The sequence below is a fragment of the Cupressus sempervirens genome, chromosome 2 (genome assembly GCF_028749045.1).
Source record: "Cupressus sempervirens isolate cs-2001-9-10 chromosome 2, ASM2874904v1, whole genome shotgun sequence".
In the NCBI taxonomy this organism is placed as follows: Eukaryota; Viridiplantae; Streptophyta; class Pinopsida; order Cupressales; family Cupressaceae; genus Cupressus; species Cupressus sempervirens.
This window is the reverse complement of record NC_143119.1, coordinates 370433753-370577931: the sequence shown is the minus strand read 5'-3', so window position 1 is coordinate 370577931 and position 144179 is coordinate 370433753. Positions and strand designations below refer to the sequence as shown.

Below are 144179 nucleotides of genomic sequence, written 5' to 3'. Positions count from 1 at the left end.
TCAGCAGGGACAGCGTATGGATGACATGGAAAATATCATAAGAGGACGATAGGTTGAGGAGGATGAGCACAGAGAAACCTTGCATCAGCAGGAAGAAGCACGAAAGAAAAGAGAGGAGGACCAAATGCTTGAGGTTCAGAGGAAACAGGAAGAAGATCGAAGGATTGAAGAACAGAAGAAGGAAGAAGCTGACCGTAGGATGGCTGGACTAGTTCATGACAGGGTCCAAATAGCAGAAGATCTGAGTAGGGACCTCAAGAAGGTCACACCTCCTACTTTTAATGGGAAGACTACAGGTGAAGAAGCAGAAGCTTGGATAGCCACCATGGAAAAATATTTTCATGTTCGTAATTTCACCGGGAAGTCTAGAGCAGTATGGGCTACTTTTCAGTTGGTTGGTGAAGCGGCAACATGGTGGGACAATGTTATGGCAGAGAAGAAGCTACAGCATGGTGAGTTATCATGGGAAGACTTCTTGCAGCATTTTCGTAAGCGATGGTTGCCTCAGTTGTTTTATGACAAGAAGGCATCAGAGTTTTATAAGCTAATTCAGGGAGTCATGTCAGTCACACAGTATCATGAACGATTTTGCCATTTGGTTAAATATGTTCCTCAATACCAGAATGATGACTTGTTTAGGACTCGCAAGTTCATCATGGGGCTACGCCCAGAAATCTATAATGAGGTGGAAATGCATGAGCCAAATTCTATGGACTATGCACTGAGAAAGGCACTGAAACAGGAACAACGGTTGAAAGATACAGCTCCAGTAAAAGCCTACAACAACCGATCTTTCAAGAGAAAATTTCAGGATAATAATAAGCAGCAGGGTGGTCGACAACAAATGAATAACATGAAAGGAAAAGGACAAGAAGATTCTCAGAAGGGCAATAAAAGGAATTTTCAAGGTCAGAACAAGGGTAGAGGAGGTAACAACAACAGGAATAACAATGGTAACTATAACAGGAATTGGAACAGAAATGATAAATCAACAACTCAAACAGGACCTCGTGATGGTTGCTTTGTATGTGGAGGTAATCACTATGCAGCTAGATGCCCTCGGCGGAGTGCACCCATGAATGGACCAAAGGTTCAACACCAGATTCATGCAGCTGTGGACCATAGGCAGGCAGAGTTTCAGGCAGCTCCTTTGCAATTAACTGGTAAGCTTTATGGTTGTGAAGTTTCCATTTTGATTGATACTAGTGCTACAGAGTCTTTTGTAGATCCTAGTGTAGTAGTTAAACTTCCAATTAGAGCTGGTTACATGGAAAACCCTTGGTTAGTAGAGTATGGAAATCGGACAGAGCGTCGAGTAGAGCAATGTCTATCCTGCAGTGAGTTAGAACTTCCAACTTTTCACACGCAAGTAAATCTCTATGTAGCTCCACTGGGGTCATATGATGTCATACTTGGTATAAATTGGCTTACCAAGCATAAGGCTATAGTAAATTGCAAAGATAAGCTAGTTGAATGCCTAGATGACTTTGGAAATCCAGTAATAGTGAACGGGATTAAGAGGCCAATAGTGCTTAGGCATATCTCAGCTATGCAGTTGAAAAAGGCTAAGAGGAAGGGTTGTCAGCTTTTTGTTGCACATGTGAAAGATCTTGAGGATCCTATACCCTCCATAGAGGATTACCCAATATTGCAGGAGTTTCAAGATGTCTTTCCTGAAGAATTACCTGAGTTACCACCTAAAAGAGAGTTTGATTTCTCCATTGATATTAAGCCAGGAGCTAAGCCACAATCTAAGGCACCTTATAGGATGACCACTACCGAGATGTACGAACTCAAGGTTCAATTGCAAGAGTTGTTGGACAAAGGATTTATACGTCCAAGCGTGTCACCATGGGGAGCACCAGTGATTTTTGTAAAGAAAAAGGATGGAACCTTGCGCCTATGCATTGATTACAGGATGTTAAACAAGGTTACCATAAAGAATAGATATCCATTGCCACGGATAGATGAACTTTTTGATCAGATGAAGGGAGCTAAGGTATTTTCAAGGATAGATCTACGATCTGGGTATCATCAACTTCGAATTAAGGATGAAGACATAGCCAAGACAGCTTTCAGAACACGGTATGGGCACTATGAGTTTGTAGTTTTACCTTTTGGTCTTACGAATGCACCTGCAGCATTCATGAATCTTATGAACAGTGTGTTCCGAGACTGTCTGGATAAGTTTGTTGAAATTTTCATTGATGACATTCTTATTTATTCAAAATCTATGGAAGAGCATGAGGAGCACTTGCGTATTGTCTTGCAGCGCCTTCGTGATAGGAAGTTGTATGCCAAGCTTATCAAGTGCACATTTTATCAGAAACAAATTCACTACCTTGGGCACATCATCACTGCTGATGGAGTTTCAGTAGATCCTTCCAAGATTAGGGCTATTCTTGAATGGCCAATTCCTCAGAATGTGAGTGAAATTCGGAGCTTCATGGGTTTGGCAGGCTATTATCGAAAATTCATAGAAGGCTTCAATGTGCTCTACAATGTGTAGACCATGACAAAAGCATTTGCTCAAACACAAATTCATACACCAATTCTTTTATCTTGCTTCCTTTAAGTTTAATTTGCACTAGGTAGGAACTCGAGCTCTCTCAGAATTCTTGTTTTTTATTCTTACCAAAATATTCTTGACTCCTAAACTAATCACTTTATAAAATTGCTTGGATAAAAGAGCTCATCCACAATGTTGGATAGTTCGAGAACATCGCATTATGAGGCCATTTTCTGTAATAAGAGATCTGTTTATTCATTACTTCTATATTATGAATTATCCAAAAGAAACATTCATTTTCTTCTGTAGTTACATTTTTTTATAAACTCACACACAGATTCATTACGGACTATAACAGAAATCTTTCCTTTCTCGAGTACAACACCAATTGGCCCACCTGGCGAATTTTATAAAAGATGATGCATAGTAAATGGATAACTATAATATCATAGTCCGGTAAAACCCAAATACAGGTTTTCCCGAATCAGAGAGAAAAGCTTCAGAAACCTTGTATCAATTTCTGTGTTTCCGTGACTGAGAGGTAAGTGGTAATTGCAAGCGCGTTGCTAGTTAACTCCTGAAGATAGTCAAGTTTGTCCTTCACGTCCTGCGGCATCTCCACGCCCTCATCAACGAAACCATCAACACAAGTGTCTTGAAATGTCAGAGCTCCGCCGAGCCGTGTGTTCACATCACGTACTGCACTTCCACTCTGCGTCCAATTCCTCTCCGTCAAAAGTGACAGACAATCATGAAGCGCATTTATTGTATCGTCCAACAATTCCACGCAATCTTCAATGGCGACGTCGGTTGTATTCAGATCCACAGTGTAATCGTATACGCTCTGCGCCTCGCTAAGGCTCACTTCCACTGCAATTCTCCCAAATTCACACTCGCAAGCTTCATCGGCTCCAGGATATGAGGACAGTGACGAATTGCATACGTCGAAATACAAGGTTTTGTTGCAGAGGCTTTGGATGAGATCTGAAGATCCAGTCCCTTCAACCCCAATTTCTTCTTTAGCTTCTTGCAGGACATTTGCATTTGACGGAGGAAGAAATGCAATGCTCGCGCAAATAATTGAGCGCATGACATAGAAGAGATTCCATTGTTGCGCAGCTCCACATTTCTTGGATTGCTTCATATTTATCAGTCTGCCAAAAAGATGTTTGAAGTTGTTGGAATTAATGAGGACATAAGCAGAGTGACCCTGTTATTACTTCTTATCGAGAATGGCATCCACACATGAGAAAGCGTGGAGTGAAAAGCAACTCTTAAATCGTCTTCGTCGTGGCGTACACGTACAATCATGTTGCATGGCAGGAGTATAAGCTGCAAGCACGGGAACCCGACCAGTTTTAATGGCCTAGCTTAGACGGGAACTAAAAACATTTAAAAAACGAATAACATATCAGCATTAACATTTCATATCGCATCTTTTAAATTAAGAATGGGTGTTTTTCAAAGATAAAGATTGAAAACTTAATTTTTTATTTTTATAATAATAAAAATATGAATGTTAATTGTGTATTTTTAAAATGATTTTGTCTTCCTTAAACTAAATTAAAGATACGGTATGTTTTATGCCTATTTGCATATACAGACTTAAGGGCTAAAAGTCTTTCAGTTTTTTAACTAATACCATTAATAAGTGTTAAAATAATCTTAGACTATCAATGTTTATTGATTTCTTAGAGATTATTTAGTATTAGTATCTATTATTAAGAGTATTAGTAACAAGTTTTTATTATAAAGATCTTTATTGATTTTTTTTTTAACAACATTTTGAGATCTTTTATAAATTGGTTCTTTGGAACCTAATATTTCTTGTAGTTGTAAAATTGATTTAAAGTGACAATGAACAAAAACATTTAGTAATTTCAAAACATTTATTTAACCTTGACTAATATTCCACACTCTTGGAAATCACATTCACAATTCAATCATTTGTCATAATTTTCTTGCTCAATTTTTTATAATCTTTTGTTAATATATTTAAGCATTTATTTCATTTATATTTATTACATTTTAATAATCTATTAATATGAGGTTTTTTATTGAGTTTTAAGATATTTGTTTAGCTACCCTCTTTTGGTATAACTATCATTTTGAAAATGCTTGTTGATGTTTCACATTATTTTTAGAGAGTCTCATTGAGCATTTTGCTTAAGGCTCTCATTAGTAGGTCTTCATCTCAAATTTTGGATCTAATTTATATTCCTTAATTTTTAAATTTTTCTCTTTTCACTTTAAGATTTAATTCTACCTTAAGCTACTTGATGTTCAATTATTTGACTATGAAGAGGTCATCTTAAGTCTCATATGTCTTGCTAGTGAAATTAAGATGAGTTTCTTTTTGGCAGTAGTAGAAATAACATGAATATAAAGAACACTTTTGATGGATAGGGAGAAGAAAAGGGCTATACTCATGATGTCTGTGATTGTGTTACTTCAAGAAAACCTTTATAATATGACAATTACAAATGGATAGACACAAGTCTTTGAATACTAAATATTAGAAATAGTTTACTATTGATAATATAAGTAGCCTCTCACACAAGATTTGATAGAGTTTAATCAACATTACTTGATATGCATGATGTGATGCTTTTGTATCTCCATGAAATACTATTTACATAATTGTATGTAGATACTCACATGAAACCATATAATAACACTTATTCAAATATTATGAGCTTGATCATAGTTCTTCATACTCATTCTAAGTTGAAAATATATAGGGAATATACACACTATTCATATTTTACATGTTATTCTTCCATATGTATAAATCTCATGCCATCATGCTACATGGTAGCATCAAGCATCACGTACACATTTGTGTTTTCAATTTCTTTAACATTTTGTGAACTAGTTCCTTAAACATGTGACAGCATGACAAAATCCAAAGAGTTTATCATAGAGCCATATCTAAAACCATCTACCTACATGATGCATCAAAGCTTTGTTGAAAATTTGGCTGGGTTACATAGTGTGAAGTTGTCATTTATGGAAACATATAATCAAGATTAAGTGAGAAGATCTTGAAGGTGTAGTTTTGGGTTGAAGACTTAGAAAATTGTCTAAGTATCATAGAGTTTATCTATTAGTACAAACATCTTTTTGATTAATGCATTTCACAGAGGCATTTCTGGCATGTGTGTATTGAGGTACAACTAGTACAAAGTATGAGGATGCTACAACTAAGTTTATAAGGTTGTACGATTAGTATGGGGTAAGATATTACTGATTTATAGCGACACTGTTAAGGAGATAGAACAAGGGAAAGATAAGGAAATGGATATATTAGGTTAAGGAATTATTATATTTATCAAAATAATTACTTAACTAATTAGGGATGAAATCCTCTATGTTAACCCTAAGTTAGCAAGGTGTAGTTTTGTATTTTGGCAAGTGTGTGAAGGAATGAAGGCCTACTAGACATACAATTTGGTATAAAGAATAGTTTTGGATATGCAAAGTTGTGCAATGTTTTGGGATGACTGTTTGGTCATTGTATTATGCATGTTTTGTGATGAAATCTTGTTATTGAAAGTATTAAGAGGTAGAGTATGCAAAGTTGGAAAAGTGAGCTACAAAGATCATATCAGATATTGTACATATCAGCAGTTATAACTTGACATTTTTGTATCTACTCTTTTGTATATTAAAAACATCATTATATAATTACATGTTTGGCTAGTAGGATCATCTTGTAGAGATTTTTGTAATTGTAATATCAACTCCTAATAGGGTTGAGACAACTTCTAACAATGTTTAAACAACTCCTAACAAGGTTGAAACAAGTCCTAACAAGATTGAGGCTTTTAATAAGGATCGAGACACTATAAAAATGTAATAGAATCCTAACAAGGTTAATAGCTTTCACAAAATGCTTTTGATTAGTGGATAATTTTATGGGTACCATCCATACCAAGGTTTTCCCTTGGCGAGGGTTTCCCTAGTTAACAAAATATGGTGTTATGTGTTGCATTACTTTATGGTTTAGTTTACTGTTCAGAATAATTAGTTTACTTCCATATGTAATTTATAATATTGTTAATGATATCCATAGTTGGGAAAAAGCTTTTAAAATACTAATTCAACTCCCCCCTAGTATTTTGTATTTCTAAAAATTGGTATCAGAGAACAATTACTAAGAGAAATCCTAACAAATCAAGTAAGATCCCTATGGATATGTATCAATTACAGAAGAACATAGAAGAAGCTCTTGAACAAAATGATATACTTACTAAAGAAAGAGATACTTTGAAAGACAAGTATGAAGATGCAAATTATTGCATTGAGAAGTTGAAAGACAAGATAGAATATTACAAATCCAAGAAAAAAATCTAAAAATTAGATCAAGTACAATGATGAAGTTGAAAGCTTGATGAAAGAAAATGAGATCCTAAAGCATGAGTTATAGATTAAAATCTTGAAATTGATCTTGTAGGATGATGATAGGAAGATTGAATCAGAATTGACATTTAAGAATTAAAATCTAAGAACAGAACTTGCAAAAGTGACAATCTAAGCCTAAACCTACAAAATTGGAATATGAAGAATTTGAGAAGTTATAATATCATTGTGAAAGAAGAACTTACACAAGCAAAGTGGCACCTTGATATATTGTATTCAAGTAGTGATAAGCTTGATGAGCAGATCTATATATAGAGACCTTCTTATAATAAGACTAGTCTTGGATACCTTGAAGGAGAATCATCTAAGAAGCTTGAAGTTACTAAGGAACTTGAAGTTGTGATCCAACGACCTGAATCGTAGTAAATCGATCTGAATAAGGTTGGGTAAAATCAATCCGAAGATGTACCTAAGAAACATGAGCAAGTTGGATCACCTATGAAGTGAGGAACAAATTCAAAGGTATATGTTATGCATGGAATGAATTTGGTCACATGAAAGGGGACTATACAAGTAAGTATTTCAAACCTATATCTAGTTATTGTTACAATTGTCATGGTTTTGGTCATAAAGCAATTAACTATAAGAAGACTAAATTTGATAATAGTAATGGTAGAATGTTTAGAGGTACTAAAGCTACAACTAATAGACCTAATGGAGGAAATAATGTCATGAGAAATGAATTTATTGTTGGAATTCTTTAGAATAACTGAGAGGGGGGGTAAATTAGCTATCTAAGGTTTAGATGTACAATTATAACTTTTCATAGCTTAGTGAACCCATATCCATAAAACATTTTCATCATGCATGCATCCATTAGATTATGCAATCACTTAAACTTGTAGGTTATAGTCAAATCAATTTACAAAAATGTAAACATGAAACATCATAGATTCAATAACACATTTGATATGATGATTTAATGTGGAAACCCAATTGGGAAAAACTACAGTAACATGCTACTCATTCTCGCTCTTCTAAAGTGATGTCTTGTGAAAGGCCAACCCTATTAAAGGTTACAATACACACTGTTAAATATGACCCAGTTAAAGGATTTCAATCACCCTGTTAGGAGTAAACCTTGTCAAAGGACTTTATATCATTCACTTGGAATGTCACTTAGTTAAAGGATTTACAAATGATTGTTAGGCCAACCTTAATCCAAAGGATTTACCCTAGACTAATACAATGATTAGAGAGTAATAGTAAGGCTTGATCTGATAAAAACTTACAACTTCATTTGCAAATTATAGATCTTTGTTCTAGTCCTCCATTCTGCTTGGCTTTCACACTCTTCATCTCTAATACTTTGTTCACCCTTCAAGCATTCATACCCTTAAGCCTTCTTGCCTTGTTTTCCAATGTAGTCTCTTCTCTTAGGTCACTGAATGAAGCAATACCCTAGACTCCTTATCATCCTTAGGTTCTTGCATATCAACTCTTGCTTCTGATTGGCCATCTCTATAAATAGATAATTAAGATTTTTTTTTTTCATCCTCCATCATAAATTTTAGGGTTAGGTTAGAATAGGTAGAATTCAATGAATCTACCCCTCATTTCATTTCATTCCCTTCTAGAAATTTCTCCTTCAATCCTCTTTGAATTCACCTCAAAAGGGTTTATCTTGAATTATGTGCCACCATCTCATCAATCTTGTCTTCCACACAATTTGGATGATCCAAGAAATTAAACTTATCAGCTCAGATTCATCAAATACTCAATCTTTCTCATAATGTTGACACTCGGCATTAACTAGCTTCTAATGCTCGACACATACTGTGATGCTTGGCATCCACTGAGAAAACACTTGGCACAAACTAAAGTTTATTGGTGCTCGACATCAACTAAACTTTACTCAACTTACACTGAAATTTACTTTGCTCAGCTCCAACTAATTTTCTACTTGGCTTGCACTAACTTTGCTTGGCACCTATTATCCACTCCGTCAAGCTTGGTAGACAAACTTTGTTTTACTTGTTCATCTAAACTTACTCAGTGTAACCAACCTTTGCAACCTTAAGTAGATTATCAGTGCACTATAATATCATTGTCTTAACTAATTCTTGTACTCCTTTTTCATATCATAATTCAACCTTTCCTATAGGTGCTATTGTTACCTCATTTGATCAAATCCTCTTCATCAATCAAACAAATGATAGTACTCAAATCATATAAGAAATTGTCTTACCATCAAGTAGTAGGTGTGACATTAGTGACAAAACAATGATTGAAACATATTTATCTTACTTGTATCAATCTATTTTCAAAATTTATGGATTACAAGTGCAACAACTTTGGACATATTGCTAGAAATTACAATGCACATATAAGTCAATCAAGACCTAGATATTGAAATAATGTTATAGTTTGTCAGATCGTAAACAATATGGAGCATACAATTTGCTAGAAATTACAATGCACATATAAGTCAATCAAGACCTAGATATTGAAATAATGTTATAGTTTGTCAAATCTTAAACAATATGGAGCATACAATAATATATTGTAAGATGAACAATATGAGGATTCCCAAAAACATGAGAAATCGTAGAAGAAAGGAGAATAATAGTCAGAAAGAAACTATAAGGGAACATGAAGAGGAATTCAATGAAGTATTTTTCAAAGCCAAAGAGCCAACAAGTTCACAAGTTGTAGTAGAGAATTAGATACCAAAGAAAAAGATGAAGTCAGTGATAGGTGGTAACCAATCCCTATCTGTTTGAGAAACTTATTTCATAAGTAGACAATAGGAACTTAACATCAGAGAACTAGTTAAAACCCTAAGAAAAGTTTGGAGACTTGCGCAGTTAGTATGATGTAGAGGAAGATGTAAGGAAACTATGGTGAAGTGCACATAAGATTCCAAGTTCATATGTGAGTGCACAAAGATAAATAAGGTTTCTAGATAGTAAGAATAACTTTTTCAACTGCAAGTACTTACACAATTAATGCAGAAATGAATTGGAAGTGATTTAAAGACTGGAATCAAGTTTTGATTAGTGCCATTTGATTAGGAAAGAACTAAAGGAGTCCTTGGAGAATATTTAAGAGTGAAATTTGAGTGTTTTAAAAAATATTTCAAAGTGAATTTTGCAAGCCCTAATTTTACAAATGTGAGATATTTATTGCTTGCATAGTTGTAATTTGAAGTTTACACTTGAAAGAATGAAAACCCTAACTATTTGTGATGTAAGTGAAAGACCTAGATATGAATTTAAGAAATTCCAATTTATTTCATTGGAGGATGACCCATCAGGATCATTTTCACAAATGCCAGGTAGGGTTTTGATTGTAGAATACATTTGTGATTGTAGAATACATCTGTGTGTACATTCATTGTAAATTTGACTTGAAAGGTGACAATGACATCCAAAAATATATGAATTTGGTTTACAATAATGACCTAACATTTAAACAAGGGTTTTAATATTTAAAAGACCTAAACATCACTAGGAAAATGTTCATTTCTAAATTTGACAACCATGAATGGATAAGGATAATTTTGAGCCATGTACATGAGGACATGTTATGGGTAGAAGACATACCATTCATGATTGATAGTGATATAGTTTACAAGTTAACTAGATTGATAAATGAAGCTAGTAACCCTGTATATGTGAAAAATGTTAAGAAGTTGGTAGAAACCAACTTGAAAATTGTGTTAGATGGTAGAAACATGAAGATAGATATGATCAAGGAAGTTGATATTAGACTTGTAAGAAAGATAATTGGGTATAAGATGAATTATAGTTCAAGATTGAATGTTGTTCTCATTGGATTTATCCATGTAGCCTATATGATGACAATTGAAAAGAAGAAAGTAAATATGCGACAAATTCTAAGATAACAACTATTAGATAACATAGAGAGAAATAAGAAGACTAGGAATGCATTAATTAGGTTTGAATCTTTCATAACATATTTGTTTTTCCAAGTGATAAGAAAGTTACATGGAATACCAAATTATGAATGGAACTCCAAAAGATATACAATGGATTTTATCACACACTATTACACAAAATAACTCAAGGATAGAATGATGGAGGACATAAAAAGAATGAAGATAAAATTTCAAGAAGAGATGAAGTAGAGATTTAGGATACCACAACCCTTAATTGAGAAATAAAATGATGATATTTGTTTTATGATTGAGTAGTGGAACCAAGAATAAATTTTATTGATCCTATGGGATATGAGATGACATAAGAGTTGATTGTAGGCTACGAGAAGGTCATTGTAGAATCTGAGAAGGATAAGGAGTGTCCTAAATGGGGAACCTCTAAGGAAAAGATCAAAGAAGTAATAGTGAACTATATATTAAGAACTTAAAGAAGAAAGTTGACAAGAAGATTAATAACATCTTGAAGGAATTAGGGATGAATAAAGAAGAATTCAGAGAAGCCATGGAATTTGTATCAAAATTAAAGAAAGTGGGCAACCAAATATTCCTATAGCTAAGCCTTTGTCTATTGATAGTACACCTAAAGTAGTGATAGTTGTAGTACCATTTGCACAGACACCATTAGACACCATAACCACCATTTGTTCCACCACTTTAGAGAAAGGATGAAGAAGATATTAACATTATTAAAGCTTAATCATCTACCCCACCTAGCATCAAAAGATCTAAAACATTTGCAAAAGTCAAACAAGAACCAATTAAACCACCCAAGCATAAGAGAGTAAAAGAAATAGCTAGTGGACCAGGTAAGAGAAGAAAGATATTTGTTACTTACAAAGGAAACTAGAGGAGAAGAGAACATGCAATAGAATCTAAATCTAAATTAGAAGAATCAAAGGAAGAGGAAGTAGAAGCAATAGGGCTAGTAAAAGAGAAAGAGAAATAGATAGAAAAGGAAAAGGTATAATAAACAAGGAAATAAAGAAAACAATGGAAGCCCAAAATTGAGAAATTAAATTGTATGATTATATATGATGGTTATTTTGTTAATTTAAACAAGTTTTATGACTTGTATAGTAGTCTTAACATAATGTAGTTAGAAAATGCAGTAATAAGACACATGATATTGAAGAATAAGATGTTTGTAGACATGCAAGCACTTATACCCCCAAGACTTGTATGAAAGGCTTGTGAGAAGAAGTCAAAAGTCCTAGAGGAGGACAATATAATTAGAGAAAATATGATACAAAAATTTTATGAAGTTAACAATGAAGAGTAGTTGCAAATCCTAATATAGAGTCTTGAACCTTACCTAAGGAACAAGACAAGAGATATACTGATTATGGAAGGAAACTATCAATAGTAAATGAAGAGAAAGAGGAATCCATTGTATAAATGATGAAGGATATCAAGCATTCAAGCCCCCATGGAATAGCAACAACAGATCAATTAGCCCCTACCATAGTAGTAGTACTTGCAAAAGAAAAGGATGAAGAAAATTCCTTACCAATAGTAACATTAGCCACAAAGGACACAAAGATGACAAAGGCAAAAGAATTAGTATTAGAGGCCCCTAAAGTCATAGTTTATATAGATGCCATGAACATTGACACCACAAATATAACTGTTGATATAGAAGATCTTTTCAAGGATTATGGTCTTATCATTATTGACGATTTCGTACGTAACATGAGCTTAAAAGAAGAGAAAAAAAATGAAGAAGAGGAAAAGAAGAAGGAAGAAGAAAGAAACAAGAGAGAAGAAGGAAAGAACGAGGAGGGAGAAAGAAGGAAAAGAGAAGAGGAAAAGAAAAAGGAAGAAGAAGATAAAGAAGAAAATCTTAAGAGAGAAATGAGAAGATGAGGAATAGTTGGAAAATAATTACACATGAAACAACATTTTTACCATAGCTAAAACATACCAAGAATTTTATTGAAATTTTTATTTTTCAACATGAGGAATACACCTTACTACCAACTCTAGTCAAGAGAACAAAGACACTTAGAATATCAAGACCACCATTGGAATCAGTTTTGGCAAATTTGTCTAGAAATGATGATGATGATCATATTGGATTGATATCATCTCCAAGCAAGATTTTTTAAAAGAATAAAAGAGTAGAAAGTCTAAAGGAACCCTAGAGGAAGTTATTGAGAAATTATAGAGTATAATATTAGTTAGAGTTAATGAAGCAGATCCTCATATGAGAGAAACAAAATTGATTAAAGCTTTTGATTATGATTTTACTCCATTATTAGAAGTGGTTTCTACAAAGGCACAGATTAAGCATGATGCATAATTATTTGATATAGTGTGCAGAAATATCATAAATGACTTAGGAAGACTTAACTCTTGTATTAAAAAGAGTTAAGGAGATGTTTAATGGAAGGAAGAAATTTGTATGGACAATGCACACTTTTATACAATTTTATCAAGGATGTAAATGAGGAGCTGAAAAAGTGTTGGAAGTTTAATTGGGAAACTAAGATACTGAGATGGGTGGTGAATCAGGATCTTTGAAACTTTTATTCTTTAAAATAATTTTACTTCATCTACCATATTAACGATCTTGTTTCTAGGTTATGCATAACATAACTCAAAAAATTAAATGCTGAAATATATCTAAGTATCACATGCATGAAATGTATACACATAAACTCAGCTTAGTATAAGCTCGATCCACTTGATCCAAAAGTTCCTTGGCATATGAATGATGTGGGTCAACCCCTTGACCTCCACATATTTTTGATCTAGCTTCAATACATCATTATCAAATAAAGATACATATGCCTGATCTAGCTCAAGATTCCCTAGTTCTTGAATAGATCAATGATAAAATGACCTGATGTTGTGAACGAGTAATACCTTTGGAGGAATCGAAGAGTGAGACCCTTGAGGATCCTTTTCATCCACAATTGTTGGATACATCTAAAATTTCAAAGGAGTGAAATCTAAACTCTTTACCAACATCTTCGAACCTTTCTTGACCTTGGAACTAGAAGACACTACCATACTACTCAATGAAGGAAGAATTTGCGATGATGACCTCGCTTGAGAATCTCCTTCAATCAATTTTCTCTAGAATTTCTCTAGGGGGCTTAAGAAATGTTGAGCTCAAAGAGAATTTGAAATTGTGGTGAAAATAAAACTTCAATCTTTACCTTTTATCAAATTTCCAAATGCATCATACCTAGGTAGGTGAAGGATACTCGGTTTGATCTTAAAGCTCAATTAGAAAATTCTTTCCATGCTTAGTTGATTCAATGACTCGGTCGAGTCTACCCATGTTCAATTAGGTGTAATAGCTCGGTTAATAGCTTGGGTTTATCATCTGTCCAAGTGCATCTGATATGCTGATCTAGACTATTTTGCTTGAATGACTGGAGCTGATGTAAAATATGAATTTTATCACAACTCTAGTGGTCTCCTTGCATATTTATGTAGATTTTATTGAATCACCCAATTTATTGTCTTGGGTGTCAATGACCTCACTAATTTCACTTGAATTCTCTAGAGATTTTTGTACCCATTGCTGCTTCATTTGACTTTTGATTGGGTCAACCTTTACTTTCTATTCATCTTCAACTTTTCCTTTATTCATGTAGTTATTTGCTAGATGACAAAGTTCTTTGCATACATAGCATCTTTTGGTGGGGTTTCTTTTTCTAAGGTGAGTCTTCATGTAATTTGGTCCAATGTGTCCAAACTCTCCACACAAATAGCATATGCACCAAGTGTTGTAATCCTAACCAAAGATAGCTTTAACAAGTTGTTCAGTAGGATTCCATTTCTTGGTTATGTAATTTGAAGATTTATGACCTTGTTTGTTGCATGTCAAAAAAATTCCTTAAAATTTTGTCTTCTATGTGTATTCACTTGCTCTATGCCCATGGTTGTTACAACTATAACATTTACCATTAAACTTTGACTTTCCATTGCTCCAACACTTCTTTGAAGTATGCTCTATTTTTCCATAATGATTACATGTAGTTCTTTTATTATTTTGAGCTCCTTGTTGTGATGAATCTCCTTGTTCAGTGTATCCCAATCATGTTTTACCTTTGTATCTTTTCTAAGATATTTCATCTAACTTGTCCATGCTTTCTTGTAATCTCATCATTCTTTCGTTGGTTTATTTTTTGCTCTAAGATCATTCATGAGTCTTTCACTTTCTATCCTAAGATTTATGACTTCTTGATTTTATTTGTTCAACTGATTTAGTAAGTCTACATGATGTAGTGAGAGCTGGGGGATTTCATTGTCTTTTTCTTCTAACCTAGTGCTGAGTAGTCTTCTATCTTCATCTACCATTTTTTTTTTCATTTTTAGCTCGATTCTTTTGTTCCATGACCTCACATTTTTTGGCTGAGTGAATCTCTTGTTCCCTTTTCAATTTTTTGACTTCTTCTTGAAGAGTAAGGTTTCTTCCAAGTAGATCTTCTATAGCTGCATCTACTTCATCTTAATTTTTTTCTTTGTAAATATCTTCAATTTTCTCTTATATGTAGAGATTACCATTCATCTGTACTATCAATTATTTTCTTCTTCTTAAGTATTGAAAGAGTTGCTCCTTTAGCTTCTTGTTGTCTCCATGGCCACATGTAGATCTAACTTTTCATTCTTAATAGCCTTCTCTATCTTGTACACCTCCATTGTGTTTGATATTTGCTCTCAACTTGCCAAACTTTCTGATAAGAAAACTACGCTCTGATACCAATTGTTGAAAATGTAATGCAAGCTAGGTGACTACGAGGGAGGGGGGTAGGGGTGAATCAAAAACCACTTAAACTTCTTTTACTTGAGCCATTTTGTTATATTAACTAATCTACTTGCATGCATGAATCATTAAAGCATTAAAGTAACAACACCATAACACAATATTTGGTAACCCAAAAACCCTTCAAGTAGAAGGTAAAACTAGGGTGGGGATGAAACCCACAATGTTTCACTATTGCAGTAATAAAGTTGGTCAGTTAAGGCATACAAATGATCACTTATGGTGATCTTACCTATTAGGAGTAATAAGGACTGTTAGGTCCACCTTATGAAAGGATTTATACAATACAATTAAGTATGTACTCTGTTAGGAGTTTTTGTGAGGATTGTTAGGTCTACCCTATTAAAGGATTGGGGACTGATGCACCTGTTAGGATGAATTAGTTGATGATCTCTAAAATGCAACTGTGATTGTTGAATGAAAATCATTTGATGTAATCTAATCACCTGTCTATGATAGATGAGTCTCTTCCTTTCCTTCTGATGCGAGCAGCCTTCTAGAAACTCTGCCCTCTCATATTTGCTGATTATTAAATGATGATACAACGAGTACTACTACATTTGGACAAAAATATGTATCATACTTCTATTCATGGCTACAACATGAGTAGTTCCAAAAACAATCACCAAGTTGGCTAAGTGCAACAACTCGGGTCAATGTCATACTCGGGCAATACTGGAAACACTTGGTTGCCACTATCTCCTTGGCTAGCTCTGGCACTTTGTAGATTTTGGGTGCACGGTTCACAATGATCACTTGGTAGACATTGCTCACTCAACTTGCACTATTCTACTAACTTGATCATTACCTTGGAACAATATTATTTTGCTAACTCGGTTCACATTCAAGCTCGATAGGCATAGTTGACTTGGTTGACACTAGAGCTTGGTGTGAATTGTCAACTTGGTTGCCACTACAACTTTTTAGAAGGTTAACTTATTTACTTGGGCCCTTTGTGAGCTTGGTTAAGAATGCATACTAGTGACTCGGTTGCAACTGTCTTATGACTAAGTATTTTGACACTAATTGACAATATATCTTGTCATATGATTAATAGATTGTTGCCAATTTTTAGTCTTCCCCTTTTAAAGCTTGAGGTCATTGGTTAAAGTGAGTATGTTTTGAGTGAGAGGTTTCTAAGCCTATTTTAGTTCACTTACTTCTCATCTTTCCCAAGTGTTATACTTTCCTTACTTGTCGAGTCTCCCTTTGCATTACCTTCACCTAATCTTACTATGCAAGTTTCCCCTTTTTCTGGTGTGCATGAGAAACAAGTGAGTTAGGCATGGTTGGGGTGTGATATTATGTCCTCTTGATAAGAAGTGAATGTTCTATATTTTATTATCTATAACCCTACTCCAACATTCCATATCCTACGAATTTTGAGCTTTCGAGTTGATTTTCCCCTTGCACGAACTACATCAAGTGTGAATTTGATAGATGAAGCCGTGATAGTGAGTAATAAGTGGAGAAAATGATTTTTTGTACACCTAAAGGCTTGCAAAGTTGTAGATAGATATAAGGGTGAGTTCCATTTAGATCTATGGAGATAAGATCAAGTTACTAAGGAAAGTGGGTCCATGGTTTTTCTGCTACATGTTCATGGAAATGAAGTCATTTTGTCATGTTTCCAAGGTTGTATGAACTTGAACCAAATCTTAGTTCAAATAATCAAATACATATGAACATAATGTTGAATGAACTATTTAAAGGCTCATAACCAATAAGGCATGCTTGAGATTTAAGTTTGAGGCCATCAGATTGAAATATAAGGTTGAATGTTGTTTGTTGTGCTTCAAACTGAGAAATGATGCTAAAAAAGGAGTTTTTTTCCCCAAGGCAACAAAAGGGGCTACTTTTCCAAGGGTTTTGAGAATAGAAATTCAAGTTACCCAAAAATGCAAATATCTTTCAAAGATACCCAAAAGATACTTTAGGAGAAGTAAATATAAGGATTCAAATCCATTATGAAGGAGAGGTAGTGTTAAAAGCCTTAGGTGGAAAGTGGAAGAATGAAGTGCACAAGCTAGCAAAAGGACTACTTCCTATGCTATGATTTTGAATATAAAGGAAAATTGGTTTGTAGAAAAGCTAAGTGTTTCTTTCTTTGCCACATATGTTAATATTGATGAGATTATCTACTTTCTAGATTTTGAAACAAAGTAAGGCACTTCCTGTAAAGATAAGTATCTGTGTTGTTTAATGACTTTTAGTCATATTACTTAACTTTGAGTAAAGTAAGAGTTCTTTTGGGAACTTTATATTTTATGTGTGAATAAAAAGAAAGTTTAAATAGCCACTACTCATGGAATTAAATACAAATTTGAAAATTATATTCATTGGCTGAACTTAATTTCATTCGTGTGGCACCAATGTTCTAATTCCTAAAGCTATTTCATCGGAATTGCATGCAATTGGCTTCTTCAACTATATTTAAATGACTATTTATCAAGAATTTTATCCTAAGAAATCATAGCAAATGGAAATAAGAGCTATTGGTTATGAAAGATTAATTGGCTTGGAGAGCGAGTTAAAAGATTTTACAGATACATCCTTCAAGTTCTATGATTTGGGTGATCTACATAGGAGGCTAGATTCCCAACCCATTCATTCAGTCACTCTAAAACTCAAGGAGAGCAAATTGGTAGAAGTAGTTGACTTTCCAATGGCAGTTCATGCACCTGAGTTAGTGAAGGAATGCATAGGGAGATACAACCCAAAAATGAAGTAGATTTTGTTTCTAGACCAGTCCATTCTCTTATCAATTAATAAGGCATTGATGTAGTCAACATTTGGCATCCCTATGCAAGAGTAGTACTATGACGTTGATTTTAGTTCCTCTGCATCCATGTTCAATAAGAAGAAGATCCTTAGATGGGAGGACATGTAGAGGACCTAGTTCTAGCCTACCCACTCAAAGAAGAGAAAAATGTTGAAGACTCTATTAGGTACAAATCTAAAGCAAGAAATTGTGGATATCCTCGCACTTCTCCTTAGATTGAAAGGAAGCGATGAGATTTTGGAGTTTATCGAGCACCACTTTTTTCCTAGTACAAGCAATCTGTGCTGAAGATATGAAGATTGATTGGGTACATATCATCTACGATGAGCTCACCTCGTGGTTGCAATCAGCCAAAGCATTCAAATAGTTCTACATGTCCTTTTATTTAACCTATGCTTTGACAACCCACCACTTGTGGCCTAGACTTCCTAGTATTCCAAATTATGATGAGCGCACCAAAGTCTATGACTTTTATCCACATCTACAACTGCAAAGAAGCTATGAGGAGTACATTGTTGTCAATGATGCTTTTATAATGAGGTTGTGCTAAGAATTGCAAGGATGCCTAGAAAGGAGGTTCTCACCAGAAGTAATCTTCGCTATAAGCTAGTTTGGATGCTCATTTATCTAGTTTCAGGGTTTCTCCTATTTATGGATAGAAACCTATGATGGTTTTCCCAAGAGGTTGCCTAGATATTTGAAGGAAAAGGTAGTCCTAGTTGAGATATGATGACAAATCTTGGAGGGGAACACCCTATGTTCGAATGTGAAGAAGATCATCGAGATTCTATTCCCTATAGTGGTAGGCCCATATTCATGTGGCTCCTAATCAGCTGCTTGAAATTTGGTAAAGATTTTTTAGACTAAGATTAAATTGTTAGATTATGAGGTGCTCATGCCTCAATATGACCTAGTGAATTTTGTTAGGGATCATTTGAAGTTGGGATATGCCTATAGGTATGTCCCAGATATTGAAGATTTTTGGTCCGGTGTCTAAATGAATACCAAACTTAGGAGAGATTTTGGTCAAGACTAACTATTGATGAAATAAAATTGTATAATGAATCTGTTGATGTCTCTAACCTTGTAGATGATGGAGCCTACATGCACCCCACATCTTATGAGAAGATCAAGAACACACCAATAATGTCTACCCCACTAGTAGATTTGTCATTGGCACCATGGAGGTTCTCATGCAGGGTATAATCAAACAAACATACAAATGGGTGGAATGAACTTGAGCAAGAAAGAAGAGGACTGGCAGCACTAGTTTTGTGAGTGGGGTGTAAGATGGAGTTGTCCAGTCAACTGCAACTATGACTACAACAACCACTGCAACATTTGCAAGACCATCACAATCTATTGGCCAAGGAGGACACTAGCCTCCGAAAAAGAATGTGCCACTCACCCTTACCTGTGGAGCTAGTCCTCTTCCAAACATAGGGAAGATTGGAAAGAAGGAAGATGACAAGGATTAAGAGGAGGAAGATGACAAGGATAAAGAGAAGGAAGATGACAAGGATAAAGGGAAGGAATAGGAAAAGTTAGCGGCTAAGCCATCATCCCTTGTTCAAGTCATTGACTTGGATGGTGACACTAACCTTGTGGATGGCCAAGAACAAGAAGTATCTCAACAAGGGGATGCTCTAGCCCTTTCAATAACCAAGGTCACCACCTTCCCTCTTACTTCTCAAAGCAAGCCCACTCCATTAATCCCAAATAAGCTATTTCATACCACAACACTACAATCTATTATTAATGTGCTCTCTATAGAGTCTTGGCTTAAGGAGACCATTGATAGGAAGAAGAGGAGATATAAGGATGCAACCCCATTAAAGGACTTGATCACACAAGTCACTTCCTCCTAGGTACCAAAGAAAATAAAGAAGAAGAAGACTATTGCAACACTTGCTACAGATTCAACAATTGGCCACATGCTAGTTGAGATTACTAAGCCTTAGAAAGAAGGTAGATTCCACAAGCTCTCAAAAGATGACTTCCAAATTAGAACATTGGACCTTGGCATTCCTGTTCACAGCTCAATGGTGAACATGTCAAAGTCAACTAATGAAAAGATTGAGGATAAGCTAGAAGAGCTCAGAGCAAACAAGAAGATATTGAAGGCCTCAAACAGAGAGCTAGTGGAATACATAAAGTCTGCACTTTTGAGTACTTCATCTAGTCAATTTGACGCAAATGCAGAGGAAAATAAGAACTTACTACTCAAGCTACAACAAGAGAGACAATTCAGGCAAGTAGGCCAAACATGGATGGATCAGATAAAGGTTCAAGGTCCCCTACTATTTGAGAATTTGGGAAGCCTAGTATTGGATTCTCACAAGATCAGAGAGGTAGCTTCAAATCATGAAGCAACCATACAGAAGGTAACAAACAAGATAACAGAGCAATTGGCCCTTCTATAGGAAGTGATTGACATGAAGACTAATGTAGTCATTGCCCATGGGATTCTAAAGATTGGCCAAGAGTCACTATTCAACTAGAATCAATCCTTGAATTTGTCATAGAAAGCTCTGTGAGATCTGCAAGTGAACTCAAGGATGTGCATGACTGGGTGCAAAAGATCATTGAAAATTTGTTTTAGTATTTAAAGATCTTACATACAAAGTACTTTTTGTCAACTAATGGCAAGCTCGTGGGAATTGAGAGAATCAAGTCCAAGTTCCTAACATTTGTCAACAAGGTCATTAACCCCCTCAACTTCCAAGTGTCCAAGATCTAGGAACTCTCAACATTGGATGCAGTCATAAGGAGAGAAATGGAGAAGTTCCAATCAAGGGTGGCCAAAATTGATGAACTGACAGAAATGCATGAGTACTAGATGATCTAAGTTGACAACATCCTCATTCTAGGTGTCCAAGAGTTGGATAAAGTAATCGATGCCATGAAAGCTCATAGAGCTAAGTTAGTTGCTTCTAAGAAGACATGATGTTCAGATGCTTTTCTAGGCATCTGTCATTCTTCCTCCCCTCTTTCTTTTGTCACCATTTATGGCATTTTGTCAATCTTTGTAATGGAAAATGATTCATGCTTGTCCTATTTTTAGATTATTCATTCAAAGATGTTGTGTAAAGGAAATTATACAATGTAACCAACCATTTTGAGAAGGCCTATAAATGTAATCTTTGATGAAGTTAATAAGATTGACAAAATTTACTTTGGGCAAACCCTTGTAGTTGGGACTACTGTGTGTGTCTCTAAGTTCATTTTAAGTTTTGTTGTTCATTTAGTTTAGATTAGAGTATATGGAATGAATGTGTTAATGTTGAAAGTTGAATGAAAGTGAATGAACTTGGCTTTATTTCCTTTGTTCAATACATGGTATGTCTTACTCTCTTCAACACAAGCATGTCTTTTGTTCTCTCTGCTAATATGTGTGTTTAGTTTAGTTCATTGCATAAGGAAGTTAGAAATTGATATGTGGAGTGGCTAAAAGATAGAAAATCCGGCTATTGTCAAAACATTAGCTAACTACGTAATCCAAGAATTACGTATTTCATGATCTCTTCCTCTCTTTTTGTTGTTGTAGTTAGTTTTGTGTGTTTCTGTTTCTATGCATTATTAGTTTGAGGTAGATTGCATTTAGTGAGTTAATCCCCCTTCTTTGCCTAGGTTGTTTAAAGTGTTGGACAACTTGGAATTTTCCTCTTTTGCTCTCTGGTTAAGAGCATACCCCCAAAAATTGAAAGAAAAATCATATCATATCTTGTACTTATAAGGGAGTTGTACCTTTCAGTTCAAGGGTCTCTAATAGATTACTACATTGATCTATTCTATTGTAACATCTTTGTTTTCCATAAGCCATTGGGCAATCAAAGAGTCGAGGTATAAACACAAATATTAAGGAAGATAAACTGTTAACCAAATACAACCTTAGAGATTCCCAAATTCACTAGATATTGCTACTTTACTATTCATTCATCAGCATTAGATAATAGCCTTCCACTCTTCATTTTACTATACTCTCTACAACATTGCATTTCCCAATTTGTAACAAGTTTTCATAAGGTGAAGCTTTCTATTCCATATTCCATTTCAAATCCGTAATCTTTGTACAATGTTTAATTAAAATCATCTATTTTTAGGTTAAGAAACAAGTTTTGAAGGGACCTAAAACCTTTTACAAAAAAATAAAGATAAACATTAAAGGACCACCAGGTTTTACAAGGACCTAAAATCTAATTACAGGGACCTGAAACCAAAGGTTTAAACCATAAAAAGCAACCAAGTTTTGCAAGGACCTAGAACCTAGAGTTTAAACAAGTTGGAAAACAAAAAGTAAAAACCAGAAAAACTGCTCGGACCAGCAATTGGCACACCTGCTCCACAAGTAGCACCTACATCAGCTCTTTGATCATGTTTGCCACCTCTTTACCTGCTTTTGCAGTACTTTGGATTATGTTAACCATAGTAAGAAGAGGAGCCTTAAGAGCCTCAACAACCTTTTTTCTCATGCTATGCCTAGTTCTATTACTAGGTCCTCTTGGACTCCCCATCCCTGCATTACCACGAGACATTATCTCCTCATTACTCTTCTTACCTAGATTGGCTGCCATAGCACACAAACTAGAAGTGACTTGTTCCATTTTTTTGACCACTTTCCTAAATTAAGTAAGGAAGCTCCTACTCATATTCTTTAAGCTTTTCAGGGATGTTACAATTTGCACTTCCATCTGAGCTCTCATAGTGTGTTCAAAGTCCAACTCTTTCTCCATAATGGAATTACCTTGTTCATCTTAACCATTTTTGTCTTAGGCTTTAGAGATGTAATTAAAGTAAAACTTTATTTCTAAAATGCTATAAAGGAATATCTTTAACCTTGTCCACTATAGAAGAACATTCAAAACAAATCTTTCCAAAAAAAAGATGTATTATAGTTACTTTTCTAGAAATGCACAATTATATGTAGAAAGACACATGTTACATCCATTTAACATGTATTACATCCATTAATATTTTAATGCAAATATATTTTAGAAGAAAGGATTCTAGGTCAAACCCCCTAGTTATTTTACTATTCTCCATTAATTCGAAGTCTTTGAATGTTCTTATTTCTTTCATTTTCAAGAAACCTAGGAACTAGCTTTTGGAGGTTTTGCTAGGAAATACTTTCTTAACTTGATGAAGTTGTGCTTTATATTTCTTTTTTCCTTTTTTTGTGATGTCCTCTTCCTAATTTTCCCTAAAATCACAATTGCAACATTTAGGTTTAGGATTATATCTTACCAAATAATTCAATCCTATTTTTGAATCATATAATCATAACATGAAAGATGCATAACATTTATCATTATTGTTAGTGAAGTCACATTGTATTTATGCCATAGGCATTTCCATATGGAAAAAGGTAGGCTAAGTTTTATGATCAACAATGTAGTCTTTCGTAGAAGCCTTTGACGACCATGAAATTCATCATCATTGTTCATTGAAAGATAAAAGTTGCCCCATTGACCATTACATGACGTTGGAGACCACAACATTGAATTCAATAGTAATGTCAAACTGTGACAATGGTCCCTTTTAATTAATTGCCATTCAACCCGAGCATCCATAGATTTTGAAATTGAGGTGGCATAATAAAAGTGGGCTAATTTCCAGAGAGATCAAGGAATTTTAGAGATGAGAGATTACCTACCACATGAGAAATAGTGTCTTATAAGCATATGACTGAAAGTAACAGAAATTTTACCTACATCATAGATTGAATGAGAAGTTTGGGATAAGACTTGTTTGAGATTTAAAGAGAATTGAGACAATTATGAGGGTTGCAATAGTTTCAATTGCTACATCTGAGACTGGGTGTTCGCTGTAGACTCTTTACACATTAGGAGAAGTGTCCATGTTCTCTAGTCTCTCTGAACACCTTTGATCCATGTTAGGATCAACCACCTATATGTGCAACACCCAATACAACCATATGAACACACATTGTTTCTAAAAATATATTTATCCATATTGTGTGGCATAAACATATGCTCTTTTGACTTTAGGGGTGTACATTTTTCTAATCACATTACATAGCCAAAATATTCCAATAATATGTCTAATCATATTGCATAATCTAACAAGATAAGTGTGTGCGCGCGCACGTGTGTGTGTGTGTGTGTGTGTGTGTGTGTGTGTGTGTGTGTGTGTGTGTGTGTGTGTGTGTGTGTGTGTGTGTGTGTGTGTGTGTGTGTGTGTGTGTGTGTGTGTGTGTGTGTGTGTGTGTGTGTGTGTGTGTGTGTATATATATAACTCCTCGTGTTGGTAACTCATAGAAATGATGTAGGTACAACTGTAAATAATTAATATACTCTTCAAAGTGGTCTTCGAGCACCAGGTAGGGAGGGTCTTAAGATAGTACCTCGATCAATATCTTGGACCCAACTTTGAAAATGTGCATCGTGCACCAATTAATACAAGTCATAATAAGAAGATGCCTATGGAAACCATAGATACAAACAATTGTTTATTTAGTTTGAATAAAAAATGTCAAGTCATTTGTTACTTCAAACATTGATTTTTGAGAGTAGACAAATTTGACGAACTCTCTGGTCTTAGATATGCTCAAAGCATACATATTCTTTAATTTTGCATGATTTGATGCAGATATTTTGTGTTCCAAAAATCCATTAAAGCTTCAAGTAAACAAATAAATGTATAATTGAAGCACTTTAGAATATCTAAGAGAACAATTTATATATTTCTTTAAAATTGTTTTAGTTTTGAGAAAGAATAAATTTAATCCCCCTTTAATTTTCGTCTTTGGCTCTCTCTATTTTCACAATTGACTAGAGGATGCAAATACTGCCACTAAAAGAATTCATCGAATTAAGAGTAAAAATTCACGTACTTGATTAATTCTAGTTTATTTTTTCATGCATTTCAACATTTAACAATTCACATATGTTTCCACATATTTCACATCTGATTTGTAATTTTTTTCTGATATCTTATTGAATGTGAGAAATAAACCATTGTGTACTTATGTAGTGAAGTAGTATCCCACTTAGAATGGGTGTGGAACCTATTTTAGTCCATGATGTCAAGTATAAAATTTATGATCTTTAAATGGTTCATTCGATGGCGAGTCATTGATGGGTGCCACTTTAAATATAGTAAAACATTGTCTTTCAAATAACCATTCAAACTTATAAATTTTGTGTTTAATTTATAGGACAAGGAAAACTCCTTCCTAACCAACTAAAGAAAAACAAAACAAAATGAGTCCTACATATTAGTTAGGTTGTAGGTGTTTTCTTTTTGAAAGAGGCCAAGGTATATTTTTCCATAGTCAAAGTCATCTTCCTAAAAACCCTTGGAAGACCATCGAATTGATTGTTATAGTTCAACTCTTTTGCCAGTTTTTCTTGACCACTTTTCACTACCTATCGAATTACTTTTTGCCATAAAAGAAGGGCTCTATGTACACCTAAAAATTACCAAAGGTAGTTCATGTCTTCGACAAATTAAATAACATCAATGACATTTCACTCATGTTGCATGTCATATTAGCATAACAGTGCACTGATTTGCAAAGGTCACAAAGGTATCACACTCCAATGTGTGCAAAGGCTTTGAGGGAAAGCTCTTGGCATAACTAAAATGTTGCTCTTTCACATGTCCGCTAAAACAACCATCAATTATTTCTCATTCTTTGCTTTTCTATTTTTGCAATTGTCGATTCACCATTGTTCATGTTGGACTTTTAAATAACAATCTCAATAGGGAGTATTCATTTCAAGGATAAAAACTCGAAGAAAGATAGCTGACAAGAATGACTTGACCCTCCAAATGAAAAATAAAATAATGATTTTTGCACAAATTATATTATGTTAAAGGTTCAAAATATTCATAGCAAGGAAAAATGGGGAACATTTGACAATGGAAAAGGGGATATATAGAGGGAGACATGAGAGATAATGAAATAGACATGGAGAGAAAGGGGGGAGGGGGACGGGGGGAAAGATAGGGAGAGTTAATGATAGAAAGAAGGAGATGTGTATAGAGAGAGGCATGGACACGATGATTGAGAAGTATAGGGATATGGAGCGAGGAGAGGAAGATATAAATAATAGAGTGAGAGGATAAGAGAAAAATATATCGATCAATAGAGAGATAAGATATAGAGGGGATGAGAGGGGGAGATGGACAAATGGACAAATACTTAGTTGGCTTCCATGTCTCTATGACGTACTCATTGCACACTAGGGTGAGGTTACTAGTTAAAAAACATTAGGAGAAGATATATGATACGTCAGTCGAAGCCGTGTTTTGCATCCAACCTAAGAGTGGATGTCAACTTGCTTAGTGACATGCACTTGCTTTCTCCAATCATGTTTGGTCACATTACATATAGTTGCCATTATGTGGAGATGGGTAAGGTAGTATGCAGTGTCCCCTTCTTGAGCTGACATAAGGAGACTAATGAGGAGACTAGTTGTTAACCCACATTGTCATGATCTCGGGGGTTAAGGAGGACTTTAGAGGGAACTTGGAGGTGTTAGCCCACATTGTCATGGTTTCGGGGGTTCATAGGATATTAGAGGGAACTTGGAGGTATTGCCCTAGATGGATTTAGTTATAGGCCAAACGATACGTAATTTTGAATGCTTGGAACCAAGACTATAAAGTGAGTGATTCAAATCTTTTTATTTTTCATTTTTTTCAGAAGGTCCCTTGTACTATTAAACAATTGTTGAATGTCTTCCTTATTAAGCCACATTTGGGCGGCTCACTACATATTAAAGATAGGTAACATTTAAATATTTGTTCCTATGCAATATTCCTCACGGGATAGAGACGTTAGACGAGGGTATCTCAGATTTAGGCGTTACCTAAGGATGTGAAGAGCCGGGTGCGAAAAGAGGAGACTTAGACGCAGCGTTTGGCGGCACGGAGAAGGAGGAGAAGAAAACCACTATTGCAGAGACGTTTTTTTAAAGTGAGGAAATTCTACTTGGGCACGAGGGACGATACCCACTTTTTGCTGACAGTCTTGATGCCAATGGATATGGCATTGGGACTAGTGGAGATACATAGCCGAATGTTGGATACTTGTTTGTTTGAGGCAATACCCAACTGGAGAAATTGCTGGGAATCCAACTGCATGCTGGTAACATCGTTCTGAGCTTAGAATTGATGCATGGTTTGATACGCACCAAGGTTGGGAGCTTTAACTGTCATCGCAGACTTTAGTTGGTGACACTGGGGAGCAATACAATCATTACTGCTGCCGCATTCATTCTTTTGGCATTGTATCAATTGGGTGTGACTGGGCTTGTATACGGAGGCGGTCTGAAGCACATGAGGACTGGGTTGTAGATTACATAGACTTGTTTTACTGCTCCTTTGTAATCTAGCTGCCGTTCCTTCTTTTCCCGGGAAAGTTGAAGACATTGCCGCGAGGGGAATTAACTGTGACTGAAGCAAGCTCGTGGGTAATTGTTGACAGTTTCCGACCCGACGCATTCTTTCTATGATTCATACGCCTCTTTGGAATGACCGTGCGAGTTGCAGCTTGTCATGGCACTTAAACTGTATGTAATCATTCCAACTAGGACTTTGAAATTGGCATTTCTAATTTCTGTAATAAAATAAAGCTCTGAGAATATGTCTGATACATGCAGTTGTGATTTCTGAGATAAATCATGGAGTATTTGGAATGATTAAAGAACTGTTACTCCATTTCTTCTTTCTTGTAAATATTGTCCTGTTGAAATACTGGTGATATCTCTCATCATTTCATTACTACAGCTCTGTAAAAAGAACTTTGATTTTGAACAAAAAAACCATTGCACATTGCCACAATCGAAAACTCTGTAAAGATCCTTGCAAGAAAACTGTTTGTCAGAATTCCTGTGTGATAGAGAATTGAAAATAGCAGAATAAAGGGTGGGTTATTACATGGTAAGGGTTTACTTGACTCTGTAAGTGCCCTTTTTGTCATTACCTGCAATGGTCCTAGTATGGCCTACTTACGAGCCCATTCGCCACACTTGTCTTACACCTTAGGCCTTCATCTTGCAATGTGGATTTCAAATAGTATGTATATCTATTCTCTATTGCCATCTTGTGGAATCGGGTGGAACATGTTGGAGGTTACTTGACTTTGTAAGGGCCCACTTTGTCCCAAGCTGTAATGGTCCTGCAAGGATGCTTCTAAGCCTCTTGACCACCCTTCTCATACACCACCTCTCCCGCAAGGTGTGCTTCAGACAATATTTATATCTATTTTCTATTATAGAAACATACACTTAAGCATTGATCTCACACACAAGATGCACATATGAACTTATATATAGAATTGACAAATATGATTTTTTAAACTAAGATATTTCTATATTGTATTGCAATTTGTCACTGCTGTCTATTCATGGACTGAATTCTCTTTTCTGATATTGAGATTATCTGTGGGTGCTAATGCTGGAGGTTTGAACTTTGACCTTGGTGTCAATGAAATGAATCTTTATGTTTGAAGACTGACTATGCTATTTGTAATGACCCCATCTTTAAGCCTTCACGTTCTCCAAAGTCTAAGTGAAGCATAAGAGGAAATTAAATTAATTTCTTATAAAGTCATTAAATAAATTAAAAATTAAAAGGTGACTTTATATTTAATTAATTTAATTAATTATTGTATTACAAGGGAGAAGCTTCTAGAGTGTGTATTAATTATTGGAAAGGCAGAAGCCTTTAGTAATTTAATTTTCTAGAAGCACAATTAATTATTGTATTGCAAGAGAGAAGTTTCTAGAGAGTGCATTTATTATTGGAAGGGGGAAGCTTCTAGCACTTGCAATTAATTAATGTTTTAGTGCCTTTTAGAAGGGTGAAAGAAAAGGATAAGTAGGCGTGGAAGTCTCATTGTTTAGCATCGGATTTTTGTGGATGACATTTGATAAGAGCTTGGATGTGTGAATCACATATCTTCTTAGCAATAGAGGACGTTCGTCCTCTCTTGTAACATTCTAGAGGTCATTCCCTTGGGGTTTGGCCTTTGGAATACATTGCTTTGTACTTGATTTCATCATTTTGAGAATTAATATAATTTCAACATTGGTTCAATCTACAGTTTGCATAAAAAATCTATTTCGGCCGTTGGTTCAGTTTTTGGGCATTCTAGGGTGCCTATTACAGTGGTAACAGAGCTATAAGTCCTACCATCCTGTGGAGATCTTAAGCATTTATGTTTGAGCATGTGACAAGGGCTTTATAATTTCCACAATACCATAGCAAGACAAAGTAGGAGTTCAGACTTGCAGAATGAACAGGGTAGTTCATCCGTGCAGAGGGACATACAATCTAGTCATACAGACATAGAGGAGACATTCTTTGAATAAGATTGCAGTATGAGTGACCGAGATGATAGGAATCCCTGTCCAAATCAAGAAAATGTAATGTTCAAGTTACTGGGTACATTAGAGGAGGGGTAGCAGATGCAACAGGAGCAGAATAGGCGAATGGATATGATGCAACAAGAGCAAAATAGACGAATGGATATGATGTTGCAGCTAATGGCTAGATAGATGGGCATCAATATTAATCTAGGTGATGCCAACAATGGAAACAACAATAATAGGGGCAATGATAATGGAGGTCAGGACAACATTAATGGTAATAATGGACATGATAACAATGGAAATGAGGCTGATAACTTTAGACATGTTGCACACTCAGCTCAAACAGCCGGCTCGGGACCTCTTCTACCCACCTTCCCACCCAGAGATCCAGTTTAGCCGATTAATGAACCGCAGATTGCAGAGTTACAGGATCAGTTTAGGAGGGATTGGGAGGCTGGCTAGTGGACCGAAGTTTCAGGCAGACATTTCTCTTAGAGATTACTTGGACTTGAGGATGAGACACATTCTCAGATCAGGAGGATGAAGTCAAAACCTTGAGTTGAGAAAGAAAGTTGGGAAACTTTCTTTACCTTATTATGATGCTTCAGGGAAGATGACCGCTCGAACTTGGGTGCAGAAGATGGATACATACTTGCAGTTGAATCCTATGCCTGAAGAGGAGGCTATAAAGTATGCGGCTATTCACTTGGATGGACTAGCACATGAGTGGTGGCACCATGGCATGGTAACCTTGGGACATAATCAGATCACATCTTACGAGGAGTTCACTGAGAAGCTTATAGAGAGATTTGATACCAGGGATCTCGAATTACAATTTAAGGAGTTGGCACAACTCAAACAGTGGGGATTAGTTGAGACGTATATCAGTGAGTTTCAGAGGTTAGCTATGTTGGTCACTGATATTTCAGAGAGGAGGTTAGTAGTGTTGTTTATGAATGGACTCTCAGAACCCTTGCGAGGTTGGGTCAAGGGGCATGACCCAGCTACGTTGCAAGAGGCCACTAAGAAGGATTGTGACTTAGTACCTTCTTCATTTAGGAGAAGATTTCAGCACAAGGATTCTTATATGAAAAAGGACAAGGAGAAGGACAAAAACCCTTTTCACAAGGATGCGTAGCCCAAAAGAGATAAGTTGGATAATGACACCTTGAATGATTTAAGAAAGAAGTTATGTTTTAATTGCAGAGAGCCTTGGGATTTATCTCATAAGTGTCCTCTCAAGGCTAAGGCACATCAAATGGAATATTTCTCAGCAGAAGAGTCATAATCAGAGAGGGAGGATCAACACTCTGATTTAGATGAGGATAGCACTACAGAGGAGAGCAGCATTCTTGAGGATGAGAAGTCATTAGCACGATTAACGGGGGCTCAGAAGGCAATCACATTTAAGGTCAGAGGTACTATCTAATCTTCACATCAGTGATCTCACTCATTGACACTGGGGCTACACATAATTTTATAGATGCACAATTGGTAGCTAAGAGAGGTCTACAGACTGAGGAGCATGCCGAATTTAGAGTTATGGTAGCTAATGGTGACAAATTATTATGCACTCGGAAGATATCTAGTCTTCACATCAGGTTTGGAGATGGCTATGAGTTGGAAGATGAGTTCTATGTGGTAGACATGGGAGACTATGATGTCATCCTCAGCATGGTATGGATGGCCTCGCTAGTAGAGTTCACACTTAACCTAGCAAAATTGGAGATACCTAGCAAAATTGGAGATACTTAGAGGACTTTCAGATGGGAGTTGCAGAGTAGTTTCCCTGAGGAGAATGTGGAGACTTTTTCGGCATAATAACATAGAGTGGGCAGCAAAATGTTTCACTATGCCAACTTCACAAGAGCCATAGGTGAAGAGTCATCCACCAGATATCTAGGAGATACTTGATAGGCACACTTAGGTATTTGGCGAGATTCCGCATGGGGTTCCTTCTGACAGGGGGATAGAGCATGTTATTGAGCTCAAGGAGGGAGCCAAACCAGTCATGATTGCTTCCTATCGTCATCCTAAGAAACATAAGGATGAGATAGAGAAGGCAATTAAGGAGTTGTTGGAAATAGGGCATATTAGGCCTAGTAGGAGCCCATTTGCTTCAGCAGTAGTGTTGGTAAAGAAGAAGGATAAGACGATGCACATGTGCATCGATTATAGGGCATTAATCAAGAAGACCATTAAGAATAGATATCCCGTCCCACAAATAGATGAGCTGATTGATGAGTTACATGGTGCATGCCTTTTTACAAAGATTGATCTACAGTCAGGGTATCATTAGATCAGGATGAGGGAGGAGGACATTGAGAAGACAACTTTTCGGTGTCACTATGGCCACTTCGAGTTTTTGGTTATGCCATTTGGGCTAACCAATGCCTTTGCTACATTCCAGACTTGCATGAATCAGGTATTTAGGGAGTAGCTTAGGAGATTTGTCTTGATTTTCTTTGATGACATTTTAGTCTTTAGTAAGACTTGGGAGGAGCATTTACAACATCTTGAGATGGTGTTGTCCACTTTGGAGAAAGAGTCACTGTATGCCAAGGAATCTAAGTGCGAGTTTGGGATGACTGAGCTATTATACCTTGGGCATATCATCAGCGCGGATGGAGTTCGGGTAGATCTTGAAAAGATTAGGGCTATTGTTGATCGGCCTACTCCTACGAATCTTACATTGCTTAAGGGATTCCTTGGTCTCTGTGGATTTTACAGAAGATTTGTTAAAAGATTTTCACAGATCGCTGCACCGTTGACAAACCTTACCAAGAAAGGGGCCTTCACATGGACAAAGGCAGCTCATAGAAGCTTCAATCATTTCAAGAAGGTGATGTCATCATGTCCAGTACTAGCTTTACCAGATTTCACAAAGCCATTTGAGCTTCATTGTGATGCGTTAGGAGATGGGATTGGGGCGATCTTGATGCAGGAGAAGCATCCCATTGTTTTTGAGAGCAAGAAGCTCTGTGGAGTGGAGAGGAGCTATTCCATCTATGATTGGGAGATGTTGGCTATAATGCATGCATTGGCTTAGTTTCGGTCCTACCTAGTTGGGGGAAAGTTTTTTATCAAAACTGATCACGACAGCATCAAATACTTCATGAGCCAACGTGATTTGAATGATAGACAATAGAAGTGGATTACAAAGTTACAGGCTTATGACTTTGACACTGAGTTTGTCAAAGGTAAGAAGAATGTGGTGGCAGATGCTTTATCCAGGAGACCTCATATTTGTGCTCTAGCTGAGATTACAGGAGATTGGAGAAATAAGATCATAGAAGAGGATGTGAGGGACACTTGGGCCTCTGGAGTAATTGCAGGCACCATACATGATGATCGTTACGTGGGGATGGATGGATTGATAAAGTTTCAGGGCAGGATATATTTGATTCCCTCATCATAGTTTAGGGAGGTAATACTGAAGGCATTTCACAATGCACCTATAGCTGGACATCTAGGGGTTTTTAAGACCTACAGGCAGATCCGTGAGTAGTTCACACAGAAAGGGCTCAAGGATGATGTTCAGAAGCATGTCAGGGAGTGTGCAATTTGCCAGCAGAATAAGGGAGAGCACACATATCCTGCAGGGTTGTTACAGCCTTTGCCCATTCTGGATAGGAAATGGGAAAGTATTTCTATGGACTTCATTACCGGGTTACCACGAGTACAAGGGAAAGATTGCATCTATGTGATAGTTGACCGACTGACGAAGTTTGCTCATTTCTTTGCTATTCCATCCACTTATACAGCAGCACAGGTGGCTGATCTTTCCTTCAGAGAGATATTCAGGTTACATGGGCTACCTAGTTTCATTGTCAGTGATCAGGACAATAAATTCATGAGTACTTTTTGGCAGGAACTGTTTAGGTTGTGTGGTACAAATCTTACACCTAGCACTAGTTATCATCTATAGACAGATGGATAGACAAAGATTGTGAATAAATGGGTGGAAGGATATCTGAGGAACTATGTGACTGCACAACAGAGGGCTTGGGTCAAATGGCTACATATGGGAGAGTACTGTTATAACACCACTTATCATATGTCCATCAAGATGACTGCATTCATGGCATTGTACAGTTATGAAGCACCTAGTTTCATGGATTTGGTTTTGGGAGATAGTAGAGTGCTCAAAGCAAAACACTTCTTGCAGGATAGTCAGGATATTTTGAGGGTGCTCAAGGAGAATATACAGCAAGCCAAAATCAGCAGAAATTGTATGCTGACCAGCACCGGATAGAGTGCAGTTTTGAGGTTGGGGATATGGTTTACCTGAGGCTACAACCATATAGACAGTCATCACTCAAGAAAAGCAGGGCAGAGAAGTTGAAGCCCGGGTTTTATGGCCCCTACAGAGTGATTTGCAAGGTGGGTGAGGTTGCTTACGAGATTGAGCTTCCAAAGGGTAGTCGGGTGCATAATGTGTTTCATGTGTCAAGGCTTAAGAAAGCCATCGGACAGAGAGTTGTGCCTTCAGTAGAATTACCACCATTAGATGAGGAGGGAAAGTTCGTATTAATTCTTCAGGCTATTCTGGATACTAGGGAAAGGACTCTATGAAGCAGGTTGATTAAAGAATATTTAGTCAAATGGAGATATTTGACTGAGGAAGATGCTACTTGGGAGAGTAAGCAGGTGCTACAACAAATAGGACTGAGATTGAGTAGGTGCTACAGCAAACAGGACTGAGATTGCTTGAGGACAAGCAATTTCAAGGAGAGCGTATTGTAATGACCCCATCTTTAATCCTTCACGTTCTCCAAAGTCTAAGTGAAGCATAAGAGGAAATTAAATTAATTTCTTATAAAGTCATTAAATAAATTAAAAATTAAAAGGTGACTTTATATTTAATTAATTTAATTAATTATTGTATTACAAGGGAGAAGCTTCTAGAGTGTGTATTAATTATTGGAAAGGCGGAAGCCTCTAGTAATTTAATTTTCTAGAAGCACAATTAATTATTGTGCAAGAGAGGAGTTTCTAGAGAGTGCATTAATTATTGGAAGGGGGAAGCTTCTAGCACTTGCAATTAATTAATGTTTTAGTTCCTTCTAGAAGGGTGAAGGAAAAGGATAAATAGGGGTGGAAGTCTCATTGTTTAGCATCGGATTTTTGTGGATGACATTTGATAAAAGCTTGGATGTGTGAATCGCATATCTTCTTGGCAATAGGGGACCTTCATCCTTTCTTGTAACATTCTAGATGTCATTCCCTTGAGGTTTGGCCTTTGGAATACATTGCTTTGTACTTGATTTGATCATTTTGAGAATTAATATAATTTCAGCATTGGTTCAATCTACAGTTTGCATAAAAAATCTATTTCGGGTATTTCGGGGAAGCTTCTAGCACTAGCAATTAATTAATGTTTTAGTTCCTTCTAGAAGGGTGAAGGAAAAGGATAAATAGGGGTGGAAGTCTCATTGTTTAGCATCAAATTTTTGTGGATGACATTTGATAAGAGATTGGATGTGTGAATCACATATCTTTTTGGCAATAGAGGACGTTCATCCTCTCTTGTAACATTCTAGACGTCATTCCCTTGGAGTTTGGTCTTTGGAATACATTGTTTTGTACTTGATTTCATCATTTTGAGAATTAATATAATTTCAGCATTGGTTCAATCTATAGTTTGCATAAAAAATCTATTTCAGCCGTTGGTTCAGTGTTTGGGCATTCTAGGGTGCCCATTACACTGTTGCGATGGATTGCTGTGTGTATCAGATTGCTGATTGATAGAGACTACTCAATAATTTATTGCCTGATTGATTGATGGTATTGCTAGGTATATATATTTATTTATTCTTCTGCTGCTTATTTAAGAATTATATTAAAATCTGAAAGTTCTTCTCATTGTACTCCTCATTGTTGTTCAATGTCCTATTTTTGTCCCCAATTGGTGCGTCCTTGGAATGGTAGTCCCTTCATGTGGGTCAGGTCTCTTCCTTTGTGCCCCATGGATAATCATTAGATAACCTTTACCTACCAGTCTTGCTTTGTTTCTTTTGACTTCACCAATTTTATTTAGCTTGTTTTGGAACACCCACTTTGTTCCAATCACATTTTTGCTTGCTGGTCTAGGCACCAGTTCTCATGTCTGATTCTTCTCTATCTAATCCAGCTTTTTATTCATCACTTTCATTCATCCATCATCTTTTCTTGCTGCAGAAAAAGCCTTTTCTACTACCTTAGATAGCAAACAGTAAATTGGATGTTCACTTGTCCTGGCAAGTCTTCTCATTGTCTGATTACCTTCATCTTTATCTCCAATCATCTGATTTTTTTAACAATGTCTTTGCACATATTTTCTAGGTGTTTTTGGTGCCTGTTTAGGTTATTTCCCAGCTCCACCTTTGTCTTCCAGAGCATTTGTACTGTCCCCAGTGCATTACATGACTTATGTTTTCCTTCACTCCAAGGATTGATATTATTCTTTAATCTACTCTAAAAGTAAATGTGCTTTAGCTCTTGTATTTATAATATCTTTGTCCAGATGTTTAAAGGTTGGTCTTCAGCTCTTATATGTACCTATATGTATTGCATCTCTTGAATAATTTAATATTTCTATACTTATCTGTGTAAGCTAATCTTAGTCCTCTCACCATCTTGATTTGTTGTTCTATTGTTGCTGCTGATATTTTTAATTCTTCCTTACTAGCGATCTAAGTTGTCTACCCAACTTCAATATTTAACAATTAGGTGGCAAGAATTCCCTTCTATAACCAGTCCAATAGCCATTGACTTGCAATGGCTAACCCTTAATGATTTCAACCTTCCACCGAGATTGTAATACAAGTTAACTTCTCCGGAGTAAGGTAAACACAATTTGAATGCATTATTTCATCCTGTCTCACAGTATTAAAAATCTTCAAAAATGCCCTTCAATGGATTGTCAACTGTATCTTTTAATTCACCCTCCACATCTTTTGTCCTTGATTATATTCTCATATCTTTCTAATGGTGGTGTGATATTAAGAGCTATGTCCCTTTACAATTAATCTTCTATTTAAGATAGTGATTGTTCATTATCTAATACTTTGATATCTCTTAGTGAACCCCAGGCAATAACTATCAACTCGATGACCTTAGAGTGGCATGTTCATATTAATCTTGTCGAACACCTAGAATAGATGCATCAGCGATGCATAGTAATTCCCGTGTTATCTGATTCATATGAAACTGATATCTATTGTCCATGATCCATATATTCTATAGTATTGATAAGAGATGTGATTGGATATCTTCATTGATTATACTACTGAGGTCTTTGTTTTCTATTCGTATACACAATTTCTCTCATCTTAGTTGTGTCTTTTATTTGCAATGTTCACTGGTTGTATAATGTTGATCATTACTTGTTCTTTTCCAAATTTAATGTTCAGAAATATTGATTTGGTGTTAATGACCAATTCCTCCAATGCTATTACAGAACCGTCCCTTCCTGAGACTGCATATCCTCTTCTTTGTCTCTTATACAGAATCATTGTTCTATTTGGATGCTGAGTCACTTCCTTCTGCTTGCTATTGTGTATCATCTAACTCCTTCAGCAAACAGCTCCACTCTAAAGACTGCACTGGGAATATGACTGGCATTTGTTATGTCATCATTTATATTTTTATCTGTATGTAATTTTGGTAATCTTCCAATTGTCTATTGTGAAGAAAATTGATTCTAAATGTAATCTTCCATCACATTAAGCTGGTTGCTGTAATAATATTCTAAATGTAAACTTCTGTAATTCATTGTAGCACAGATTTAATTATCTTTTCACGACGTTCGGAATATGGGTACCTAGGAAACATGCTTTTGTAGTTCCTTATATATCCTCTACATTGAATGGTCATGTCTCTAGATATTTAACTAACTTAATATTATTATATTTATCGTTCTCTATTTGTTATTTTATTTTAAATAATATATCATGTTTAGTAATTTCTTATTTATTTTAAATTTTATTAATGTCTACATCATATTAATAATAATTGATGACAACATAATATTGGATGATGAATAAATTATATTATAATTTATTTTTATTTATTTATTTAATTATATTCTCTTAATTTATTAGTATTAGTTACAACATATAAGTTTAATTGGGGAATCATATTTAATTATTATTTATTATTAATCATATATAATAATAATAATAATTTTTTTGATCGGTAAACGACCGAAGCCTAGATTAATTATTATTATTTGTTAGAATTAATTATTATTATATGTTAAGCGATGGTAGATTCGAACCCAAGACCTCCCACATGAGAGGCTCGCAAGTTACTGTTGCGGTGTAGGCTTTTGCCTATATATAATTATTATTATTACTTGGTATCTAATTTAGTTTACTATTGTGAGATATTTATTAAATTCTTTTTGGGAAAGGGGATATTACAACATTCCTTTAGTATGTGTAATAGGAACATCTTTGAACTCAAACTTAGGTTTCAGAGTAGACTGATCCCATTCTTCTTTTACCTAGACATTTGTACTCTTCTCTAGCTTCTAATCCCATTGTTCATTTACCTAGACATTTGCACTCTTCACTATCTTCTTCGTCCTTATAGTATAGCATTAGTATGCCTTACTGCTTGGGAAAAATCCCAAAAAGATTCCTTTGTTTGATCTTGTATCAAACTTTCCCAGATTGTCTTTATCTACTTTGATGTAGCACTTGCTTTCAAAGTGTAGTGGAGTAAAGCTGGTCATATGAAAAGGAAACTATGCCCCTTTAAGAGTCAGTTTCACAACACACATTTAGATACCTCCAATTAGCTAAACTAGTGTAGTTATCTAATTATAGATAAAGGAAAAGATGATTTTAATTACAGGAATGAGAAGGCTTGATGATAGAGTTTTCGATCCAAAATTGAGCATCTCAGCCAAGGGTACTAGCACAATGCACGAATGTTTGTGCAACACACTATATTATGGTACGAACCGAAATAGAATAGTCTCAAAATTTAGCAAAAACCCATGTGTTTTCTTCAAATAACCCGCAAAACCCAAAAATTGGATAATTAGTAAATGTTATTAAATGGCAAAAATGAATAGAAAGGAAACAAACAAAACATTTGCTAACTGCTATGCAGTTGAATAGAAAAATACTACAAACCTACCGTTATGGCTTGCCAATTATAAAATAATCGCCACCAGAATGCTCTTTGGAAAAAAGGGAATTTTGACACAACACAGGGTAGGAGGTATCCCTAGAGGAGATGTCCTAGCCCCCAACAAATAACCACACAGTGGAAACACAAGAAGAAGAAGTAATAATGCAAGATCTGATACCAAATCAGAACTCTTTATTTATAAAATAACTGTTTACATGCAATATGCCCGGTTGTAAGGCCTTCTGGGTTACGGCCAAATACAACAGCAATTACAATAATAGCTCTGCAAGATCCCTCGAGATCCAATCCTAACCTATCCCAGCTAGCCTAGATCTGTAACATAACAACAATCTGGAAGAAACCACCAAGGAAATCTCAACTTGTGCTCGCAAGCCCACCAAGCAATCTCCTTGTTTTCCAGTTGCAACCCTAGCTCTACTCCAACTTTATCCAAGATCCAAGTTTAAACTGCCTCACATTCAGCGGTCTGTCCTCACATTCACAACTCTATCATAATCCTGCTGTAAACTGCCTCACATTTGGTGCTCTGTCCACAGACTCAAGAAAACTTTCTCTTCAATAACTCCTAAAGTCGCTTGCTCCCAAATTGCTTCCCTCCAATCTCTTACTTCTCCAAAGCTTGCTTCTCCCAAGCTTGCCAAACTGTAAGCCAAAACACCCTATTTATACTTGCCAAAACGGCTTATAGAACATTATAAAACAGGAAGGCCGACCCAACAACGGTTGGACACATCCCAAGACAAGATCTTATCATAAATGTTGCAGCCGAAATAAATCTTGCAAGTCATCTCACACCAAAAACACAAAAAACACGTCCAAATGTTGACACTCGGCATCAACAGGAAAACTTGGCACATGAAGAACCACTCAACACATGAAGAGTCACCTGACACATGAAGAGTCACTCGGCACACACTATGGAACTCGGCACACACTATGGAACTCGACACACACTGCAGAGTAAAAATGGGATAACACACTAACCCGAGTGTTAACATGACGTGGGATGCTCCTAACTCAGCTTACACTGCAAAATAACTGGCACTCAGCAATTGCTGTAACTTGGTAGCAACCAAGAGAATTAGCAAGGATAATGTGACGGCTTTGGATGCTCCTGCATCAGACTCCCCAGGTAAATAGAAAAGTGTGTCCCACACTTTGATGCCCAAAGAAAGATCAACAACAATCTTCATCTTCACCAAAGGCTTCCACTCCAACAGGGACAAGAAAACCAATTTGCACATCATCCATATCTGCATCACTCTATCAAACACCAGAATCTCAGCCATCCAATCAGCATGCTCACTCCCAGGAACAAATTGAACATAATGCTTCATCAACAAATCCTTATCCACGTTAGCAACTAGTAAATCTACACCAGCAACAACAAACTCCGCATCAACAACAATATGTAGATCTTCATCAACACATGCCAAACTCACAACACCGGCAATCACATTGCTCATAGCAAGATGCTCTGCAACATACAAGTCACCACCAATAGCAACTAGATCATCTACGACCAAGTGCTCTGCAATTTCCATGTTAGACCCAACCGACTGATCATGAAAACCAATGTTTATCCCAACATCAACAAGGTTAGGAATATCTTCAGCAACAACCTGAAGCTGCTTTGTAGGTTCTGTATTAGACTCCACAAACTGATCAACAAAACCAACCTCTTCCACCTCAACCTTGTTATGCCATCTTCTTTCTTGAACAAGTCTCTTAATCGGCCAGACAACTCTCTTCGGATTGGTAAACTCTAGCTCCACAAACATCTACGGAATGCCTTCCTCATCCTATCCTTATCTCGATCAGCCGAACTAGTTTCAAACTGAGCAATCTCCTTCTTAGCTCGATCAACCAAACTAGCTTCAAACCAAACAGACATCTCAGAAAACCTCCCTTCCACCACATCACGGATATTCGCAATCATCTTAGGGTCTAATCCTCTCGGAGCCATCTCCCAAGATCTTTGTAAACCCTCTGCAACAAATCATCCCACGCTCCTTGTAACAACCTCGAATTGTTTGCAAGTCAAATTGCAACTTGCCACCTCGCATGAACAATTAGGAACCACATCACAAGTCCAGGACCATGGATCTGCAATCCATAAACTCTCTACCATCATGCCTCAACAAGATCAATCTTCCATCTTTGCATCCATCGATCCATCTACAAGCCCTTTGCAATTGCAAGTCAGAACCACGATCTATTGCCTCGCAACCAAGATTCTAGGACTAGAAAGAAAAATCCACCACCAGATCAAGATCAACTTAGATCTACTTCTCCAACCCAAGTCCTAGTGCAAATTGCCACAACTTCAGTGATCCGTCTACATGTTCAGGAACAACCTTCGCTTTGATAAACTTCACCCAACCAAGGTCTTGGTACAAACTGCCTCACACTTCGGCGTTCTGCTTATACACTCAGGAACAATTGAGCTCTGATACCACTTGACGCAGCGCAGGGCAGGAGGTATCCCCAGAGGAGATGTCCTAGCCCCTAGCAAATAACCACACAACAAAAACACAACAGCAAGAAGTAATAATGCAAGATCTAATACCAAATCACAACTCTTTATTTATAAAATAAATGTTTACATGCAATATGCCCGGCTGTAAGGCCTTCTAGGTTACGACCAAATACAATAGCAATTACAATAACAGTTCTACAAGATCCCTCAAGATCCAATCCAAACCTATCCTAGCTAGCCCAGATCTATAACATAACAGTAATTTGGAAGAAACCACAAAGGAAATCTCAACTTGTGCTCGCAAGCCCACCAAGCAATCTCCTTGTTTTCTAGCCGCAACCCTAGCTCTGCTCCAACTTTATCCAAGATCCATGTGTAAACTGCCTCACATTCGGCGCTTTGTCCACAGAGTTAGGTAAAATTTCTATTCAACAACTCCCAAAGTTGCTTGCTCCCAAATCGCTTCCCTCCAATCACTTACTTCTCCAATGCTTGCTTCTCCCAAGCTTGCCAAACTCTAAACCAAAACACCCTATTTATACTTGCCAAAACAACTTATAGAACATTCTAGAACATTACAAAACAGGAAGGTCGACCCAGCAACGGTCTGGACACATCCCAAGACAAGATCTTATCATAAACGTCGCAGCCAAAATAAATCCTGCAAGTCAGCTCACACCAAAAACACAGAAAACACGTCCAAATCTGACACTCGTCATCAACAGGAAAACTCAACACATGAAGAAGCACTTGACACATGAAGAGTCACTCGGCACACACTGTGGAACTTGGCACACACTTCAGAGTAAAAAAGGGATAACACGCTAACCCGAGTGTTAACATGATGTGGGATAACCTCAACTTGGCTTACATTGCAAAATAACTGGCACCCGACAATTGCTGTAACTCGGCAGCAACCAATAGAATCAGCAGGATAACGAGACGGCCAGGATGCTCCTGCATCAAATTTACCCTTGAAGTATGCTATATAAATGCTAACCCTTGTTTTTGTTTTTGCTAAAAAATTGCCCCTTCTTTGAAGGGTTCAGGGTTTTCATATACAACTCTACTGCATATTAGTTGTCTTTAGTTTGTTCTGTTTTAGTAGCATCTTGAAATAATGACAAGTATAGGACTCTCAATGTAGGTTTTGGGGATTTTTTGTAATGTCTATGTTTGCAACTTTTTGCACTGAATTGTGCAATTCCACTGTTCCTTACGGAAGCAAGCTAGAGGCTGCAAAGATTTTAGGAGAAGCTTGGAAAGGCTTGGACTATGTAGAGAAGTTCCAAAAAGTCGGGTTTGATTTTCCCCTATATCATTTATACGGTGTTCTTGGAATGTTTGGGTGTTTGTGGGAATCCTCTGTCAAGATTGCATTTACTACTAACCACAGTGCATAGATTTATTCTCTTCTGTACATTCATTTGATAACTCTTGATTCTCTGTCATTTTATTTTCGTCGATCTTGCTGGCTTGAGCAATCCAAGCCCCTAAATATTTTGGAACAGAGAAAACAGATTAAAGTAATACGCAATTCCAAAAACTTTCTTGTAGCCATCTAAATCATCATTGGAAGAAAATAAAACACGGTTTGCTGCTTTTTCTAACACGCCTTCGGTGGAAGGGTTTAAATTTATCCTTTTTGAATTATAAATGTATCAGCAAATGGTCTATAGGACCTTGAGTTTTAGCTTTTTCTTCACAGCAAAATTTATGTGGTCAAACCTTGACCTTAGGACTAAAATTGTTTGTCTACTTGGTCAATTTCCTACCTATTTTATCTTTATGCTAGATAATGATAATGCCTTTTGAATTATATGCATACCTTAATAGAGCTGTGTCAAAGTATCACTGCTCTTTCAAGTGTCTCTGCAGTTGTTTGTCTACTTGGTCAATTTCCTACCTATTTTATCTTTATGCTAGATAATGATAATGCCTTTTGAATTATTTGCATACCTTAACAGAGCTGCGTCAGCGTATTACTGCTCTTTCAAGTGTCTCTGCAGCTTGTATAATTTGCCTAGGGTTTTACTGTGCTTAGGGTTTAATTTGATTAACGTCCTCCCATACAATGCTATTCCTCTAATGCATTCTCTCACCAATCAGCTGCTCTCTTCTCTCAAAATATTCCTTCTTCTTGACCTAAAATTTATCTGGTGTCAAATCATCAAATGAACGAGAAGCCAAAGCAGTAAAAACTCGGACGAAGTGACGAAGAATTGCTATGATTCAATTTTTTCTCAATGATTGTGGGTTTTCTCTATGTTACCAGTTCGGGTTTGATTCCAAGTTCGAAGTTTGAGAACCGGTTTGCAAATTCGTCAAATTTTTGGAAAGGGGCTTGGTTGGGTTAGTACAAAAACATGTAAAAATTATAAAATATATATATACACATATTTATGAAGCGTAAGTTCAAATTAGAATGTAGCATAGTAGCATAAACATATTTAAACAACAAAAACACTTTAAACTTATAATCATAGTGATCATACCATCATATAGTTCAACATCAAAGATTCAAAACACTAAAAATAAATCATAGCATCAAGTTCAAGTATCATTTTTCATGTTCAGTGTTCAACTAATGGAATAAAAATCTATGACTATTCCAAGTTCTTCAATCTTCATCTTCTTCCTCTTCTTCTTCTTCGGTATTATTTGAGCAAAGGCCAATAAGATTAGTGGCAGAAGTAACAATGGTATTGGCATCAAAGTGTTCCAAATCATCCACTATAATTTGAGCAATAGAAGCATCCAAGTCCACAACCTTTGCACCTATATCCCACTTCTTTGTGTTCTTTACTCTTGTGCGAAAGAAGGCACAAGTTATATTGCACAAATACCAGGTTCTTTGCTTTTTTTGATTGCAACCTATTGCGCTTCACCAAGTGGATGAAAGATTAGATGCTCCATTTTCTTTTTGACGCAGAAGAACTAGCAACCTATGAAGACAACACATGGTAAGCAATAATAAAAGAACTGGTTCAATCTTATAAAATTTTATATAAAATTTTAAAATTGCTTTCTAGTCATGATTCTTTTGAAGATAAAGTGAGCTATTTAAAAAAAATAAAACTTACTTGTGATATAACATTGACTGCAAGGGTCTGCAATGTTTGGAATCTTTGGCCATGAAGGTACCACCAACTATAAGCATCCTTCCTGAATCGATGATGAAGAGCATCTTTACTTAGACCACTAGCATTCACAAACTCTATGAACTCATCCATGATTACATCTTTGACATCATCATTAGGAAAGAATCTTCTAAATGCTGCCTAGTACCCGTTAGACACTTCTATATCTCTATAGGATGGCAACCTTCCTTGTAGACTACAATATTGAGAGCTATAGTATTTGGGCATCAAGGCATAGGCAAGCAAATGTAGTGGAGTGGTCATTTTGTTCCATCTTTCAACAATAATTGCTTGCAATTCTTTGAAGAAGGTCTCTTGCGGATCTTGCTCTTTCTCATTTATAATTTGCTTGGTCTTCTCAAGCATTGAGTCTATGCCATTATAGATCTCTCCAAGACAAGGCCTATCCATATCAGTGTACCTAAGCATGCTCATAATGAGCTCAGTGCTTCTAAGGAGATATTCCACATGTTCCCACCATAACATCCCCTTTTTCCAGCTCTTTACTAACAACTAGCATATCATAGAAATATAGTTATTACTTCATATTCATGGGAAGACAGTTATAATAGTTATGTTCATGTGAATGAGATTATTGGTTACGATCAATTAAACGGAAATTTCATAACTAACAATTGATAACATCATCAATAAATCTAAATAAAGAATTTGAGTTTTACATACCTTAAATTCTGAAACCAAAATCCCCCTAGGGCAACATCTACAAAAGCCAGGTTAATCCGCATATACCACCTAGGGCACTAATAGTTATACCACTATATCATTATGACAAATATCATTTAGGATATCAAATACCACTATATCATCCTTTTTTTTCCTATTTCTAATTATGGCAATAACATATAGTTAAAAGATACATTCATTTTCATTATTAACATAAAAGAAGGACAGTTACAACATCCATCAAGTAGGCCTATCTCAAGCATATAGATATATTTCATGTTCAATTGGAAGTAACCGGTTACCTGTTACATTTACAAGAAAAATTGATTTCATTGAAGGGAATAACTGATTCAACGATATAAAGTAATCTAGCATATCTTCAACTTGTAATTTTAATTATCATAAAAGTAAAATACCTGTTACAAACAAATTATTGAATGCATAACTTATCTTTGTCTTGTGCATGTATTGGCATCTGGTGTAGAGGGTAAGCATTGTCAGGGGCTTAACCTCCCAACCACGGACTCTTAATTATCCTCACACAATCTCATACGAGAAAGACCCTCCCTACTCAGAAATAGATAGGGAACACCTTATCCAGCCCCTTAACATCCTGGTACTAGAATGTCAACCCACCACTTGACTAGGCATCAAGAACTAAACATTGGACTGCCATGAGCTGACTCAGTTTAAACTCTTTTAATTTACTTGCTTATTGGTTACTGATTTTTATTTCTCTTATCATGCAGGGATGTACTTGAGGTTTAATGAGTATCAACTTACACCCTCATCTTGACCATACTAGTCTTCCTAGATGAATGCTTGGGTAATTTGCCTTCACTGTATATATATATATATATATATATATATATATTTTTATCTTCTTTTTTTTCACAGCCATGCATACTGCCCAGCCTGGGTCAATGGCTTCAACAAAAGATTTATATTACTTGTCTTTCATAAGAATACTGAAAATATTCTTTATTTACAGTCAGTGCATTATAGATGAGAAATTATGGTTCTTTCTAATTTGATTCATTAATACATGGATGGTGTGCTTATCTCAGAGGTATATTGACGATACCCCTATACCAGTTGGCTCTCTTAAATAGAGATCAAAACAATACTTACACATACTCACTGTTAGCATTTTTCTTGTATTACACAAATAAACAAAAGTAAAGGAGGAAATCTACATAACTGCAAATGATTCCATTTCCTGGACTTAGTAGTGATATTGTTTCCTTCATTTAACAGACCAAACTGTTTAATCTATTGCTTTACTTTAGAATAGCACAAAAAGATCAAATATTAACATGACCTGAGAGTATCTAGCTTGACTCAAGCTCAATCTCGTGGTCAGTCAATATTGGAGATGGGAGCCTGTTATCCCGTGCATCAATGAAAGAATAACTTCATCTTGGGAATGGATGCTGGTACTATGAGCAATAAATCGTACACACTCAATGCAATAGAGAAATACATTCTGATTTGGATTGCAACAGTAGCTTTGTAAATATAAAACTTCATCGCAAGTAGGAGTATCAAAGAGCCGCAAGCTAGAGATAGGGAGTAAAATAAGAATCCCATCGCAAGTGTAGATAAACAGCTCACTGCTATGCATGTTTGATTACACAAGAAAAGTTGAGGTTAGCTCATGGTTGTCCAACGTACACTCTTGCTTGTCTAACCATTTTCCTCTAGTCACAGTGGTTCATGACTCGTACCTATTAGCCCAGTGATGGTGGTGCTCCCCATGTTTGATTCCTTTTTGGCAATGCTTCTCCACTTCAACATGCTCGTGCAGAAAATAAATTTTCCATGAGAATATTAAATCTCTTAATATAATCACAATTACCATAACAAATTATTATTCATAAATTATCTTAATGACTAACCACCATATTACTTCATCTTTCTAAGATTTCAAGATAACAATAATAACAACTAACTAACATATCATTCTCATATGAAATTATAATGATGAACCAACTTCCCATTTCACATGATCATAGCTAATTTTACCTGTCAATTGAATTAACATGAAATCTCAACAGCTATATGGACATTTTAAAATTGAGCCAAAAATTGGGATGTAACACTCACCACGAGTTAGCCAATACCCTATCCTTTATTTTGTTTGCCCTATCAATGTTCTTTTGCTTCCATACACCCCAATTGTGGTTGATTACCATACCTTGAAATGCATCTTTCACTTGGACAAATCATCTCAAGACGATTATATGTGATGTGCTGCCCCTTGACCCCATCTTGGGGGTGCTGCCCCCAAACCCATATAGTAATAATCTGGGTGGAAATCGTGCTGAATAAAGTGAGAGAAATTAATCTCTGAGTTTGATTAGGCTCCACATCACAACACAAAAGATATGCTAATATCACTCTTCAACCAACAAATTAGCTACTCTATAGTTCTTTGTGTTGTTCGTTATGACTTGGACACATTTCTTGCACCCACTTGTTCAATGGCCTCAATTAGTATATTAGCAATAAATGAACCATCTTTTACTTGGCCTTCAAAATCCACTGCTTTTACAAACATTGCCCCTTTAGGGGACACCGCAAGGATATTGATCAAGGGACAGTTCCTGGAATCCTTCCACCCATTTGAAACAATTGTCACCCTTGTCTCACCCATGAGTCCCTTATGGGCTTCAATTGATTTTCAATTCGTTGGACCTTTTGATCCGACAAGGTGGTGCACACTTTCTCAAACTCGGGCCACAATACCCTCTTGGAGCTTCACTGGCACCCCTCAACATGTCCTTCCAAAATGGAGAGCGAAAACACTAAAGGACAACCCATTTGTATACAGGCATCTTCCCACCTTAGTTTCAACAATTTCCTGACTTTTATTTGAAAAGTAGTTTCTAGTAGTCCCTTTCTTTTGTGTGTAAGGAGTACAGATTCAGTTTCAATGTCCACCATGGTACTAAAAAGGGGTGGTCTTGTACTATAACATCTAGGGGGTTTGCAACCTCTTTGCTCTTTTACTTTTATTGCTACTGAGTTTTGTTGCCCTACGCCCTATCTCTTCTGCTGCCTCATGCTCTTAAATTTATTTTAATACGGTTTGTTTTTGGTATAGGGACACCTTTTTTGCCAGGGCATTTCTTGATTTCTCTTCTAATGTATCCACAAAAATGACCTACCACACAATAATAAGAACTATTTCTTTCTACACCACAACCTCGACATCTCCAATGGAATGCACCACCTCTTGGAAGGGGTTTTATAATGTCTGCATACTTCCATAGTGGAGAGTCAGAGTTGGGTTCTATTCTTTGTTTGATATTGCCTACTAATGAAGAGGTAGATGCGATTCTTTTCCTATGGGAAGAAATTAGATACATGTTCATAATTTATATGCAAGAAACTGGAAAAGATCATATGAAAATTTAAAGAGAAATGGAAAAATAAAAAAACTAGAACAAAAACTATAGCAAATGGAATAAGATCTTACCTTTTCCAGCCATTGCAAGCATGCAAATGTGTTTGAATGATGCACAAACACTTGAAGGACACCCACAAATCAACTTCAAACTCCTTCTTGCACAACCGAATTCTTGCTCAACCACTTATCTGCTCTTAAGACAAAATAACCTAGTTTGAAACATAAAATGACAATGAGAGGCCACCAAAAGCAATTCATAACAACCTTTTAGAGTTGTGGACGCCAAGAAACATTTAGATTTTGCCCAAAAAACAACTTTCCAGCCGTCCATGGGGCCCCATTTCATTGCGGGGTCGAACTTGGTTTGAAGTTTTTGGGTTGGTCCGCCTGGGTTCAAAAAAATAACTTTCTAGCTGTCAGTGGGGCTTAGTTTGCTGTGGGAGTGAACTTGGTTCGAACTTTTTGGGTTGGTTCTCCCAAGTTCGAACTGGTTTCAAACCAAATCGAACCCGCAGGGTAATAACGAAACCTTGCCCAAACCAGAGTTCGAACCTGACCAGAATTGTGGACCAGTTCGAACTTCTTCTGGTCCAAGGGGGGAGAGGGAGGGACCATGGTAACTTAGGGTTTTTTGTGTCCCAAGTTTTAGTGCTTGGTAGAAGGAAGGAAGATTTGTCCAAAACTAAATTAGACATTGTGCTAGCCTTGCATACATATCTTGTAAGTTCAACACTGATAAGAAGCAATCATTTAAGAATAAGATATAATATGATAGGGCCTACTGCCACAAATCAATTTGGACTTTACACGTTAAAAGCTTATATTAATTTTTTTTTTTTGGTGGAATTTTCATGACATTAATATATTCAACTTCAACTAACCATCATGATGACTATTTCCACAAGTTAACACCTGAATACATTTAGTGTAAAGACAAAAGGTAATGAATGAGGTGCTAGGATTCCTATTTTCCATCTAGATTTGTATGTAATCTTGATGGGATGCTAAAGTGGAAAGTGAAGAAGACTTATTCAATTCTACAAGAGTTCTCAATTGGTCCAGTACCAATAATGCGTGCATGCATACTTGGCCCCAAATACAAAGACCAGGAGTTTATTGTTGTTCCAATACTAACATTGCCTACATGCATACCTGGACCCAAGTACAATAAGTCAAATAATCTTTGGCACATGACTTATTTTTTTTCCCTTTGGTATGAGTAATTTTCTTTATTTTATTGTTATCCAAAAAATAAACGGGAAATATTTCCGCAGAAAAGAATGTCAGTTACAAATTTCAAGTGATTTGTGAGAGATAGAGAGCAACTTTAGTAAACATTTTCTACAAGACTACGAAAAATAAAAAATTAGGAAAGGCGGATTCACACTAGACTACCACAAACCCTTTTGAGAGAGCTTTGCAACTCAATGGCCACCATAGAAATTTTTTGTGCCTCACTCTAACTGCAAATACAATGGATCCTATAGAAACACCTAGGCCTTCAATAAACGACAGTCGAAACCCCCAACTTGTTATACAGCCACTTGGAATTTAGTGCAGCGACATAACTAGGATCCTAGGTCTTTCCCAAACAACAAAAGAGTCTACCCTCCTTACCTCAGAGACTCCCACCAGCAGAGGTAGATTTACTAGAGGCCATATTGGGGTTTTACAAATCAACGAGCGCACAAACCTTTCAGCTTTAAGTTGATTGAACAAATTTTTTTGCTATAGGAATGGGAAAACTGAATGAATAGGCTTTAAGTGTCATTGAAGCCACCGTGGCGAGGATTCACACAGAAAACCAATAATGATATGGATTTGTAGTTGATTTAACTTTTAGGGCCTTTTTTATCAAATGGAGTGGTCCTTGCCTAGCACTCAAACTGATCAAAGAATGGGTGACCACTCAATGAGGTGAAGGACACACCATCAAAACCCTTCCTAATGGGTTTTACTTGATCATCTTTAAATTCCCCTCGGACAAGGTTGACATCCTAGTTAACGAGCCATACCTGATGAAGGGGAAAAGGGTTCTACATTAAGGATTGGACCCTAAAATTTAATCCCAAAATGAGTGACATGGACACTATACCAATCTAGATAAGGCTTTACAACCTTTCACATGAGTACTGGAATGAAGACACACTTAAAGTGATTGGGAATAAGTTAGGAACCTTTGTAAGGATGGACTAGGCGGTAGAATCTAAGGACTATAGCATGTATGCAAGGATTTGTAATTTGTGGCTAGCGAAATTATTGAGCTCATAACTAATGGCAATGTGTGGATGCAACCGGTTGAAGTTGAAGATGCTCTTCACTCTTGCAACCATTGTATGGGGACGTGCACTTGGCGAATAAATGCCCTAGCCTTAGCAAGCGAAACGTAAAGGTCTCAAAAGTGAAACCCCTCAAAACTTTATTATAGAAAAAGAGGGCTCACTCCGGGTAGAGGACCCTGTCTTTCTTAGTCTTATGTCTCTCCCTCTCCAACAAGAAAGCTGGGATGCGATGTCATGTTCATGTTTAGATGACTAGCAAAGCATTGGTAACTGGAGTAACTGTCATGATTTTCAAAATTTTGAAAATATGACCATTGGTGGAGAGATCCTTTGTCATAGGGATGGTGGTAGGAATCTTTTCACGTGCAAGAGTTGAAGCAAATGGGGGACCCATGTAATGAGCCTCACTCCGAGTGGATTTTGGTGGAGAATCTCAAATACTTAGAAATTTTGGACTCTGAAGACAGTCAACGAAGGATAGGGTGGGAACAACTAGGGGTGTTAGCAAACACATAGTTCCAAGACTTAGTGAACTCGGCGCAGGACCGATGTCAGATAAGGTCTAGAAACTTGTTGGATGGTCTTTATAACTTATGGGACAATTAGGATCACAACTTGAGTCCGATTTCGGGAAACATGATCCTCCTAGTTTGCAAGGGTATTGAAATCTTATCAAAAAGGAATCAGGATGCTGCCTTTGCCTCAACTGTAGACAAGACGGTGAGCAACAGTGAGAACAGTTAATACATATTTGAAGAAGATTTGGACCAGGCTGACTCATTAGATTTAGACACAATCATGGGTGTGAAAGATAAAAGATACATCAGCCAAACTTCCTCACAAAAACTCAAATGTAAAAGGGGAGACAAAGGTAAGAGAGGCAGGAAAAATGTTAAAGCCAAGATAGAGGCTGCTGGCTGCACTGTGGGACAAACCAAACTAAGATCAGGAAAGGAGTATAACTCCTTGTCCTGAGAACAATGAAGATTCTCTCATGGAATGTTAGGGGCTGTAATGCTCCTGACAAGGTTCGTTTGATTAAGCGATCCCTTGATCAAACGAGGCCTGGAATCTTTCTCTTACAAGAAACTAAAGTTAGTGGCTCGGATGTGATTGGTTTAGTAATCAGGCAGTGGGATTTTCCATATTTCTCAACACTACAAGATTCTTCATATCAACACTCCAAGATTCTCTATATTAATCAATGGTAGTCCCCAATGAGGGTCTAAAGGTATCAAGTAGGGGGACCCTTTATCCCCCTTTTTGTTTATCATAATGGCGGAAGCTCTTGGGCATTTGATCTCTCACAAGCGAAGTATTGAGAGCTGGAAAGGCATTAAAGTTGCACTAAATGTGGAGCAGATCACACATATCCAATTTGCTGATGACACAATTCTGTTCGGTGTGTCATCACTCAGAGAGGCTCGAATGATGCGACAAACACTGGACTATGCAACAATGTTTCAGGGAAAAACTTAGTTGGCACAAATATGTGGTTTCTTTCATACTTCGGGGGATAAGCAGAGGGAAAATTGACAGAATTTTAGGCATCAAATTAGGTAAAGTACCGGGTAATTACCTTGGTTCCCCTATTTGGTGGAGCAAGTAAGTCATCCTTATGGAAGAATCTTGTCAGCAGCTGTTTTGACAGGATGGATAGTTGGAAAAGTAGATGGCTATCATCTGTGGGTAGGATTCTGATGTTGAAAGCAGTTATCTCGGCCATTCCTGTTTACTCAATGATATTTTTTAAAATCCCTGAAAAAATCCTTTATCAAATTGAACAGAAAATGAGGAGGTTCTTTTGGAATGGTGCATAGGATCAAGATAAACTCCCTCTCCTAGCATGAGAAAAAGTTTGCACTAGCAAAAAGGTTGGTGGATTGGGTCTTAGGAATTGGAATCTGTTGAATGAAGCTCTAGGAGCTAAATTGATTTGAAACATGTATACTCAACCTACACAGCTATGGGTGAGGATTATGAAATCTAAATACTTGACACAAATAATGATGAGAGAATTCTGGCAATTAGAAATCCACCTAAACGTTCATCCATTTGGAATTTTATGAATTCTTGTAGACATGTAATAGATCATCTATCATGGCAAGTGGGAAATGGGGAATCTACTTCTATTTGGGATGACTCCTAGAATGGTTATGATAACATGCTAGTTAATGCAGACTGGACACAACTGAAAGACTGGTGCAAAACAAATTGGGGTGATAAGTTGATTCACTACACAGAGCTCCAAGAAGACTCTTCAGGGTGGTTTAGAACTTGGAAGAACCCGTAGGATTCAAATGTACCAGGGCCTCTCCAAATCAGACTCCAAATTCATTTTGAGTCACAAACTTTTAATTCAGAGCAGCAACCCAGACAAAATTATTTGAGTTGCATAAAAAAATGAAGCTTATTCAGTTAAGCTTGGGTATAATCTTCTAGAAAGAGCTGTGGAGATACATGATTGGCCTACCCATCTCTTTTGGGGATTGGAGTGCCTTCCAAAAGTGAAGGTCAAGTACTCACAAAAGAAAGTCGGCGTAGGTTGGGTATTTTGGGTCCCTCAAAATGTGTCTTATGTGCAAAAGTTGAAGAAACTGTAGACCATTAGTTGGTAACCTGCATCACAACCAAGGCAAGTTGGTCAATGCTTCAAACAAAACTTAAGTCACATGGTCCATTGAATAATAACTTACAACATCATCTTCAGGCTTGGCCATTAGCACCAATGAAATTCACTTTGCACTTTGTCTAGAATTTAAGCCCCTCAATCTTGATCTGGGAAATCTGGAAAGAGCGCAATGGGAGAATCTTCCAAGAAAAATTAGAAACTTTAGAAAGACTCTTACTAAGGATCAACCGAGCCATCCAGGAGATTACTAGTGCTACTGTTTCAAAGTTTGGTACTAGTATTACCCCATTTACCCATACTGATCAAAGACTTCAGTTGGCTTAGCAGCGCATTTTCATCCGTCCCATGAATGGGTTTGGTGAGGTAGATCTCACTTTTGTTCCTAGAGAGCTTGTGGTCTAGGAAAAACCACATGATGGATGGTGGAAATGCAACTTTGATGGTGCCTTGAAAGGTAATCCAGGTCCATCTGGTGCATGTTTTATAATCAGAGATGCTAATGGAGACCTGATTTCTCTAGGAGGTAAGAGATTACAGGCTGAAACCAACAATAATGCCAAAGTAGAAGCTGCTTTACTAGCAACCAGAGCATATAAGAAGCTAGGTCTGAACTCCATGTGGAAGGGGATTCCTTTATAATCATAAATGCAATAAAAAAGGGTTCATTGAAAGCTTAGCAACTTCAAAATTACATCTTAAATATAAGACAGGAACTTACAACTTTGGAGGGTTTTAAAATTTCACACATCAAAAGGATGGGGAACAAGGAAGTTGACCAAATGTCCAATTGGGCCCTAACATTGAATTTAAATGAATTGGTTGTGGAGGACTTTAAAGACCTAGTTCCACAGGATAGGGAAATAAACCCCTGGAACTAACTAAAGAATGAGCGACTTCCTAGAGAGTAATTATGCAAGTGTAAGGAAATCAGAGTCGAAATTTTCAAAGCCTAAATCCACACAAACTTGAGGAAACAAATTCAAGCACTTAATGAGTCAATAGACTTATTAGAGGAGCGAAACCCTGGTTTTTGAGTTTGTGGTTCAAGTTGATGGCATTCTGGTAGGGTAGACCAAAGGAGAAGATTCAAATGCAGGTATGCTGAAATTTTGGTTACACCCAGTTGCACGAGACAGGAAAGCAAGAAACCTTGAAAAGAGGATGGCAAGGGTGCCCGAGTTACAGCAAATTCAATGGGTTGATTGTCCCCAAAGAGGCTTTGTTCTTTAACGTGGGAGAAGATTCAAATGCAGGTATGCTGAAATTTTGGTTACACCCAGTTGCACGAGACAGGAAAGCAAGAAACCTTGAAAAGAAGATGGCAAGGGTGCCCGAGTTACAGCAAATTCGATGGGTTGATTGTCCCCAAAGAGGCTTTGTTCTTTAACGTGGAAATATGCAATGTGCAGTTGGTAGGGAAATGGTGTTTTTGTCTCATTCATGAAATCAACATAATGATGTAAGGACAGATCTTCATTTTGGATGATGTACTAGGATCTACAAAGCTTTGTAATGTTTTCAAAAAGTTGACCCTCAAAGAATTTTCCGAGGTAGCTTAATGTACTTTCCTTTTATGGCATTTAATAAAATAAAAAATTTATTACCTAGGAAAAAAAAATATAGGAAAGGTAATGGAAAAATCTTGTCAATCCTGTGGTATAGAACAGAGCAGATTTTTGAAAAAGAAAATAACCCTTACCTCACTTTGGCTGGGAAGCATGTTTGGCAAAACATGTGTACTCCAATATATTATGATAATTGAAAATTCTGCCTTAGTACAAATGAACCTCTAACAAATTTATGGGCCTACTCTAACACAAATTGTGTTTTAATAGAGTATACCTTGGTTTTAACACTTTAGTATTTTACATAGTTTTTGGACCTTAATCATATCTCTGGTACTTAATTTACTAGGTGATACAGAGCTTAAATGTACTATTTAGTTTTTGGACCTTAATCATATCTCTGTTACTTAATTTACTAGGTGATACAGAGCTTAAATGTACTATTTAAGCTTTAGATTTGATAATTCTAAAGTAGGGTCGTGCCTGACTGAATATTACAAGTCCCTGTTATAAGATGATATGGGAAATGCTTCTCAACCTGTCACTGGTTGATTACATTCTGTTTGGCTTTGTGGTTGCTGAAAATTTTTAATGCCTGTCAGTGTCAATATTGAATATCATTACAGATACTAGCTATCTCTAATATGTACATAGTGTGGAACCATAGCTGGCCATGTAAACTTCGGAACTTAAATATTAAACATTTTACTTGATTGAATTTTAGCTGTATTAGTGTCTAAAAAATGTGTTTTGCAAAAAAACCCCACGCTTATATTTTGCTTCTTTCAAGTCAATGCTTGGGTTTCGATATGATAGACTTTTTTCCTACTCATACCCCACTGGGAAAAAGCTAGGTATAATAAACTGCCTTGTTCGTAATACCTCTACACGATACATTCCCTACCTTTACTGCTCAAGACTTGTAGCAGTGCCCTACTCATCTAAGGCCAAAGTGAATACGAAGGTTACCTTTACCAGACACAGCTGGGGGCCATATTTTTTCTGCACTATAAGATAAATGGCGAATATCTATCAGGCAAAACTGGCCGGAATATTTTTGCACTGCTTCTTATAGAATGGTTGGCTTGGTGTCATGTTGACAATTCAAACATTTTTCCATTGCTCCTCCCTCCTTTCAGTTGCTCTCCATCTTGCAGTTATATTCTCATGTTCTCCTCTTCTTTTTTCTGCTGCTCCTGATTTTTTCTCCCCTTGCTAGTTCATAAACAGATATCTGGTTGTGAGCTTTTGCCCCTGCATATGTATTATTGTTTTAATTAATTTGTTTAATTTGTTTGCTGAAACTTGAACCATGGGATATGTTAGTATCTGTAAATACAGCCTCAATTACTAACCACACCATGGTTATTTCCACTCTGAAGGATGTAACAAGAAGGCTCATAAAGCCCTTCAGAGTGTTGAAGATTCGGCACTTGGAAATTGCTCAGTTTCTTACTCAATAATAACTGTTAACTGTTGTATATAAAGTGTTTGCATATGTTACAATCGGCTATACTATTGCACCTCATCTGGTGCAAGCACTAGTATGTTTCAATAATCACTGTAAAACATTTCTCTTCTCATGCTTAAGTCTGCAAAAAGATTTATGTGACTGTTATGCTTCAGGAAACTAATTTCAATCTTTGTAGTGATCAAATTTGCACTTAAAATTGAATCAGGTGGTCTTCTTTACACTAATTGAATAATATGTAGTCAGATAATTATAGCAATGCTTTATTGAATCAAGAGGCTCAAAATAGACACTTTTGTTGCAGGGCTTTCTATTGTATAAAATGTTAAAGCATTTAGCAAGAAATGCGTGGAACAGTGGGGGACATAGATTAGGCATAGTTCATCAAGGTACCCCTTCTGTCTTTGCAAGAGACATTCACAGTGGAAAGGTTAGTGTCTTCTCTCAACATTTTATATGTTTCCTGTTAAGGTAAGTAAAGTTAATTGCAATTATGTTAACATTGGTTGATTACTGCAGCAACAAAGTATGGTGATGAGTTTGGTTTAAGTATGACTTTAATTATTCTTGGTTTAGAGAAGAAAAGAACAATAATTTAGTCACTTAAATTGGAATATATCAAACATTCCTAGTCTTTGAAACAGTTACACAGTGGTATGGTGAATCTAAGAAAATGTTATTCAGTAGGATTCTAATACCACCAAGATTATGAGTTTTTATTGACTAGGCAACACTGGTAAAAGTGAACGAACTTGCATAATTTTCTTTTGTATATCAAATGATTTTCTCGGCTGCGAGAGCCGTTCTAGCTTACAGTTGGAACTGGATAGTTTGCTTACATTCAGATTTTAGTATCAAGTTTTTGCTTTGTAATGTCCCCCTCTGGGAGAACTTTGGATTTTGCCAAAAATCACAAATTTTATTGAAATAAGGTATGCAATGTAGTTGTCAACGTAAACCCTGGTTTAGACCCTGCAACCATGTTAGACAATTTTTGAATATAATTCACAAGACCGATTATTTCTATTCAGGGTTGGGGATCCTAATTGACAATTATAAGCACTCATGTTCCAATAATTATCTTTTTTTGTTTAGATAAATCATACACCAATCATCCATGATTTCGTTGCCATAATTAATCATACTTAGGGTTTGAAGAAGAAATCCAGAAAGGGTGCCTGATTAATGTTTAACTCAATAAAGCTGAAGAGTGTGCAAATCCTAACCAAGACAACTCCCCCCTTGGCCCACAAGCGATAGGAACATCCTTGTGATGATTTCATCCCTTGTAGTGGGCTACTTAATTCAAGGGAGCTGGGGTCATAAAAGAATGTTCAGCGCAATAAAGTCCAAGACCTTGCAGCACTTGACCAAGAAAACTCACACCTTGGTCAACAAACAACAGGATTATCCCATTATGATTCTATCCATTGGGGTGGTCTCCTTATTATTCAGGAACACATGTCTACCACCTCTCATGAACATATGTCCTTCCATTCCCTAATGATTGTTTATTTCACTTCCTACAACCGTCATGTCACAAAGGGTAATTGAGGCCATCCACAACTAATCCCATAGGCGTGGAGCATCCAACCAAGACAACTCGGCTTTTTGGCCTACAAGGGCAGGAACATCCAACCAAGACAATTCCATTCATGGGGGTGGTGTAGTTAGAAGGGAAACCTGTCTCCCTAATGCTTCTCCTTTTTAAAACCTATGATTGTTTTGTTGGACAATATCCTTATCATGCACACACTAAGAATATATCTCATGCATACCACAATTGAACAAGAATATCATTACCTGCAAAAAATAGAAAATTTGATCTGATTTTTTATGAACTGATCTGCTCAGTACGAGCATCAATGCTAATTAAATTGCTTTCCTTGATTGATCATTCAATTGTTGTTGAATGAGATATATTTGGATGAATGAATGATTGATTGAATGAAATGCTTTGATTTGATGATTCAAGGGGTTGATGAGTTATGACTATGTAATTGTTAAATTAGATGACTGAAAAGTGACAATATAATGAATTCTAGTTTGATAGATTAGCGGATGATGATTGAGTGATTGTTGATTTGATAGAGTGTTGCTTGATTTCTGAATTGTATGTTTTCTTGATTCCAAGATGAAGTGATGATTGATGTGGATTTGATGTTTGTTTGCTTGATATTGCTGATTGATTGTTTGCTTGATTTCTTGAGAGATTAAATATTGGTAGATGAAGGAATTGTTTGGATGGATTCGTCAGTGATGATTGATAAGTTTCCTCTAATGCTTGGAAGGAAATTTCCTTTATACTTTATTAGTGACGGGTTCACCATTTGAGTCACCACATTTTACTATTGTCTTTTAGATAATACCTCATTCACCCACTTGATCTTCCTTGGATGTCTTCCTCACATGAAACCTTCTCTTCTTTACATCCTCCAATGTCAAGGAGAGTCACACCTCTTCATCATGGTGACAACCTTTCACAATTATTACCCTTTGGAAGAGTCACAACCCTTCATCATTTCTGCTTTTTGGAAGAGTCACAATATTCCATCATATCTGCCCTTTGAAAGAGTCACAAAATTCATCAAATCTGCACTTTGAAAGAGACACAATCTTCCATTATTATCACCCTTTGGAAGAGTCACAACATTTCATAACTTTAGCCTTTAGGAGGAGTCACTCCTTTAACTCCTTTTTTCTTTTTCCTTACTTTTTTTTTTGATTCACACCTTCCTATTTCTTGCTTCCTCTCTTCCCCCTTTCAAATGAAGTTCTGTTCTCCCTTTTATATCTCATGTTTGAGGAGGTCAGAACTTTTCATTTCATGCCTTTTGACCATTCATTAAACTTAACTAAAAATTAATTATGTTATATTTTAATTTTATTCTTTTATATTTTTAAGTTAAATTTAATTTTTCTTATTATGTTTAAATTTATTATCAAATCATATTTCCCAAGATCGGTTATTCTCAAGCAATGTCAATTTTAATCTTGTTGATTGGATTCATTACCAATATGAAGGTTTAACCATTGAAGATTTATAATCTTTAGATCTTCCTTGTTATTAGCTTCTTCTTTGTTACTCTCATATTGACCTTTCTTTCTTCATTGTCTTTGCCTTAATGGACAGTTCCTTTTTGATGCATGACTTTTCATTATATACAGAGGCTAAAAAGTTGCTAATATTTCCTCTTTTGATATTTGAATTTGTTTACCTTGACTTTGCATGCTTTTCTGATAACTCTAACTTTAGCATGCACAAGAGGATCCAGAGACATGGACCAATTTAACTACAACTTGCAACAACTTCATTACTACAACTACAACTGCCACAAGGCGCACCATGGTATGCCATGAAGGCATTTAGTCTAGATTTCTTCCTTAAATATCTTGATTATATTCAACTCTATACCAACAACTTCCTTGAAGAGTTGTTAAAATATTCGACACACAATCAATGTAATCTTATCCCCTTGCTTTTTTCCTTGTTATGAATATATTGTGAATAGCTAGCATTGTCATCTTATTTCCTTTCACATATTATTGATAATTAGTAGACAACCTACTTATAATAGTGTTCAGCATTTGTATTCTCACACATTCTCCTTATACATTTCCATGGCATTTGTGGTCATGTTGGAGAATTAGAACATTTTTCATTTCTCCTTCTCCCCCACCTTTCAGTTGCTCTCCATCTCGCAATTATATTCTCATATTTTGCTTTCCTTTTTTCTGCTGGTCCTAATTTTTTCTCCTCTTGGTATTTCATAAACAGATATTTGGTTGTGAGCTTTTGTCCCTGAATATGTATTATTGTTATTTTTTATTTGTTTTCTGAAACTTGAACTGTCGGGTATGTTAGAATCTGTAAATACAGCCTCAACCAGTAACCGCAACCTGGTTATATCCACTCTGAAGGATGTAGCAAGAAGGCTCAGAAAGCCCTTCAGAGTGTTGGAGATAGTCATTTTGAACAGTCTGCACTTGGAAATTGCTCAGTTTCTTAGTCAACAGAAACTTTTAACTGTTGGATATAAAATGTTTGCATATGTTACAATTGGCTTTACTATTGCACCTCATCTTGTGCAAGCACTAGTTTATTTCAATTAGAAGAATCATTGTAAAGAATTTCTCTTCTCACAAGTCTGCAAAAAGATTTATGTGACTGTTTTGCTTCAGGAAACTAATTTTAATCTTTGTAGTGATAAAATATGCACTTCAAATTGAATCAGGTGGTCTTCCTTACACCGATTGAATATTATGTAGTCAGATAACTGTAGCAAGGCTTTATTGAGACAAAAGGCTCAAAAGAAACACTTTCGTTGCAGGGCTTTCTATCGTATAAAATGTTAAAGCATTTAGCAAGAAATGTGTGGAACAGTGGGGGACATAGATTAGGCATGGTTCATCAAGGTGCCCCTTCTGTCTTTGCAAGGGACATTCACAGTGGAAAGGTTAGTGTCTTCTCTCAACATTTTATATCTTTCCTCTTTAGTAAAACTAATTGCAACTGTCTTTATCTTTGGTTGATTATTGCAGCAACAAAGTATGGTGATAAGTGTGGTTGAAGTATGCCTAAAATTATTAATGGTTTAGAGAAGAAAAGAACAATGATTTAGGCACTTAAATTGGAACATATCAAACATCCTAGTCTTTGAAACGGTTACACAGTGGTATGGTGAATCTAAGAAAATGTTCTTCGGTAGGAGTTTAATACCACCAAGATTCTCACCAATGAGTTTTCATTGACTAGGAAACAATGGTAAAAGTGAACTAACTTGCATTATTTTCTTTTTTATATTGACTCATTCTCTCAGTTAGTAGAGCAGTTCTAGCTTGTAATTGGAACTGGATAGTTTACTTACATTCAGATTTTAGTATCAGATTTTCGCTTTGTAATATCCCCCTGTGGGAGAACCCTGGATCTTGCCTAAAATCACAAATTTTATTGAAATAAGGAATGTAATACAGTTGTCAACATAAACCCTGGTTTAGACCCTGCAACTGTGTTAGCTAATATTTGAAATATAATTCGCAAGACCAATTATTTCTATTCAGGTTTGGGGATCCTAGTCGACAATTATAAGCACCCATGTTCCAATAATTATCTTATTTTATTTAGATAAATCATTCAACAATCATTTATGATTTCGTTCCCATAATTAATCATAATTTAGGTTTGGAGAGAAAATCTGGAAAGGGTGCCTGATTAATGTTTAGCTCAATTAAGCTGAAGAGTGTGCAATAACTGACCAAGACAACTCGCTCCTTTGCCCACAAGCAACAAGAACATCCCCCCAATGATTTCATCCGTTGGGGTGGGCTACTTAATTCTAGGGAACAAGGGTCATAGAAGAAGACTGTCCAGCACAATAAAGTCCAAGACCTTGCAGCAGTTGACCAAGCCAATTCACCCCTTGGGCGACAAGCGGTAAGCACATCCCATTATGATTCTATCCATCAGGGGTGGTCTAATTTTTAAGGGGAATCCATTCCTGCCACCTCTCTCTAACATATTTCCTTCCATTCCCTAATGATTGTTTATTTCACTTCCTACAACTAGCAATCATGGGGACTGGGGAGGATAACACAAAGGGTGATTGAGCTCATCCACAACTACCCCCACGGGCATGGAGCATCCAACCAAGACAACTCGACTCCTTGGCCTACAAGGGCAGGAACATTCAACGAAGACAATTTCATCCATGAGGGTGGTGTACTTACGAGGGAAACCTGAATCAGTTCTCCCTAATACTTCTCTTTTTTAAACCCACCTATGATTGTTTTCTTCGGACAATTAATAAATGAATAATCTAGATCAATAATCATTTCACATCAGTAACTGTATTAAATACATAAGAAATTACTTTGTTAGACAATATTTTCATCACGCACACACTAGGCATATATCTAATGCATACCACAATTGAACAGGAATGCCATTACCTGCAAAAAATTGAAAAATTGATCTGATCGATCTATGCACCTGAATGCTCATTTTTTTATGAACTGATGTGCTCAGTATGAGCACCAATGCTAATTAAATTGCTTTCCTTGATTTATAATTCAATTGTTGTTGAATGATATATATTTATATGAATGATTGATTTATTTAATGTATTCCTTTGATTTGATGATTGAAGGGGTTGTTGAGTTATGATTGAGTCATTGGTAAATTAGATGGTCAGAAAGTGACAATATTATGAATTCTAGTTGGATAGATTGGTGGATGATGATTGAATGAATGTTGATTTGATAGAGTGATGCTTGATTTTTGAATTGTATGTTTTCTTGATTCCAAGATGAAGTGATGATTGATGTGGATTTGATGTTTGTTTGCTTGATTTCTTGAGGGATTAAAGATTGGTGGATGAAGGATTTGTTTGAATGGATTTGTTAGTGATGATTGATAAGCTCTCTTGTAATGCTTGGAAGGAAATATCCTTTATTAGTGAAAGGTTTACCATTTGAGTCACTACATTTTACTATTGCCTTGTAGATAATGCCTCATTCACCTAATTGATCTTCCTTTGATGTCCTCCTCACGTGAGACCTTCTTTCGTTTATATCTTCCAATGTCAAGGAGAGTCACACCTCATCATGGTGACAACCTTTCACAATTACCACCCTTTGGAAGAGTCACAACCCTTCATCATTTTTGCTTTTTGTAAGAGTCACAATCCTTCACCATATCTGCCCTTTTAAAGAGTCATAAACCTTCATCGTTTCTGCCCTTTGAAAGAGTCACAACCTTCCATAATTATCACCTTTTGGAAGAGTCACAACCATTCATAATTTTAGCGTTTTGAAGAAGTCACTCCTTTCATTCCTTTTTTTATCATTCCTTAATTCTTTTTTGATTCACACCTTCCTATTTTTCTTCCTTCCTCTCTTCTCCCTGTCAATTGAAGTTCTCTCTCCCTTTTATATCTTATGTTTGAGGGGGTCAAAAATTTTCATTTCATACCTTTTGACCATTCATTAAACTTAACTAAAATTTAATTATGTTATATTTTAATTTAATATTTTTAATATTTTTTATTTAATTTACTATAAAATCATATTTCACAAGATTGCTTATTCGTAGGCAATGTCAATTTTAATCTTGTTAATTGAATTCATTGCCAATATAAAGGTGAACCATTGAAGATTTATAATCTTTACATCCTCCTTGTTATTAACTTCTTCTTGGTTACTCTGATGTAATTGATGTTTCTTTCATTGTCTTTGCCTTAATGGACAGTCTTTTTTCTATTCATGACTTTTCATTGTATACAGATGCTGAAAAGTGGCAAATATTTCCTCATTTCTGAAATTTGAATTTGTTTACCTTAACTTTTTATGTTTTTCTGATAACTCTAGCTTTAGCATGCACAAGAGGATCCTAACATGAAACAATTTAATGAAAACCGACAACAACTTCATTACTACAACTACAACTGCCACGAGGCTCACCATGGTATGCCATGATGGAAATTAGTTTAAATTTCGTCCTTGAATATCTTGATTATAATCAACTCTATACTAACAACTTCCTTGAAGAGTTGTTAAAATATTTGACACAATCAGTTTTGTCTTATCCCCTAAATTTTTCCTTGTCATGAAGATATTGTGAATAGATAGAATGCTCATCTTATTTCCTTTCACATATAATGACAATTAGTAGACAACCTACTATCACTAGTATATGTATTTTCACACATTCTCTCAAAGGATGATGGTAAGGAATGTTAAAGTTTGCAGCTAGGATAGCGATCTTTATCTCTCAAAATTTGGACATTATTACCATTATTGTCACCTTCAGCTGAAAAGGACACTTATGTTTAATATGTAATATTAAATGTAAATGACATGTGTCATTCACATGCATTGAAGCATGAATATTCAAAGAGTTATAATTAAGTATAGGAGTTATGAAAATCTCAAGAGACCTTTCGGTTTTAATGTGAAGAGTCTTGAACTTTTTTTTATCAATAAAGATATATTTTCTGTTGTGTGGCTGGGTTTTTTGTAGGATATTTCTGGTGCTCTTTGTTTTGGTTTTGTCTCTTTTATTGTTGGTTATCTACATTGATTTCTGGGCTCAAGTTTCAACATGGTATCAGAGTCTAGTTGATATCAACAATAAGAAAAAATGTTGAGTCCTTTGCCTGCTTTTGCGTCATATTTTGTCTATCAAATGATGTTTGTTTTGGAATCTATTTGTTATCGTTGATTTTTCTTAGTTTGCTTCAAGAAACCTGCGACACATTTTTAACAGGATCAAGCAAATTGCAAGTTTTTGTTTGCATGTCTTATTTTGTAAGCTTTATCAAGCTCATGATGAAGTTTACATTCTTATTAGTGCATCCTTCTTGTAATCTTGTAGAGTGATGTCCCGGTTTTATCTTATCTTGATTGAGTGATTAAATGGTCGGAAGTTTGATATTTATTATGCATGTGATAATATGTATTTTTGGAGCATCTTTGCATTCTTATAACAATGCTTATAACCATCGGTAGATATCGTGGCTTGTACTGTCAGCTTGGATCGACATCGTCTTTGTAAGTAAAATGGAGGAGCAAGATTCTTTTGTTGTCTTTGAGAAAGGTAGTTTTGACATTGTTCGTAACCGACGTCTCCTCTATTTATGATTGTGCTTCCATCATTTTTTTTCTTTGACACGGCTCTATCGTTTCATTGGTTTTGAGACTTTATATGTCATGTGGATATATGTAACACTCGTGTTTGCTTTTAATATTTCTTTTAATGTCTTGGCAACGTTCATGTGTTTAGTGATATCACGTGTAACAACAAATCATTCATTTTCCTTATTCATTGATGAAGAAATGTTCCTCTCTTTATTATTTGTGATTTCATTGAAGGAGGTTTTAGGCGTGGCGATTCCAAACATACAAAAACAATATGTTTAGTTTAGGGTAGAATTCAGGGGTAGTAGCGATGAAGATGATTATCACTCTCCCTTATTTTAAATGTCCTATATTTCACAAGTGATAGGAACATCCCTCCCACAACAGATTCTCGACCTTAGGCACGAGAAAAACCTTTTGCTGTTATACTAGTAAGATTGTACCCTGTTCTACGTCCGAAAAAAGAAGAAGATATCATGTGGATTAGGAAAATGTTAATAAGTTTTTTTTTTTTTGGTGTCAGGCAGTGATTTGATTTGTTGTATCATGGTCATGTGTACACTTTTAACCTTTTTCATACATTTCTGTCAGTGTTATGGAGCTTTTATAATGTGGGTCTCGGTATTTCTTCTTCTTAAATGGTATTCTGTTGGCTAATTCTACGTCCGAAAAAAGAAGATATCATGTGGATTAGGAAAATGTTAATAAGTTTTTTTTTTTGGGTGTTAGGCAGTCATCTGATTTGTTGTATCATGGTCATTTGTACACTTTTAACCTTTTTCATACATTTCTGTTAGTGTTATGGAGCTTTTATAATGTGGGTCTCAGTATTTCTTCTTCTTAAATGGTATTCTGTTGGCTAACTCAAATTGTTCTGCTTTCATTTTGGAGGATACTATTGCTTCTTAACTAAGAAGATAACTTTCATGATACTTCTCTCGTCACTCCATGTCATTGATGTGTTTTGGTCCATGTCCCTGCTCGCATCATTCAGAAAAGGTGAGAGATTAAGATCAACTTTCTGGGTCATAGACCTGTCCATGTAGTTGCTTGGGTGCTCTTGAATCACCATGTGGAAAGTGGAGATTTTTTAAATTTTATAACATATCATTTTCAAGTTTTGGATTCCTTGTTTTTTGATTGAATGGTCAATTTGGGTGGCGAGTTTTTGTGGAGAAGAATCTAAGTAACTTGGTGTTGTACTTCATGTTCTTTCAAAGGAATATATGTTTTTTTTGGCATTCGATTATAAGATAAGTTTAGTTTAAGTATGATGCATAGTGGGAACACTACAACCAATATTCAAATTACAAAACTGCAAGGGAATAGACCTTGTTGGTTTAGTTGAGAAAGAGCAGGTTTATATTTAGGGTGTAGGTTCATGCCCAACATGCAAAGTTGAAATATTGGGCAATGGCTTAGTATCTTGTCATTTTATGAAGATCAAAATCATGAAACTATAACCTTGAGATAAGCTTTCTTTATTTGGTTGTTGTCATATCGTGAAAACTAATGCATATTTTGGAATAAATGTATATTGGTGTCTATGATTTTTTTTAATCTATTGGTTGCATGATGCAATGAGACTGTGCACTTGAGATTATGCAGTCTGAACAAGAATGTTCCTTTAGAAGTAGATGTTGAGCTTCAAAGGGAGGCTTTATCATAATTAAGAGGGAGTGCTTATGGAATCCCCTTCATTCTCATCTATGGTTGTGATGCTTGTGGTATTTATAAAAATTTGAGACTTAAATGGAATCAAGTCTTAGTCTAATATTCCCTATTTTATTCTTGTGTGAATAAATGAGATTGTAAGATCAGCTATGATAACTTTTTCACTATGCGATAGTGAACATCATGTTGAGAGAGTCCATGATGTCATGACGTTGAGAAAATCCGTGATGGGAGTTGGATGTCATGTTGAGAGATTTCATGTCAGTTCACATTGAGAGAGTCCGTGATTAAAGGCTTAGCTGCGAGTCTTACAAATCTTTTCATGTTGAGTGATTCCATGAATATGAGTAATTGTTATAGGCTTTAATGTTGAGCGATTCCATGAATATGAGTAATTGTTATAGGTTTTCATGTTGAGTAACTCCATGAATTATGTTTTGAATTTGTATGATCAGAATTTATCATTGACATTTTTTGGTTGCAGCTTTGTGTGACTATTCAGCTAAAGATCTCTTTCTTGCTAAGAGGAAGTGTTAAAGTTTGTAGCTGCGATAGAGATCTTTATCTCTCAAAATTTGGAAGTTATTACCGTTATTGTCACCTTCAGCTGAAAAGGACACTTATGTTTAATATGTAATATTAAATGTAAATGACATGTGTCATTTACATGCATTAAGGCATGAATAGTCAAAGAGTTATATTATAGGAGTTATGGGAATCTCAAGAGACCTTTTGGTTTTAATGTGAAGAGTCTCTCCTATTGTTATATATTTGCATCAAGCAAAGGATGTTGTACACTTGAACCTTTTTTTAAATCAATAAAGATATATTTTCTGTTGTGTAGCTAGGTTTTTCCCTTTATTCGTGAAGGGTTTTCCTAGGATATATTTGGTGTTCTTTGTTTTAGTTTTGTCTCTTTTATTGCTAGTTATTTTCATGGCTTTCTAGGCTCAAGTTTCAACATGGTATTAGAGCCCAGTTGATATCAGCAATAAGAAAAAATGTTTGAGTCCTTTTACCTGCTTTTGCGTCATATTTTGTCTATCAAATGATGTTTGTTTTGGCATCTATTTGTTATCATTGATTATTCTTAGTTTTCTTCAAGAAACCTGCGACACATTTTTAATAGGATCAAGCAAACTACAAGTTTTTATTTACATGTCTTATTTTGTAAGCTTTATCAAACTCATGATGAAGTTCACATTCTTATCAGTGCATCGTTCGTGTAATCTTGTGGGGTGATGTCCCGATTTTATCTTATCTCGATTGAGTGATTCAATGGTCGGAAGTTTGATATTTATTATGGATGTGATAATATGTATTTTTGGAGCATGTCTACATTCTTATAACAATGCTTATAACCGTTGGTAGATATTGTGGCTTGTACTGTCAGCTTTGGATCAACATTATCTCTATAAGTAAAATGGAGGAGTAGGAGTCTTTCGTTGTCTTTGAGAAAGACAGTCTTGATATTGTTCGTAACTGACGTCTCCTCTATTTATGATCGTGCTTCCATCATTTTTTTTCTTTGACACGGCTCTATCTTTTTGTTGGTTTTGTGACTCTATATGTCATGCGAATATATGTGGCACCCGTGTTTGCTTTTAATATTTCTTTTGATGTCTTGGCAATGTTCATGTGTCCAATGATATCATGTGTAACGACACATCATTCATTTTTTTAATTCATCTTCCTTATTCATCGATGAAGAAATGTTCCTCTATTATTCGTGATTTCATTGAAGGAGGTTTTACGCATAGTGATTCCGAACATACAAAAACAATATGTTTAGTTTAGGGTAGAATTTAGGGGTAGTAGCAATGAAGATGATTATCGCTCTCCCTTATTTTAAATGTCCTATATTTTACAAGTGACAGGAACATTGCTTCTACAATAGATTCTCGACCTCAGGCACGAGACAAATCTTTTGCTGGTCTATTGATAAGATTGTACTCCGTTCTCCGTCCGAAAAAGAAGAGGAAGATATCATGTGGATTAGGAAAATGTTTATAAGTTCTTTTTTTTTTTTTTGGGTGTCAGGCAGTCATCTGATTTGTTCTATTATGGTCATGTGTACACTTTTAACCTTTTTCATACATTTTTGTCAGTGTTATGGAGCTTTTATAATGCGGGTCTCGGTATTTATTCTTCTTAAATGATGTTCTTTTGGCTAACTCAAATTGTTCTGCTTTCATTTTGGAGGATGCTATTGCTTCTTATAGTGAGAAGATAACTTTCATGGTACTTCTCTCGTCACTCCATGTCATTGGTGTGTTTTGGTCCATGTCCCTGTTCACATTATTTAGAAAAGGTGAGAGATTAAGATCAGCTTTCTAGGTCATTGAACCACCATGTGGAAAGTGGAGTTTTTTAAATTTTATCACATGTCATTTTCAAGTTTTGGATTCCTTGGTTTTTTGATTGAATGGTCAATTTGAGTGGCGAGTTTTTGTGGAGAAGAATCTAAGTAACCTGGTGTTTTACTTAATGTTTTTTCAAAGGAATATATATATATATATATATATATATATATATTGGCATTCGATTATAAGATAATTTTAGTTTAAGTATGATGCACAGTGGGAACACTACAACCAATATTCAAATTACGAAACTGCAAGGGAAAATAGACCTTGTTGGTTTAGTTGAGAAAGAGCATGTTGATATTTAGGGTGCAGGTTCATGCCCAACATGCAAAGTTAAAATATTGGGCAATGGCATAGTATCTTGTCATTTTATGAAGATCAAAATCTTGAAAAGATAACCTTGAGATAAGCTTTCTTTAATTGGTTGTTGTCATATCATGGAAACTAATGCATATTTTGGAATTAATGTATATTGGTGTCTATGATTTTTTTTAATCTATTGGTTGTAGGACGCAATGTGATTCTGCACTTGAGATTATGCAGTTTGAACAAGAATGTTCCTTTAGGAAATGTTGAGCTTTAGAGGGAGGCTTCATCATAATTAAGAGGGAGTGCTTATGGAATCCCCTTCATTCTCATATATGCTTGTGATGCTTGTGGTATTTATAAAAATTTGAGACTTAAATGGAATCAAGTCTTAGTTTGTTATTCCCTATTTTATTCTTATGTGAATAAATGAGATTGTAAGATCAGCTACGATAACTCTTTCACTATGTGATAGTGAACATCATGTTGAGAGAGTCCATGATGTCATGACGTTGAGAAAATTCATGATGGGAGTTGGATGTCATGTTGAGAGATTCTATGATAGTTTATGTTGAGAGAGTCTGTGATTAAAGGCTTAGCTGGGAGTCTTACAAATCTTTTCATGTTGAGTGATTCCATGAATATGAGTAATTGTTATAGGTTTTCATGTTGAGTATTCCATGAATATGAGTAATTGTTATAGGTTTTCATGTTGAGTAACTCCATGAATTATGTTTTGAATTTGTATGGTCAAAATTTATCATTGACATTTTTTGGTTGCAACTTTGTGTGACTTTTCAGCTGAAGATCTCTCTCTTGCTAAGAGGGAGTGTTTAAGTTTGTAGCTGCAATAGAGATCTTTATCTTTCAAAATTTGGACGTTATTACCATTATTGTCACCTTTAGCGAAAAAGGACACTTATGTTAAATATGTAATATTAAATGTAAATGACATGTGTCATTCACGTGCATTGAGGCATGGATATTCAAAGAGCTATAATTAAGTATAGGAGTTATGAGAATCTCAAGAGACCTTTCATTTATAATGTGAGGAGTCTCTCCTATTGTTATATATTGCATCAAGCAAAGGATGTTGTACACTTGAACATTTTTTTTTATCAATAAAGATATATTTTCTGTTGTGTGGCTGGGTTTTTCCCTTTATTCTTGAAGGGTTTTCCCAAGATATTTTTGGTGTTCTTTGTTTCAGTTTTGTCTCTTTTATAGCTGGTTATTTTCATGGATTTCTGGGCTCAAGTTTCAATAGTGAAGTTGTGCATTTGGAGACTTAGTTTGCTTTGTGCCATCCATTGCGTAATTCAGCTTTGACACCTTAAATGTAAAAATGAGAATATGTACTTACATGTAATCACATTACAAGTCAAAACCTATTATGACTATAATGTGGAATAAATCAAATTTAGTTGCATTTTGTCCTCTCTTATTCTCATAGCCTCTCCTCTATAAATATGAGAGTGCTCATTGTAAATGATCATCTGTTTGGCAATGCAACGAAACTTGAACAGTTTGCGAAACATTTAAAACTTTTATTTTAGATGTAAATCACATTACAATCAGTAAAAGAGGCAAGTTGCTCGCAATCTTTGTGTTGGAACAAGTTGTAATGTGACGATGTTATCTGGAATTGATTGTGAGAATTGTGGTGTTATTTAAATAATTAAAAGAGATATTAACCCAAATTTGTAGTCTCTAAGCTGCTTATTGTGTTTGAAGCTAGTGTTATATGTCCAAACTAAGAGTTAACTTGTAACCTTTTGTGTTGGTTTTATCATCTAGGCTTGCATCTTTAATGTGCTTTTATCCATAATTTATTGGGAGTATTGTGGTGTTAATTAAAAGAGATGTAAACTCGATTTTGTAGCCTTTGAGCTGTTTCTTGTGTTTGAAGCTAGTGTTATATGTGCAAACTAAGAGATAATTTGTAGCCTTTCTGATGCTTTTATCTGAAATACTTGCATCTTTAAGGTGTAGTGAATTTGTCTTTGAGCTACATGTATATTCCATCTTTGTTCCTAATTCCAGATAAGATGTCATAAAAAGTCTTTGAGCTTTTGTGAACTTCTTGGTTAGTAACTCTTCTATATTGCACTTGAAAGATTGTCATAAGGAAGGATCATCTATTTTGAAAAAAGAGAATAGATGAAGAAAAGAACACTTATTTTGAAATAAGACGATACAATGAAGGTGACACTTTATTAATTAGCTTAGTGTACATAATTCTAGATCCTAGTTAAGTGTTAGTTGTTTTTTGTAGCAAAAAATAGGGGGAGCCTTCCCTTACAAATAGGAGAGACCATGGCTCACATACTGTGGTTGAAACTACTATTTTTGCAATTGGTTGAAAACTGTCGGTTGCAAAATATTCAGCTAACAAGACAGTTCAAAGAATTTAGCTTTCTACTCCTCTTTTGAGGCTTATTTGTTTGTGTGGTCGGTTGTGCTTCTCTTGGGGTTTATGAGATTGGTATCATCCACCGACGTGGTGTTTTTAGGAGCAACATCCCTATGACCTAGTTTGTTTTGGGTTGGGGAAAAGTGTGTGCTTTGGAGATTCCCCTAGCGGGCACTACGTTTTTCTCTTGGCTGTAGTCGTTATGGTAGATAGCTATTCCTTGCAATATTTTAGGACTCCTGTGATTTTTCTTGTTGCTATGGTTTTTAAGAGTCTTTCCTTTGTGCTTAAGTTGGGTGTGGTTGAAGATGATCTATTAATAATGTTGCTAGTGCATTTTTTGGAGTGGTGGTTTTTTGTTGCTCACAAGGAGTGGAGAGCGATGTGTGTTGGGTGAAGGGTTGCTTTTCATTGGTTTCTTGGTCCTGCAATGTTTTGTAGTGGCTTTTTGCTTTTTAGCAGCTTTGTCATGTGGGGTATGGTAGTTTGTTTCTTTTCTTCCATCGTACCATTTCAGGTTTCTGTTTTTTCTAAAGTGTCTAATATTGATTTCTTCGATTTCATCAAGGCCAATTTTAGATTTCTATTTTTGGTTTTCTTTTCCTATTTTAGAATAGAATTGTGTTTTGTGCTTCTTGTAAGGTGTTTTTTTTGGTCATGTTGATTTTTTGCACGGGTCCTATTTTGATACTACCTGTCATATCCCCATTTTAAGATAGAATCTTAATAATAATTAGATAATACAATGTTATTAAATAAATAATCATAATAAAGTTATATTAAAACTGATACTAAAATATAAAAATAGGAAATAACAATTATTTAATGTATATAATCAATGAAATAATATTTAGTATGATATTTTAAATAATTTAAAATAAAAATAAAATTTCAATGATTAAATAAATAAATAAAATTAAATACAAGAGACAATGTTGTAGAAAGTATGTTAACTTTCTAAATAGAATTTAATAACAAATAATAATAAACATAAATAAGTAAATAAATAATATAACATGAAATAATATAAATTAATTAAATCTAATGAAAAGTCAAGACATTTTTAACAAAAAGACATGACCCCTTAAAATTAAGATATAAAAGGGTAGAGAGTTTATTTTAGAGAGAGGAAAAAAGTAGAGGAGAAGATAGGAGTTCAAAAAGAAAAAACGGAAGAGGAAATTAATATGAAGAAAATAAGAAAGGGACTTTCTGAAAAGGTATCATGATATTAAAAGGATGTGAACCTTTGAAAGGGTCATAATTATGAATTGTTGTGACTTTTCAAAAAATTGTGATTATAAAGTATAGACTTTTCCAAATGATTTTAGTTATGAAATGTTGTGACTTTTCGAAAGCATTATAACCATGAACTGTTGTGACTTTTCAAAGGATTTGTATTACGAAAGGTTGAGACTCTTGGAAAAGAAGAAACAAAAAAAGTATATTTTATCATTTCCTTATAATTAGAAAAGGAAGAATTTTAGAAAGTAAATATAGAGTTGAGATTATCTAGAAGGAATAATTCATTGAAGGGTTGACTAAGGATAGAGCCACATGGACCAAGCAAAGAGGAAGGTAAGAAATGTATGTTTGTGGATTATTTTTGTTTAATTATGTTTATGAATTTATTTATATTGATGAATCATGCTTGTGGATAATTTATGTAAAGGTGGAAATTGAAATGGATAACACACATGACTTAATGGTTAATGGTTCAAGATCAAGATAGTTCCTTTTTAGCTTAATAAGTAATCTTAATGTTCATTAAAGGTTACTTGATCAATGAAATCTCTTATGGGGAGAAGATTTGATCATAATTTCTACAGTGGCAATATCAGAGATGGGTGTAACCTCCCATTTGGCTAACACGATGAAGTAGATCATAGAGTCTCAGTGTTAGTATCAGAGATGGGTATAAGTACCCATTCGGCTAACACAATAGAGATGGACATATAGTGTTGGTATCAGAGATGGGTGAAATGACCATTTGGCCAAACACTACCTAAAAGGCTAAAAGGATATGACCTCTATAATGTTGGTATGCAAGAAATTTTATCTCCATCTGACCAACATGCCTGGGGAAATACAATGGTAAGAATATTTTGATGGTGTCAACACATGCATATGTGAGCCTTAAGGGGCGTACTCTAGAAAAGACGGTTGAATAACTAAGAGCTAGGAAACACAATCTAGAGACGTCTTTAAGGTTGGGTTAGGATAGAGGGTAGAATAGTAAAATATATTTTATTATTGTATAAATTATAGCATTGGTTTTGCGGGAATTATTGCCCTCACTAGTGGGGACATTACACTACTCTGGCCTCTTTTCACAAGTTTCCTGTAGAGGTGGAGATCTTTCTTGTGAGACGGATTGAGGGTTCTTTATTAACTGGGTTTCTCTTTTGTCGATCCTAATGAGGTGTTTCTCCTATTGAGGTAGGGAATGTTTGTGGGAGAGGTGGTGGCATGCTACTATAAGAGGGCTGATGCTGATCTTTCTTTGGTTGTTGGCTGCAAGGTGGCTGATGTTGGTCTTACTTTTGTTTTCTTTCCTCTCACTTCTTTGAGGTGTAGACTTTGGATGGAACTGGGAGGTTTGGGTTGCATCTTTGAAAGGTTATGGAGGCCTTCTAAAAACCCATTGTTAAGGTTTTGGGAGCTTGTCAAAACACTTTGTTATGAGTTGTTTGGGGGCTTTAGCCTCATGTTATTGTAGTTTGAGCCTTTCATGCTTAGTCTCTTGTAGGCTGTTGTTGTTTAGTTGATTGTTGCCCATGTTGCCCATGTTGGAAAAATGGGCAACATGGGCAATTTTCGATGCAAACTTCCTGAAATGGGGGCAATTTCTATGAAGATTACAACGGAAGGCGCTAGGATGATTACTAGGCGAGTAGAGGCACATCTTCCTCACCTTCAAATTCTCAGCTGCAGATCCGCAGATCCGCCATGAAGAATTCTCTTGTGAGAATCGACAGCGTGGAAGGAGAATGGATGAAGAAATCCTTCTCTATGCTTATTCGCCCGTCATCTCATCAATTGCGGAGGAGAACGTCATTTTTCCCCAAGCCTAGCAGGTCTGCCATCTGACCAGAGTCGAGGACCTGGCTCTCTCTTAAACCCTTGCTCGTTCCTCCGCTAATTCTGCATACATTTTTTCTCACGTTTTGGTCGGTCCAGATCTAAACAGCAGTAACATACAGTGCCAGAATGGCTCGCCGTGAGTCCTTTTTTGGAATTTGAGTTAATTGATCTTGCAGTCAATTTTTTTAATTGAAATGCTTATCCTTCAAGCTTTACTTTGAATTAATTTTCTGCCGTGAAAAAAGAAAGAAAAAAGCAAATGATAAGGGATTAATAAATGTTTAAGTTTATTATTTTATTATTAAATATAGTCTAAATCTGTGGCATGGTGAAAGTTGATGACAAGTGATTTTTTTTAGTTTTTAAAAATTTCCCATGGCCCTTACGCTTCTCGAGAAGAGCAAATTAATTTTTAATATAATATTAAATTTTATAGAATTAACTACGAAAGTTTACTTTTGTAAAGATAGATAGATTTATTTATTGTTTTTCATTTTAAGTTAGTTTGTAAATAAATCTCTAATATTAATATGTAGTTTAGTTTTTAAAATAGATTTATTTATCTATAAATCTATTGTCTATCAAGTTGATTTTTAAATGAATTTACAATATTTACTAAATATAAAATTTTCATTTTTAATGCATTTAGGTTTTTATTTTTACATTTATATATCTATATTTCAATTCTTACTTATATTTTCTTCTTTTCTATTTTAATAATAAGAACATAATTTTGTTTTACGTTATTATTGAAAGTTCAATTTAATTTATGATACTTTTCACCTTCGTTCTTGCTCCCAGTTCTTCAAAAGGCAGGGACTCCAGCTCACAAGAGCTCTTGTTAGGCCCTGCCTTATAAGGTAGGGAACTAATGTTTTTGTCAATCCCTGTTCGAATTAGATTATATTAAAAACAAATACACTAACCTAAAGTTTATAAAAGTTAGATTTTTAAAATTAATTATGCTATGCAAATTCCTATTTTTAAAATTAATTATGCTCTTTTTTTACATCATACCTAGCATGCTTACTTGCCTTATAAGTACAAAAAAATTCCTCTTCTTAGCAGAGGGTCATTCTGAGCATTATTGATATAAGAAGCATACATTATAACATGGGGCTTCTTTACTAGATTACCCATTTATTTTGAAAACCTCCTATAAACATAAACAAATAAACAAAGAGAAAAAGATATTTTTTTCTTCTTGTGATCAAAATGTTGTTTTTCCATTTTAGACGCTTCTAGAAGTTCTTCTAGTCCCTCTACTGCTTCAATGTATTGCCATTGAAAACAAAATAAAAATATAAATTCTAGGGTTAATCGACAAAATTTTTGAGTTGGACCAAAGATTTTTGCCGCATGTCAAATGAAAATATAAGATGGGTAATAAAATTTATTCATTGCCATGGCCATGCATATGGCTTGGATCATGTTGCTAGAGTAGCTACTGAACCGGTAAGTGGTGGGCCTCCTGCCATTGCAGTTGTTAAGGCTCATCTTGACCCTCTTATGCATGAAATTATTGAGCAATTTTCTTTCCAGGAAGTTGCCTCTCACAGCTAATGTCATATAGTTACTGAAGATTGATGGATTCTAACAAATTTCATACATTTTCTTAACTATTTTGGGGCCAAATTTGAAAACTATTCTTTAGTGTTTAGTGGCTCATTTGAAATCATATTAGCAAATTAAAATGTGATTAGAGTCAAATTTATTTTTGATTTCTCCAGCAACAACTATACAACCTTCATTTCTATGTACGCTCTCACCTTCTTCTTTGCTCGTTTCAGGGCCAACAACACCACTTTCACCATCATTATTTAATGAAGAAGAGGGTAAACAAAAGACTCACGTATAAATTGGATTCATTAAGCCCAAATATCCCATTCTCATATTTCCTTAAAGGATCTATTTGAAATTTATATTGTATAATCCAGACAATTACAGATTATAGACAAATTTGTAGACACTTCACAATTTCATCCTAAAAGAAAAGAGGGAAAAGAAATATGCTTTATCAAATAAAACTCAGCAATTTCCAGAAGTCCCCATATTTTCCCAAAAAAAATCCAGTATTGACCAAACATTAGAAATTGCATTTAACATTTCCAGGCAAACAAATACTAAAACTATTCATTTTTGGGCACTGAAAAAGAGGAATGTTCAAATACTTGGAACGTTTTGCATTAAAAAGTATAAGCTTCCATGGCTTTCTGCACTGTCATCATGGACTTTAGTTGGTGACATTGGGGAGCAATACAAACATTACTGCTGCTGCATTCATTCTTTTGGCATTGTATCAACTGGTTGTGACTGCGTTTGTATGGTCTGAAGCACATGAGGACTTGGTTGTAGATGTTTTACTGCTCCTTTGTTATCTAGCTGCCGTCGGTTCTTTTCCCAGGAAAGTTGAAGACATTGTTGCATGGGGAGTTAACTGTGACTGGAGCAAGCTCGTTGGTGATTGTTCACAGTTCTTGACCTGTCATATTATTTCTATGATTCATACAGTTCTATGGAATGACCATGCGAGCTGCACCTTGTCATGGCACTTAAACTGTATGTAATCATTCCAACTAGTACTTCGGATTGGCATTTCTAATTTCTGTAATGAAATAAAGCTGTGAGAATATGCCTGATATATCCAGTTGTAATTTCTGAGATTAATCATGGAGTATTTGGAATGATTAAAGAACTGTTAGCACATTTCTTTCTTTTAAATACTGTCCTGTTGAAATATTGGTAATATCTCTCATCATTTCATCACTACATCTGTAAAGAGAACTTTGAACAAAAATACTATTTTACATTGCCACAATTGAGAACTGAGTAAAGATCCTTGCAAGCAAACTGTTTGCCAGAATTCCTGAGTGGCTAGAATTGAAAATAGCAGAATAAGTGGTGGTTTATTACATGGTAAGGGGTTACTTGACTCTGTAAGTGTGCTTTTTGTCATTGGCTGTAATGGTCCTAGGATGGCCTACGTACGAGCCCATTTGCCAGCCTTATCTTATAGCTTAGGCCTTTATCTTTCAAGGTGGATTTCAAGTAGTATGTATATCTATTCTCTATTTCTATCTTGTGGAGTTGGGTGGAAGATGTTAGAGGTTACTTGACTTTGTAAGTGCCCTCTTTGTCCCAAGTTGTAATGGTCCTCCAAGGATGCTTCTAAGCCTCTCCACCACCCTTCTCTTACACCAACTCTCCCGCAAGGTGGGCTTCAGACAATATTTATATCTATTGTCTATTATAGAAACATATACTTAAGCATTGATCTCACACAAGATTAATCTATGTAATTATATATAGAATTGACAAATATGATTTTTTAAACAAGATATTTCTATATTGTATTGCAATTCCTCGCTGCTGTCTATTGATGGACTGTTTTCTCATCTGATTTGAGATTATTTATTGTTGCTAATGCGGGAGGTTTGATCTTGGTGTCAATCAAATGAATTTCTGAGTATGTTTGAAGACTTTGACTACGCTGATGCGATGGATTCCTGTGTATCAGATTGCTGATTGATAGAGACTACTCAATATTTTATTGCCTGATTGGTTGATGGTATTGCTAGGTATATATATTTATTTCTTTTTCTGCTGCTTATTAAATATTTATATTTGAATCTGAAAGTTCTTCTCACTGTATTTCTTCTCACCGTTTTTTAATATCCTAACTTTGTCCCCAATTGGTGCATCCTTGAAATGGTGAGCCCTTCATGTGGGTCAGGTCTATTCCTTTGTGTCCCACGGATAATCATTAGATAACCTTTACCTACCAGTCTTGATTTGTTTCTTGTGACTTCACCAACTTCATTTAGCTTGTTTTGGAACACCCACTTTGTTCCAATCAAATTCTTACCATCACATTTTTGCTTGTTGCTTGCTCTAGGCACCAGTTCTCATGTCTGATTCTTCCCTATCTAATCCAGCTTTTCATTCATTACTTTCTTCTATCCATCATCTTTGCTTGCCGCAGAAAAAGCCTCTTCTACTACCTTAGATAGGAAACAGTAAATTGGATGTCCCCTTGTCTTGGCAAGTCTTCTCGTTATCTGATTACCTTTGTCTTTGTCTCCAATAATGTGAATGTGTTTGCACATATTTTGTAGGTGTTTTTGGGTGTCTGTTTAGGTTATTTTTTGTATCCACCTTTGTCTTCCGGAGCATTCCTTTAGTATGTGTAATAGGAACATCTTTTAACTCAAACTTAGGCTTCAGAGTAGATTGATTCCATTCTTTATTTACCTAGACATTTGTACTCTTCTCTATGTTCGGATACCATTCTTCATTTACCTAGACATTTGTACTCTTTACTATCTTCTCCATCCTTATATTATAGCCTTAGTATGGCTTACTGCTAGTGGAAAATCCGAAAATCATTCCTGCATCTGATCTTGCATCAAACTTTCCCAAATTTTCTTCTTCTACTTTGATGTAACACTTGGTTCTGAAGCGTAGTAGAGTAAATCTGATCATACGAAAAGGAAACTTTGTCCCTTTAAGAGTCAGCTTCACAAGGCACATTTAGATACCTCCAACTAGTGAAGATATTTAATTATAGATAAAGGAAGAGAGGATTTTAATTACAGAAATGTGAACGCTTGACGACAGTGAGTTTTTGGTCCAAAATTGAGCATCTCAGCCAAGGATGCTAGCACAACGTGTGAATGTATGTGCAACACACTATATTATTGTACGAGCTGAAATAGAATAGGCTCAAAATTTAGCAAAAACCCAGGTGTTTTCTTCAAATAACCAGTGAAACCCAATAGTCATATAATTGGTAAATGGCATTAAATGGCAAAAATGAACAGAAAGGCAAGGAACAAAGCATTTGCTAACTGCTATGCTGTTGATTGCTTCCAATAAATCTGTATATACACAAGAGGAAAATTATTTGGGGTTGTGTGGAGGCTTGCATTAGTCAAGTCTTTGTTTTGGTGTTTCCACCTCCACAATAACCAAATAGATAGATTGAGAAGATAGATAAATGAATGACTATGTAATAGAATCAAACAATTCTATTAGGTGAGATATGCAAATAGAAACACACCCTTCTTAGTGGACGGTAACCAATATTACGTGAGATAATTGATAGATAAGGATGTGATAAATCCCAAGATGTTGAAAGATGCAAGAAAGATACAAACAAATAGGTTTGAGGATATATCATTGTAATAGATTGTTTTAGTAAGTGAAAGAGCAAGAGAATTTTAAAAGAAAGATAATAAAAGAGATTTTGTGTGCGAAGGCAAAGAGCCTGATTGAAGCAAACAAATGGATTCAAAAGAGAGGATAGGAGAGAAAAAAGAGGCTCTTGAGTTGTTTCCATTGATTGTTGGTAATAAGTGCCAAAATGTGTAGAGCTGGCATTTGACTGTCAAGATGTTGTGGGACAAATGTGCGATGTGCAAATGTTCGCATAGTGCACTAGTGTCAAGGAAAATCATGCTAAAAAAAGATACATGACAAAGGAAATGCAGTTAATGCAAAATTGAAGCTGTAAGATCACTGTTGAAAAGAGCCTTGAGCATCTTGAAAGGGAAAAGGCTGATGCATAGATTGAAATGGACTGACATAAATACTAGGGGAATAAACATTAAAATGGCTGCAAAATTGTAGTCTATATTGCAAATGAGGCATGCAATTTTTGGACCTGTACAAAAATCTTTAAATAATTGAGAGGAGATTTTCCAAACCACACTTGATGAGGCATCTTTATATGTTCGCATTCTCTTGTAGTTTGGTCAGAAGATAAATATCAGTAACAGAGTGAGGAAAAGGGGAAAGGAGATAGGTAGTCCATCTTTTCCTAGTGCAAAATTGAAGGAAATGACCTGATAGTCTCAAGGACTTAAGTGCTACGTGCGTGCAATGATTCTTTGTAATAATGTATTGGTATAAGTTGAATTTTAGGGGATATGATAGGATATGCAAGAGAAAAGGATAAATAAGCAAAAATGTGAAGTTTCAACACAGACTGACAAAAATTAGACAACCTGAAAGTACTTGAAAAAAATTCCAGAACACTGTACCGTTCTACGGTTTCAATTTGGAGCTGAATTGCAGGGTATAGATCACCTTGGGCATTTTGTCCTTTGGTACAAATTACCTGAGCCATTTTGTACCCTATACTCTCACAAATAGTCTGTTGGGTCTTGTATTTTTCCAGATCTGCAACAGTAGATTCATCACCTGTTCTTCCAGTTTGAAATTTGATTTGGTTTAGGATCAATCAACATTGAGTCCTTTTCTTCTTTAGGAGTAAGAGCAAAGAAAACCACACTAGGTTGAGAGATAGCAACTATAGGACACTTGTAGGATGTAGGTGGAATTGAAACATAAATAAAAAGGAAAAGAAAGTGCATGATGAAGTCCAAGTCCAAGGCAACGGGATGGAATTATCAGATTCCTTAGTTCACAAATCTTTTTGACTTTGAATTTTTGATAGGATAAGAAGAGATTATCTTTGCTAGGTTGAATTATTTGAAGCATGCTTTGCTAAATGAAGTCAAGGTGAAAGTTCCCATGACTAGCTAAAGGTTGATAATGATTATTACTATCATGATTCTCCATCACGGGGAAATTTCAAACACATACGGTTAGGAGAGGCACAACTTTCATGGAAATGAGCCAAGGAAGACCAAGTCTAGAAACTGATCAGAAATTGGGATGACAACAAAGGTGGCATCTACGGTTTTCCTACCAACTTCTATAGGAAAGGTAATTGAACCATGGATAGGACAAGTTTAAACCATTAAAATTATTGATCATCACATCTGATTTGTCATAGGAATCTTTTTGGAGATGTCTTGTGTAAAGATGTTCTTCAGTCAAAACATTCACCATGCAAGTAGGATCTACAAGGACTCCATGAGAGGGAAGACCATTAATCTTCTCAATAATGTAAAGAGAACCATCAAGTGCCCTAATAGTCTCCTTAGGATTAAATGTAACACAAAACTAAGGTAATGGTAAATTATAGTCTCCTTAGGATCAAGTGACCAATAAATTATAGTAACATAATCTATTGATGTCACCTCATCGATATACTTATGTGAACGTATATAAGAATATATAATAATAAATGAAATTATAATCTCTTCGACTCCTCTTTATAATTTTTCTTTATTTCTTTTCCTTCTTCATTTTCTTTCTTTTTCAAAATCGAATCAATGATTGGAATTCGAATGGACTTTTTTGAAACCGATATAAGCTGAGAAGCCACAACTAGTTCTTTAGAGAAGCCATACCAAGACCTTAGCTCTCACCCTTTTTCCTACTACGTTATCATACATTCCAAGCTGAGTCAGCCGTGATAGGAGTCGGATGTTTCATGCCCAATTCACCATTCTTTCTGCTACATTTACCACATAATCGGCCTGCTTACACAGAGTCTATACTAATTATTTCTTACTTCTGTCAGACCCTGCAAATATCAGAACCATGCAATAATCGAGATCGGGTGATATATTAAGCCGAGCAAGAGTATTGGCTAGAGGACGACAGGAAGCCAAGTTCAAGTCAAATTCTCAATTGCATACATTATCAAGTTACTAATCTCTTTCCATCAAAATTTATACTTCCATCTTTTCTGATTCGTAAGTCTGATTACAGCCGGCTAGGCATAAGAAAAACAAACATTAGAACTAAGATCATTATATGTTACTTGTTGATGGCTTTCGTGATTTCCATAGAGTTTCTTTTGATCTTTTATAATATTATTGAATCCTACAACCATCATTAAGAAGTGGAAATGATTGCTATAGGAGTCTTGTAATGATTGTATAAACCATCACCATTAATTCGAATATCAATGGCATTAAACATGCAGTCTTAATCCATGACTTAAAGAACAAAATGCTCTTAATTCTCTAACACCTAGGATTCATCGGCAATGAAGCCATGAAATGGTGAAGAGGTGTAAATAAAACAAAATGTTCCTAATCTTTTAGGCACCTAGGATTCATCATCAAAGAAGCCATGAAATGGTGAAGAGGTGGAGTTTACCTGCAAGAAACAAGTATGAAATCAGATATGAATATCTAAATAATGAAATACTTAATAGCTCATACTTATCCCTGTAGTGGAATCTATTGTCAAGTCGAGTGGTGGTGATCGGGTCCATGCACCCATCGGAAATCCTTGGCCAAGGTAGTTTATAGGCATATGTGCCATTCTATGATCACTTGATGTTCATAACGTTAGTTATATAAGTATAACTGATTGGGCACTCAAACCACCCAATAGCTCGGACGATTGGACGAAAGAACATCCCAAGCTCGATCCCGAGGTAGGGAGGGCCGTTCTAATATGTTAGGATGTGAATAAGTATGGTCCGAGGTTGGGAGGTTAAGCCTATGTCAATGCTTCTCCTCTCACTAATGCCAAAGCTTGCACAACTAAATAAAAGATCCTTCGATAATACTGTATGTTTTTCAATCTTTTTGATACTTGTTAATCATTTAGCATGGATGTTAAATAGTCATGTTATTTCAGTTAGAGTAGTTAATTGTCACCTAGATTTGAATAAGAATATATATATTTTCAGTTAAGCATAATTACAGTTAAGAAAGATAGTCATTGCTCTATTTTCAGTTTAACATGATTATAGTTAGGAATGGTTAAATTGTTTACAATGAATATGTTTTTCGTTATATCAGTTGAACATGAAAATACAATTAGATTAGTTAATAGTTGTTTTACCGAATATTATTACAGTTACTTTTTGTTATTGTTAAAAGACGTCATTGTCATGTAAAATGGAATCAATTTCTTTTATAAATGTTAGAAGTTATTAGAGCTTAAGATGTCTTTGATTTAGTTATTAAAATTCGTTTGTTACATATGGTATTAGAGCGCGGGTTCAACACTGAACGTAGAGCACACTACCTTCTATGTAAACGTAAAAGTTCTAGAAGTATTGCACAGGATGCAAGTACGTAAAACACCCCACAAGAAGGTTCAACATCCCATTTTTCCTTATTTAATTAAAAACATGCCTAAATATGACTACATTTGCTGCTCCATGCCCCAAGACAACAAAACTCTGAACCAGGCATTTCAACAAATGAAGAAAGAAAGAGTCAAATGGACTCCTGCTAGTAAAGCAGCATATAGGAACAAGTTAATTCAAAACTGGAACACTCGACAAGGCAATTCTCTTTTGTAGTTCCACAGATCCTGGATGGTGTGGGAGCCAAAATTAAGTGCTGTAAAGCAAGATTAAATATTTTGATGTAAACATCCTCAATAGAGGAAATTTTTTAAAATAAGGTTGCTCTAAGTGTAGCAGCAAAGTATTAAGTTAATTAAAAATTTAGTTCATGCGTTTCATGCATTCACAAGCCCTTTCTTTTTTTTGTGGAAATTCTTAAACATATATAAATTCAATTAATTGACACAAATTTGTAAATTAACAGGTGAAACCAATAAACATATAATGAACAACAACAAGAATGTTGCAAATTAGGGCATAATTCGTGAAAACACTCAATCTTCTAATGATTTGTTACTTCAGATCTTGCAAGAAATGCAATTGAAGTTGGAAAACATGGAACAATAATTTGAAATTAGAAACTTCTTTGAAACCTCAAAAGTAGTTTGGGGGATATATCATTTTACTAGAGAAGCTGCAACTTGGTGGGGAAACACCAAAGTTGAGCAGAACATTAAAACCACTGAGATCACTTGGGAAAAGTTTGTGACCATTTTTAGGAACCGCTGGCTGCCCCAAACCTGTTATGATTAGAAACTTCTAGACTTCCAAAACTTGAAGCAAGGAGATATGTCAGTGCATAAGTTCTGGAAGAAATTCACCCGATTGTTAAAGTATGTACCATCGTATCAGCGGGATACCAACCTGAAAGTGAGGAAATTCATTATGGGTTTGAACAACAGAATAGGTGGAGCAGTTGATGTTCTCACTCAAACCATGGAGGAAGCTCTAGAGAAGGTTGTTCGGCAAGAGCACAAAATCAAGAAAGATGACTCCATCCGAGACAATAAAAGGAAAACAAACTGGAATTTAGAAGGTGCTGATTTTGGACCTTGGAAAAGATAGTTTAAGGAATTCAAGTACAACAAACCAGAGTCAAAGGGAAATGGAGTTAACGATGTTAAAAGTAAATTTAATGCAAATAAGAATAATAAGAATAATGAGAGGAAGGGACCACTTTTTGGGTGCTTCACTTGTGGAGGAGATCATTTTGCTAATAAATGCCACAACAAACCCAACACCAATCAGCCACAACGACCACTTCTTCTGCAACAACTGCAAGTTTTTCAACAAAGAATTCATGCAGCCCTGGATAATAGACAAGCAGAACAACAAATAGGCCCAATTGAAACTCTAGGTAAGATCTACGGAAACCCTGTCTCCATTTTAATTGATACCGAAGCTTTTGAATGTTTTATATCCCTTAGACTGTTAAGTAGATTTCCAAAAAGATCTAGCTTTATGGCAAAACCATGGACAATTGAATATGAAAACTAGTCAAGGGCTAAGGTAGAGCAGTGTCTGTTTGAGGCTCAGGTTGACTTTCCAAAATTTTCAATGGAATTGAACTTATATGTAGCACCTCTTGGGTCTTACGAGATTATCATAGGCATCAATTGGCTCAGTGAACATAGGGCCAAGGTGGATTGTCTTGCCAAAATTGTAAACTGTGTGGATGATCGAGGTAGACCGACAAGGATTATAGGGGTTAAACATGAAATTAAATCAAAACAGATATTAGTAATGCAACTTGAGAAATATGGAAGAAAAGGCTATGAGATTTTTGCAGTCAGGGTTGAGGACATGAGAAAACTTAAAATCACCACTTATGGAGATGACTATATTTATGAGGATGTAGAAATTAGAGAAAAGTTAAAGGAACCTTTCGAGGAAAAATATCCCTATCTAAAGAATTATCAAGATGTGTTTTCTGAAGAACTCCCTGGGCTGCCCCCTTCCCGAGCCTTTGATTTCACCATAGACTTGATACCGGGAGCAGAACCCATATCTCAGGCACCATATAGGATGACTACCACAGAATTAATGGAGTTACAGATCCAACTACAGGACATGTTAGATAAGAAACTGATCCGACCCAGTGTCTCACCATGGGGAGCCCTAGTGTTGTTTGTTAGGAAGAAGGACGAAACTATGAGATTGTGCATAGATTAAAGAATGCTCAATAAAGTTACCATCAAAAATTGGTATCCACTTCCTAGAATAGATGATCTCTTTGATCAAATGAAGGGCATGATAGTGTTTTCAAAAATTGATTTGAGGTCAGGTTACCACCAACTTCGTATAAAGGACGAAGATATACACAAAACTGCATTTAAAACTAGGTATGGACATTACGAATTTATAGTATTGCCATTCGGGTTAACCAATGCCCTAGCAACTTTTATGAATTTAATGAATAACATATTTTAAGATTGCATGGATAAGTTTGTGTTGGTCTTTATAGATGATATTCTAATCTATTATAAGAACGAGGAAGAACATCAAAGGCATTTGGAAATAGTTTTCCAAAGATTAAGAGAATATAAATTGTATGGAAAATTGTCTAAGTGCGCCTTTTATCAAAAGGAAATTCAGTATGTAGGGCACATTATATCAGCTCAGGCCATAGCTGTAGATCCATAAAAAATAAAAGCAATTAAAGAATGGCCTATACCTAGAAATGTGTCAGAAGTTAGAAGTTTTATGGGATTAACAGGATTTTATAGAAAATTTGTTAGAGATTTCTCAAGGATAGCTTATCCGATCACATCACTTCAGAGGAAAGGAAAGGAATTCATCTGGATAGAAAAATATCAATCATCCTTTGAGTATTTGATAGAAAAACTAACTACAACACCCATATTAAAGGTACCTGATCCACAAAAGCAGTTCAGTTATAATAGATGCATTCGGAGAAGGATTAGGAGGTGTGTTAATGCAGGATGAACAGGTTATTGCTTATGAATCTAAGAAATTGAAGAATTATGACCATAATTACGCACCTCATGATCTCGAATTAGTAGCTATTTTACATGCTCTGCAAATGTGGAGACATTACTTAATCGGAAAACCTTTTGAACTTCGATCCGATCATCACGGTTTGAAATATATTTTCACCCAACCAAATCTAAATGCTAGACAAAGAAGATGGCTGGAATTTTTAGCAGACTATGAGTTTGACATAAGTTATATTAAAGGCAAGGAAAACAAAGTGGCAGATGTCCTAAGTAGGAGAAGGCACATCTCTGCAACAACTACTATAAACTTTAGATTGAAAGACCAGATTCTACAATACTTAGAACATGAGGAGTTTTATGTAGAAATCAGCTTAGCTCTTATCAGGGACCCACAGGATTCTAAGTATTCACGGCAGGATTTATTTTAGATGAGGATGGATTGTTAAGATATCACGGCAGGATTTATGTACCTAACAACCTTGAATTCCGAAGACTGATTCTGGAAGAATTTCATTCAGCTCCATATTCAGGACACTCGGGAGTAACAAAAATGTTATTTGATATAAAACCCCTATATTTTTGGAAAGGAATGAAAAGGGAGATAACGGAGTTTGTTGCAGGTTGTTTACAATGCTAAAGAGTAAAGGTAGAACATCAATACCCAACAGGTCTTTTGCATCCTAATGAGGTACCTGAATGGAAATGGCAGATAATTTGCATAGACTTTGTACAAGGATTACCTATGATATTGAATTGACACAATACCATTTTGGTCGTGGTTGATAGATTGACAAAGGTTGCTCATTTTATACCAGGGAATCTAACAGATGGAGCACTAGAAATTGCTCATAAATTCATAAAAGAAATTTTCAGATTGCATGGAATCCCAGAGACAGTTATTTCAGATAGGGATGCTAGGATAACTTTTAGATTCTGGCAAACATTATTTTCAGCATTGGGCACTAAATTAAACATCAGTTCAGCTTATCATTTTGAGATAGATGGTCAAATAGAAAAAGTGAATCAAGTATTAGTAGATCTTTGAGAGTATATTGTACTAGAAGATCTTCTAAGAGTATATTGTATGGACTGACAATTCCAGTGAGAAACATACTTACCCTTGGTAGAATTTGCATATAACAATTCCTATCAATCCACCATTAAAATGGCTCCCTTTGAGGCCTTGTATGGCCGTAAATGTAGAACTCCTGTAAGTTGGAATCGGTTGGAAGACAAAATCATTGTTGGACCCGAAATGCTTAAGGAAATGGAAGAATAGATAATCTAGATTCATCAAAAATTGAAGGAAGCTAATGACAGACAAAAAAGTTATGCAGATGCAAGAACACCGAGAAAATTCTCAATAGGAGAAAATGTATTATTAAGAGTTAAACTTCAGAAGAGTATCATCAAGTTTGGTAAGAATGCCAAGTTAGTCACGAGGTATGTGGGACCCTTTGAAATACTTGAAGTTGTGAACCCAGTAGCTTATAGGATTGCTTTACCACCAGCCCTTGCTAGTATGCATGCCGTCTTCCATGTGTCGTATCTTAAGAAATACATTACCCACCATGATCATATAATCCACTAGAAATTTTTATAAGTGCAAGAACCAAGGGTGGTAGAGGTAGTATCACTCAGAATACTCGAGGTGCATAAGCTACGCTTACGAAATCGGGAGGTGACACAATGCAAGGTCCAGTGGGACCAATATGTAGAGGATAATACCACTTGGGAGGATTATCATGAAATTCTCAAAATTACCCTCATCTTTTCTTTGGAACTGGAAACTGAACATTTCTTTTCTTCTTGAATAAACTGATTAAGTATTGTTTAAAGTTTTGTTGTTATGTTCATCGAGGACGATGAAAAATCTAAGGGGGAGGGTATGTTACATCCCAATTTTTGCCCTAATTTTAAAATTGTTCATAACTGTTGGATTTAACAATTTTTTTTTTCATGATCATGTGAAATAAGTTAGTTATTTATATATGTTGTACTAACTATTGATGAAATGGTCGGTAACCTATAACTGTTATTAGATGATTCGCAGTTGTTTGATTTAAAATAACAATTAATATGTTTTATTATGAATTATATGGAATTATTATTATAGTGAAAGTGTTTTCATGGGTGGTTGCAGGAGAAGATTGAAGAGAGGGGAAGCTTGCTAAACGGGATCATCGGAATGGGATGTTCGCTTGGTTCAGTCATCAGGATCGGTGGGTATGACCTTAGACTTCCTTGGAAGGGATACAATGACTTGACCATAGGTTACATTATAGGACCCGCATGAGCTATTAAGAAAACAATATAGGAAAAACATAAAATAATCTAATTAAAAATATAATACATACCTCAAGAGATTTTTTTAATCAAATCTCATCATATCATTATAATAAATACTTACATACGAACACATATAAAAATGAAATGGCACCAATAAATTATAGTAACATAATCTAATGATGTCACCTCATCGATATACTTATGTGAACGTATATAAGAATATATAATATAAATGAAATTATAATCTCTTCAACTCCTCTTTACAATTTTTCTTTATTTCTTTTCCTTCTTCATTTTCTTTCTTTTTCAAAATCGAATCAATGATTGGAATTCAAATGGACTTCTTTGAAATCGATAGACGCTGAGAAGCCACGGCTAGTTCTTTAAGAGAAGTCGTACCAAGACCTCAACTCTCACCCTTTTTCTTGCTATGTTATCATACATTCCAAGCCGAGTCCATACATTCCAAGCCGTGATAGGAGTCAGATGTTTTAGGCCCAGCGCACCATTCTTTTTGCTACGTTTACCACATAATTGACTTGCTTACACCGAGTCTATACTAATTATTTCTTACTTCCGCCGGACCCTGCAAATATCCAAACCATGCAATAATCGAGATCGAGTGGTATATTAAGCCGAGCAAGAGTACTGACTAGAGGATGGCAGGAAGCCAAGTTCAAGTGAAATTCTCAATGACATGCATTATCAGGTTACTAATGTCTTCCCATCAAAATTTATACTTCCATCTTTTCTGATTCATAAGTCCAATTACAGCCAGCTAGGCATAAGAAAAACAAACATTAGAACTGAGATCATTATATGTTACTTGTCGATGGCTCTCATGATTTCCATAGAGTTTCTTTTGATCTTTTATAATATTATTGAATCCTACAACCGTCATTAAGAAGTCAAAACAATAGCTGTAGGAGTCTTGTAATGAATGTATAAACCATCACCATTAATTCGAATATCAATGGCATTAAACATGCAGTTTTAATCCATGACATAAAGAACAAAATGCTCTTAATTCTCTAACACCTGGGATTCGCCGGCAATGAAGTCATGACATGGTGAAGAGATGTAAATAAAACAGAATGTTCATAATCTCTTAAGCACCTAGGATTCACCGGCAAAGAAGCCATGAAATGGTGAAGAGGTGGAGTTAACTTGCAAGAAACAAGTACGAAATCAGATATGAATATCTAAGTAATGAAATACTTAATAACTCATGCTTATCCTTGTAATGGAATCTGTTGTCAAGTCGAGTGGTGGTGATCGGGTTCATGTACCCATCGGAAATCCTTGGCCAAGGTAGTTTATAGGCATATGTGCCATTCTATGATCACTTAATGTTCGTAAGGTTAGTTATATAGGTATAAGAGATTGGGCACTCAAACCACTCGGTAGCTTGGATGGCTGGACTGAAGAACATCCCAAGCTCGAGGGCCATTCTAATATGTTAGGATGTGTGGGGATAAGTATGGTCTAAGGTTGGGAGGTTAAGCCTATGTCAATTCTTCTCCTCTAACTAATGCCAAAGCTTGCACAACCAGATAAAGGATCCTTCGATAATAATGTATGTTTTTCAATCTTCTTGATACTAACTTGTTAATCATTTAGCATAGATGTTAGATAGTCATTTTATTTCAGTTAGAGTAGTTAATTGTCACCTAAATTTGAATAAGAATATATAAATTTTCAGTTAAGCATAATTACAGTTAAGAAAGATAGTCGTTGCTCTATTTTCAGCTGAACATGATTACAGTTAGGAATGGTTAAATTGTTTACAATGAATATGTTTTTCGTTATATCAGCTGAACATGAAAATACAGTTAGATTAGTTAATAGTCGTTTTACCGAATATTATTACAGTTACTTTCTGTTATTGTTAAAATAAGTCATTGTCATGTGAAATGGAATAAATTTCTTTTATAAACGTTAGAAGTGATTAGATCTTAAGATGTCTTTGATTTATTTATGAAAATTCGTCTGCTACAGTAAAATTAGAAGGTCAAAAAAACATGACAAAGGAGCCATATCCTTGGATGTTGCTCCCACTTGCACATCAATGTTGCCTGATGAATTGTTGATCTTGATAAAGCCTTTAGCTTTTTCGAATTTTCGATAAGATTGGTGTTCACAAATTGACTCACTTAAAGCTGATAATAGTGAAGCACTGCTTATAATTGAGCAATGAAAGAGAATTCAAAGAGCAATATCCTATCTCTAATGCCTTTTTGTAAATAAGCATGAAAATATGTTGAATATCAATATCGAGCACATGATGAGAAATCTGACCTTGCAAATATTGAAATCTATCAATGAAAACAATCACTTTTTCTTCAACACCTTGTTTACAATTTATTAAATAATTCAAATAATTCTTAGGACCAATATTGTTTTGAAATTGTTGAATGAAAGCATCAACAAGTTTTTGAAAGCAATCAATCGAATAAGGAGGTGAAGACCAAGACCATTGTGAGGCCTTATCACAAATGTTATGGTAATAAATTCAGCCATGAGTTTATGATCATGAGAAAAGTCATTGCACAATATTGAAAAAGTCTTCACATGAGTAAAGGGATCACCTTTACTAATATAAGTTTGGAGTATAATAACTCCATGTATTGAGGGATAACAAAAATAATGATGTCAAAGAACAAAGGGCTAGCAATGTAAGAATGATGTCCAGGAACAAAGGGCCAGCAATGTCACAAGTGGGAATATTGAATTTGGATAATGTCATGAAGGCAATTTGTTGTTGCAAGGATGAGGTTTGAGCAAGACTATTGATAGTAGATTTACTGGAAAGGTTGGTATGAGAAATGTGTGAAGATTTGGAGTATTATGTTAAATGGATGAAACATTGGAATATGAAAACAAACATAGTTGTAAGGAGGCATGGATGAAGGTTGGGAAACACATGGAACACTTGAAGGTGGAACAATACGATTAGGCATATTTCTAAAACTAACATGTGTTACTAGTAGGCATGTGTATCTCATCAAGATTCCTTGGTGACAAAGAGGACACAGGATGAAAAGAACACATAAGTTGTCATGTCCCTATTTTCTTCCAATAAAATTTAATAATAAAATGAATAAATAAATTATAATATAAAATTATTATTAAATTAACTATATTAAATTTTATAATATTATAATAATATAAAAATCACAATACATTATTATATAATCATTGATAATATAATAGTATTTTAGTACTATTTAGACCATAGTATTTATATAATATTAAGAAATAATAAAACATAATAGATAATAAATAATCATAAATAAATAGTTAAATGAATAATAGACAAACAAAATAAATAAATAAATAAATAAGTAAATATATATAGATAGATAGATAGATAAAATTTTAACGTCCACGAGGCCAAAAATAGCCTATGGGACAGCAAGACAACTCAAGCAGACTTAAGTAGCGCTGTTCGCCTCTTGTGTAGACTAATGATGAGCCCCCCCAATTGCTCAATGTACTCTTCGTTGAACAGGTTATGCCAAGAACTGTCACATATAGTATCCGCAAACTTATCCCTGCTATCCTTGTAGGCCTCACATTCTAGAATAAAGTGTTGTTCAGTTTTCACTTTCCCAGAATTGCAAAATCTGCAAATTCTCTCTTCCCAAGCCTCCTTTGGCCTCTTCCAACGCCCGGTCTCACAACGAAGTTGGTGAGAGTTGGTTCTCAGCTGAGCAATAAGAATTTTAGCTCTCCAAGGAATGTTGGCTCCTATGTACACTTTTTCGAGTTGATCACAAGTGGGGTTGAACTCATTTATATAATATAGTTTCTTCCTCCCAATCTCGCTTCCCCAATTTCTCTTGTAGAATTTCTCCATAACAAAGACCTTTATTTCTTTATTACTTGTGGGGCACATATTGAAATGAATATTCCATTTACTCATCCACTTGATGTTTTGTTGCATCCATGTCCTTTTTCGCTTACATAGTGTGTCACTAAAGACAACTTTTGGCCATCTATCCTCTTCCATTTTTTCGGTTCTTTTTAGATAGCTTAAAAGGCGAACCATAGCAAGTGCCTCAATAGGCGCAGCCCCCATTTCACTTAGCATGATGTCATATGGAATAGTGCTTTTAATTTTAAACTTGCTTGTAATCAAGCGCTTTTGGATTCCTTCGATTTGTTTCCATTGTGCTATAGTAGTGCTGCTGGCCCATAATTCACACCCATAAAGAACAACTGGCAGCACAAGAAGACCAAACAAGGTTTGAATAGTTTTCCAATCCCACAACTCCGCTTCACGGCACCTATTCTGAAGAGCGTAGAAAGCCTTCCATCCACCTAATGTCCTTTTATACCTGCAGCTAGACCAGCTTAGTTTTTTGTTGAAATCGATGCCAAGGTATTTATATTCCGCAACTTCTTCGAGAGCACTTCCATTGTAATAAAATTCATGTTGATGCTGTTTTTTATTATTAGAGAAAATCATAACCTTGGTTTTGCTGATATTGACTTGCATCCCCACCATTCTACAAAAGCGCTCAAGAGAAGATAGATGGTCTTGCAAACCACAAGCAGATTTGGCAATTAAAATGAGGTCGTCCGCATATAGGAGTAGCTTTATAACAAATTCTCCTAGCTGAATGCCTTCACGCTCTTGCGTGTTTAACCACTCTTCCAGTTTGTCAATATATAAACCAAATAAAGTAGGGGATAAACGGCAGCCCTGTTTGACCCCGATATCGCTCCTAAAACATTCTGAAATGCCATCTGAAGTTCTGATTTTGACTTTCACCTCTTCGTACATTCTATGAGCAGCAGCTCTGAGATGCCTAGGAATCCCCAATTCTTCCATCCTCAACCAAAGCTTGTCTCTCGGAACGGTATCAAAAGCCTTTTTGAAGTCAACAAAGCAACAAAAAACCTCTTCTTTTTTCTCCCACTCTTTTTCAATAATGTGTCTCAGAGTGACACAGTGATCCACTGTCGAGTGCTTTGGCCTAAAACCAGCTTGCCCTTTAGCACGTTTATGATTTTCTTCTGCCCATTTGCTGATCCTAGTTTCTATCATACTGCCAAAAAGTTTAGCAAAGAGGGGATTGATCATTATAGTCCTGTAGTTGGAGGGATTGTTAACATCACCACTCTTAAAAAGTGGTATTGCAAGGCTGATTGTCCAATCTTTCGGAAACCCTTCCTGGCAGATTTTGTTGAAGATTTCAGTGATGTGCGGTGCAAGAGTTTTCATACCCCACTTCAAATATTCAGCTTGAAGCGCAACGAGGTCTTTTGCTTTGCCTCCACCCAACTTCTTAATCCCTGTCTCTATCTCTTGCACAGTAAAAATATTTGTGGTATCATTGACCAAAGGTGGCTGTCCCACTCCACCCTCTTGTTCATAAAGTTTCTTAGCATAATCAAACCATTGGGTGGCAGTAATATTATTTTCAGTTTGCTTCCTCCTTGGTTGGAGTTCTTTCCAAAAACGTTTGGGGTTATTTCTGCCCAAGAAAATTAGCTCCTCTCTCCTTGTGGACATAAAATCGATTTTTTTCTTCTTTAGGATCTGTTTGTAGGTCTTAATGTCAAGGTTAGTTTTATTTGACTCCCTTAGATTTCTCCTAGCCCTCTTGCATTCCTTATCAAACCATGCATTGGCTGGAAAACAATTAGTTTCAGATTTTCTATTTTTTGCTCTCTTGCATTTTGAAAGAGCCTTGTGAATCAGATTTGATAAATCATGACTATTAACACCATGCTTATACATAGGGTGTCCCATACAAAGTTCCTCAAGAGCAGCCCTGAAAGTGTTACTATTTTCTGAAGTTAACAAAATTCTGCCCTGAGAAGGTGGGTGTTGAGGGCCTTGGATTTTTGCCCCAATCCGTCTATCCTTTGCCCAATACAAATTTACGTACAGTGGTCTATGATCTGATTTGAGATCCCAAATGTGCTCTCCAATTTCAACTTCTTCAATATTATTATACAAATGCTGCGAACAAATTACATAGTCTACCACACTTGCCCCGTTGTATGTGTTGCAAGTGAAATTGCCCGACTTAGCCCATCTAGCCAAACCATTACAGATTATTAGATCAAATGTGCCACACAAAGTGATCAATTCTTCCCCAAAATGATTGCAGCCTTTAGCATCTTCGGATATTCTATCCCATGGATGATTTCTCTCTTCTGTGAGCCAAATAGGGTTATCATTTACTTCGGAGCTGAAAATACTTGCTTGCCAATTTGCTGTCCTAGCATTGAAATCTCCAACGAGAAGGACATCCCCACGTTGTGAAAAAACAGCAACATCTTTCTTTAACGTAGCATAAGGGTCATTGTGATCTAAACCACACTTTTTATAAATTTTAGATACTTGTGGAGCAAAGTAACAAGCTGCAATCCTGAGAAGAGTGTTATTTTCCACGATTTTGAGCCATATAAATTGTTTATTAGAATCAGTCTTTTCCAGCTGAATGACACGACCTTCTTTTTCTTTTACTAGAACCATTATACCTCCATAACCTTTACCATTTCCCGCTGCCTCATTCCACACTGCCATCTTCCAGTAGCCTTCAAACAATGGGGTCTTACATCCCTCATGCTCATGTGTCTCTATGAGACAAATAATGTCTTTGCCTTCCGCAATAGGCCCTAACCCAGGCCCACGTCTCCACGGATAACCTCTGCAATTCCAACAAACTAAACTTAAGGACGCCTGGGTTAAGCTTGATTGCTATTTATTTTGATGCGAAAGACTCAAAGTTGAGTTATTATCGCTAGGTGTGATTATGGATCTTGTTGTATCGCTGCCTGTTAAGGTGTTTGTTGTTGCACCTTTGTTGCCTTCTTGCTGCCCTTCATTGTAGCGGTGGCCAAAATGAGCAATAACTGCTTTTCCCTTGAACATCCAAGCTCTTTTGCCTTCATTTCTAGCTGTTCTGATTTTTTCCATTTCCATCCTTCTTTCTACTTGCTGTCTCATAGTTAAATCCTCCTCTAAAACGAAGCGAGAACCCCACAAAAGCTGTTTTTTGTTAAGTAGATTTTGTTTGTCGCTAATGCTGAGCATGACTACCTTGATTGGCCTATTTCTCTCAGCGTGTGGTTTGCCAACCCTCCAAGCTTGGCAGATTTGTCCTTGCCACAACAACACATCTTGTAGGAAATCCCTCGTTAGGTCAAGGGTATGTTCGCCTTCCCCATAGTCTTTTATCCCCTTGATAATTATATTGGATGCCCTAAGCTGCCTTTCCTTGACCTCTTTGTCTTGCGTGTTCACACGAATCTTTGCCTCTTCTCTTGCCATATCAGGGTGTTGGCTGTTTTTGTCCCAAGTTTTGGTGACTTCTGCAAAACTCCTTCTCTTCTCTTCACCATCTGCCTTTCCTGGCAAACTAGTGTGAAGAATCGTTTTCTCCTTATTATGAGATGACTCGGTATTTGCTGTGACCTTGTTTGTTTCCAATGTCACATTCAGGTTTTTCCATTCATCCTTCATATTCTGCCATTCAAGCTTCCCGGCTAAAAGTGTTTCTTGCAACGTTGAGATTTGAGCTTTTAAAGTGTTGTTATCATCTGCAAGAGTTTTATTTGTTGCAATTAGCACCTGTATATTGCAGTAACTTTCTTGCTCCTTAGCGTCTAGGAGCTCCAACCTCCTCTTGGCCCTCAAAAGTTCTTGCACATAAAGATCTGGGCACCAAGCGAGAGGTGTGGAGGTAGGGCTGTAACTGACAGACTCATCGAAGTTATTACTACCATACAGATGACTGTCACCACTTAAGTGTGGAGGAGGGCACATTTTGACTTGTTTATGCAATCTCTGCCCGTGTTTTTGCTTGTCCTGTGACCCTTTCATACGAGCAAGTCTACGTTTTAAAATGCCCTTGAACTGTTTAACATTGACCCAGATATATTTTCCTGTCTTGCCAAGTGATGCCATTTTGACTTGCCCTAAATGGTTAGTTTCAAAGCGTACCATAATTTCTTGACCGTTTTTTACCAATGAGATGGTTTGTTTTTCCATGGTTTGCATATCCACCGTTTGTTTTCTCATTTGTGTATCCTCAATTTGTTTTTCCATTGATCAAAAGAAAGAAGGGCGAAACAAAAGCTAACAAGAGCAAATATATAAAACAAAACCAAAAAGTGCACCTTGAAACCCCTGACTTAAGGCCTGCCACTATCTTGATATTTCATCTTGAAAATACAAATTTAAACTGAATACTAGCGATTAAGAAGTCGTGACCAAATCTAAGGGTCGCAACTTCCATCCCAAGTGGATGTATAATCAAATTATTTTTTATTACAAAAGGGGGGATAGGGAAGAACATAATTGAAAAATGTCGCTTGCCAAATTGAAGGAACTCGATAGATACAGACAAGATCCCAACTAGCTACGGAGAGGAAAAGATCCAACCCAGACATTTCTCTACTAGTCCAAGTTGGCATGCAGCTGTGCAAGGAATGACGTGGAGGACGAGTCTTTCTTTGATATAGAATGCTGCTGCTAAATACACAGGAACTAGTCGATGATTTGCTAAACCGACAACACTTCCATCATTAAGAGTAAGGATAAATATGTTTTCATGGATCAAGATCCTAGAATACAATCGATGATAAGAGGAGTTTATTAGAATTCATCAGCAATTACAGAAAAGACAAAATCATAGGAGAATCATCAATAAGGTTAGAGTGAATGCAAAATACATAAAATAATTACACACACGGTAGAGAGTATTTAGTGAGAAGGAACATAATAGGAGATTCGGTGGATATCATACCATCTAATAGAAAGGAAGCCAACTTTGTTAACAAAGAAATACAATATTAGTATGATAGCAACAAATGCATATATAAAGGAGACAATATCTCTTGAACACACCACCTATATACTTGGTACAAACTTCCACAATTACCGTGAATAATCAACAAAATAACCAAGGTGAGAGTAAGACTTGGATATCCGACAATGAACAAAGTAGTTCTCTACTCTCATTTCTCCTATTGAAGATCAATAGGTACTCAGTAGCATATGATTGTTGCCACTACATATAAAGTGGAGTAGAATGGAGTAAAAGTTCATCAGAAACATCATTATCACCAAACATATCAATAAATAGCTCATATAGATAAGAGGATCTGATCAAGCCTAGACATATTGCTTTTTGTATATTGATAAATGTATATCAGACACCACGAATAGGGATCATCCAACCAATAATACATTGTCATCCCACAAGAATTAGAAAAGCAACCAAATCGGCCAAGTGAATCATTTATAGTGTACACTCTCATTGTATAGCATCCGATAAGATTATATCTAACAAGTATGAAGGAGATCTATTGGATAATTCATAATTGAACAACAAGATAACTCCATAATATTGAAAGGGGTAGCTACATATATGACTTATTAACATCAAGAGAGTCATATTAGTAGAACAACTATTATATATTGCTCTTGGAAAACTTATCAATAACTATTCATTATCAATTATATATGTCTCTGAGATTGTAAGTTGTTGTAAGACGAGAAATTTCAAAGCAATTGTCTCAAATTTCTAAGCTAGATAACGAGGGAATATTACAATGGTATCAGAGCATGATCTTGCCATCCTATAGGGTGAATCTTAAATAATGATCAACATATAAGAACAAAAATTGTCATTGAAGACGTGAAAGAAGAAGTAAATAAAGAACACATAACTCATTCATCGATTAACATCTATCACAAAGTATTCATCTCAGATCAAACAAGACACAATATGTACATGTCGACATATACGAAAGAAAGAACATCAATAACAATGAGTAGTCAGGGGAAGGACTCAAGCAAGAGGAATTGATAATTCATCAATGTTTAGATGGAACTCAAAAAGATACAACAAGAATATCAATAAAAATAAATATATATCACTGATTTAGTGATTTCTTATAGTTAATGATAAATTCTTATAGAGCACGAAATCTATTGAGATCAATGGAATGAAGAAATAGACTACTCTAAGTAACCACTAATAAGAAGATAATAATGCATAATAATTCCTAGAAGGAATTAAGGTAGAGAGCTAACCTCTCGGAAGGACTTTGCAAGATATTCTATAAATGAATATTCTTAAGGAAGCAAGGTAGGGAATGAAGTATTCTCTGAAGGACTGGTATATAATTAAACAAATGCATATGCAAGGATGGATGTACTCGTGTGGTTATCCATAAGGCTTAGGATGAATAATACCTCTCCAAAGAAGGATGGATACACCTAGAGCGGGAATCCACAAGGCCTAGGACAAGAAAGAACTCTTTCTTAGGAAGGATGGATACATCAAGATTGATTATCATAAGGTCTTAAAGAGAGAAGGATTGTGAGAAGATGGTGCTTAGTGGAGAGCTGTTCTATTAATTTGAGCCCCAGGAAGCACTCCCCCAGGAGCTAAGCATTTGATCACAACCTCTTCTTAAAAAAGGGATTAAATTGGGAATTAGGATTTTATATTTTAATGACTTACAAGTTTGAATAATATTCTTATGTAAAGTGCTTTGACAATTTTTGTAGTTTTATCCCTAATTTTCTACCTTAGGAATTTTGTCAAACACTTCCCTTGCAGCCTTAGTTTGCTGATGTTTGTTGTTTTGCTATGATCTTTGAATGCCAATGATATTGATGAATACAAATGATTGCAAAATAATTAATTGGAAATCAAAGTGATATGCAACTTCTTTTAATTATTTTCCAAATGCAAGTACATGAAATTCTGATGTAAAATGCACACCTACAGCCAAGAGGTATTTTCACAAACACTTGGCATGCATCCTATGAATGACTATGCAATGAGATGTTTTTACAAACATTTGGCATACAAACTGAACAGTTGAATTAAGTTGATTTCCCTTCAATACTTCAATGTTTACAATGACTGAATACTTTGGTAACAAAAAGACATCTATTACTTGTCAAATGTATCCATCTACAATTGCCAAATGTAAATACCAAAAGAACCTAGAACAAGTAGCTGAGATGACATGCTTTTTGGCTTTGCTTTTTTCGGATTTGCTTTTTTGGACTGCTTTTTCGGATTTGCTTTTTCGGCTCTACTTTTTCGCTTTGCTTTTTCGGACTGCTTTTTCGGATCTGCTTTTTCGGATCGCTTTTTCGGCTTTGCTTTTTCGCTTTACTTTTTTGGATCCGCTGCGAAAACTGAAACCTTTCTCCTTGCTAATTGATGTCAAAAGTTAGATACATGGGCTGAACAAAAATCACTGAATATTATCTCCCAATTAATCACAAATGAATTGGCTGAATACCAATTCCTCTACTCCCAACTAGGGTTGATATCTCACAACCGAAATTGGAACCTTAGAGTCTTCAAACCTTCAGGCAAGTAGGCAAGCACTAAGGCTTTCAACACAATAGATGAATATGCAACTCAAGATGTATAAAATGACCCCCCAAAGGCTCCTTATAAAGATTTCACAAGCAACTCCAAGAAGCTTCTAGAGGAATCCAACACTTTATTCTTTTAAGTGACTTTTTGATATTTTATTATGTTAGTCACTTTAATAGTAAATCAATTAAATATAAAGTTACTTTTTAATATTTCATTGTTTAGTAACCTTATAAGTAATTAATTTAATATATTTATTTCCCCCTTATTTCTTCCTTTTTAGCCTCCGAGGAAAATAAAGGCTAAAATAAAATAAGTAGCTGGTGCCTGTCAAAAAGGGGACATTACATCTTATTAATAATCTTCTACATGTTTTCTTGTTGGAGTGCTAATATCTGATGTAGGGTAGCCGAGACAACAATCTAAACTTTGAGTGTATGGTTAAGAATATTTTTGTGAAACATCTCCTTGACCTTGGTTTATTTCAAATCATTGGAAGGAATACATCAAAAGCTTTTAATATGTGTATGCTTCGTGTTTGCAGTGTGACTTCATGCATTAATGTGTATACTTTGTGTTTGCATCGTGTCTTCATACACTAATGTATATATATTTTGATCATGTTTTGTATTTTCATATGTCCTAGTGTATGTTTCTTAGTGAGTGCCAAGAATAAGGGACATTATGTCAAGATTGGATCAAATGGAATCCTTTGTGAGTGTTGAAGTTAAGAGGACATTCCAAGGAATGTTGTAGTTCTTAGAAATTAAGACAAAGAATCTACATCTTGGAAGGCTTACTAATCTAGAAAGAAAGCAACACTTAGCAAGAGGAGAATCACAAGCACTACAGTAAATCAAGATAAGTCTTAAAGTTGTTTTTCTTCAATTTGAATAGTACAACGAGTTGATAAGTTTATAAATATATTATATTTCTATCTTCAAGTCGACATTGTCATTTCAGGATCAGAGTTGCACCGAAGGATCTAATTGCTTGAGGACAAACAATTTGAGGAAGGGTGGACTTTCATGTCCCCAATTTTCTTCCAATAAAATTTAATAATAAAATGAATAAATAAATTACAATATAAAATTATTATTAAATTAACTATATTAAATTTTCTAATATTATTATGATACAAATATCACAATACATTATTATATAATCATTGATAATATAATAGTATTTTAGTACTATTTAGAACATAGTATTTATATAATATTAAGAAATAATAAAACATAATAGATAATAAATAATCATAAATAAATAGTTATATGAATAATAAACAATATATATATATATATATTTCATCTTGAGTATACAAATTTAAATTGAATGCTAGCAATTAAGAAGTCACGACCAAATCTAAGGGTCGCAACTTCCATCTTGAGCGGATATATAATTGAATTATTTCTAATTACAAAGGGGGGTAGAGGGAAGAACATAATTGAAAAATGTTGCTTGCCAAATCAGAGAAACTCGACAGATACAGACAAGATCCCAATCAGCTACGGAGAGGAAAAGATCCAACTTAGAAATTTCTCCACTAGTCCATGTTGGTATGCAATTCTGCAAGGAATGACGTGGAGGATGAGTCTTTCTTTGATATAGAATGCTTCCGCTAAATACACAGGAACTAGTCGATGATTTGCTAATGTTAGGCCCGGAAATCTGGTGTAATAGAAAATAATAGAAACATAATGGAAACTTTACTGTATCTATTCATCAAGATTCATTACATAAATAAGGTAGTCATATTGCAGTTTAATAACTACTACAACTAAAATATCTAACCTAACTTGTAAACCCTAATGATTAATATGTTAACATACCCCCCTTAATCGGAAAGGGTTAGATAAAATTAAAAGTATTCCGAACTCTTCAAACTTTGAATTCAACCAGAAACATTTGCTGGTTGATCTGAATCATCTTTTGAAAGCTTGTACCTGTGATATGATCTAAAATCTGTTTGAACTTGCAAGGTTCAAACTTTTATACTTCAACATGTTGTCCATTGTTGGACTTTAGTTGCTTTGGTAGGTTTCAATTTGAGACTTATTTTGTCCTATTGGAATTAGCACACTTTGGTGCATAATATCTGAAAATAGCACACATTGGGTGCAATAGAATAACACACATTGGGTGTTATAGACTTGTTTGTCCATATTACAATTTGATAATAGCATAGATTACCTGTGCAATGAACTTGTTTTGTCGATTTGTTTGAAAATGATTACATAGAGTTTGAATTTGAAATTATTTGGATTTGAATCTGAAATCACCACTTACTTGAACTTGAATTTGAAATTGCCACTTACTTGAACGAGATTGTCACTCACTTTATCTTGAATCTGACATACTGAAATCACAACTTACTTGAACTTCAATTTAAAATTGCATTCACTTGAACAAAATATCCTCCACTTGGAAGGATATCCTTCCCTTGACAGATGAGAGGAAATGATTTTAATAACATGAATTCATGTGATAAAATATCAATTTACTTTCATTGATTCATAGAAAGTCCATTAGTCTCTTTACTCTTTTATCAATAACATCTTACCATTTGATATCTTCTTCTGAATATTGACAAACAATAATACCTCAATCTAGAATTGGTTTATAACAAGTCCAATACTATTCACTGATACTTTATAAAATAGAATTCCTGAACAGGTGGGCTGATAACAATACCTTCCAATATCATCCATTTTAGAATCCAGTTTGGTGCAGAGCATCTAAAACAATACTAATTTTCAATCTTTCCAATTTGATGCAAGTAAAATCCAATTTCTCAAAACTTTACCCAAATCTATATATCAATGTTTGACAAATTATTGATTGGAGGCAAAAATTTGCATATCCACACCATCTTTCTCATGTTCAACTATATCACCAGTTATTCCAAACCAACGGTGTAACAAAAGTCCATTCTTTACCCAAATCTAACTGTCATTCATTTCTTTTCCATAGCACTATTAAGTACTTCAATGAATAATCAAAAGAACACTAGAACCTTTTAATCATTCACCCCAATTAAACATTCCAATATGCAGTCAAGTTTCAGCCCACTTAACAAAACCAGATTTATTTATTTTTTTGGTTGAATCTGTTATCCAAGTCTTTGCCAAAATATCAGAAACTTACTCTCAAAAAATTTGGTCCCCAAAATCATTACAAAAATCAGAACTTGTTTGTCTAAATCTGCACTAATTTTTCTCACACAAACCAATGTCATAAATCCAATACCTCATTAAGATGTGGCCAAACAAAAGTCTCCATTAATTTGGAAATGAACACCAATTCCTTGAAGTTGTTATAAGTCCATCAAAATCGGACTTTAAAACAACATATTCAAACCATAAATGAATCTTGAAATATGTCCACAGATTTTCTCTATGGTTTTCTCTTCAAAACCGATACCATGACTCCCAAAACCATATGAAAACATGGTAACTGAATTTTGCAGCAATATGGAAATCTTGAATTAGAGAACCGATTTAAGAAAATGGTTTTCCTCCTCCAATACCCATATGATTCATTTCATAACCAACTCTATGGATGATAAAACAATCCTCATTAAAAATCTGATTTTTTAAACACAATCTTATGCCCCAAACTCCACTTTATAAATTGATTCCCATGAAGCAATAAAATCCCAATTAAAACTAACTTTTTTAAGATTTAAATCAACTAATGTCATCTAAACCAAAACTTAAAAGAAGATGATCACAATGTGCAGAAATTGATCCAACAAAATTCTATCGAAAATATGTTTCAAAATTCATGAACTAAATGGTCATGACTATCAACAGTCACAGGGATCATGATTTACTCATTCTTTTCTCTCAAATTTTCAAAAACAAATTATAACCAAACTAAATACCATCCTTCGATTCTTTACTGGGATGACCTTGTTGTACAGCCAGTGAGCCACTTTTGGTTCACGTTGTATCCTCTTTCTCTCTACCATCCAATTTCTTCTCTTAAAACCATCCTTCTACTACATCAGTTTTACCTGCTCTGATACCACTGTTAGGCACGAAAATCTGATGTAATAGAAAATAATAGAAACATAATGGAAACTTTACTGTATCTATTCATCAAGATTCATTACATAAATAAGGTAGTCATATAGCAATTTAATAACTACTATAACATAACTATTACAACTAAAATATCTAACCTAACATGTAAACCCTAATGATTAATATGTTAACAGCTAAATTGTCAACACTGCCATCATTTAGAGTAAGGATAAATATTTTTTCATGGATCAAGATCCTAGAATATGATCGACGATAAGAGGAGTTTATTAGAATTCATCAGCAATTACAGAGAAGACATAATCATAGGAGAATCGTCAATAAGGTTAGAGTGAATACAAAACACAAAAAATAATTACACACACTATAGAGAGTATTTAGTGAGAAGGAACATAATAGGAGATTCGACGGATATGATACCATCTAATAGAAAGGAAGCCAACTGCGTTAACAAAGAAATACAATATTAGTATGATAGCAACAAATGCATATATAAAGGAGACGATATCTCTTCAACACATCACCTGTATACTTGGCACAAACTTCCATAGTTACCGTGAATAATCAACAAAATAACCAAGGTGAGAGTAAGACTTGGATATCCAACAGTCAACAAGAGTAGTTCTGTACTCTCATTTCTCCTATTGAAGATCAACAGGTACTCAATAGCATATGATTTTTGTCGCTACATATAAAGTGGAGTAGAACAGAGTAAAGGAAGTTCATTGGAAACATCATTATCACCAAATATTGCTCATATAGATAATGTTAATTTTGTAACTTTGATATATCATACTAGTCTGATTTTAGATCATACGGATCGTACAGATCTGTTCTTGCATAAAATCCCTTAGTAAGTTAGTCCTATAAATAATTGTCTTCTCCTTAATAGGTATCGGTGTCTCCTTTGGGCAACGTAGTTAAAGACTAACTAATCATCTTGGTTAGTTTATATATTAACATATGTCTCCTTGTAAAGTCACTGATTTTAAGAGAGCAATTAAGGCCGACTTTGGAAGGGACATGTCCTTTATAAAGACATGCCCCTTGGTTACTATATTTAAATAGGGTGTGAATGTGGACGGAGGACACACAAGAAATACTAAGTCTGTTGCTTTAGCATTCATTGCCTGTTACGAATTATAGCATATATAAATATATAGTTGTAGAATCATACATCAGTCAAAGGATAGTACATATCAATTGGTGTTGATAAAGACCATCTTTAGCAAAGTACAAAGGCTTCATATCAGATTTGGTTGTTCAGAATTTGTAGAAACTTTACATGGTATTAGAGCTAGGTTGTTGAACCTTGGCTCTGCAAATTGACAATCAGATTTAAAATATCTAGCAACTCCTACCTTCAATGGCAAGCACAATCAGACCCGAAGATAGGTTTGATGGAAAAGAACACTTCGTTGCTTGGAAATTCAGAATTATGATGATTCTTGAAGACAATGATGTAATACAATTTGTTGATAAAGAATCCAAGCGACTTGATGCTGATTCTCATAAAACTATTTGGATCAAAGGAACCAGGAAGGTCATGCAAATCATATTAGATGGGGTTAAAAATGAAGTAGTAACTATTCCAATGAAACATCAAACAACATTTAATACGATAAATGCATTATTAAATGCATATGAGGTTAATAATGCAACTAGAACCCTTGCACTAAAAAGGCAACTAAATCATATACAGATAAAGAAGGGAGAATTTATGAATTCATACTTCCTAAGGGTGGCTAGTCTAAGAGATGAACTTGCAAGTATAGGGACCATAATTGAAGACAAAGAGCTAACACTTATGGCTATAGATGGGTTACCAGATTCATGGGAAACATTCTCACAAGGAGTAAGTGCTAGAGACAATCTTCTAGACTTCAATAGACTCAAAGGAGATTGCCTTCAAGAAGAATCTAGAAAACTTAAGAAAGGAGGAGAATTGAAAATTGAAGATGAAGAACTTCATGTTCTCAACACAAATTCATATAAAGGTAAGAAGAAGAAGGGTAATCAAGGAAATTACAAATCTAAGAAAGATATATCCAAAATAAAATGCTTCAAATGTGAAAAATTTGGACACTATAGATCTAATTGCCCTGAGAATACAAAGCAACAAGTAAACTATACAAACATTACCAAGAAAGAAGAAAACTACGATCTTGAGAATTGTGTATTTATTCTACACTATCACATGAAGTATCAAGCAAAGCATGGGTAATTGATAGTGGATCATATCAACACATTACGAGATACAAAGAAGTACTAGATTCAATATCAGAAGTTGATGGCGAAGTTACCATCGGTGATAATTCCTCTTATTCAGTCAAAGGAATTGGGAACTACACCTTGAAACTAAAGTCGAGTATTTCTCCATATCTCAAAAGAGTACTCTGTGTACCAGGAATAAAATGGAACCTAATCTTTGTTACAACACTTGAAGATGATGAACATAATGTTGCATTCATGGATGTTAAAGTAATGACTTGGTCTAAGAACTCTTCGTTTAATAAATCAAAGTTGATTGGTTAAAGAAAGGGATTCTTGTATGAATTAAATACAAAATCTAGTCAACCTATTCAAGCCTTAATTCATAAAGTTGCTGATATAAATGAAATATGGCACAGAAAGTTAGGACATCTAAATTTCAAAGCTTTATCGACTATGGAGAAGATGGTTACTGGTTTAACTAAGTTGAATAAAGATCATTCAAGCATATGCAAAGGATGCGCTCTGGGTAAGAACACCTAAAGTCCATTTCATGATAGCATTAGAAAAATTAACAATGTTTTGGAATCAATCCACTTAGATTTATGTGGATCTATGTTCCTTCTCTTGGAGGATTCTGGTACTATATACTTTTTATAGATGACTTCTCTAGGAAAACTTGGATTTACTTCTTAAAATGTAAAGAATCAGAAAAAATCCTTGAGAGGTTTAAAGAATTCAAAACCTTAACTGAAAACTTATTAGGACACAAAATTAAAACTCTTAGGATTGATGATGGAGAGGAATATACTTCAGATTTGTTTAAAGAGTTTTGTAAAGAAGTAGGAATTAAGAGGGAGTATACTGTTCTTTATAACCCACAACAAAACAGGGTAGCAAAAAGGAAGAATAGAACAATTATAGAAGCAACAAGAGCTATGATATTTGATCAAAATTTAGAATATTATCTTTGGGCAGAAGCCTCTTGTACTGCTATCTATATTCAAAACAGAAGTCCTCACTCCCACCTTGATAAAATTCTTGAAGAAGTCTTTACTAAGGTTAAACCTAATGTAAGCCATCTTAGGATATTTGGGTGCCCAAAATACATTCATGTTCCAAAAGAAAAGAGAACTAAGTTAGAACCCTCTAGGAGGAATGGTATTTTTGTCGGGTATAGTGGAACATCTAAAGCATACAATTTTTTCATACCTGTTCAGAAAAACATTGAACTTAGTAGGGATGTAATATTTGAAGAAAATTTAGCATTCAAAAGAGCCCTTAGTTCAGAAGATCCCACACATTTACCTAGTTCTGAAGAAAATCATGAATCTAAGTTTCAAAGGGAGAACATTGACGAAATTGAAGATGGAATTCAAAATCTTAATTTTGGTGGAAATTCAAAATTCTAAGAAAAGACCACTTTGGGCTATTAAAATTGTAGAGGAAGCACAAGACTTCGTTGCACCATCTGGAACCTTTAGAGAAAGCAAAAGATCCAAAAGATTTTCTAGTTATGCAACAAACATGAGTGATTTCTCTAAATCAAAACCAACCAATGTTTCAGCTTGGAAGGATGCTATGGCAGAAGAATACCAATCCATTATTAAGGATGATGTTTGGGAAATTGTTCTAAGGCCTGAAGGAAAATCTGTTGTTTTTTCTAAGTGGATATTTAAAATCAAGCATGCTATTGACGGTAGCATTGAAAAATATAAAACCAAATTTGTGGCCAGGGGATTCTCTTAGAAGGAGGGAATTAAGTATGAAGAAACCTTTTCTCTAGTTGCCAGATACACCTTTGTAAGGGTAGTCCTAGCTATTGCAACATTGAAAGGATCGAAAGTACATTAGATGGATGTGAAAACAACATTTCTGAATGGAAAGATTACAGAAGAGGTATATTTGGAACAACCTGAAGGATTTGAAACTCATAACCTTAAAGTCTTTGTTTGCAGGCTCAAGAATGCTCTCCATGGGCTTTGTTTGTAGGCTCAAGAATGCTCTTTATGAGCTTAAACAAACTCTAAGGGCATGGTATGAAAGAATTGATAAGTACCTCTCCAGTTTAGGATTCTTCAAGAATGAAGCTGATCCAAATCTCTATTATAAAATATAATAAATGATAAAGATGATATGATAATATTGATACCATATGTTGATGATTTACTAATAACAGGTGATGATCATCTTATAGATCAATGCAAGAAAGATCTAATCAGAGAATTTGAAATGGAAGATTTAGGACTCCTTCATTACTTCCTAGGATTGGAAGTATGGCAAAATTCTGACAGCATCATACTTAATCAAGGAAAGTATACATTAGACATCTTAAGAGATTTGGAATGTGGAACCACAGGGCCATGCCTTCTCCAATGGAGATTAATCTATATAAACTTAAGGAAGCATCAACAGAATCACCCTCCATAGATTCTACTCTTTATAGATAGAGGATTGAGTCTCTTATGTACTTGGTAAATACAAGACTTGATATTTGCTAGGCTGTTAATGCTTTAAGTTAGTTTATGTGTGAGCCAAAGGAGATTCACTTAGTTGTAGTCAAACACATCATGAGATACAAGGCACTCTTAACCTTGGGCTCAAGTATGAGAAAATTGACTTAGATTTACATGAGTACACAAACTCAAATTGGGATGGAAGTGTTACTGATAGGAAAAGCACTTTAGGATGTTGTTTTAGTTTAGACTCAATTATGATTGCTTGGATATGTAGAAAGCAAGCATTAGTAGCACAGAGTTTCACAAAAGCTGAATACAGTGCTGTAGCAATGGCCTCTTGGGAGGCAAGTTGGCTTAGAAAATTACTTATGGGATTATTTGGTCAACTTATGAATCCTACTATTGTTCATTGTGATAATTAGAGTTCCATCAAGTTTTCTGTGAATCCAGTTTTCCATGATAGGTCCAAGCATATTGAAATTCCTTACCGTTATGCAAGAGATATGGTAGATAGGAATACTGTAAAATTAGACTACATTTGCACTGTAGATCAGACATTAGATATTTTTACCAAACCTCTCTCTTGAGTGAAGAAAGATCACTTCAGAAAAAGACTTGGTATGGTTGAATTACAATACATTTGTATTCTTTAACTATTAATGAAATAATTTTGAGTTAAAAATTATTATTGTCTGGCTATCAACTGTTATGGGCTCCACCATTTGTATTCATTGTTTAAGAGGTGATGATCTTTGAGATAATGAACACTTGTATAAAAGACATTATGAGAGATGATGATCTCTTAGATAATGTGCTAAACAATAGAGAACAATTGTCAGATTTGGATGAGTTCAAGATCACATTGTGATATAGACATTTCTATGCCTAGGAGTCACAACTTGGATAAAGGAAGAATTTAATCATTCTCCGGATTTTATTTTATGAATTGGTAGATCTTAACTTAGGATCATATTGTGAAATAGGCCCGTGAGTACCTATGAGTCACAACTTGGATAAAGGAAGAATTTAATCATTCTCCGGATTTTATCCTGTATGTTGCATTCCATGCAATATTGATATCACTAGTATAAGTGATAACTCATATCACAGGTATAGTAACATGACATTGTATCATGTGTTCAATGTTACCACATGCCTAGAAGATTCAAATAGATATAGAGTATCAATCTATGCTTATTCATCTTAATTGATGTTGCTAGATATGTTATCTCTTAGTATGATTATCAAGTTAAGAGGGAGTGTTAATTCTGTAACTTTGGTATATCATACTGGTCTGATTACAAATCGTACAAATTGTTTCTTGCATAAAATCCCTTAGTAAGTTAGTCCTATAAATAATTGTCTTCTCCTTAATAATTATCGACGTCTCCTTTGGGAAACACAGTTAAAGACTAACTAATTATCTTGGTTAGTTTATATATTAACATATGTCTCCTTGTAAAGTCGCAAATTTTAAGAGAGCAATTAAGGTTGACTTTGGAAGGGACATGTCCTTTATAAGGACATGCCCCTTGGTTGCTATATTTAAATAGGGTGTGAATGTGGATAAAGGACACACTAGAAATACCAAGTCTGCTCCTTTAGCATTCATTGCCTCTGACCAATTATAGCAGATATAAATATATAGTTGCAGAATTATACATCAGTCAAAGGATACTACATATATTGGTTGGTGTTGATAAAGACCATCTTCAACAAAGTACAAAGGCTTCATGTTAGATTTGGTTGTTCAGATTTAGTAGAAATTTTATAGATAAGAGGATCTGATCAAGCCTAGACATATTGCTTTTTGCATATTGATAAATGTATATCAGACATCGCGAAAAGGGATCATCCAACCAATACTACATTGTCATTCCACAAGAAATTAGAAAAGCAACCAAATTGGCCAAGTGAATCATTTATAGTGTACACTCTCATTGTATAGCATCCCATAAGATTATACCTAATAAGTATGAAGGAGATCTATTGGATAATTCATAATTGAACAACAAGATAACTCCATAATATTGAAATGGACAGCCACATATATGACATATTAACATCAAGATAGTCATATTAGTATGGAACAACTATTATATATTGCTCTTGGAAAACTTATCAATACCTATTCATTGTCAATTATATATCTCTGAGATTGTAAGTTGTCGTAAGAAGAGAGATTTCTAAGTGAGATAATGAGGGAATATTACATAAGTCTACGACTTCACCTAACCAAAATGCTATAGGTAGGACTCAATGTTATAACACTTATGCACAAGGAAATGAGAGAGATAGGTTTAACAAATGCAAATAGCAAATTTGAAAGAAATATGCAAACAATTGTCAAGTTTATGTAATGTAAGAGATAATGCAAGGGAAGCTTATGAATCATTGCCCACTCAAAGCATCTCATCATGGAAAGAATGAGCAATGGTCTATAGTTGAATTTCATGCTATAGTCAAAGAAGGTAGTGTCCATATGCGCAAGAGGAAGATCAAAATTGTAACATGGAAGCGGGATCTTGTTCATCTCCTTTGGAAGAATTCTTCAATATAAGAAGATATGAAGATGAATCAATACTTTACTTTTTTAGAAGGATGTCTAACATTTATGAGAAAATACCTTCAAATATGAAGCCTCATGAGTCCATGTTTGTTGAATTATTCACAAAAATATGTGAGCCCAATTTTGTTTACTGGCATGACTCATTAAATCAATTATTAACACTCATGTATTTGAGATGGTTTTGAACAACTTGTTGCAAAATGCAATGATAAGGAGAAAAGAATACTCGTAATTATTTTTGAAAAACCATTATAACACTTTTGGAAGAGGATCGTAAAAATTAGGATGTTGAGTTAGTAAATGAGGACTTCATTAGAGAAGAGAACATGGAAGTTGATGAACCAATGACTGATCCATATGTTGTTGACAACAAGACCTATGAAATAGATGTATGTGCTAGTAGTGAAATCGATGCAATGATGGTGATGAAGTGAAGAAAGGAGATTTTATCAATATGGAACAAATTTCAGATGTATTTTTGATTAATAAAACAACCAAAACAAGGGGGCTGACCCATAACAAGAGCAAGACCTAACAACAGATTGTTAGGCCAACTACGTCACATAGTCAACATAAAGGGTGCTAACTAGGAAAACAACAAATACATAGAGCACAAAGGCATTCATCCAAAAGAAAGAACAAACTCACATTGAAGGAGGGCCAGGGTTCTATCTACGACTTCTAACAATTGTCTAGGAAATACTATCATCAGGCTCCCCAATAGAGGGGGGATTCCGCTAGGGGAGTTGTTAGCACAATGACCAAAGTGCTATAGAAAAGAAAGAAAGAAATCACAATGAAGAAAGGTGAGAGTTCTTTCTACGCCTTCAGACAACTGTTTGGGCAATACTATCTTTAGGCTCCCCAATAGAGGGGGGATTCCGCTAGGGGGCTGTCAGTGCGGTGAACAAAGTGCTGTAGAAGTTGAGCATCACCAACATGTCCATGGTGTAAATAATCATTGGAGGAGGGAGCAAAACGAACCTCTTTCTTAAGGGAAAAACACCATCAAAGTTGGGGGCATTAGCAAGGGTTGTAATAGGAATGTCCATGATCAACAGCAAGTGCCTCCTCAAGATTTTCTGCAGTAGATTCTTCATCATCAATGGCCTGGGACTTGTTAGAGTTGGACATAGAGATAGATTCAGCAACACAAACAATCAAATGTTTTTTACTAGCAATTGCCACAAGAAGCAACACCTTTGCAATGCAGATTAGCACAAAGCCATGTGATGTGTAGAAAAGTGTCGTCGACAATGGAATGAAGGCCCTCATAATTCAATTTTTGAGTCCATGGCCTATCCCGAATCATGAGCACCACGTCCCTAGGGAGTAGTTGAGATACATCCAAATCGACTAAGATATGAGCAAGAGTCGATGGCCCAAAGATGTCTTAGGTTCATCTACCTTCAAGAAATGACCAAGGAAGTTCTTAAGAGTCTAGAAGGAAAACATCTCCCAAAAATGAAGTGGGAGAATAGGAAGGCAAAACCACAGAACACATATTGAGTGGTTTTGTGAGAGGTTTGAATGAGACTGGCCAAGGTTTGGTAGAAAGGAACCGATTCCCCCAAACCCACAACTTGTTCAATATCACATCTTGGTCTTAAAAAGAGTAGAAAAAAGTAATAAAAACCCCTTATCACATGGGTAGAGCTTAATATCTCAAGAGACTACGAGTTTCCAAGTGTAAGTTACCCATCAATGAAGATCTCTAAGGGAGGGCAAGAGACATGCAAATCTACCATCAAGCCTACTTTGTTGGTAGAAATCAACATTCTCCACCATTGCAAGGCCACAAACTACCACAAGTAAGGCCTTACTTTCTCCATTGAAGGGCTGTAGCAGAGGATCTCATAGCATGACCATAGCTCCTACACCCAATGGGAACCTTAGGCCCATGGCCATCAGTACTACTCTTAGAGAAACCAACAACCAAGTGCCCAACAATAAGACCAAAAGATAAACCATCGTCACCATAGGGGGCCAAACTAGTAGTGCCCTAGGAAGATGGGAGAGTACCAACATGTTGCTGGATAAACGAATCCTCAACCATTGTTGATAGAGAAGCAACCTCAAGACAAATTTTAGATTTGTTGGATAGGAAATATCAAAGACGTGCACAAAAATGACTGATTTTTTTTCCAATTCACAAGGATAAACAAATTGATGAAATGTGCAAATGATTAACATGTCCAATGAAACGTGTGATAAACAGGAGGAGATTCCACAAGTTAACCTTGATGAGAGAAATACCCGTCTTGTTGATAAAGTTGAAGAAGTATGCAGTTCCAAAGAGGATACACTTAGTGATGATATGCATCCTGATCAATGTAAAGGAAACACATATGGAGATGATTACAATTTTTTTCTGAATCCCTTATATGATGGCATACTAGAGAACAATGACAAAATATTTTGTGGAGATATATGTACACATGATGTACATTTTCAAATCCACTATTTGAAGAGGATGAAACATTTTTAGAGAATAGAGACATAACATCACATGATTCATATATTGTTGGGACAAAATCATATATATTATGTGAGGAGGAAATAAAAGAACTAAATAATGTATTAGGTCATAAGGTAAAGAATACCTTTGAAAATAATTTGTATACATTTTTGGGCAATCAAAATGATGAAAAAAACAGATTTTCTAAATGTGTTGACATAAAATATTATAGTGAAAATCATCTTGGAGATATGGTGTAGCCCACTTGGAATTCCAAAGTTGAGAAGAATTTGTTATTAAAAGTAAAAGAACAGGAATGTGGGGAGATTTTAGGGTTGTTCGTAAGAGATGAATCAAAAGGTAAAAGAGATAATCAAAACCATCTTGAGGTAAAATACACACATGACACTAAAGTTGATTTCACAACTTTAAAAAAAAGGGGCATAATGGTATAGTAGGGTATCCAAAAGGATGTACTATTGAGATAATTGTGAAATTCTCAAATCATCACAAGGTTAATAAAAGGCCATGAAGCCATGAAACATCATAGCTCCACATGTGAAGGATACTATGAACATTTCTTTTCAATTCAAATGGAAGGGAAACTAGTTGAATACATTTGTTATAATAATGAGGTGGAAGATAACGAGGCAAAAATTGATGATACTTCTAGGAAATTTATATTGTTACTTGATCAAAATGAGATCTTTAACAAAGAAGAGAATTTGAATTTATTTTGAGGGCTTGGGGCCACTGAACAAAGTGTGATGTGATCTTTTGAAATAAGAATTACAATGACTCTATAGTCCAATGGTATAGGCACCTGGTCTGCTTCCACTAGAGATAAATGGATTCTCGCTATACTCACAGAGAACATACATCCCCAGAGAGAACTTGTTGGAGCATTAAAGTTTTGGAAAAATTTGGAGTTCCATATAGTGATAAAACCCAAAATAATAGCCTCCTAAGCTTGATGCTTGACTCCTCTAGGGGACTACTAGGCATCCTTTGCCCAAACAAACAAATGTTCGTTTGATAGAACATTAACATCCGATTGGTCGTGTTGAATATCATGTCATGATGCTCAATTTAATCATATTAATGATGAGATACTAATATGTTTGATATCCTGATTATTATTATTTAATATATAACATAAGTTAGAACTCTTCTTTTTGCAGATTTGAGTATTTAAAATTTTAATAGTTATTGTTCAATGTTCAATGTTCCACTTCCATGTTCTTTGTTTAATGAAATGTTCAAGTATTTAAATATAGTAAATTATCTTTATGTCTTATATTGTTATATATCTTTTCATAATTAGCATTTTATGTACCACATGTATAGTATATAGCATAGAAGCATTAATCATTTTGGGAATAAATCAACTAACCAAAGGTCTTGGAAAAAAAATGAAATTTACAAAAGAAATGTGAAAATTTGAAGAGTAACAGTGAAGAGCCACTTTTCTTAAAATTAAAGAACATTTCCATAGCATAGATGATAAAGGACTTATAGAATGATTTAAATCAATTGCACAACCTCTTCTTGATATATTTTAAGGACTCAAAAGTTTTATCTGTATAAATTTCAATAAAGCTATGATTTGAAGTGGCACCAAAATATGATATGGGTTCTATTTTTCAAAATCAGAGTGAAGCTTTCTCCACATAATATTGTCAATAAAATAGAACTTTTAATATTAATATAAGTAGAATTCATTTGTGATATTGCTATCAAGATTCATCTGTGTAGTTTGAGTCAAACTCATTGACCCAAGTTTTATGAGTAGTAGTTTACAAGATTCCATCCCTCATGAGAATGCATGGAACACTTAGCACTCATTACATCCCGATGATGCTCTCAAAGGTGAAGCATTAGGACTTCTTGGGGTTTACCCATCCTAGTACTACTCCAGTACAAGAGTGTGCAACCATGAAGTTTCTTCCTAGGTTAACCCCACTTGCTTGCAACCCCATTTGCAAAACTGTCAGCAAGTGTTGTGCCTTATGAACCATTCATTAGAATGCTGCTTAAGCTCATCAATTGATAAGTAGAAGATATTTTCCACAACAAATCCACTTGTGGTAGTGCTATTAGGATTCATTTGCATTGTTTTTGAGTCAAACTCATTCATCCAATTTCATGAGTAATGGTTCACAAGAACCCATCTCTCATGAGACTGGATGAAACACTTAAGCCCCATTGCATCTAGGTGATTCTCAAAGAGGTGAAGCATCGGGACTTCCCAAGTGGTCATCCATTCCAGTATTACTCCAACTCAAGTGTGCTTAACCACGAAGTTTCCTCCTAGGTCAAGACCACTATGCTTGCAACCTCATTTACAAAACCTTCAAGAAGTGTTGTCACTTATGAACCATTCATTAGAAAGCCTCTTAAGCACATCAATTTATATGTAGGAGATTTTTGTATAGTAAATCAATTTGTATATTGCTATCAAGATTCATTTGTATAGTTTTTGAGTCAAACTCATTGACCCAAGTTTCATAAGTAGTGGTTCACAAGAACCCTTATCTCATGAGAATGAATGGAAAGGTTAGTACTTATTGCATCTCATTGCATTTAGGTGATGCTCACATAGGTGAAACACCAAGACTTCTCCAAGGGTTACACATCCGAGTACTACAACTCAAGCGCACTTAATCACAAAGTTTCCTCCAAGATTAAGCCCACTTTGTTTGCAATTCCATTTGCAAAACCTTTAGTAAGTGTTGTGCACTATGATCCATTAATTAGAAATCCCTATAAGGCTCAATCTTATCAACTGATAAGTAGGAGAATTCGTTTTCTAGAATTCTCTCTGGTTCTTTTTTATTATATATAGTCAATAAACTATGTTCCCTAGGGATGCATCCCCCCTCAAAAAAAGGGGAGGGGGGGACATCCCCGTCCCGGGGACTTCTTTGGGGATTTGCATCTGTCCCCAATTTTTAAACACAAAAAAAAAAAAAAAAAACAAAAATATCACTTTTGTTGTCTCCGTTTGCCACCCCCTGTGTCCCCAAAATTGGCAAAAAAATTTCTATCCCAAAAACCCGTCCCGCTGTCCCCTGCTGTCCACATCCCAAAAACTCGGCGAAAATAGTCAATAAACAGTTATATACAAAGTTGGCCTGATATTCACATATGTGAAGTGATATATAGACATGTATTTTATATATTTTTGAACTTAGAGATTGAATGCACGAAGTATTTAATGTAGTTTTAAGTAAAGTATAAATATCCAGCAATTTTATTAATTTTCAGAACTTATGTCATAATTTACAGGCCTAAAATGATTATAATGATTATTTTAGGGTTCTTTGTTCTCTCAAATTTAAATAAGGTAAAACTTTCTCATCTTGCTCATTTAGATCAATATCACAACAAATAAGGTAGCTTTGTTATGGTCTTCTTTTGTTTCATATTGCAACAATTTAAATATTTGAAATTAATATAGCAAAATCAATGTTAAGAAAGAAATACTATCAATCAAGTTATACACTGTATTCAATGTAGAAAGAGAGGAAATTCTTGTTTGTAATTGCACATTTCCCATTTTACTTTCTGACTCTATATTACTCTGGCTTTGCAGAACTTTTGACCCATCTTTCCTAGTTGTGTCTTCAGTGTCACATGTTGATCTCATAGACAATCATGTTTGTTGCAGGTTTTTGCAGTCAATGTTGCTTTTAGAGTTTCAAATAAATTCCCACAATTATTTTGCTGATTAACTGTACCTTTTTGCAATCAATCACCCGATAAATTGCTAAAAAGGTTAAAAGTCGTCGACCAAAAAATCTCAATTTCTTTAGGGAATAAATCACTGCACATGCCGACTCCTAATAAATCATGTATTACTGTGTTTTTATCCCATTTTCTACTTCTGTTCTAGTAATATACATTAATAGTCAATAATAATAATAATTTTAAAACTACTTCATAATGTTTATTATAATCTATACGGCTCCGTTACATTGCCATTGAAGGGCAATCTATAATAGGGCTTAATAACGATAATTTTAAAATTAGTGTCTAACATTAATTATATAGTTGATCTCATCAAAATCCAAGGGGCAAGCCATGCAAAGGGCTTGGGACATATTGAAATTGCGATTTGAAACAAATTTATTAGCTGCTTTAACACTATCTCACATGCCCAAGACAATTCAGAATGAGTTGATCTCATCAAAATCCAAGGGGCAAGGCATGCAAAGGGCTTGGGACATATTGAAATTGCGATTTGAAACAAATTTATTAGCTGCTTTAACACTATCTCACATGCCCAAGACAATTCAGGATGATTGAGGCCCTTTTTGATGATTGCCATTGCTCCCTGCTCCTCTGATCAAGTTTTTTCCAGAGATCGGAGAGAAAATCACAAAATCACAATTCTTTCAAAGCTGATTCCTCATTGACTTAAGTTCCATCCTGGAATCAACCCTTTTTTTGAGTGATTCATCAATTTCATGATTTATTTGTAGGGTTTCGTAGGTTTTTGCAATCATTTTTAATTTATTTTTTGCTATTTTTAGGGATTGTAATATGATTTTAATGCACTTTATATGCAAAAGAGGCCATTGAAAATCAGGTCAGTTTTTTTCATAAATTGGGATTTTTCCAAGGAAAAAATCAGCAAGCTTTAGGATTTTTTGCAGATGTACATTGCTATTGTACTATATATTATTATATACAATGGCCCCCCTTCTCCCTCCACCTCCTACTCCCTGCTACTGTCCTCCCTCTGTCCTCTCACAGTCCCCAAATTGAGGCCCGTTTGTTCCCCTTGCTCAGAAACTTGCCTCCTCGTCCTGACGTCCCCGCATATCCGAAGGCAATGTAACTATGGTTCATATATATATATATATATATAATACATTCTAACGTGCATTGGTACAATAGTCATTCATATATATATATATATAAACCATAGTTACACTGCATTGGGAGATGGGGTAACCTGATTTGCCGACCCAGGTGACTTGCATGACTCGTGGCAAGTCTTGTTACTATGATATATACAATGGCCCCTCTTCTCCCTCCACCTTCCATCCCCTGCTACTGTCCCCCCACTGTCCTCCCACTGTCCCCAAATTGAGGCCCATTTGTTCCCCTTGCTCGGAAACTTGCCTCCTTATCCTGACATCACCCCATCTCCCAAGGCAGTGTAACTATGGTTCATATATATATATATATATGACTGACTATTGTACCAATGCGCATTACAATGTATCCTGTCCCCCAATTTTTTTCCTATACAAGCTGACTATACATGTGTATCATACCCATGTACTTGATTCAGCAACTCTACTTTTAAATGTTTTAATAGATTTCAATTTTTCTATCACATGAATTCAACTTTTTTAGTGACCCCAATGAGTCTTGAATAATTGACGTGTCTATATAACTTCTGATTACAAAGTAATGTTTCCATTGCCTTTTAACTAATGTTATTTCCCTAGTGTTTAATATAGTTTTAAAACCCTGGATTTTGAAGATAGTAAAGTTTTAACAATTTTGAATGCATCTTCATTTTAAATTTTCAGCTAAGGTCTGAAAGGTACTTTTGATCATTGAGTTAATAACTATTTTGCAAGACACTTGTGTGATAGAGCTTTGCTTTGTTAGTTTCAAAAATTGTACCAGTTCACAACTTAAGTGGATAAAGGTGCTTAGCAAGTGTTTGTTTGCTAGCTGTGTAAAGATTTCGGTAGTAGAAAGCTTACATACAATTTGTATTTTTTGACATAATTTCTACTTTCAGTTTCAATTCTTTCTGTAAATGGCATTAAGTTCAAATTTTGCTGATATCGCAGCAAGCCTGTGAACCAAGAAGCTTTTTTGGTGTGGAGGATTTTGTGGATAAAGAGAACCCCAAACCGTATACATGCATGAAGGCAAAGGTATCAAAAAACCCAAATAAACATATATCCTTTAAGCAACGTACAGTTGCATGTATGCAGCCCTTCACATTGGATGTCTTCATTTCAAAACGTTTTGTTTCTGCATCAATTACTCATAGGGTCACATCCAAGCAGGTAGCAGTTGCAGGTACAAATTCCAAAGATATCAAGGCTATATTACGGTCTAAAGCAGATATTCCTGCCTGCTTGGCAGTCGGTCGAATCTTAGCTGAAAGATCAAGAGAGGCTGATGTTTATAGTGCAGTATATACTCCCCGGGATAGAGACAAGTTTGAAGGAAAAATAAGAGCTGTTGTCCAATCTCTTATAGATAATGGTATTGACATAAAAGTATATCTAAATTAGCTCTAGTATATCGGATGCATACATTTTATTTTAAAATCGGGCCTTGCTTTTCTACCCATATTTTAGCTCTAAAGAGTTTGTTAATTATGCAGACCCCTTTTTATGTCAACATCTCAAATGTGGTAAACTTGGTATGTGCGACTCTTGTATTTGTCAAACATCTGCTGCTTTGGATGTTGTACATTCTGTTCAGTTTTTAAAATTCTCTCACATTTTTTGATCTTGATAGGTGTAGTTTCTGGCACAGTTTTATGTTCATTTAGTGTAATACGAGTTAGTAGTTTTTTATATAAATATGTTTGTAAATACTTGGACATGTATTAGTTTAAGTATAAAGTACCATAATTTATTGCAAATGGTTGAGGCCATACTATGTGTTTTTTTAGAAGTGCATTTCTAGCCCCGTGAGAGCAAAGAGCAGATTAGTTTTATGCTTTGCATCTAGTTTTTGCAATGGAAATTGTCGAGCACTTACAGGATATGAGTTACTAGTTTATTATATTGACATGTTTGTCAGTGTCATGATTAAAGAGACAGAGATAACAATAACATGCAAAATATAACCAATATCAGAAAAGTATAATGCACAGAGAAGAAGACACAAGACACAAAGATTTAACGCGGTTCACCTAATCATTGGGTTACGTCCACCAAACAATGAGTCCAATATTATTATTATCCAGTGATCATAACTTGATTACAATATCCAATCCCTTGTGATTATAAAATCCCTAACCCTAAGCCATTTTATACAAGCTTTTTGCCACTTACACAATTAGGGTTAGAATGTGTCGACCAATAGAAAAATAGCTCCCGACACCTTTTACAAAAATAAAGTGATTTGAGCTTTCGAGGGTACTGCTCCTTGACCCTGCCCTGTATTGCAATAGGGAGCGCACATTGGGCTTTGCCCTAGGTCCTCGCAAGAGGCACTGCCCTTGACCTTGTCTTGGGGGCATTGCACCTAGACCCCTGTAGAAAAATCTAGGGGGAACTACGCCGAATGAAGTAGAGAAAAATTAACCTTAGAGTCTGATTAGGATCCACTTAACAATAGTAAGTACCTGCACATGCATTAGTCTAGAGTATCATAATATATTGCAAATGGTTGAGGCCACACTATGTGTTTTCTTAAGAAGTGTGTTGCTAGCCCTCTAAGAGCAAGAGCGGACAAGTTTTGTGATTGACATTTAGCTTTTTGCAATGGAAATTGACGAGCACTTACATGGTGGAGTCGGTGAAATTTGATTGTCAAATCTTTTGAGTTATCGAAGAGTTACAAGCTATTATGCGCCTTAAATATGATGATAAAAGAAACTTAGACAAAGATTGATAGGAAGGAAACTCACTCAATTTAATTATGCTTTTTAGATTCAATATTTTTGAATGTCTAAGGGGGTGGCAACTCTAATTATGGGATAAGATATATGGTTTTGTATCAAATACAAATCCTAGTAGATGCCATCAAAGAGTTGCAAGCTATTATGCCCCTTAAATATGATGACAAAAGAGACCTAGACAAAGATTGATAGGAAGGAAACCCACTCAATTTAATTATGCTTTTTAGATTCAATATTTTTGTATGTCTACGGGGGTGGCAACTCTAATTATGGGATAAGATATATGGTTTTTGTATCAAATACAAATCCTAGCAGATGCCATCAATGTTGTGGTTGGTTAGTCTCAATTTGTGTTAAAATGAATGAAAAATATACATGTTTTATTTTGCTGTGTTATTTTCCGTATTGATCATCTTGTTATGGTCATTAATATGCCAGGAGATGTAAATTTACAGTGGGAGGCATATACACCTCAGTGAGGCTGCATAGGTAAAAATCTATGCACGAATACCGGTGAAGTCTCAAAATCATTGCCGTAGGTAATCAAATGCTTAAATTAGAAACTGTACAATTATCACAGGTTGGTTGTGTGAGGCAAAACATCTGTATTGGTGTAATATACTATTATTCGCAGGTTGGTTGTGCCAGGTTAAACAACCATAGTGGCACAATATTTTGATATCACTTTAAGGTTAATCTATATTCTACCAAGTTTATGGGATTCAGGAACATGTTTCACGGATGGCTATATATAGCTCTTATAAATTACTTTTAAGAGTGCATAAAATTATTCTTAGATATAAAATATATTAGGAACTATAGATTATAATAAAATATACATAGAAGTTTTGTTAAAGTCGTTGGTCAAGCATTTGTGCCACTGAGCCCTGTTCATACAGTTCATAAAATATTTCTTTCAAGCAGTATAGAATCTGCCAACTCGAGAACATATATAAGGTTCTTCCATTTGTGCAATATCCTTCCTCAACTACGACGACAGTGAGTCTTGCATCTTCGATTTCATCAATAATTTGTAATAGATGTTGATTTACTGATTTAGCCATTTTTTCCATCGACGTTTTTATAAACTTTTAGAATCAATAAATTCTTAGAAATAATGGGGCTAGTGACTGAATTTTCAGTTTCAGTTTCTTGGGCATTGAAATTTGGTTCAAAGCATTCCACATTCTATACATAAAATGAAATTGAAAAATATATATACATGGGAAACATTCTAATAGAGAATGTAAATATTTTGATTTCAACATATTCAAATAAAAATAAATAAAAAATTTAATGAACCTATTACATGTAAATGTTTAAAGGATCTTTGGCACTTTTAAACTTTATGTAATACACATTTAGAAAGTCTGATCCGTTATGTTTTTAGCATTCTTATGACATGTAAACATTGAAGCAAATACAATTGAAAGATTGGAAACTAAAATTGGTAGATTTTGTTATCATCTTCTAGGCTTGTGCTCAAAATGGCAGCTTCGTGGCAAAGGTTAGACATATAAGGAGTTTATACATGAAATGTTGACCTTAAATATATACATAGATTGAGTGTTTCTAAAAGGGTATGAATGATCTTGTCTTAACAGCTTAAATGGCATCATCTCTATTTGGTCTCATCATTAGCATCTTACCAACTTGTACTGTCTATGCTTTGCTTCAACTTCAATTTTAATAATAATTAGGATTATCTTCAAAGACTGTGAAGACTCCAATATTGTTTGAACTGTGATGTAAATTGCTAATATAAAGAGTACAAATTTATGTTATTCACATCTTTCCCTCTTTGGATCAATTGTAGTGCTCCAAATCTATGTATAACTTGCCCAGTTTTGTTATGCATCTATGCTTAGTTTGTAATGTCTTGACCTGATGTTATTGGTAATGCATATTTGCGACTAGGTACAAAATACAATTTTTTATAGAACCTTGAATAGGATGTCACAAAGAGATCAATAAATAGTAAATATGATCTAACATCTGCTAGCGCTCTTTTGAATGATCTGTCATCGAAATGATAACCATTTAGGTTTGTATTTTGTCTCCAAGATTTTATCATTTTAGGAGTCTTATTTTTCACATCATCTCTATTAGTTTACAAAGATTGTGTGCTTAGCTTTCTTATGCAGAATGTTTATTTTGTTGCTATATTTATAACTTAAATGAGTGAACACAAGATATGTACTTATGCATGTGCCATTTTCACATTATTTTGGTGCTTTCAAAGTTGCCACCTATTGAAATTCCATTTTCCCTCATTTTCCCTCTTTTATGTCTATAATCCATGCTAATTTTCCTTCATCTCACCACAAAATCTTTTGAATTTTTTATGCACTACAACATTTGGCCCTATTTTCTAATGGCAATTTTCGATGGAGGGGGTGGGGTGGGGGCACATTTTGTGAAATTGGTGTTTTAAAAAAAAAATTGTCCATATCGTCGTTGGAATTTTGACTACATATCTTGAGACCCTCAAAATTTTGATGGTCACGAGAAATATACATAAAACAAAGACACATCAAATCATTTTCACAGTCAACCACATGGGAAAGGCATGATTCCAACACAAGGTTTGAACATGAAATTCCCATGCAAGTTACTTAATACTGCAAGCCCATAACATATCGACACTACCTAAGTAAGGACATGCATTGCTTCAAGTTATGTGATTTGAAAATGAAATTGCTTGAAACTTGATTTATATGATTTGTAAATGAAATTGTTGGAAACCTAATTTATGTGATTTGAAAATGAAATTGCCTAGCTTGAAACATGTTTTTATTTGAAAATGAAATTGCTTGAAACCGCAAGAATTTGTGCAATTACACCATCAATTACACCCTAAGAACATTCTAATCCTTGTTGCATTTGAGTAGCACAATTAGTGTCTTCTTCACTAGACACAAATTCATGGCAAAATTCCTTCGAAGTAAATTCTGTTAGGATTAAACCTTAGATAGAAATAACAATTACATGCAAATATAACCAACACTAGAAAAAAGTAGATTGTATAAAAGAGAACAAAAGACACCAAGATTTAACGTGGTTCACCCAATCCCTGGGCTACGTCTACCAACAAGAAGTCCAATATTATTATGATCGAGTGATTACAACTTGATTACAATCCGTAATCCCTTACAACTCAATACTGCTGCAAGAACCAATTTTCTCATCACACATTATGAAAGTCCCTACACCTAAGCTTTTTTATACAAGCTTTTTGCCACTTACAAAATTAGGGCTAGAATAATAGTAAAGTAGTAGCCAACACCTTTTACAATATAAGGTCATTTTTGGCTTTGGGCGTGCTGCCCTCAAAAACCCCCACAGGGGCGTTGTCCCTTGATCCCATCTTGTACTGCGACAGGGAGCGCACTTGGGGAGGACCCCATAGGGGCGTTGCCCCTTGACCTCGTAGAATAATATGGGGAGAAAACTATATTGACTAAACCTCCGAGTCTGATTAAGCTCCACATCACAATAATTTCCCACTTGGAGACTGATCAGACTCCACAATAATGACAAATTCAAACCCTAATTTCTACATCCTTCTTCCCCATCTCTAATTTTTGTAGTCATGTTTGCCAACAAGTGTAATAAAATTAAATAGGTTATTGATGTGAAATGTAGGTAAGCCACCCAAATTCTTCTCTAAAACACATGATCTTTAATTATCACAAAAATATTTTAGGTTATTATCCTTTCCCTTTTTGACCATCACAATTGTGTTTTATCTTCCTTTTTTGCACTGTTAAATCCTAGATTTTATCTCCTTATATAATGACTGAAAATTAGACAGGGGAATGGGAAAATTGCCTAGGATAGAGAATATATACCACAACCTAGTATTTCAAGAGAGAATACATATAACACCAATATTATTGGGATGACTTCCTATTAGCACTAAGTTGTAGCACAAACACAACCCCCTGGCCCAACTGTACAACGAACCCGTTCCCATGCCATTTGTATATTCATTTAGTATATTTGTTGACCCTGATTGTGGATTTTTTCAATTTTGTTTTGGAGGGTTTTGATTTATAAAGCTAGGTGGGGTTTGAATATTAAGTACTCCAAAATCATCCATTTCATGCCTTCATTTGTACACAATGACTTTCTAGTTTCTTTCTACTGACACATCCATATCATTTCATATGATCATCTAAAAATTATGTCAATCTAAGCTCTCAATTGTTTCCTCTTGTTTGATCATCTCATATTTGCTAAATGATGATTACTGTAGAGTAGTTCCAAATATTAAGAATAACTAGCTTATATATACCTCTATATATATTACGCCGAGAGTAATCGTTCTCGAGGCGCCTATTTTTATTTAATCCCAAAGTTATTTTAATTGAAGTTGGGATTAATGAAAATAAAAATAGGTGCCTCGAGAACGATTACTCTCGGCGTAATATATATAGAGGTATATATAAGTTAGTGCCAGTCGCGGCGCAATAGGAAAAATATTTACTTTTTATTTTTTATTTTGATAAGGTTACTATAAAATTGTTAATTAATTTTTAATTAGAGTTGTATGAAGTTACTATAAAATTATGCTTCAAAATATTTTTAAAAATTTAATATAAGGAGTTTAATATAGATTAAAAATATATTTTTTATTTTTGGGATATTGTAATGTAAAATGTTATAGTCATACATAGATATATGGTTAGGGACAAAGTTACCATTATAGTTAATGTTAACCTTAGGGATAGAATTAGGGTTAGGGTTAGCATTAGAGTTAGGGTTGGAGTTAGGGTTAGGGTTTGAGCTATGGTTAAGGTTAGGGATAGAGTTATGGTTATGGTTATGGTTTAGATTAGAGTTATGTTTATGACTAAGGTTAGGGTTAATGTTATGGTCATGGTTAAGGTTAGGGTTAGAGTTATGGTTATGGTTATGATTAGGGTTAGTGTTAGGGTTATAGTAAGGCTAACGTTAGGGTTAGGGTTAAGGTTTGAGTCAAGGTTAAGGTTAGAGTTTAAAGGGTTAGGGTTTGAGTTAGGATCAAAATTAAGGTTAGGGTTAAGGTTAGAGTCCAATTATGGTAGAGTCAAAGCCAAAGTTAGAGTTATGCTCATGGTTAAGGCTAGGGTTAGACTTATGCTTATAGTTAGGGTTAGGGATAGGGTTAGAATCCAATTATGGTAGAGTTAGAATTAGGGTTAGAGTTAGGGGTAGAGTTATGCTTATGGTTAATGTTAAGTTTAGAGTAATGCTCATGGCTAAGGTTAGGGTTAGAGTCATCATTATGGTTATGGTTAGGGTTATAGTGGGGATAGGGTTAGGGTTAGGGTTTGAGTCAAATATATCTTTTAATTTAATATAAGGAATTTAATTTAGATAATTTTTTTTTTTTTTGGGATATTGTAATGTAAAATGTTATAGTCATACGTAGATATATGGTTAGGGACAAAGTTAACATTACAGTTAATGTTAACCTTAGGGATAGAATTAGGGTTAGGGTTAGCATTAGGGTTAGGGTTGGAGTTAGGGTTAGGGTTTGAGCTATGGTTAAGGTCAAGGATAGAATTATGGTTATGGTTATCATTAGAGTTATGGTTAAGGTTCAGATTAGAGTTATGTTTATGGTTAAGGTTAGGGTTAGAGTTATGGTCATGGTTAAGGTTAGGGTTAGAGTTATGGTTATGGTTATGATTAGGGTTAGGGTTATAGTAAGGCTAGGGTTAGGGTTAGGGTTAAGGTTTGAATCAAGGTTAAGGTTAGAGTTAGGGTTAGGGTTTGAGTTAGGATCAAAATTAAGGTTAGGGTTAGGGTTAGTGTCCAATTATGGTAGAGTCAGATCTAGAGTTAGAGTTATGCTCATGGTTAAGGCTAGGGTTAGAGTTATGCTTATAGTTAGGGTTTGGGATAGGATTAGAGTCCAATTATGGTAGAGTTAGAATTAGGGTTAGAGTTAGGTGTAGAGTTATGTTTATGGTTAAGGTTAGGGTTAGAGTAATGCTCATGGTTAAGGTTAGGGTTACGGTTAAGGTTTGAGTCAAATATTATTTTAAATTTAATATAAGGAGTTTAATTTAGATAAAAATATATTTTTTATTTTTGGGATATTGTAATGTAAAATGTTATAGTCATACGTAGATATATGGTTAGGGACAAAGTTGGGGTAAGGGTTTGAGCTAGGGTTAAGGTTAGGGTTAGGGTTAGATTCTAATTATGGTAGAGTTAGATTTATGGTTAGAGTTAGGGGTAGGGTTAAGGTTAGTGTTAGGATTAGAATTAGGGTTAAGATTAGGAGAGTTAGGGTTAGGATTAGGGTTATAGATAGGGTTAGGGTTAGGGTTAGGGTTAGGGTAAGGTTCTAGGTTAGGGTTAGGGCTAGGGTCAGGTTTAGGGTTATAGTATGAGTTAGGGTTAGAGTTTGAGTTAGGGTTAGGGTTATAGTTTGAGTTAGGGGTAGACAGAGCATTATAATTTGGGTTAGGATTAGGGTTAGGTTTAGGGTTTGAGTTTGAGTTATGGTTAGAGTTAGGGTTAGAGCTAGAGCTAGAGTTAGAGTTAGGGTTAGAATTAGGGTTAGGTTTAGGGTTTGAGTTACCAACAGAGTTAAGGTTAGAGTTAGGGTTAAGGTTAGAGTTAGGGTTAGGGTTAGGGTTTCAGTCAGGATTAAAGTTAGGGTTAGGGTTAGAGTCTAATTATGGTAGAGTTAGATTTAGGGTTAGAGTTAGGGGTAGGGTTAGGGTTAGGGTTAGGGTTAGAGATAGGGGTAGACAAAGGGTTAGGCTTAGGCTTAGGGTTATGGTTAGGGTCAAGGTTAGGGTTAGGTTTAGGGTTAGAATATGAGTTAGGGTTAGAGTTTGAGTTATAGTTAGGGCTATAGTTTGAGTTAGGGGTAGATAGAGTATTAGAATCCTAGCTACGATTAGGGTTAGGTTTTGGGTTACGGTTATGGTTACGGTTAAGGTTAGAGTTAGGTTTAGGGTTACAGTTATAGTTAGGGTTAAAGTCCAATTATGGTAGAGTTAGATTCAGGGTTACAGTTAGTGGTAGGGATAGGGTTACAATTATAGTTAGGGTTAGGGTTAGGGTTAGAGTTAGAGGAAGGGTTATATTTAGAAGTTTTCTTATGGTCACATTTATAGTTAGGAGGGGAGTAAGGGTTGGGATTTTAGATTATATTTATTATTATATAAGGTGCCCTATATAATAATATGTATATTCCCACGCTCATGGATAAGGTTAGGGAAAGAAGTAGGACCATGGTTATTAGTGTTACATTTAGAATTTCATTTAGGAGGGCATTGTGTGCTATTTTTTCCCCCTATTCAACCCATCACTGATGTCTGATCTGAGAGACCTTAAATGGGATAGGTTCTTTGCAGAGGGTTAACATTGCTAAAGTTGGCGGCTAACATTTTGTGTTGGCTCAGTTTCTTCATTGACCACGCTGGATCATTTTTTCTTGGTCAGGTTGATTCATGTTGCGAGATTCGATAACTCTTATTTCTTCGCGAGCTATCTTCCCATCTTCCCAAAAGTGCAAGATGTTGCCATGCATTCCCATTCTAACGTTTCTTTATACGCTAGTGTCTTCGAAACACTCTAAAGCCTAGAATTGCACAAGATGCTACCATGCATCTCCATTCTGGTGCATCGTCATGCTACATTGTTTCTTCAATTCTCTGAAGCCCAAAATTGCATCATGCTACCACGCATTGTCTTTCCAACATTTCCTCACTCCACAATGCTTTCATGAGTCTTTGAGACCCAAAATTGTGCCACATGGAGGGGGTTCACACCTTTTGTGCTATCTGCTTCGTTTGTTGGGAGGAATCTCTTCATACATCTTAGTCATCCATTGGAAATAAAGCCAATCTTGATCGACGAATGTGACTTAATCCTTCATTGGGAGGAGTTTCCTTGTTGCATCTCAGTCATCCTTTTTGAGGGGAGAATCTACATCAACGGTTGCGACTTAATCCTTCATTGGTGAGGATTCACGATGCATCTATGCCGTCTATTTCGAGAGGAAGACCTTCATCGATGACCATCATTCATTTTTGGGGAAACCAAATTCCCCCTTGGGATCAACCTTGCATTTTTTGTGGGAGGTAAAGACATCATGTTATCTCTTTTCATAGTTTTTTGCCAGCGACATGAATGTCTTTCCTCTTCTTTCCATGAGTCTCCATTCTAGCGCCTCCTTATGCTGCATTGTTTCTGTAATGCTCTAAGGCCCAAAATTGTGTCATGCTACTACATGTCACCTTTCTGACATTTCCTCACTCTGTAGTGCTTTCGCGAGGCTCCAAGACCCAGAATTGTGCCATGTAGTGGGGGTCCCCACCTTTCGTGCTATGGTTACAATTTAGATTTTAGGGTTATGGTTAGAATCAAGGTCAATTCTAGAGTTTATAGAATATTTAGAGTTAAGATTAGGGATTAAATATACATGAGGGTTAGCATTGGGTTGTATGATAATTACAGTTAGGATTATAGTTAGATATATCATTTAGATTAGGTTTTAGTCAGGGTTTAATTAGACTTAAGATTAGGGTGAGGATCAAGGTGAAGTCTATATTAGGGTTCATATCATGGTAGGATTGAAACTAATGTTAGGGTTAACATTGAAATTATGATTAGGGGTAAGGTGAAGATTTATATTTGGTCATGATTGTGGTTTGTGCTAGGATTAGGGTCTAAGCTATGATTAATTTTATGATTGTACCTTTAGGGTTAGGGTTTTGTTTAAGTTTATGATTATGGTTACAACTATGGTTTATGGTTCAAGTTTAAAGTTGGAAATGTGATTAGGATCAGGGATTAGTAAATTTTTTAAGAGTTCGGTTATAGGTTTACACCATGGTTAGGACCTTGGGACTGGATTTAGAGTTTAATATCATGGTTATCCCTATAGTTAGGTTTAGGATTTTGATCAATATTTTGGAGTTTGTTTTTACATTATGGTTAAGGGTTAGATTTTAGGGTTAGGACTATAACCAATATTAGTGTGTAGGTTTTTGGTTTAGATTATGGTTTGGGCTGAGATTTTCGTTATGATTAGAGTTTAGAATATCAATAGGTATACGTTTTAGTGCTATAATTATAGTTTAATGTTGGATTATAGTTAGATTGTACATCATTGTTGGGGCTAGGGCTAAGGTAGGGGTTGTTGTTACGGTTAACTAAGGATGACAATTAGGATGGTTTATCTTTTCAAGTAGAAAAAAAAAACTCATATTGATTCAAAAACAAAGAAATTATAATTCGAAAATATTTTTCTATGTCATAATAGATTCATTTATTTTAATTATTGTATTAGTTAATTAGTTGTTTGATGTTTCAAAGTAAACATGGCTTATTTTATTTAAATTTAAATAATATTATTGTTTTGAATTGAATTTAGCTTAATTGTTAATGATCATATTTATATTTCTAATATTAACTCCAATTTGATCAAAGATCAAATATATTTTTGGTATTTTTGTAAACGAACTTGCTTAACACTTCCCTATTTCAAAGTTAATAAAATATCATTTCTATTGTCTTAGATTTGAGAGTAAGTATATTAAATAAGTAATAATAAATGAACATTATGATTAATATATTTCTAAAATAAAAATATATTACTTAAAAACTTGTTTGCTTTAAATGAATAAAGTACTCATTTACTTGTAAATTTTAAAAATAGAAATTAATCTACATATATATAAAATATTTATTCTTTTTCCTATTTGCATACAAATTAATTAAAATCTAAACTTTAAACTACATAAATACTTTTAAAATATATATCCATCAATAAATAGTTTAGAATAAAGTAAAATCTAAAAATTAGACACATATAGAATCTTTTTAATTTCTATATACATGTTTTTCTAATTTATTTCTACAAACATGCAACTAATATTTCTATTATCCATTTTTTTCCATTCTAAAAAAATCTAGAATTTTTAGATGCATGCAATCTTTCTAATTTTTTCTACATACATATATTAACATTTCTATTTTATATTTCGTTTTTACATTATGGTTATTTCAATCAAAATATGTAGATGTAAATAGAATTCTTTTCAAAAAATTTTATTTAAATTTAAATAATATTATTGTTTTGAACTGAATTTAGCTTAATTGTTAATGATCATATTTATATTTCTAATATTAACTCCAATTTGATCAAAGACCAAATATATTTTTGATATTTTTGTAAACGAACTTGCTTAACACTTCCCTATTTCAAAGTTAATAAAATATCATTTCTATTGTCTTAGATTTGAGAGTAAGTATATTAAATAAGTAATAATAAATGAACATTATGATTAATATATTTCTAAAATAAAAATATATTACTTAAAAACTTGTTTACTTTAAATGAATAAAGTACTCATTTACTTGTAAATTTTAAAAATAGAAATTAATCTACATATATATAAAATATTTATTCTTTTTCCTATTTGCATACAAATTAATTAAAATCTAAACTTTAAACTACATAAATATTTTTAAAATATATATCCATCAATAAATAGTTTAGAATAAAGTAAAATCTAAAAATTAGACACATATAGAATCTTTTTAATTTCTATATACATGTTTTTCTAATTTATTTCTACAAACATGCAACTGATATTTCTATTATCCATTTTTTTCCATTCTAAAAAAATCTAGATGTAAATAGAATTTTTTTAGATGCATGCAATCTTTCTAATTTTTTCTACATACATATATTAACATTTCTATTTTATATTTTGTTTTTACATTATGGTTATTTCAATCAAAATATGTAGATGTAAATAGAATTCTTTTCAAAAAAATTTATTTAAATTTAAATAATATTATTGTTTTGAACTGAATTTAGCTTAATTGTTAATGATCATATTTATATTTCTAATATTAACTCCAATTTGATCAAAGACCAAATATATTTTTGGTATTTTTGTAAACGAACTTGCTTAACACTTCCCTATTTCAAAGTTAATAAAATATCATTTCTATTGTCTTAGATTTGAGAGTAAGTATATTAAATAAGTAATAATAAATGAACATTATGATTAATATATTTCTAAAATAAAAATATATTACTTAAAAACTTGTTTACTTTAAATGAATAAAGTACTCATTTACTTGTAAATTTTAAAAATAGAAATTAATCTACATATATATAAAATATTTATTCTTTTTCCTATTTGCATACAAATTAATTAAAATCTAAACTTTAAACTACATAAATATTTTTTAAATATATATCCATCAATAATTAGTTTAGAATAAAGTAAAATCTAAAAATTAGACACATATAGAATCTTTTTAATTTCTAGATACATGTTTTTCTAATTTATTTCTACAAACATGCAACTGATATTTCTATTATCCATTTTTTTCCATTCTAAAAAAATCTAGATGTAAATAGAATTTTTTTAGATGCATGCAATCTTTCTAATTTTTTCTACATACATATTATAACATTTCTATTTTATATTTTGTTTTTACATTATGGTTATTTCAATCAAAATATCTAGATGTAAATAGAATTCTTTTCAAAAAATCTAGATGTATATAGAATTCTTTTAATTTTTTACATACATAAAATCTTTCTAATTTTTTTCTACATACATAAAAGAATAATTTCTATTTTCCCCATTTTATCTAAGGAACCGAGTAATGTCACCAGTTCCTTGCTCAATGACCTTTGAGCCTCCCTTACCAATAGCTCCGAACCCTGCATCCCAAAAAAAATTATTTCCACGAATGTGAGAACGATTACTCTTGGCGTAATATATAAACGTCTCTTCACATTCCACGAAATTCCACGAATATTTTTAGGAAACTGGAGATTGGCCATTAGGCTGATAATCTGCATTCCAATGCACCCATTAAATACACAATACACTGTTTGTTGTGGAGGAGAGCCAACCAAATTGAAATTAATTAAAATTGAAATCTAAATCAAAGTAGAATATTATAATTAATTTTGAATTTCAATTTACATCTACATCTAAATCTATATGAAAATGTAAATTTTAAAATAGAAATCTCACCTACAAAAATGTTACTCCAAAACTTCAATTTACTCCTATTCAAAAACTCCAATCTAATCCTCCAATAACCTCCACCTCTTCCTTCCTGCAAAAACATAAAATAAAAATGAAATGAGGAGCCTTGGTTTTATAACTTCTGAGAGGCTCCTCATATCCCCCAACAGACGTCTCTTCACATTCCACGAATTTGTTTCAAATTCCCCCACTCCCCGCAAAAAAAAGCATGAATGTGCATGCAAAATTATATTTAACAAAAAAAAAAACCATATTGAAATTATTTCGCCCCTATTTTTTCGAGCCCTATTTTTTCGGGTCCTACTTTTTCGGGCCCTACTTTTTCGGGCCTATTATTTTGGCCTCCATTTGGCTTCCTATTATTTCGGCCAGCTATTATTTCGGGAATTCTTTTTTAATATTTAATTTGGAAGTTTGTAACTGCTCCCAAATCTTTTTTATTGACAAAGAATCTTGGCATATTCCTGTGCTGCCATTGTATAGAACGCCTCTCGGCGTTGTTTTGAACTGAATTTAGCTTAATTGTTAATGATCATATTTATATTTCTAATATTAACTCCAATTTGATCAAAGACCAAATATATTTTTGGTATTTTTGTAAATGAACTTGCTTAACACTTCCCTATTTCAAAGTTAATAAAATATCATTTCTATTGTCTTAGATTTGAGAGTAAGTATATTAAATAAGTAATAATAAATGAACATTATGATTAATATATTTCTAAAATAAAAACATATTACTTAAAAACTTGTTTACTTTAAATGAATAAAGTACTCATTTACTTGTAAATTTTAAAAATAGAAATTAATCTACATATATATAAAATATTTATTCTTTTTCCTATTTGCATACAAATTAATTAAAATCTAAACTTTAAACTACATAAATATTTTTTAAATATATATCCATCAATAATTAGTTTAGAATAAAGTAAAATCTAAAAATTAGACACATATAGAATCTTTTTAATTTCTAGATACATGTTTTTCTAATTTATTTCTACAAACATGCAACTGATATTTCTATTATCCATTTTTTTCCATTCTAAAAAAATCTAGATGTAAATAGAATTTTTTTAGATGCATGCAATCTTTCTAATTTTTTCTACATACATATATTAACATTTCTATTTTATATTTTGTTTTTACATTATGGTTATTTCAATCAAAATATCTAGATGTAAATAGAATTCTTTTCAAAAAATCTAGATGTATATAGAATTCTTTTAATTTTTTACATACATAAAATCTTTCTAATTTTTTTCTACATACATAAAAGAATAATTTCTATTTTCCCCATTTTATCTAAGGAACCGAGTAATGTCACCAGTTCCTTGCTCAATGACCTCTGAGCCTCCCTTACCAATAGCTCCGAACCCTGCATCCCAAAAAAAATTATTTCCACGAATGTGAGAACGATTACTCTCGGCGTAATATATAGACGTCTCTTCACATTCCACGAAATTCCACGAATATTTTTAGGAAACTGGAGATTGGCCATTAGGCTGATAATCTGCATTCCAATGCACCCATTAAATACACAATACACTGTTTGTTGTGGAGGAGAGCCAACCAAATTGAAATTAATTAAAATTGAAATCTAAATCAAAGTAGAATATTATAATTAATTTTGAATTTCAATTTACATCTACATCTAAATCTATATGAAAATGTAAATAAAAAATAGAAATCTCACCTACAAAAATGTTACTCCAAAACTTCAATTTACTCCTATTCAAAAACTCCAATCTAATCCTCCAATAACCTCCACCTCTTCCTTCCTGCAAAAACATAAAATGAAAATGAAATGAGGAGCCTTGGTTTTATAACTTCTGAGAGGCTCCTCATATCCCCCAACAGACATCTCTTCACATTCCACGAATTTGTTTCAAATTCCCCCACTCCCCGCAAAAAAAAGCATGAATGTGCATGCAAAATTATATTTAACAAAAAAAAAAATCATATTGAAATTATTTCGCCCCTATTTTTTTGGGTCCTACTTTTTCGGGCCTATTATTTCGGCCTCCATTTGGCTTCCTATTATTTCGGCCAGCTATTATTTCGGGAATTCTTTTTTAATATTTAATTTGGAAGTTTGTAACTGCTCCCAAATCTTTTTTATTGACAAGGAATCTTGGCATATTCCCGTGCTGCCATTGTATAAAACGCCTCTCGGCGTTGTTTTGAACTGAATTTAGCTTAATTGTTAATGATCATATTTATATTTCTAATATTAACTCCAATTTGATCAAACACCAAATATATTTTTGGTATTTTTGTAAACGAACTTGCTTAACACTTCCCTATTTCAAAGTTAATAAAATATCATTTCTATTGTCTTAGATTTGAGAGTAAGTATATTAAATAAGTAATAATAAATGAACATTATGATTAATATATTTCTAAAATAAAAATATATTACTTAAAAACTTGTTTACTTTAAATGAATAAAGTACTCATTTACTTGTAAATTTTAAAAATAGAAATTAATCTACATATATATAAAATATTTATTCTTTTTCCTATTTGCATACAAATTAATTAAAATCTAAACTTTAAACTACATAAATATTTTTTAAATATATATCCATCAATAATTAGTTTAGAATAAAGTAAAATCTAAAAATTAGACACATATAGAATCTTTTTAATTTCTAGATACATGTTTTTCTAATTTATTTCTACAAACATGCAACTGATATTTCTATTATCCATTTTTATCCATTCTAAAAAAATCTAGATGTAAATAGAATTTTTTTAGATGCATGCAATCTTTCTAATTTTTTCTACATACATATATTAACATTTCTATTTTATATTTTGTTTTTACATTATGGTTATTTCAATCAAAATATCTAGATGTAAATAGAATTCTTTTCAAAAAATCTAGATGTATATAGAATTCTTTTAATTTTTTACATACATAAAATCTTTCTAATTTTTTTCTACATACATAAAAGAATAATTTCTATTTTCCCCATTTTATCTAAGGAACCGAGTAATGTCACCAGTTCCTTGCTCAATGACCTCTGAGCCTCCCTGACCAATAGCTCCGAACCCTGCATCCCAAAAAAAATTATTTCCACGAATGTGAGAACGATTACTCTCGACGTAATATATAGACGTCTCTTCACATTCCACGAAATTCCACGAATATTTTTAGGAAACTGGAGATTGGCCATTAGGCTGATAATCTGCATTCCAATGCACCCATTAAATACACAATACACTGTTTGTTGGGGAGGAGAGCCAACCAAATTGAAATTAATTAAAATTGAAATCTAAATCAAAGTAGAATATTATAATTAATTTTGAATTTCAATTTACATCTACATCTAAATCTATATGAAAATGTAAATAAAAAATAGAAATCTCACCTACAAAAATGTTACTCCAAAACTTCAATTTACTCCTATTCAAAAACTCCAATCTAATCCTCCAATAACCTCCACCTCTTCCTTCCTGCAAAAACATAAAATGAAAATGAAATGAGGAGCCTTGGTTTTATAACTTCTGAGAGGCTCCTCATATCCCCCAACAGACGTCTCTTCACATTCCACGAATTTGTTTCAAATTCCCCCACTCCCCACAAAAAAAAGCATGAATGTGCATGCAAAATTATATTTAACAAAAAAAAAAAATCATATTGAAATTATTTCGCCCCTATTTTTTCGGGCCCTATTTTTTCGGGTCCTACTTTTTCGGGCCCTACTTTTTCGGGCCTATTATTTTGGCCTCCATTTGGCTTCCTATTATTTCGGCCAGCTATTATTTCGGGAATTCTTTTTTAATATTTAATTTGGAAGTTTGTAACTGCTCCCAAATCTTTTCTATTGACAAGGAATCTTGGCATATTCCCGTGCTGCCATTGTATAGAACGCCTCTCGGCGTTGTTTTGAACTGAATTTAGCTTAATTGTTAATGATCATATTTATATTTCTAATATTAACTCCAATTTGATCAAAGGCCAAATATATTTTTGGTATTTTTGTAAACGAACTTGCTTAACACTTCCCTATTTCGAAGTTAATAAAATATCATTTCTATTGTCTTAGATTTGAGAGTAAGTATATTAAATAAGTAATAATAAATGAACATTATGATTAATATATTTCTAAAATAAAAATATATTACTTAAAAACTTGTTTACTTTAAATGAATAAAGTACTCATTTACTTGTAAATTTTAAAAATAGAAATTAATCTACATATATATAAAATATTTATTCTTTTTCCTATTTGCATACAAATTAATTAAAATCTAAACTTTAAACTACATAAATATTTTTTAAATATATATCCATCAATAATTAGTTTAGAATAAAGTAAAATCTAAAAATTAGACACATATAGAATCTTTTTAATTTCTAGATACATGTTTTTCTAATTTATTTCTACAAACATGCAACTGATATTTCTATTATCCATTTTTTTCCATTCTAAAAAAATCTAGATGTAAATAGAATTTTTTTAGATGCATGCAATCTTTCTAATTTTTTCTACATACATATATTAACATTTCTATTTTATATTTTGTTTTTACATTATGGTTATTTCAATCAAAATATCTAGATGTAAATAGAATTCTTTTCAAAAAATCTAGATGTATATAGAATTCTTTTAATTTTTTACATACATAAAATCTTTCTAATTTTTTTCTACATACATAAAAGAATAATTTCTATTTTCCCCATTTTATCTAAGGAACCGAGTAATGTCACCAGTTCCTTGCTCAATGACCTCTGAGCCTCCCTTACCAATAGCTCCGAACCTTGCATCCCAAAAAAAATTATTTCCACGAATGTGAGAACGATTACTTTCGGCGTAATATATAGACGTCTCTTCACATTCCACGAAATTCCACGAATATTTTTAGGAAACTGGAGATTGGCCATTAGGCTGATAATCTGCATTCCAATGCACCCATTAAATACACAATACACTGTTTGTTGTGGAGGAGAGCCAACCAAATTGAAATTAATTAAAATTGAAATCTAAATCAAAGTAGAATATTATTAATTAATTTTGAATTTCAATTTACATCTACATCTAAATCTATATGAAAATGTAAATAAAAAATAGAAATCTCACCTACAAAAATGTTACTCCAAAACTTCAATTTACTCCTATTCAAAAACTCCAATCTAATCCTCCAATAACCTCCACCTCTTCCTTCCTGCAAAAACATAAAATGAAAATGAAATGAGGAGCCTTGGTTTTATAACTTTTGAGAGGCTCCTCATATCCCCCAACAGACGTCTCTTCACATTCCACGAATTTGTTTCAAATTCCCCCACTCCCCACAAAAAAAAGCATGAATGTGCATGCAAAATTATATTTAACAAAAAAAAAAAATCATATTGAAATTATTTCGCCCCTATTTTTTCGGGCCCTATTTTTTCGGGTCCTACTTTTTTGGGACCTACTTTTTCGGGCCTATTATTTTGGCCTCCATTTGGCTTCCTATTATTTCGGCCAGCTATTATTTCGGGAATTCTTTTTTAATATTTAATTTGGAAGTTTGTAACTGCTCCCAAATCTTTTTTATTGACAAGGAATCTTGGCATATTCCCGTGCTGCCATTGTATAGAACGCCTCTCAGCGTAATAATCATTTGGGTCTATTTAGTTGAAATGCTACATGATGATTATTGTAGAGTAGTTCCAAATGTTGATGGAAGTTATTAAAGAGTGGCCTTGGGGCCTTCCCCTTAGGGCCTTTGACTAGTGTTGACTCTTGGTCCACAAGGATTGGGTCCAAAGGAAAACACACCAAACAACATGATGGCCCTAAACACATCAAACACCTTGTTTGGTGCTACTTATGTTTCTAGAAATATAATGTCATTTACATATATGTTGTTTGATTATAGATTTTTTTCTATAACAAATTTTATCTAAGGTTAATGATATGATATTTTTAAATTCAAAATATAAATAAATTTGATGTTATTTCTAGATTAGATTGTGTTTTAATATTTTAATCGAAATTTCAAATCATGCCAACTGTGATCTATTATTAGAATGATAGATGAAACATTAATTGAAAATTGAGATAGCTTTCTACATTTTGATGGTAGATCACGGAAAGTGATTGAAAATGTTAATAGAAAACTAAGTCATGCTCTAATCTAGAAGTGACATTAAAAGATAAATATGTTTACTTTTTAACACATTTTACTTCTTGCTAGCTAGCTGGTGAAATAGTTTACTTTATGAACCATTTTACTTTGTACATGATGGAGGCATATTTTTAAAATTTATAGGCAAGAAGGATCTTTAATTGGAGTTGCATGATCTAACAATCTATCATATTCTACATAGGGAATATAACAACATGAGTACTTTTCCTCTCACCAATGTGAGTGCTATGGATAACTTGATTTTCCCTAAGCAATATAATCAATAATTAAAGTTTACTCACTATAGTAGTCATCAATGGTTTGAGAACCAAAGTTGGACTGTAATGCTCTATTTGAACTTGTAAACAAACATTGACTTTAAGAGCAAAACTAAGGTTGAACTTTGCACACCATAATTAAATAAAGAAAATAAGTGAAAAAATTAATATAAGGTGAAGTGTTGGGGATTGGCATAAGAAGTGGGACTTCAAACAATGTTGACTAAACTTGCAAGCACAAGGAGATGAATGCTTTGACTAGTTCCAAATTAATGATCATGCACAATATCCTTCTTACTCAACATTAAAACCATAAATGTTGTGATTACACAGATGTACTCTTAATAATGCAATCCATATTTAACATGATCTGATTTAAGCTAGATTTGATGGATTTTTATCAACTTGACAACATATATAACTTTCACTTACATTCAACATTCTTTAGATGCTAACCCTTGGATCAATTCTCTACATATCATTACCTTCTCAAACTTTGATCATAGTCTGATCAACGTGTATGTTTTCCCATAACCCATCTCATCATCAATGTGACAAATTTATATTCATAGGTCCTAAACTTAGATCAGGACACCACTTTGGATTCACAATACCCTAGCAACATGAAAATCCTTTTCACCTTTCTTTTAATGATCACACCCCTTAATACAATGACTCAACATCTATTGCAACCCTCTTAACAAATCCAATCTCTGCCCTATCAATAATATAGATAAAAAAAACCTAAGACTATTCATTGTAGTGCCCCCTTCATCCACTCTATAGAAGACACTTTGACCACCTCCTAAAACCTTCTAGGCCTTGTCGACATCCTACACAAATTGGTTCAAACTTGCTTTTTCATTGTCTTGATATGACAAATTTTACCTATCTTTGTAACTCCCTTGATCAAGGCCTATTTTTGGGGCCTCAAACCCTTTCAAATCTTTCTATCCTTTAAAGACACTCACCTCTTCATTCTCCAAACAATTTCCTCACCTCAATCTCATGGACAAAGCCATACAATCACTTTCTTGCCTTCAAATCATGTGCTAATTGTCGCATGGGATCCTGCAACTCATAAGACAAGATATTTAATTATTCATCCATATAGGTGTATGAGATGGAGGTTTATTGTACATTCAATCTGCAAGAAATAACATTCTAAAAGTTCTCTGTTTACTCTCATTGAGGGCTTATCAAATTTTATTCAAATTAATTTTCTCACCCAATACTCAACCAAATTTAATGCTTTATAAGGCCAAATTTTTAGAGGATTCAATAACCTAATATGATATAGCAATGAAGTCTATAGAAATGAACAAGAAGTTAATAAAAATCCTACTCTATTATACTATCAGTATTCACAAAAATCATAAATATGTAGAGCACCGAGCTTTATCCTTTTCAAACTTAAATAGACTCATATCAATCTAAAAAGATTGTTTAAACTATCCAACTGCCTTCTAAACTGACCATAACTACCTAAAAACCCAATTATTATGACTTGTATTTGTGACATGCTTATTAGTCCAAGTGTTTTTTGATAATACAAAGTATGAGGATGTCCTCAAGTTGACAACTACACACTAATTAATCCTCATTACATGATTCTTTATATTTCATCACCTTTAAACACCTAGATTTTACCTAAGAACCTATCAACCTACATAATAGCCCTTAAGACATTATTGACTATTTGTACCCCAATCTTGCATCAACTAACCTTATTATACCAAATGACTCTTTAGGCCATATAAACACATAAAAATGAACTTTATTGGTCTTATTACATGTATAATGAGCTTCACAGTCTTTTATTTGATCTCTTTACTACCTTAGGGCCCATTGGTGACCCAAGTGTTCCTCCTTGGCATCGGTGCCCTTGCACTAAACTCCCAAGCTTCAAAATTTTCCAAGTTTCTTGGAAATGGTATACTTGCAAATCAAAAATTATCAAGTGAACCTGTGTCCTTTAAGTGCTCTCATCTTCAACATAGTTGCATACTTGTCTTCTTGATATGATTGTTTAATAGTGGTATTTGAAAGGTTTTTAAAAAATGAACATCTTGCAATTTTGGACATGACTTTTTAATTGTATGTGTTCATTTGATTGTTTGCAATTTTGCACATTTCTATTTTGGTCTACTACATTCGACTAGTTTGTCCAACCACATTCCAAGGTGGTTATTGTAGGACCAGAAAATGGGATAATGTCTAACATACTATGAGCAAATCACAAACTCAATAAACATACATTAACACCCTCTAGTCTACCATAAAAGCCAAATAAACAAAAAGGAAGCAACACAATGTTAGAAACCCCCTCTTTCATTTGTAGCTCCCATGTCCTTCTTTGTTCTCCATATGATGTAGCTCCAAATTGCCCATAGTGCACACAATTTTGAAGCAAAATTCTAAGATAATGATAATGCTATGAGAATACTAGAAGATGTGATTTTAGTGTGAGAGAAAGAGGAAAAATACCACGAAGCTAAGGACCCAATGAATTAAGATTTAGGGACTTAAGAATTAGGACTCTAAGGACTCAAGGACCAAAAATAAGAGGAAGAACGCTCATTTTATAATCAACACGAAAGATGAGAGCATTGGACTTGTCACCTTGGATATGCAACTTGGCAAGAGATTCCTTTGAGAATCCATGACACATATGACACAAGATGCCAAATGTAGGATTGTATAATGCTTGGACGTTAAATGTGGCTATAAATGGAAGAGGATCTATGATGCATCATGTGACACCTTAAACCCACTTAAAGCCAATAATCTATGACAATAGAAGTCAATAGATGGATGTGCTTAAGGAATAAGAATATATTGATTATAACATATCTTATCCAAGTGTAAATGGAGAATCTATGATGTGTCATGCGCATATGTCATGGTGATGTCAATATTATGTGGAATATTTGAAAGAAGTCCATTATCCCACACAAATAAAAAGTAGAAAAAATGGAATTAATGGTGGAAAATATGACTTAGGAAATTGAGAATTTTCATGATTTGTGAATGATGGATCAATTAATTAATTGAGAAGGTTAGCTAGAAAGAATAATTAGTAAAATGACATAGGATTGAATTATGGGTTATTTAATTCTATAGAGAAAATTAGATGATTGGCCAATTTGATTAAATAAGTGTGATAATATCCTTTGATGAAATGTGATGATAATGGAGATTGACTAGGATGATGATGGATAGACCGAAGCCATGGTCAAATTGATCAATTGATTGAAATTGATAACATGCCAAGGACACATGACATGAATTAAAGATACACAATATTTAACTGACATTGTAAATGCTACAGGACTAAGACTAATTGATAAGGTTGATCATAATAACATTTACAGACACTGTCAATGTTATTAAAATGGTTGATAATTCCATGATTTGACATTGAGACACTCAAAAATGTCAAAGATAATATAATGTGAATGCCATTTTGACCTAGCATTGAGAGCCATGACAATACTAAGGTCAGATTGATAAGATTTGATAGATTGATAGGTTTTGAAGGCACTGAAAGCCACAAAAATGCCTAGGATTGGATAAATGATGATAGATTTGGGATGTTTGACATGTTCTGGGTTGATTAAGACAGATTTTGGGTTGATTTGATATGATTTTGAGTTGATTTGAAATGGTTTTAGAATGATATGAAATTGATGTAAAAGAGGATACGAATGATGGCAAACACTATTGAGATATGATCAAGTTGGCCAAAAGATTAGAGTT

At 34.7% G+C, this 144179-nt stretch overlaps 2 protein-coding genes across 5 annotated transcripts; one reads left to right on the top strand and one right to left on the bottom strand.

The window, feature by feature from the left end:
- Window positions 1–2748: 2748 nt before the first annotated feature.
- LOC149572674 (pectinesterase inhibitor 3-like) lies at window positions 2749–3689 on the bottom strand. The gene has a single exon (XM_089811961.1). It carries the CDS (start codon window positions 3651–3653, stop codon window positions 3009–3011), a length of 645 nt encoding a protein of 214 aa, XP_089668087.1. The 5' UTR covers window positions 3654–3689; the 3' UTR covers window positions 2749–3008.
- Window positions 3690–27134: 23445 nt separating this feature from the next.
- Window positions 27135–120874, top strand: LOC149572673 (uncharacterized). 4 transcript variants are annotated; one of them, XM_089813760.1, is made up of 6 exons: window positions 27195–27930; window positions 45930–46006; window positions 56847–56972; window positions 60874–60999; window positions 120198–120284; window positions 120420–120874. In XM_089813760.1, exons 2-6 carry the CDS (start codon window positions 45995–45997, stop codon window positions 120648–120650), a joined length of 582 nt encoding a protein of 193 aa, XP_089669886.1. In that variant the 5' UTR covers window positions 27195–27930; window positions 45930–45994; the 3' UTR covers window positions 120651–120874. The 4 variants fall into 4 exon arrangements, with proteins under 4 accessions (XP_089669887.1, XP_089669889.1, XP_089669886.1 ...); XM_089813761.1 differs by lacking the exon at window positions 45930–46006 and having other exon boundaries at window positions 27135–27930; XM_089813763.1 differs by lacking the exon at window positions 60874–60999 and having other exon boundaries at window positions 27192–27930.
- The last annotated feature ends 23305 nt before the right edge of the window (window positions 120875–144179 follow it).

Excerpts from the sequence above, each read along its gene's own strand:
- LOC149572674 (XM_089811961.1), bottom strand. The coding sequence starts at position 3,653 with ATGAAGCAATCCAAGAAATGTGGAGCTGCGCAACAATGGAATCTCTTC.
- LOC149572673 (XM_089813760.1), top strand. Across the intron at positions 56,973-60,873 it reads GAGACATTCACAGTGGAAAG|GGCTTTCTATCGTATAAAAT; the intron begins GTTAGTGTCTTC and ends CTTTCGTTGCAG. Across the intron at positions 61,000-120,197 it reads GGGACATTCACAGTGGAAAG|CAAGCCTGTGAACCAAGAAG; the intron begins GTTAGTGTCTTC and ends CTGATATCGCAG.